This window comes from Trachurus japonicus, chromosome 24 (assembly GCF_045865225.1).
Source record: "Trachurus japonicus isolate A0001 chromosome 24, Traja_1.0".
Classification (NCBI taxonomy): domain Eukaryota; kingdom Metazoa; phylum Chordata; class Actinopteri; order Carangiformes; family Carangidae; genus Trachurus; species Trachurus japonicus.
Window position 1 is genome coordinate 17,187,663 of NC_140930.1, and position 120,345 is coordinate 17,308,007.

The 120,345-nt window shown below is 41.2% G+C and overlaps 5 protein-coding genes across 8 annotated transcripts; 2 read left to right on the forward strand and 3 right to left on the reverse strand.

Annotated features, from left to right (window-relative positions):
* Positions 1–7,983: 7,983 nt before the first annotated feature.
* Positions 7,984–29,452, reverse strand: rps6kc1 (ribosomal protein S6 kinase B1). The gene is made up of 16 exons (XM_085771836.1): positions 29,276–29,452; positions 28,147–28,182; positions 26,978–27,098; positions 26,655–26,770; positions 26,466–26,559; positions 26,324–26,377; positions 25,783–26,205; positions 25,320–25,444; positions 24,849–24,947; positions 22,732–22,779; positions 21,993–22,125; positions 18,748–20,391; positions 17,386–17,475; positions 12,303–12,385; positions 10,415–10,510; positions 7,984–9,708 (listed from the first exon to the last, which is right to left on the reverse strand). Exons 1-16 carry the CDS (start codon positions 29,375–29,377, stop codon positions 9,607–9,609), a joined length of 3,366 nt encoding a protein of 1,121 aa, XP_085627962.1. The 5' UTR covers positions 29,378–29,452; the 3' UTR covers positions 7,984–9,606.
* A 915-nt stretch (positions 29,453–30,367) lies between these two features.
* moxd1l (monooxygenase, DBH-like 1, like) lies at positions 30,368–37,834 on the reverse strand. 2 transcript variants are annotated; one of them, XM_085771516.1, is made up of 13 exons: positions 35,364–35,776; positions 35,103–35,249; positions 34,091–34,243; positions 33,857–33,940; positions 33,324–33,479; positions 33,096–33,198; positions 32,783–32,955; positions 32,598–32,686; positions 32,344–32,440; positions 32,152–32,211; positions 31,825–31,943; positions 31,577–31,670; positions 30,368–30,771 (listed from the first exon to the last, which is right to left on the reverse strand). In XM_085771516.1, the coding sequence occupies exons 1-13, from the start codon at positions 35,634–35,636 to the stop codon at positions 30,613–30,615; spliced, it is 1,707 nt and encodes a 568-aa protein (XP_085627642.1). In that variant the 5' UTR covers positions 35,637–35,776; the 3' UTR covers positions 30,368–30,612. The 2 variants fall into 2 exon arrangements, with proteins under 2 accessions (XP_085627642.1, XP_085627643.1); XM_085771517.1 differs by lacking the exon at positions 35,364–35,776 and adding an exon at positions 37,698–37,834 and having other exon boundaries at positions 30,490–30,771.
* Positions 37,652–53,989, forward strand: snx9b (sorting nexin 9b). Of its 2 annotated transcripts, XM_085771514.1 has the most exons (19): positions 37,683–37,983; positions 39,364–39,450; positions 40,494–40,568; positions 41,652–41,774; positions 42,419–42,496; positions 44,335–44,497; positions 47,075–47,213; positions 47,543–47,627; positions 47,925–48,050; positions 48,202–48,319; positions 48,410–48,540; positions 48,659–48,762; positions 48,891–48,994; positions 49,184–49,261; positions 50,286–50,362; positions 51,473–51,562; positions 52,004–52,118; positions 52,225–52,316; positions 52,464–53,989. In XM_085771514.1, the coding sequence occupies exons 1-19, from the start codon at positions 37,972–37,974 to the stop codon at positions 52,509–52,511; spliced, it is 1,845 nt and encodes a 614-aa protein (XP_085627640.1). In that variant the 5' UTR covers positions 37,683–37,971; the 3' UTR covers positions 52,512–53,989. The 2 variants fall into 2 exon arrangements, with proteins under 2 accessions (XP_085627641.1, XP_085627640.1); XM_085771515.1 differs by lacking the exon at positions 42,419–42,496 and having other exon boundaries at positions 37,652–37,983.
* A 793-nt stretch (positions 53,990–54,782) lies between these two features.
* Positions 54,783–63,964, reverse strand: LOC146961778 (angiopoietin-related protein 7). The gene is made up of 9 exons (XM_085771518.1): positions 61,828–63,964; positions 61,099–61,345; positions 60,037–60,252; positions 58,428–58,547; positions 58,217–58,331; positions 57,979–58,113; positions 56,567–56,783; positions 55,814–56,009; positions 54,783–55,739 (listed from the first exon to the last, which is right to left on the reverse strand). Exons 2-9 carry the CDS (start codon positions 61,252–61,254, stop codon positions 55,593–55,595), a joined length of 1,302 nt encoding a protein of 433 aa, XP_085627644.1. The 5' UTR covers positions 61,255–61,345; positions 61,828–63,964; the 3' UTR covers positions 54,783–55,592.
* Positions 63,965–91,727: 27,763 nt separating this feature from the next.
* On the forward strand, positions 91,728–119,348 carry kcnk2b (potassium channel, subfamily K, member 2b). Of its 2 annotated transcripts, none has more exons than XM_085771037.1 (7): positions 91,728–92,169; positions 93,592–93,908; positions 104,171–104,288; positions 109,734–109,894; positions 113,292–113,487; positions 115,633–115,778; positions 118,471–119,348. In XM_085771037.1, coding segments are annotated over exons 1-7 (1,296 nt in total). In that variant the 5' UTR covers positions 91,728–92,168; the 3' UTR covers positions 118,828–119,348. The 2 variants fall into 2 exon arrangements, with proteins under 2 accessions (XP_085627163.1, XP_085627164.1); XM_085771038.1 differs by having other exon boundaries at positions 91,949–92,169; positions 115,636–115,778.
* Positions 119,349–120,345: the final 997 nt, after the last annotated feature.

The following is a 120,345-nucleotide window of genomic DNA, read 5'->3' on the forward strand; positions in this document are numbered from 1 at the left end:
ACCTTAACAAACAACTCACGCTCTCTTTTCTTTGAGAGACAGGTCCACGCACGGACAAAACACACACACACACACACACTCACTCTCTTCCACTGCTCGGTAAGACAAGGCACGTCCCTCCTTTGCTTCTAAATGGTCTCATCTGTGCCCTGCTCAAGGCTGGCAAGGCCTGCAGCATCTGTTTGACTGCAGGCCATGCCATAAGGTGCCAGGGCTCCAAGGATCCTCCACACTCCCTCAAGAACACTGTTCTATGCCCCGCTAACCTCACCCTTCACCCCCCCTTTTCATCCCCTTTACACCTTCACCTCAGATGTTGCACTCTCCCCCATGTGTCACCTCAGACGCCATGATATCATGAAAGTCCGGCTAACTCTGTGGCCTCGGCTCATCATCAACGCCTAAAACCTAACTCTCCTCTTCTCATCCATCGCTCACCACTTTGGTCTTAGAGCCTCGTTCCACCTGGTTTCCTCTTTCCCCTCCTTCACTAACCCCCCCCCCCCTCTTCTTCTCTCCAACTCCCTGACAGCCCTCCATCCTCCCCTCATTTCCATCTAATGCCCCCCTGTCGAGATGTGTGAGATGTCATCTACCTCCCTAATCTACTCCCCTCCTTCCCCCACCCCAAACCCACCCGCCCCTGCCTCCCTCTGAACCTCCTCTTTTGCTTTCTTCCCCGAGGGTGAGAGAGATGTCGTCTGGCTGGGAATTTAACTTGTGTGTGTGTGTGTGTGTGGTAACAGAATGCGTCTCGTCGCCAGGAAGACTTGCGCCTCGGAGGAACAGACAGATTAGCGGGTAGATTCTCGCTCCCAGAGCGGCGTTCAAGCTGCATTCCCAGGAATGTCTCCTCCTCAACAGGCATCACACATGCCCCTCCGGGTTGCCCGCGGCAACCCCTCGACCCCAGGTACAAGGAGGGGAGAAACTGATCCGATGGCTCTCTCTCTCTCTCTCTGTTATTCCTTATCTCCCTCTTCTTGCTGGGATAATCTAAAGCCTTTGCCCCTGAGCTGCTTCTATGAGATGTTTCTGCATGTGTGTGTTTGTGTGTGGTACAAACAGGAACCCCCCCTCTCCCCGCAGAGAGCCCCCATCCACCCACCCCAGAAAGAGTGGATGAAGAGAGTGAGAGGAGAGAAAAAGAGAAAGAAAGAGAGGGGAGCCTGGGAGGAGACACGGTCAGGGGGACACAGACGGCGGTCTTATGACAGAGGGGGTCTGTGGCTAACAAGCGGTGTGGAGCCACAGAAGGTGTGTGTAGCCGAGCGTGAGGAAACAGTTGAGACAGCACAGGCCCACTGAGATGACCGTGGAGCTAATGCTATGTTAGTGAGCTGCTAACGGCATGCCTGGGCCCTGGCTCGCTGCCCTTCCACACAGATCACAGAGGCCCACAGCACAACGAAAGGAGACACCTCAGGTCTGGGGGCGAGGTATTACTAGTGACACGTCTTTTGGGCACCGGTTGGGACTCCTTTACCATCTGAGCCTTTCGTATCATGACTCACACGCGGGCATGTGGGTTATATAAAGAGACCCCTAAATCCAATGTGGCGGGGAAGGTGAGGTAGAACAGCGCTCAGAGCGGGAAAAATAACCAGCACTTAAGGTCGAGATGTACGGAGGATGCTTCATACAGCAAGACACCTTGGATAATTTGACTTGAAGGGAAGTGAGACACCTCTCAGGGTTAGCAGGCATTTAGTCTGCACTTACTCTCTCTTTGGCTGTAGACTGGTGCCAGTCTTGATTTAACTCCACAGATAAAATGAGCAAATCTGAGAGCACTGTGCGTTGTGCTGTTCTCACTCAGCTCAAACGCACATCACTAACAAAGAAATATAAGCTCGAAAAAACATGTTAGCTGCACAGACAGAAAAAAAAAAGTTTCAGTATTGTTAAAATGAAAAAATTAAAAGCTCACGATCCTTTATACAATTTAATTCTGAGAGCTGAGATCACAATTAAGCCTTTTTCTATAGTCATACTTGACTAGTCATTCATGAATTTATAGAATCATGATATTGATCTAAACAGTTTGGATTCACCAATATGGTTTTACCATTTAAAACATACTGGTTTATCTATTTAAAATAACTTATTTCTTTCAGGTGTTGATTTCTGGTGATTGTTTGGTGGAAAACAAACATGGACTATTAATTCTTTGAGATCAAGTAAAGAGACAGACAATACATCATACTCATTTTAGGGTCAAAGCTTAAATATGTTAAAGTGAAATTCCGGCGTAAGTGTAAACCATGGTCAAACACACCGTAACACCGAGTTAGACCCTCCCTCGAGAGATCAATTTGCCCGACCGCTACATTCACGAGATCCACCAACTTCAGCAAATACCGCAATATCGCCACACACGGCGCTGTCCGGATCCACTGTCTGACCGCAACCAAAACGCCACCATTTGCCCAAAATAATGCTCAGAACTGCACCAAATGTCATCAATAGTACACACAGGGTCCCAGCACGTAGTACGAGTTGTCAAACATCTGCTAGCTTTGCCTGTTTTCTTTAGCAAGGAGATGCAACTCAACTCACCTACTTCTCCTCCGGGAGCCGCTCGTTCGTGAGGAAGCCCTGACGAGTCGATCACCGAGTGCACCGGAGTTCCGCAGCTCTTAAAAATGCTCATTTGCGCCTATATCGTGGCCAGCACTCGATAATAATAGTTATAAAGTGATATGCAAGATATAAAAAAAAAAAACTCTGATTGTATTTCCATGAGGTAATTGTTGATTGAGCTGCGGAACTCCGGTGCACTCGGTGATCGACTCGTCAGGGCTTCCTCACCAACGAGCGGCTCCCGGAGGAGAAGTAGGTGAGTTGAGTTGCATCTCCTTGCTAAAGAAAACAGGCAAAGCTAGCAGATGTTTGACAACTCGTACTACGTGCTGGGACCCTGTGTGTACTATTGATGACATTTGGTGCAGTTCTGAGCATTATTTTGGGCAAATGGTGGCGTTTTGGTTGCGGTCAGACAGTGGATCCGGACAGCGCCGTGTGTGGCGATATTGCGGTATTTGCTGAAGTTGGTGGATCTCGTGAATGTAGCGGTCGGGCAAATTGATCTCTCGAGGGGGGGTCTAACTCGGTGTTACGGTGTGTTTGACCATGGTTTACACTTACGCCGGAATTTCACTTTAAGGATAAAATAGTCTGGGGTGCCTTCATGTGACCGCATGAACTTAAAATGTTTCCAGTGACCTCCAATCTGTACAGTACAATATGAAGCCATAAGGTTAATGAAGATGCACAGCAAACGGAGAGTGTGGGGCACCACAGTGTGGGAAGATCACTGAACCCTTCAGGTCAAGTTGTAGATGATTTTGGGGTTGTAATTACAGACACTGATATTTACTGAAACAGATTCTGTAGCTGCTCCTGAATTATGTCTTTTATGGTTAAATCATTGGTTTATTATTGCTCAGTCGGGGCGGAGCTGAGATAAGTTACAACGCATTATACGATCAACGGTTGAGAAAGCCTGAGGGGCGAGGGGACTGTATTACAGCTGTTAATTAAAACCAGATCTAGAGCTGGTGACTCTTGCTATAATATGCTGCATTTTCAGTTTTTGTATGACCTGTAGTCTCAGAGTTATAGGTGCAGTAGAAGGAGTTATCTTGCACTGGATTTATATACTGGACATATCAACTTACAGGCAAATGTCTGTAGAGGTTATGATGTAATATTAAAAGACATACTTGGGCTGCGGCTGGTAACTCAACACTGATTTTCTACAACTGAACACTAGTGGGTTTTGTTTGTGGCTTTGCTTTTTCTTCACTATATTGATATTGTTTGGTCATGATCCCTTCCCTAAGGATGACACTGGACACTGGCTGCTGCTTGTTACACTACAAAACCACATTAAGCAATGGGCAGAAACTGTCTGGATGGAATGAAATATTAGAAGTCATCATTTTTGAAAGTGTAGAAAGTGAAATTTCCAGTGACGTTAGCTTCTTTTTGTTGTGACATGTCACGATGCAGAATCTTATACTCCCAAGTGTAGGTGAAAAGGAAAGTAAAGGCGTGCGTCAGAGAAAACAAACTGATTTACTGTCACTTTCCCTGAGTGTCCTCAAGTTAAATAAAGAGAGTCTATAAAATCAGCCTTAAAAAGAAGTGCTCAAGCGCTGCAATAAATTATTCACTTAACTGTTTTTACAGTGCGGCTCACCTGTACCTCATATACTACTCTTAATGCTGTTGACTCTGTGGCTCGTGTGTGTGCCTGCACAGTGGTAAAGATGTGTGTGTTTTTGTGTGTATGGGGGCGGAAGGGTGGTGGGGGGATAATGAAGAGGCATTGTGTCTCTTCATAATGACATCATGGCTCTGACAGAAGCTGGAGAAGATGCCCGAGGTCTCAGAGCAGACCTCTTCAGTTTGGCGCAAGTGTATATGTGTGTCATGTGTGTGTGTGTGAGAGAGAGAGAGAGAGAGAGAAAGAGAATGTGTGTGTGTGTCCATCCCTGGGCTACAGGAGTCCTCCTGGGCTTTGTGAACGAAAGTCAAACCGTCAAAGACAAAAACAAAACCTGACCACCAGCAATATGAAGCAGAGGGCAGGCCATTTGGCTGCTGCCCGCTCGCTGGTGCCTCTGTGAAAGCGATGGGTGCGAGGGCTGAGGGGAGGCACATCTGAGGGGAGAGAGAGAGCGAGAGGTGGGAAAAGAGCACAGGGAAACAGAGCGAGTGAGAGAGAAAGAGAGGGAGGTCCAGGAAGTTGCAGAAGGGGTTCAGGGGTCAATTCAGCCTGCAGGCCTGGGTGACGCTTTCAGGGCTCTTAACAAGAGGCCTGTATTGCATCATGGCGTCCTTGGCATGTCCTCTTAATCTTGCCTCTGACCAGACGGATTCTTCCCTGTGGCTTTGTACACACACAAAGACACACATATGTAAAACACACGCACCTTGGTTCTTTGTGTGTGAGGAGGAGCCAAATATACAGTGGTAGAAAAGTACTCAAGTAAAAGTGCCCGCACAACTATTTCAAAATAACTCAGTTACTGTTGTTCTTCATTGTTGAACCTAAGAATTGTGCACAAGGAGGGTAAGTGGTTGAGGTGGAGTTAGCTTAACAAACTTAAGTTAAGTCCCAAGGGTCACAGGATGAATCCACTGTGTTGAAAAGCAAAAGTTCTGTTACATCCATCTATATTCATTATTTGGCTTTACAATCTTTCATTGTTTGGAAAACAGCGGTTAATTCGACCTCTTTTATCCTCACAATACTTCAAATCAAGAGCATCTTCGAGAGAACCACTGACTCCTGCATGTCTCAAACTTGGCAGAGGGCCCCGAAAACACTTGTTTAATGCATAGCGCTGTATTTCAAGTGTCTCCTTTTATGTGAAATCTGCAACATAAATACAGACAAAACTGTAACTGCTGATAGCGAAGGAAAAAGTGCAATATTTCACTCAGTACAAATATAGAGAAGCAGAAAAAAGAATTACCGTTTGAAACATTTACTGAACTGCACTACAGTGGACAAAATAAAATAAAATGAAGGCTTGTTTTTACTGGCTACTATTGTAATTGGCTCATACAAGAAAATATTTAACACAATGTGAACCTTCAGTGTGCGGCATATACAAAAATTCTTCTTGTAGCAGAATAAAATGTGCTTGGGGGGATTTGGCGGCTATTGCAAAAGCAGTGAGGGCACATCTCCCATCTCCGCTGAGTAAGATTGACAGGTTTCTTCTCTGAGCTGAAGTGAACCTCTCGCCCCGCGCATGTGTGTAATGAGAGACAGGTCTAATGACGAGCACTAATCAGCCCAGACTCTTGACCCTGTGGCAGTGAGGCTGACACAAGGGAACGCACTTCAACGCTGCTAACAAGTGCTCTGACCTGTGTGTGCACGTGTGTACAGATGAGCATGTGTCATTTCGGGTAATAAGAGACGGTGCAGGAATGAGTTCACATTCAGTTCACACTACACTACCCAGAATCAGGCCCAGATTAAAAATGCAGGGGCCCCTCGGCACAAGATCTTGGAGCCCCTCGGTCCTCAATCCTCTCTCCTCACACCCCAAAGTTTTTAGGAATATAGCCTAGATCAGAGGTTGTAATCTATTTGTAAACACCCGTGGCTTGTGCAGGATTTACACCGAAGAGCAATATCAACACCTGCACATTTTATCATACAGGATTTGCAACAAAACAACACAACAGCAACAACATCTAGCTACTGGTATATATTTGTCTACAATATAACTGAATGGGAAACAGAAGCACATAGGCTACTGCCCAATGATTCAGATCCATCCACACATACAGTACACACAGAGAGAGAGAGAGAGAGAGAGAGAGAGAGAGAGAGAGAGAGAGAGAGCGAGATATGAAGTCATAGTGCTCTGTTTATGCAACCTGTATCATACCGTTTTCAGCACAGACAGAATGATACAATGTCAATTAAATGTCCCAAAAAAAATCAAGCAATGTCAACCACTTCTCAAGACACTTTAGAAACAGAACCATATATGTGCCTGAAATTAGGATAGTTTACAAACTTTACAGTAGCCTATTATGAGAAAGCCTACAGTACCTCATTTGATGGTCTTCTCCTGGAAAACTCCTCCACATCATCATGTAAATCCAAATCTGCCAGTTCAGACTCCATCGCCAGTACGGAAGAGTTCAAGCCCTATTGTCTCATCCTTGTTCTTCAGTTCACTTGCCCGAAAACGGGCACTAAGTAATAAGTAAATAAAAGTAATGAACTGGTAACTTTGCTTAGGTGGAGATGAAGGCAGGGCGGTTGAACAGGTGTCTTCTGCAGGGCTGTAGACCTCATCATGTCCATGTTGTTGTTGTTAGCTAAACGAAACGTTAACCACTTGCCGCCATTATTCTCTTCCGCGTTAGCTCGTCGCTAATGCTAACAAACCGAGTAGCGGACTTATAAAAACAACGTTTTCGTTTATCGTTATCATTTACTTTTTTGTCTTTCTCTTTGATGTCCCACGCCTCCGTCATTTGTTTGCAACGATGTTTTAGAAAGTATGTAACAACAGCCATCTTTGCTGTTAAATTTCCACGGTCGCCACTTGACATCTGACCTCATACGTCATCAGGTTATTATAGACACACAGACACACACAAAAAATGTAATACTTTGTTTCTGCAAAGTACGTTTGAGTTTATTGTTGTTGTTTTTTCAACATACACACTCAACAAGGTTATGTAATAATTTGATTTAAAGAATAACAATAAAATTACAAAGTTGTTGGGTGTCTGAGGACCCCTACAGGTCAAAGGTCCCTGGGCACCTTACCTTGTAAAATGAAAATTTTCTTGAAAATGGGAAAATATTGTAAATCACATCTGTAAAGAAATTATCACAAAGGAGTAAGTAAAATGATCATATTAATGTACAAAATAAATCAGCTTTATTTCCAAAAGCCAGAATCCTTCCTGTATTACCATTTTTATTTTACTCTTGTGATGAGCGACAGTTTTCCACTCACATCTACCTCTGTACCAGTGGTTTATGAATGAATGTTGGGTTCAAATACCAACACTTTTCACTTTACCTCTAAGTTTGCCATTATTTTATTGTGAATATGCAGCTCCTTCAAGATTTAACATTAGTGAATCAGCTGTTTCTCTGTAGTCCTCAGTGCACTTTTATGTTGGCTGCTGCTTTTTAAAAAAGGCAGCTCAAAAGAGTTAAATAAATCAAAAAATAAACACCGTGCCCCCCAAAAACAGCAAGTATCAATGAGTGCTGAGTATTTATATCATACTATGTGTTTGTGTGTGTGTGTGTGTGTGTGTGTGTGTGTGCGTGCGTGCGTGCGTGCTGGCTCGTATTACAGTCACGTTGACACTCAGGAGGAGTGACAGCAGCTTTCTAGGAGTATCATCAGTCCAGCTGATAACGGAGAGGCCGTAGCCTCAGAGCAAACACACACAACACACAGTACAAAGGGAGCATCACTGCTGTTCATGTACTCATCCAGGTATGTTTATTGTTTTCCAGAATGCACTGACAGACAGGCACAGACGTACAGCACAGACAAGAGTGAGCATTCAATAGAAACCAGAAAAAAAAAATCTGATCTCACTGTGGTGTTTATGTCTGGTAAAAAGGGTTAATAGGTGAAGTATGGACCTTGTAATTTATAGATATGTTAGTTAACACTACAGTGCAGCTTCTACAGTGAGAGATTATCCGAGTATTGTTAAGAGAAATGTGGTTGTCTCCTCTGATTATACAAGCTATGATATATGGCATGTAATGTGACCATGAAAATGTTTACCATATCATTCAAACATCACAGATAGTATTAAATCAGGATTAAGATCTACATGGCAGGTTAGCAGATGTGTTGCTCTAACACAAAACACACAATCAAATAAAGAAAAATTTGATTGATGAGGCAGTAAGTGATTGACAAGTTGGACATGATCAAGGCTGGGAACACCTGGGTGTACCTTTCACTCAGCACAACATCCGTTAAAAGGTATATTTACAAAACACTATTTATTGTTCGATAGATTTTTCATCGTATTAAATATATTACATAAATCATATTCTTACATGCACAAAAATGCGATGTCGTACAGTACAGAGAGCTTCCTCTGATATTCATAAAATCAACTACAATCTGTAAAAGGACTGGTTTCAAAGACGTGGCTCAAGCCTTATTATTCTTTCTTTTCTGAATGAAAAATTCTCACTGTCCACACAGACAGAAGGCTTTATTTGTTTAACTGGACCTTTATTTAGTTAGAAACCATTAAGTAACTCAGTCATTATATAAATAATTCTAAATTCAGAATCAAAACATATCTCCTAACTCACAAGTTTTTGTTCAGTCACCTTGCATAGTGTCCATCTGTTACCTGGTTGGCAGTAAAATGGATCGACAAAAAAAAAAAAAAAGTTTAAGTGTTGTAGGAAATGAGTATTGTCAGTGTTGTATTTCTTTCTAGATCAGAACAACACAACCTCAACATCAAAGCAAAACACAACCTGTCTCAGTTTAATCTCAATGTGCTCCGTGAGGAATGACATGAGTGTTATAGGTGGCAACAAATTGCACAGGGGTCTTTGGGAAAGGTGACTTCAGCCGGTGTCAGTTGTCAGACTGGATAACATACAGTACTCAATTAATGCAATGAAAACAGGACCTAATGTCACCTCTCACTTCCAGTCGTGTCATTTTGGCTTGCAGCTACTGTATGAGGAGTGTAAAAGCAACAATGCTGTAGTGGATCATCACTCAGTACAAGCACTACTGTATAAATTATTGCACCACACGTGTTGTGAAGTGTTCCCTGCACCACGAAAAGTTACACAGTAAACCCTCTACAAGATAAAGAAATTAGCCATTTACAGGGAAGGTAATACTGCTGCTTGGCAAAGTCTATAAAAATAAAAAAACAAATCTGGCAAGTACATGGGGACTAATGGCCATACACATAATGGGAGATGTGTGCAGAAATGCATAATCTGGATTTACTGTACATCTGCTTGTGTGTCCAGTCTGAAAGGAGTTCATTCAGGACTGCCAGTTTCCCAGCACGCAATTTTGCTTCCTGCAGTCCTACAATGCCCAGCGTCTACTTGGGCCAGTCTACTCTGGCAAAGAACGGGTGGGATTTAATATCATCCACACCTCCTGCTCCGGCCCCGAGTCTCTCCATTGGGTTGTACTGGAGCAGCTGCACAGAACAGAGATGAAAAGAAACACAAAATATTAATTTAACAAGCTACAACATGATTCTTATACAGTATCTGAACAAGAAAACCTGATTTCAGCAGAAGCATTTCTCAGCCAGGGAGCTAAGTATGCTGCACCACTGTTATGGAGTGTAATGACTAATGAGCTGTACTCCCAGAGCCCAGACAACAGGAAGTCCAGATTAAAATTTTACAGCTTAAGTATCAAGGGATACTGTAATACTCTAGAGTCTATATGTCCAGTCCTTCGCCGCACAACGACACTGGGTTCATGGCAGATTTGTACAAATTGAGCAGAGATAAATCCAGGCTAACCATGTTAATACACATCTAAAGATTGCCAGTTTTCGGGATTTGCCGTTAGTGTTTAAGATATTAGCATGGTGCAAGCTGTCATTAAGCAAATGTCCACCACGTGTTGCGTACATTTGCTCATCTGTCATAATCTATCACCAAACACAAATTCCTAGTCTTTTTAAGCTGTTACAGTGATGCGTCGTGTTTCGACTCTTATTTTAGGAATATCTTTGGTGATGAATTATCTCTTTGCTCTTAACTTGGATTTTCTGCTGATGAAATGATGTGTACTGTGTGTGTGTGTTGTGTGTGTGCGTGTTCAACAAGTTTCACTTTTCTGTTTTGACTTTCATGCAGAAAAAAGCAACAAACGGCACACAGCGCTCTCACCTGCTCCAGCAGAGATCTGGCCTCCTCTGAAACAGACTCGGGGATGTTGAGAGCCGTGTGGCGACCGATTCCTGCTGGATGGCACCGGAGCAGAGACTGCGTAGAGGGGAGGAGGGGTGGAAAGAGGAGAGATACATAACCATTAATTTAAAACAAAGACACACTGGGAGCTGAGGGGACGGATATAATGACACCCGCAGTGCCTAGGTCAATGTGAGAACATGTGGGACTGGACAAATAGGAGGAGACCAAAGAGCCAGAGCACCTGAAACAACACTGATCACACAAACTACAACAAGGGCATGAATTCACCACTGTTGCTCTTTCTCGGAACTGCTGTGTGTGTGTGTGTGTGTGTGTGTGTGTGTGTGTGTGTCAGAGAGTGAGAGTCACAGAAAAGATGACATGGAAAAGTGTATTGTTTTTGGTAAGTTTGCTCTGTGTTTACACACAGTAGCCTTACTGGAATGGCCGACAGTTAGTCAGCAGTAAAGGTACAGCTTATTGATTTGTTTTCCACAGTAAAATTCAATAAGATGAAACATTTCAGTTAAAGAGAAACTGTTGCACTCACAGAGTAATAATAAAGTAAAACTCATCCCAGAAGAGAGTAAGAGGGAGCACCAGACCTGCAAGTACTTTTCCAACCAGAGAAATAGTCCTATTACTAAAATAATTGACAATAATGACTGTAATCACTGTAGACTGCAACTGCGCATCTTTCGATGCATCTACATCTACAAACTGAAAGGCTACAGCAGAACACGTGCGGCAGGAGAAAGACGCAAACTGCTTGTGTGTTTGTGTTGGGGAACCCTGTGTGTTTTTTCCATCAGTGAGGTCGGTTGCCTCTCCCTCTCTCTCTCTCCCTCTCTCCCCCTCTCCTGATACGTGCTGCAGGAGTTCTGGCTAGGTTCCTAGCTGCAGTCAAGACTGCTCCAGGCAAGATCTTATCCTGCAAGGATCAAGAGACACTATGTACGCCTGTGTGTGTGTATCCTTGCCAGGACTGTTCCCAGACATAATCATCAAAGGAGACATCTGTGTGACTGAGTTTGTTTTTGTTGTTTTTTTTTCTCCTCTCAGGTAAGTGTGGATGTGTATTGTTTAACATACTAACACTAACCTAACACCCCAAGTCATGTTTGGGCCATTGAAGGGAACGACTGATGGCTGATACAAAAGTATGCCCACTGGCAATCAGTTAGAATTTATTCAAATTTAATAGACAATGAAAAATTGGATGGATGGGCTGCACCTGCACTGGGCGTCTGTCTGTGTGCGCTTCTGTGTGTCTATGTGTCCTTCAAGAGAGCAAGTTATAATTAGCATGTGCGTGTGTTTGTGTACATGCAGACAACAGTTGAATATGCAGGTGTTGTCTTGCAAACATGATTTTTTTCCCCCCGTTTTCCCAAGCCTGTCTTGAAAGACGAGACGGTCCCTCAGACTGTCCTGATGCTGGAACCAGTCGAGTTGCGGCACCTTCGAGAGCTGCCCCAGTCTTCACCTTCCACGCCGATCGGAGGTCGACGTACTCCGAGCCCAGCGCTGCTCCAGGAGCCAGCAAACAGGGGCCCGGAGAGAGCTGACCCCCTGGCCCAGCAGATGGAGCTCAGGCTGGGGGAGAAAGTCACACCGACACCCCTGGCACTCCCCGAGAACCAGAGTAAGAGACGGCAGCCAAGACGCACCTCGCACACATAGGCGCACACACACACTCAAACAACTCACACACAAACAGACACGCGCACAGAAGCACACACAACCTGGCACGACCATAAAGAGTGTGAGAGAGTTGAAAGCCAAGACACCTACAGACATCCCACAACACCTTAGCAACAAAGATAACATTTTTTTTTTTTTTAAATACTTTTTTTTGACTCACCATGCCGATCAGGAGCTCAAACAGGATGGCGCCCAAACTCCACCAATCACACGCTGCCGTTTCCTCACTGATACCTCCCACCTCTGAAACAAGACCAAAGCGGCAGAATAGACAGACTGAATCAATAAATTAACAAACACAGAAATAGCTTATGTGTTGGGAAAAAACATAGGTGAGAATAATCAACTAGTGATGAATAGAAAATGAGAGAATAATTAAAAATGTATAACTAAAAATCCTTTATTGATCGGTTTACAAGCTGCTCCAGGTATCCTGCTTTCAAACCCTCAACATTAAACACTTTCAGAATGACATCTTGGATTATTTAATATTTCATTGAACCCACACGATCGATTCAACACGAGCACAAAAACATGGACACGCTTCCTCCCTCTCTCTCACAAACACACATACACACAAGTGTGTCTCATAAAAGGGTTATTTGCATAATAAAAAAGCAGTTAAATTGAGGAAACCGTCTGTGCCGCAACTTCACACCATCTGCATGACCTGACCTCAAACACACACGCATATAATATAGACGCGCGCACACACAATAAGACATGGGAAAATAGGAACGTGAGAACAAACAAACGTTTCCTTTCAGCTTTCTTTACCCTTGTACTTATTTTTAGCTCCTGAAAAATAAATCATCACAGACCAGGGCTGCATTTATCGATTATTTTATCAATTGATTCATCTGCTGATTACTTTCTCAAAAGATTCATGTTTGGTCTATAAATAGTGGCATATTAGTAAATCACAATGTAGTTAAAGCCAAAGTCTTTAGAGCATCTGTGCTGTTTTGAACACACCAAACTAAATTCATTTGACAATGACAGATAAAGATGCAACGATTTTGGCATCTTCACTTGAGCAATTACTTTATCAGAATAAACTCCTGTCAGCTGACTTATTGCTAAAGCTGTAGCTCATGGCCACATTCTGTGAGATTCAGACAACCAGCTCAGTATAAGGCTGTTGGGATCCATAGTGTGGATTCAAGCAAGACGTAGAAACCAAGATTGATACATGTTTGCTGGAGTCACAAGTGTATGTTTCTGTGTGTGTGTGTGTGTGTGTGTGTGTGTGTGTGTGTGTGTGTGTGTGTGTGTGTGTGTGTGTGTGTGTGTGTGTGTGTGTGAGTGAGAGAGAGCTCCACTGGGTACCAGATGGCCTCTTGTGCCGTTCAGCTTCCCTCCGCTCTGCTCTCTCCAGAGGGAGGAGGGCGCCTGGTCACCCAGAGGGCCGGGACCCTGGGTCACTGCTGCGTGTGCCCAGAGACCAGGCTCCTCAGCTGCGGGAGCGTAAGAGACAAAGACCCCTCGTCTCCTGGAGGCTGCTGGGAACTCCAGAGGCCTGTGTGGCTCTCTTGCAGCCAAGGTTAGAGAGGGCTATGATATGACTTGCACGTTTTGTACTCACACAAATACACACACACACGTACACAGCCAACTGAGCAACCAGTCTTCAGGGCTCCCCAGGACTAGTGTTTTGACAGCCAAGGAGAGAAGATCGTCATTGAACGGACTAGTGATACCTGCGTAGTTATAAGCTGGGGGGTGGTGGAGATACTGGACACACACACACACACGTCTCAGAGCAAGGTCGATGTCATCACAATGGATTAATGTCTAAGGAGCTGCAGGGAGAGTACAGTGGAGCTGGCTACACTTACCGCTCTGTCAGAGCAAGGCAGGGAGAAAGGGAGACAGAGAGAAAGAGGATGGGAAAGGAGAATTAACTGCATCCACAGGCCATGGGTCACTCAAAGCCCACTGACAGAGCACTCTGTATATGGACGTTTTCAAATTTGACCAAACCGCCTCCGAAGTGACATTTTCTTTCTCGTAACTGCACATCAATAACTTTCAAATAAATCAAGGGGAACGCTAAGAAAACAAAAGGATACTGAGGAGCTCAGACACACCACTACAACAATACCGTGTGTTCACCTTGTGGCCTCTTCTTCCCTTTCCCCTGCAACAATGCAGTTCCCCTCCTGCTTTGTATCTTAATCACACTCCATCTCCTCCCTCCTGGGGGCCATAAGGAACTTTCTCTCTTCTCCTCTTAGACCGACTTCCCTAAAAACTTAACTGACAGTCATTGTTGAAAGAGGAAGTAAAGTGTACGCAGGTAGGAAGTAAGGAGGGATCATTGTGCGATGTTCCAAGACTGTGAGTGTGAGTCTTGCAAGCTGGCGAGACTCTGTTGAAACGCAGCCAACCCTTGACATAGGTAAATTAATTATATATTAAAAACAGTTGTATGTGTCATCTGTACAGTGGAGGGCGGGTAAAAATATGTAAATAATAACGGAGAAGTTGAAGAGTAGAGTTTCTTCCCTGGAAATCTTTTCAAAACAATGAGATGACAGCTAAACATAAAAAGGGGAACTGAACTTTATCTTGCAATAGATCATCCTCTGGCTGAGCAGGTAAGAGAAAAAAAAACAAAAAACAAAGAAAACAAATGGCGAGTATGAAGTTTTAGGTCCCAGAAACAGACACGTTACCTCAGAGAGGAAGAATATTGAATTTCCCCTTTCTTAGACATTGAAGACAATTGGTTTTGGCCTTGCTTCCCTCTTAACAGAACAATAAACAATACAGATTTCTGGTCAAATTAGGTTGCGTCACACTGTCCCTCAACAGCTTGTTTTTCCCCTTCTTATTAGAGAACAAGCCATGTGATGTTTATCAGAAATGATGAGATGGTGCGAAAATAAATAAGCAGAAGCGTAGAATAAAGAGATTAACACCCCGCTACTGTATTTTCCGAGTCCACTCCTTTGTTTTTTTTCTCGATGTGAACGTGTGTTTTAAAAAACATGTTTCCCTCCTTCTTATAGAGCTACACACACACACATATAAATGCACACAAGTGCACATACGGTCACAGCAGACCCCCTGCTAGCTTTCTGGCAAACAGTCATAAATCTGTCATCAGGAATGAAGCCATCGCTAGAGCTGACCCTGTCTGGATAAACAGCAATACATAACAAGGGCAGGAGAGACACACATAGTCACTAACCTCTGTGTTAGTGTGTGTGGGTGTGTTAGTGTTCACAAACACATATATCTACAGATAAATGCATGTACCTGTATCTAGAATCTGCAGGAATGGCAAGTAAAAAAAAAAAGTGAAAATGAAAAACAAAAAAAAGAGGAGATATGATTTTGTAATATGTGATCCAATAATGACAAAAAGGTGAGCGGAATGAAGGACAAGAAAAAGAGAGAGAAAGTTGCCAGTGCTCGAGTTGGAACTGTCAGTTGATGTAGAAGTGAACCCTTCACTTAATAACAGCATAACACGCCCCCTGCTGGCCGCTGATGTGCATCACATCCATTGATCCACAAGGGATCAACAGTCGTTTAACTAACAGGACCTTTCACACCTGGGCTGAGGTCAGCTCACTTCCACTTCACATTACCAGCACCACCCCCAATATGCATTACTGGGGACTGTTATTCTATTCTAATTCTATCCACACTTAACCCATGTACAATTAAATACTAAAAAGTTAAGTAACACAATGGATTAAAAGTTTAAGTTTGCATTCTTAAATGCTTAAAAACAGATTACAGACTCTTTTTTTTCTTCATATTTATTCTAAACATTAACCTTTTGAACTGATCTAAAATAATCTAGAGATAATCTGATAATTGTTACACTGGGGTAATCAGAAACGTAATAATGCTTAAGACTAAAAGTCATTATTTGTTTTTTCAATAGTGTTCCTAATCCGCTTTTCTTGCCAAACCTACCAACACCACACTATAACTAGAGTAAAAAAAAAACTCAATGTTTTTAATTACATGACCAGATATATAAATCAGTGACTCGGCTTAGCTCTTTGGTTGTAAACCACAATAAACATCTCCTTGTGTCGAGCTTTATTCCTGCGTCTTTAGGTCATCTTCAGCTGGCCACTGCCACATATGCCTCCATGTGCTTCTATTTCCATTAGTAGGCTTTTAAACAAGCTGTTGCTAAGGGGAAAAAAATGCACACTTTGGATATTAGATGGAGCATTTGTTGCTTTCAGATTTATTACAACGGTGTCATACTGTATGTTCTAGACACAAGGAGGATTTAAATCTGAAGTGACCTTCCTGGCTTGAGAGAGAGGATGAATATGAGAGAATAGCTTAATATAAGTGCGTGGGAGAGTGAATGAGTGTGGGGGTCATTGTGTACGTCTCTGAGTGTGTCCATGTTTTTTTCCAGCAAACAGTTACCCATCCTGCGTATTTAAAAAAGATGTCATTAAACACATCAAATTGAATCTAACCAAGAGCCCAAGTGTGAAGCCATATGCTTAAAGCAGCAACATATTGGAAAAGTTATCCACCCATAGATGCCAAATGCATGTGTAGGCACGGACACATCAACACACACACACAAACACCCGCCACACACAGAAGTGCTAAGTAGGGACACGGACTGTAGTCTAGCAGCAGTTTGTTTTAAGCAGCTTTTAAACAGCATGCCAGAGCTGCCACAAGCTTGCTGGGGGCAACACATGGGGTTGCCACACTAATGGCACACTGTTGCACAACAGCACACTCTACAGGACAACACAAGTACTACAACACAATCCAGCTTCCTCAAAGCTGCAAGTTTGTGAAAGAGAAGACATTTCCCACGTATTCTGCAGGTATTAATTAATGTGACTAGTAATCAAACCACATAACAACGCTGTGTAGTTTGTACAGCTTGTGTATTGTTTGTACACAGCGCCTTTAACCTCATGAAACAACAGGACAGAATGGAGGAACACCTTTGCATAGGGATTTCTGTTTATTTAAGAGCCAAAAATAATCAGTGTTCATTTGTTTCTTCCCATTTGAGTAGTGTGTGTGTGTGTACACTATGCATGGTTTATTCATGTCTGGCTATGAATGAGAGTTTTGTGACCATGGGAATGTGGCCTACTTATAGCCCTGCATGCCTGCATAGAATTAACCCCACGTAAGCCTACGAGCTGACAATCCATCACACCCAAAATTAGGTTCTTAATTAAGCTCAGAACCTAATGGTAAATAAGAAAAACAGAAATCTATGTATAACTCACCTGGTGCACAGTACATGTTGGCGATGGCCTCTTTGTCACAGGACTCCTCCACGTCACTCCAGCTACAAAAGTAGGTGATCTGAACATGACCTGAAGAGAGAGGAAAGATAGAAATTGTTCAGCTCAGAGTCTAAGTAGGAAACCTGCGTCTAATGCTCTGCCTCTTGTCAACCCCTCACAGTCAAGTGTCACTCTGAAATTCTACTTTTCAAACTGTTTATTCACCTTTAGAGCATTTCCTTCCTCCGTTCCTTTCTGCCTCTCTAAATCTCTCTGCGAGCTTTTCAAGCACACAGCCCCGGTGATTACTCCTGTTTAGCGGCTACCCGTTAACGCTATCATTAGAACTAATGGTGTCATTAGGTAGCCGTGGCCATTAGCCTGGGCTAGCCAGACTGATGCACCACACTATGCTGTTGATGGGCCCTTTAGAACAATAATTACCACCAGGGAGACGAAAACAGCCACTCAGCTAATTAGACGCTTGTTGATAACGAGGTGGAGAAAGATGATTGTAGGACGACAAAAGAAGAAGTTGAGGGGGAATCTGTGACCTCCTGGTAAAACAACACTTTCCCTTCTGGAAGAGTCTCCATTTTGGTAACTGGATTAGATCATGGTTGACTGAAGGAGACAGTCGCTCTTTCAAATACACCTGACGAATCGCTGAGGTCACACTTTAAATAAGTATTTGCTTTTTTGCTGGAGAAAACATCCCTAAAAACATGACACAGTACAGCAGCTTCAGTGGGACTTGATTTTATACTTGTGAGAGAAAGATGAGCAGCACACGTCACCATCATGATGGCCCTGGGCACCAATGCTGTGCAGATTGTTTTCTACCTGTGTCCGATCTGTAAATCTTACTCTCACTAAGCCCTTTGGTGATAATCAAACAAACCGTTGATCAGCACATGATTGCGTGTTGAAACTCTTGATGAATTTAAACTTGAAACACAACGGCATGGAGCCCTCTCTATGTATGGACAGAAAGCACCATAGTAAGTCTGAGAATGAGGAAGTGGCCTCAAGTCGTTATATGCTTTCCCTTTTTTTGTTTTGCTTTACTTTTTAAAGGGCCAGCTGGTATGCATATACTTTGCACTTGGCTATCCAAATTATATATTTTTTTTTAATTGTGTCACTAATAATATTAGATTTCCATAGACTCCATCACTGATAAACAATTTTAGGCACATACGTATGTCATCTCTGTGTGTAACAATAAAACATCCAAGTAGAACTAAACATGACTATTACAAACTGTAGGAACAGTATGAATGAGATGATAGGATTGTGCAATCTTATGGAGAACTTAATGAAATCTTTTCAGACATTCCTGGCTCCTGTTTAATGTCTTACCTCGGTGGTCGAGCAATATATTGTTGGGGTTCAGGTCTCGACAGATGATGCCCTCCTGGTGCAGAGAATCCAGGGCCGTCACCATCTCTACCGCCCAGCACCGCACAAACTCCTCTGGGATATGAGCTTGGGATGCAGCCAGCGACAGTTCGTCCAGCTCTGCAAACAGCCGTGATACTTCTTTATCAAATTCGCTGCCACCTGTATCGCTAACAACTCTTGATGATTCACCATCAAGATCTAATAAACTCTCAACCACCGCACAGGCCTCGGACCCATTTGTAACAGAGACAGAGTCTGTGCTGGGGTCTGTGTTTACTCTTGCATCTGCCTCTGGATTCCTGTTATGAGGGTCAGTATCTGGAGGGCCTGCATCAAGGGGGAGGTCGTCGTTTTGGCATTCGGATTCAACGACCATTTTGTCGGAGGCCTCTTGCCCAAATGCTACGCCGTAATCGTCCCACAGTGAATGTAGCGGAGAACAAGATGCAGCGCTGGTGTCGCAGGTTGCAGAGGCTGTACACAGAGATGAAAGCTCCTGCTCCGGCGGCTGCTCCTCTCCGTCCTCGGGCTGGCTGTGGAGCTGTAAAACATCAGGCTGGATGAACTTCTGAGGAGAGGCCGTGGCCTCGAAGCCAAGGCACACTCCCGAAGTCTCTAATTCCTCCTGCGACGAGTCTACAGTCCCACCCACTACGGGGAGGTTGACCAAAAGATCTGGCGGGTGACCCTCGTCCTCCACTACTGCTTCTTTGAATGAAATGACTGGCACGGACTCATTGGAGCCTTTATCGCTGCAGTCCAACCACCAAAGCTCTGAGCTGTGGCCTTTGACCTCCTGAGCCAGCTCCGGAGGATCGTCGGTGACATCCAAGCCCAGGTCGGATGTAGAAAAGAGCGGCGCCTGCTTCTGAGGAGGGCGCTGCTCTCCCAGGTCGACGCAGGTGACCTCGCTCGCGCTGTCTTTGCTGTCGATGCGGAAAAACTCCATTGGCGTGTGCTTGGACTGATCCAGGGACAAAGGCACAGCAGGGGAGGGTAAAGGACTAAAAACATCGCCGTGGTCATGTCCCTCGCCAAGGTCTTGCTCGCTGTCGTGGGCGGGGCCACTTTTGGTGGACGGCTCGGTGAAGAAGCCAAGTTCCTGAGAGCTGAGAGGCGAAGAGAGGCTGTCGTTGCTCAGCAGCGAGCGGCTCCGCGAGGAAGGGGTGGTCGTCGGGACGGGCACCTCCAGCGACAGCATTTCACGTTCACTCTTCTCTTCTTCCCCCTCTAGTGTGTCGGGTTCTACTTTCTCTTGTTCGTACTCATTGCAAAGCGTCAAGTAACTGTTGGTGCACTCTTCCTCGGAGGTGGCTCCGGAGTCGGCCTGGGCCCCGGTTTGTTCAATAAGCCGAGGAGGAAGAACGCTCTTGCGGGGAGACGAAGTGAGGTTTTCTCCTTTCTTTAGTACCTCTGAGACTGAATCAGAACCAGCGACTGGCCCTGAACCAGAACTGGTTGAAACGACATCCAGCTGTGGCAAAGCATGTTGCGGAGAGTGCACAGCCGCTGTGTGGCTTTTCTGGATGAAGGGGATGTCAAAGCTCTCGTCTGGACTTGAACTACGCAGGTACTTTCCAATGTGAGACCACAGTTTCCCACCTGAAGGAAGAAAGACCACGGCATTAAATTCAAAAAAGAAGATGCCTCTAATACAGATAGGAGATGAAGGCATTAAAAAAAAAAAAACAGCTGTCTTATGTGCTACATTTTGCTCCTGGGATAGAGTTACATTGTTAAAGTGTCTCTCTATAAACATAAGCAGATGTATCATTCATAGATGTTAAAAAAATATGAACTGGGCTTCTTAAAATTGTTACAATGTAGTGACACTGTACTAAAGAAACCACCTCACTATGAGGCCTGAATGTGTTTCAAGTATTCAACATGTTAATAAAAAATATAAATTGAAATATAAAAAGTGTTAAAAAAGCAAAAAAACACAAGACCAACTTAAAACCCCATTCCGTTGCTATATAACTCAACTGATTTCTAACTGATCATAGTACCACAAAGAACTGCCACAGAAACAGAATCAGAGCCTGCATCACCTGATTTGCCCAGTTACCTGTCCATGTCTCCTTTCCAACCACCATTCAAGAGATCAGTGTTACACAGCAGCAAATTACAGGCACATGAAAAAAATTGCACGGAAAAAGAAAGTGGTGCTCTCTCCTCTCTTATTTAATTTCAGTGTGATGGAAGTACAAAACAGGAATGTGCAAAAGGGACCTTTAGCTCCTGACTTTAGTTTCTAAGGGTCCTTGGTTACTGGGACTATTTGGTGAAAAGGGGTCATTAGTTTCCACTTAGGGACGAGGGACCAAGGTAAACAATAACAACTGTGACTAAAACCAATTTGGCTAAATGGGGTTGGGTTGGTGTGTATTTTAGGTTTCCCCGCGTAATGTTAGTGTTTTGACTTCTCTCTGTCTTACACACACATGCATGGGCACAGACATACACACACTCACACAGGGGCATACAGATACACACACAGCTGTAGTGTGAGCAATTGGAAGCCAGCATCTGTTGTGTGTGATGAGAATGGATAGGGAGTTCACAGTGATGATAATGATAGCGGGGCAGCTCGATGGCTTAGAAAGTAAAACCATCCATATGTTGTTTTGTCCAATGTCACTCAGGTCACTGCCTCCCGCCGTCTGCCTGTCTATCCTCATTCAACCCATCAGCTGCTAACAGCATACTATAGAGGCATAAGGAGCGACCCTTGGTTTTCTCAATAACAGTGGTGAAACTATGCTTTTCCTGGTATTGGATAAAGCTTTATTAAATTGTGTTTAACAGCTCCATATAATATTGAATACTGTCCACTAATAATAGCACAGGGTGGTTATGGAGTATACCAGATTGAATAGGTTATAGGGCATTAAAAAATATGGCTGCATTTCACTGTATGCGCTCAACCCACATGCACACAATCTACACACATATCCTAGAGTGAGTGGGATGTAAGGAGGCCCAGGTGTTGGCATAGCTAATGAAGCATGGTGCCACCTGGTATTCAGAATAATGACCTGTGACACACACCCATCTCTATCAAACATCTGTCTGGAACAAGGGCAGAGAGAGAGAGAGATGGGGGGGGAGAGACACCAGGTAGAAGGAAGGGAAAAGACAGAGGTACAGAAGACAAAAGAGGGAGGACGAAACCGCCGAGCGGGAGCCTTGCGCATCTTTACCTTCAGCGTACTGCAGCAGAAGGAAAACCGTGTCTTCAGAGACGACGAACTTTCTCAGCTGCACCATGTGGGGCACGGAGTGAGGCATGATGGTCCTCTTAGTCCGTCCACAGTCACTGCTCTTCCTCAGACCCTAAAATGAGAAGAGAGAAGATGGAAGGAGGTAAGTAATTAAAGTTGAGCGAGGAAAGTAATAAAAGACTGTGGATTTAAGGACAAGGAGAAGAATAAAGTAAAGTTAACCCAAATAAGGAGGGTATGGATCGGAGGAGGAAGAAGACGGAAAGCGTTTAGGTTGGGTTAAGACTCAATGTTTAAAAAAAAAAAAAGAGAGAGAGAAAGGGACTGTGGCAAAGGAGAAAGCTCCCATTAACGAAGTGCCAACTATGCCCCATGGCAACCCAAAGTCACTGGATTCATCAAGCCACATACAGCGCGTGACTTTAAAAGAGCCACATAAATCCATCAGCGCTACACGTAAAGTTCACATTGGCCACGACGAGTGTGTGTAGGCATGTGCGCACGTGTGTGTAGTCATCTGTGCCTGCGCTGTGCGTTGGCATCTGGCACACGTCTCACACCTGAGAGCAGAGGAGCTGACAGGGACAGGCCCATTAGAATCAATTACACCGGTCACACACAGGGGCTTCTGGCACACTTCACACTTACAGTCAGGAAGACAAGGATGAGGAGCGAGCACACACACACACGCACACACGCACACACACATTACACTTACTTTCAGGATGAACGTCTCTTCTGTTCTCTTGTCCATGACCAGAAGAACCTGTGATGGAAGAGTGCCATTAATTGCCACGTATGAACAGACAGTCTAAACACAGTGTAAAATGATGCAGTGGTTATGTCCTCCAGAGCGACTGGGTCAGGGCACACATAAGGGTCACAGCAAGATAAATGTAGGTCCCTAAATTATGCCAGAAAAACTGGCATTAACATGTCGGCTCCTGCTGTGCTCAGCAAACCAAGTCCAAGTATAATAGCAAAAAAAAAAGAAGAGGGAAAAAAAGAGCAGTAAAAAAGGTGACAGAATTAACACATATTTTCATAAATAAATTACACTGAAAACAAATTAGTTCATCCATTCATTAGGTGATTAATAGAAAAATGAAATTACTATAGTTTCTGATAATGTCATCACGTGAGTAGTTTATCCTATCTCTTTTTCCTTTTTCTTTTTATCATTTTTAGCGGGTGTTTCTTTAAGTTGTGGATAGATGTTTGATCGGATTAATCGGAAAAATTAATTATCGTAGACTTAACAAGAGAACACATAACTGATAAAATAATCATTACTGAAAATAAACATTAGGTCCGTATTTTAAAATGGGAAATATGAGCAATCTGAGAACAAAGAGTAGACACGGTCGCGCACATCCAGTTTAAAAGGTGCTGGCCTCAAAATTGTAGACAGGAAAGGCAAAAAAATGTGAGCAATCTACAAGCCGAACTGCCGGTCGTTCATATCTATGTTCACATGAGATGCACACATGTTTCTTGAAAAATGTGTAATGCGCAATTTGTCACGACAAAGGCGTTCATGCTCATCAATACAACCTTTAAATCCCTAAATTCCTCCCATCTGCACTCTGACTCCAACAACAACAAATAAAAGCAGCTCCTACCATCTCATCTCACTTCCCTTGACTCCCTCTCTCTGTCTCTCCCTTTCTTCCTAATGTCTTTCCTTCCTCCTGCTTTCAAAGCCTTCTTTTCGCTCTGACATCTCCATTGCTCTTCTGCTCCCTCGCCGTCTCAGGGGAGAGCTTGAGCATATGTGTGCGACCCGGTGTGTGTTTGTGTTTTGTGTGTAGTGTTGTGCGTGCGTGCGTATGTTTTCTGGGTGCGTTCTCTCCATGTGACCCTGGCTGGGACCAAACAGGTGCAGGCTAAATGGATATGAATGGAGCTGTGAGTAAACAGAGTGGCAGTGCTAGCCAGGGCGCTAATATAATTAAGACACAAACATCAGGAAAGGGGGGATTTGGAGAGGGGGGCAGAAGGGAGGGGGACACTAGGGTGAGGAGCTCTCTCCATCTGTCCCCTCTGTCCCCATTAAAAGTGAAAGGAGGAAGGAGGAGGAGGAGAGAGAGGAGAGGAGAGGAGAGCCGCTTCATTTCTGGACGGCTTAGTTTTGCTTTGTGTGTTTTTTATTACTGTGCTTTGACTTGTCTCTGACATATTGTGGATTTTGCGTACACCTCTGTATAGTAACACGTGTTGGTGTTGTGTCAACATTTTCCTTGGGGTTTTGTGTATGTGTGTATGTGTGTGTGTATATAGGATGAGCATCATTGACTCAATGTTGTGTGTTGCTTTCTGAGCTGCCTGCCAAGTCATTTCATGGCTGAGTGGTGAAGTTGCTTCGCCAGCAGCTGGTTGAGAGGACCAGCAACCCAAACTGACCTTGTGGTAGTCATAACTGACGCTAAACATACACACACACGGCCCTTAGTATACTATAGCCAGTAAATCTATTACACTTTATTGCTTCAGATAAAAGAGATGGTAGAAGAAGGGAAGGACATCAGGAGGAGGAGAAAGTTGAAGAGTTGAAATTTGGCGATACAACCGCGTTTACCTGGGCTGGAGAAAATGTCTAAACAAATGAGAGTCTGATGAACCCAAGTGTCATTATTTTTGTTGGCTTAAAAAACATCTCCACATATTTAGTTTAATTTTGAAGGACAAAATTCAGATTTTGCATCCACTTATTTTATACACGGATATATTTTTGTTGCAAACAGGCAGGAAAAGGACACAGCGTTTGAATAACATAAAAATAAACATCACAGAATTTGGTAGCAAGTTATAAACCTTACAACATCATTAACTGACCTTATCTATGACCCCCAACACTCTGTAAGCCCTCAGCTCCTCCGACGGACTCTGCTGGCCTCCTCTGCTGGTGGAAGGGCAGCACTGTGCCCCCAAAGCCTTGGGAGAAAAAGAATGAAGTGTTTTAATGGTGTGCAATTCTCTCATTTGGATTACTTTCAGGTATTGTGACCTTTTGCAACATGTAGCCCGAGTAATATGTGATAGTCCCAAAGCAGACAATGTCTAATATGAACAAAACAGCACTGGTCAACACTTTGTATTGTTAATGTGCATTTCAAAAGGTGGATTTAATTTTTTTTTTCACCACATATTTGCTGTGATGTTTTCATGTACAGTAATGAATCCCACCGCACTCCAATATACTGCTTCAAGTGCTTTCAGGACCATGTTGGATGCAAGGATATGAAGTAGATTTGCATAATCTGATATACACAGCGTGAGGGCCAACGACACTTCCCTCCCACTCACCGCTGTTTGTGTTGACCCTTGACCCATGTTGCTTCTCAGATACTGACTGGATATCTGTTCTGCACGCATCAGATACTCTGCAGTCTTCTTCTTCACTGCCTCTCTCCGCGTGGGACTGGGCTCACCTGAAATAAGAGGTGAGTGAAAACATTACAACAGTGTTTTGTTTTTTTTCCTTCTTCAACAGAGCAGCTTCTTGAACTCTGTGGAGTTCAAGATTTCTGACAAAACAGTGTTTTAGTAGTGTGATAAGCGAATAAACTGTCTCAGCAGAAAGACATCTATAGTTGCCGAGTTTAAAGCTATATCAATTTGTGTTACTTTGGATTAGTAACAGCAAGATGCTCTAGGGCACTGGTTGCAGAGTCTAAATCATGACATACCTGTGGAATGTGGAGGATTTTAATGGATTTACAGAAACTGCCCAGGTCTTATAATAAAACTCTGATACCCAGCAACTCACCCTGCACTCCTTGCAGCAGCAGGTCCACTCCACTGCGATAGTAAGAAAAAGCTGCCTGGTAATCCTGCTCTGTCTCCTTCTGTACAGCCACACAGATGAGTTCGCCGGCTTTGTCTAGGTAGTCTGACTTTGAGTCCTTGGGGTTGCCACCGCCGGCTTTCTTCAAACTGCCGGAGAAGAGCGGCGTCCGGCCTGGCCAGCTGACCTCTGGGTTCGGGGCTGAGGAGGCAGGGACAGGCGCGGGAGATGGGGTACGGCGGTCGTGCAGGGAGGGCAAGCGAGGACTGCAGCTGCTGCTAATGTTGGTAGCTCCCCCCTGTGGCTGGTTTGGGGAGGTGCGGCCTGAGGCCATGCCATCATCTAGCTCAGCCAAAGAGTCTGTATCCACAGCCAGGGAGGTCAGGTCGCTGTCACTGGACGGGCCTGGAGAGGGAAGAACACTAGGGTCAGTTTGGACAGATACATACACAACACATACTCAATATGTATTATCAACAATCTGATGTATTTCCAATTAAATTATAAAAAAAAAAAACTGTACCTCCATACTCTGATGTGATGGTCAAATCCTCCGCACCACTGATGTCTCTTTGAACTGAAAAACATTTGCATACATCTCTGAGCAAGTGTGAATTTTAAAGCCACAGTATATTAAGAGAGTGAGTAAATGTCTGTAGCGCTACCATCAGAGCTGCAGTCTGATAAACTGTCTGCCAGGAAATCCAAAAAGGGCTCCGCTGGGCCGATCAGTTCTGAGCCGTCGTGGACCTCACCACCCTGGAATAATATTTCAAACATTGCAGTTCATAGTATTTCTGTTAATTATGTGCTTTTTGTGTGTGTGTGTGTGTGTGTGTGTGTTTGTATTGTACCTTGAAGAAATCTTGGATGTGCTGACTATTGTAGAGAGCAGGAATATTGGCAGAGAACTGCAGCAGATCCTCAGAGCACTGTCTTCTCTCCTCAATCACAGAGTCATCAAAACGACCTGAGCGTGCACACACAAGGACAGACACAAAGACAAAACTCCTTTTAGTTGAGTGTATGATTATTTCCAGTACAATATCACTGGGGGGAAAAAGGTTAAGTTACAGGAGGACACATCAAAATCAAATTAAAAAGATCTCTGTATATTAAGTCTAATGCAAACATGAGGGCCATTATGTGACAAAGGGGGAAGTGAGGAGTTTCTTACCAAAGACTTTGGCCTTGGCAAAGGGGGGAAACAGCTCCGACTGGCTACATACATTCTTGTGCAGTTGCCAGAGATTCTGATGAAGCTTCCTAAAATCACTGTATCTCTTCCATACTGTTATCTACAGAGACAAAGAGAGAGAAGGAGAGGATGTGTGAAAATAGTGGAGACACTGACAAAGAGCAAGACTTTGGGAATCTAACAGATTCTATTGATATTCTTTATCAAACACTGCTTGAACAAGTAACTTGATTTACTGCTTGACTGTAAAAGTAACTCAGCTATAACACATAATACACACTCTGTAAGGTGAGCTACCAGGGTGACCAAATATCTGAATAATTCAGGGATTCATTGTGTCTTTTTTGTGACCTTCCTCTTTACTCAGTGACTACTTAACTACTTCCTAAAATTCACAACTTTCTCACACAAACTTGGACGAATTAGTTCCTTCAATGTCAAATAAAATAAAACACAAAGTAATGTTTCTTGACTGGGCAGTCGGTGTTTTAGACAAACTGGCCATCACTCCTAAAACGGGAGCACCACTAATGGTGCTATGTGGGTTTCAGGCAAAACTCGCTGTCACTGTGTATCTAAGACACACATGCGGTAATTGACATCATGCTGGCTGCATTAGCACTGGTTCCAGGCAGGGCTGCATTCCTCAGTGGGACCCAATGAACGAGAGTTTGTTCGTGCATTTCTGCTACGTGTTCTTGATACATTTTGAGGAAGACAGCAATAATATTTAAACACAAAACAGTTTTAAAATCTTTAAAATGGCACAATGGAAAGTTATCGCTCAAAATCTGGATTTAGAGGATGTGGCAAAGCATTCCTTATCATTAAATCTGCGGACAACAACAGCCTACATGTCAGTAAGAGACCGACAGTGAGCTTCCGATGTAAAAAAAAATGTATAATGTATGTATGGGAATGTCAAATCCCCAAATTCTTCAGGTTTTCACCAAATTCTTGATTATTTTTTGTAAACATTTTCAATAAATGAAGCAGAATTTTTAAATGTTTGTCATATGGTCTAAACCAATTTAGGCTGAGGAAAATTCCCCCGAGATTACATCAAACTTGTTTCCAAAAAAAAGTCAACTGTGTGCCAAAACTCTGCACACTGACAAAATTACCAAATGAAAATAATAACGGCTTACCTCTTGGACATCCTCTGGGTTCTTCCTGGAGATTATCTGTGTGGAAGAGGGAGAGGAAAGCTAAAGGCTTTGGAAAACTTACAGTATGTGACTCCTGTTTAGAAAATCTAAGATAACCGAGATGGTCTTTGCTACAAGGACTTTGTTGTGGGACTATCACAAGTATGATCCAGCCCGGGACACAGCTCTGAGTGTGACAATGAGTGCTTTATAGAGCAAGTGACGGAAATCTCGAGAGTTACAACGAGACATCACCAACATTCATAACAAGCAGGATCTCAGGCAGGCGGAGACAAAGAAACTCAGCCTGTCCTTGTCCTACAATAAGTTATGGGGGATGTGCCCATACAGCTGTGAACAAACAAACCAAAAATCACTGAACCCACAAATGATTGGAGGTCTGACTGAACTGAGGTGTGGATATTTCTTTTCATTTCATCATCAGAGGACTTTCTTTTCCTTGACAACACTGGATCTGTGAGTTACAGCCGCTCATCAGTGGGGACAGAGACCTATGCCTCATTTTTTCCAGAACTGCAAATTAAGGTTGTTTCTATTTGAACTATATTTTTCACTTAGCTTTGAGAGAAAAATGTCATGGATTTGAGGTCATTGATATGCTGGTTAGAAAGTGAAACCAGACAATCCTGTAGCGTTGATAATCAGGATGCACCTAAAGAGTTCATTAGCCTATATCTCTCCAGGAATTTCACTAGAAATCCTGTCACAAAATATATTGTCACTGCAAACTAGCTGTTCTCGTTAAAACTACCTCCTAAACTAGGGCTCTTAGTTATCCAGCAGCCAGTTAACACTGGGTTAACACAGCGTTTGTGTCGGATTCAGTCAATGTGGCTAATATTGCTAATGTATTTTAGCAAGTAGACAACCCACTAGGGATAAAAACCTAAGATATTATAACATATTAATGTCTAAACGGGTCTGATAGTTACATCTACGGTGTTCACAAAAGCTGTCAGCTGATAATAAAGAGGGTTGAGTAACGTTACTCGTGTTTACATCATATTAGCTTCGCTAGCTAGCTAACAGCCAGCTAACAACAGCTCACATTAGCATCGCTGCTGCCGAGGTGCCCACTCTCCTTCTCTTCTCTTTCTCTTTCACTTACCCTTGCGGTGACTTTGTACACGGTGTAGCCTTTCTGGTGCTTTTTCGGGTCTGTGACAGTATAAAACCGAGCAAGTTCTCCTCTGTCCCGCTGCGATATCATTCTGATAGTGACAACATTGCCAAAGCTACTAGCCGGCTAGCCGTTCACATTCATTCCCTGACAGCAGAGTGACAGCAGGCCAGGAAATAAGCTAGAGCGCCCCCCTCAGGACAGACCGAGGTACTGCCTTCACCACCAGCCACTATTGTTTTGGACCAAAATAATCATGATAGTGAATAAAAAGAACTTTGAATTTTTCCTTTAGTTTTTTAATGAATTACAGTTAATTAACTATCCTTTTACAACATATATTATGAACAACCTAACCTAACCTTTACTGTGTTTGTTGTCTGGTGTTGTGTTTAATGTAAATGATGTCTGATGTCTCTGTGCTGTTTGACGGCTGTATGATTTCTCTTGCCCTCTTGGTAAAATAGTTTCCCTATGTGGGATCAATAAAGCTTACCTAACCTAACCTAACCTTACCTATCCTAAAATTTCTTGATTAAAAAAAAGGTTCAATTTCAACAGTAGCCTATTATGCCTCTTCTGTCTTCTTTACACTGGGCAAATTCATCCTGAGGGCCGAATTGGACCCTCTGCCAGGCCAGTTTTGGCCCACGGGCTTGACATCCCTGTTTTAGACAATACGACACGAGTATAATATGATCTCTGAAATGTGTACTTTATTAAGTAATTGGCACGTTTATCAAGAACCATTCATTATGTTATGATGTGTGTCAGTGCCATATTGAGTTGGGCTATAGTGCTTGCTGAGACACTTAAAAATAACAGACACCTTTAATTTCATCAGTAACACCTGTGATCCTGCAAATTAAACACTAGGCCTATGTCTTATTCATATTAATACAAATCAAGATCATTGTCGATTGCTGATTGTCGATTACTGAAATGGCTCAGACTAAGACTATGAGGGGTAATATCATTATAGCCAAGCTAGATGTTATGTAATGAATGTAAATATTCCATTATAAATGTACTACATATAACCAACCATGTTGTGCTTTAATGAAACAAAGTTCAAAGTGCAATAGCAGTGTAAATCTGTAAATCAATATGACAGTTGCTGAATAATATGACTCCCAATCCATGATTAAAGGTAAATACCAGAGAGAGAAAAATATGATATAGAGATGAAAAAATGTAATGTGGTATGCACTCTGTCTAGTAAAGTTGAATATAGGCAATAAATTATTTGTCAATCAAAAGAGATTTATGAGCTGTGATTTCCCTCATCTAGACTGCAATGAACTGGATCTGTCGGTCATGTACATTTACATTGTTACAATCCAAAGCAGCAAAAGCATGATTCCTGCTGGCCCCATGGTCCATGATGTATAGATTCTGCTTGATGCGTTGTTAGTCTTACAAGTAACAGTCGGAGTCTCCATCATCTCCCTGATGGTGCCATTAAAAATCTGTCCAAAGTTGAACTGTCAAGATAAAAACACAAAAACATCTCATTTTATGGTAGCTACTGCAGAAAGCAAACAAAAACTCAACTGCAACTTTAATGCAATATACACATACTGCAACAAACTCACACAGTAATATTAGTCACATAATTATTAAATTCATGGCAATCATCAGATCCACATACTTTGGTTATGCCCAAAACTGGAAACGTTCTGGGAAGAAGTGTTTGTGTGGAGTGGAAATATTACAGTGGACCCAATGGTGGCTCTACTAGGTCTATTACCAACAGGCATCGAAGGAAGAGCCAAAAAATATCTTTTACAAATACTACTAGCAACAGCAATTAAATGCATTAAGGTGGTTGAAGCCTGACCCTCCAACATACAATATGTGGACTGAAAAATTAAGGAAATATATCAAATTGAACAAATAACATACTCCCTGAGACTTCAAAAAGATATATATTCACTAGAAGGTGGAGCACTGCCATGGGTATACTGTTACGGTGAGGAATCCATAAAATATGAATCTGATCTATATTATTAATCTGATATATATATATATATTTTCTATTTTCTTTTATCTCATTTTGTTTTATTTTATTTTTTCTTTCTGCAATTATAGTATCTGTCTCCTTTGTTGTACCTATCATCATTGTTATCATGTCCCTATAAGCACTACTGTACATTGTATTGAAAAACTCAAATCTGTATGTATGATTTTGAATGAAACTGAAATAAAAAGTTTTTAAAAATCCTCAATAAAATATTATTTTACTTTGATGGATTGGAGGTAGAGAAGAAACAATGTTACATTACTTACATCATCATCAGAGACCAAGTGAACATGTGGCATTGTATTCACCAAACTCTGGTACTGATTGACTTCATCCTGGTTTGTGGTATCTGCAGACAACCTGTCAGAAATAAGAGGAGAGCAACTCTGACAAAATATCATGGGAAGATACACCTCCCTGAAAATATAGCCTACATCTAATGTATGGATACTGTAATCATCTGTAGATTCAGTCTTAGCACAAATATTATAATTGACAGCGCATCAGGCCTTACAGGTAGCTTGAATTTCCTAGAGCCATTCCATTTGGGTAACTAGTACACGTTGTGACGTTGATCGCAGGATAGTGGAACAGAAAGGCCAGGCACATCTCATCAGTGGTTGCTAACCCCATCTGAAGGAGCAAAATGTGAAACATGGCAGGCATTAAAAAAAACAACAAGCTTCTCTTTTTAATTGTGGATGACTTTAAAACAGATTGTATGATGGCAGAGGATTATAGGAGCCAGGCACTCTTTTGATCTGTATGTTTATCTGCAGCAGTTTTAAAATTACAATGTGTTGTTTGTTTGAATGATGCAGGTGATACAGTGTTTACCCACCTCAGTGGCTTTCGCACGATCAGCAGTGTTGTAGGTGCACTCCACTGAAATCTCATCACCCTGTAATGGGTTAAAGTGATGTGCATCATAAACTACACAGTACTGTTAATATCAGATTGTTTTAATAGCTAAAACAACTACAAAACTGCCTTTTAACATGTGGGCATAATGCACAGTATAGAAGAGACTTACCGGCTTGATGGTTTTGATTTTTCCAGAACTGATAATCTGCTGTAACTCAAAGTTGTAGTTTTCATCCAAGCCCAAGAAGTCGATCTGTTTTCCATTTCTACAGAGAACAGGTATGAAATAAGAGGACCGCAAAATTGGCATCAAATTCTATTCAAAACTGAATTTTATCAATTCATGAATCTTTTTTTTTTTTTTTTTTTTTACTTCTACAGCTTACATATTGGCTGATCTAAAGCAAATTATTAATTTCATACCTGTAATGGCCAACTCTGACTTTCCTGCCAGCCAAGTGAGTGTGCATCATCACAGCGAACACTTGAAGATCAGGCATAGGACCCATCAGCTATTAGTGTGAAGTAAAGAGAACAGAGAACATCTTCTTAACTTGCCTCCAGTGACCACCTTTGTAATTGTAAATCCATATAATCTTTCTGCATACCTGAGAAAAGAGAGAGGTGTTGCACACGCCGTAGGTGTGAAACAGAGGGGCTTTTGGAGGGATGTTGTACTTTATGTAACTAAGCGGCATGACACCTGCAGACAGGATGCCCACATCGTGTTGCCGCAGTTGGGAAGTATAGTGCAGTCTCAGTCCTGAGCTGTCTGTCTTGCCTGTTCGGAGAGAGACAGAAGTTTAAAAATGTTGTATCTTGGTCATGTGATGATGAGACTAGAGAACAAACAAGAGATGGTATACTGTATGTCATGTCAGTATGATTGGCTGTTAAAAATAAAAATGTAGGGGTATGTACCTGCTACAAGTTGTGGGTTATTGTAATGGACCTCCAGCCTGTAGTATCTGTCTTTGTTATCACCACCAAAAGGAATACCTGCATTTTCTGGAAAGTCAAATACCTGTGGTTTCAAGGAAAAATCAGCTTGTATAAGCACATCACTGACATCAAATTAAAACATAATGAATCAAGAAATGTTAAATGATAGGACTAAAACTAGAGCATGGACGCTTAATTTGTCTTCACCTCTCCTCCCACTGCCCATGTGGCCACCACCCCGAAGCAGGAATCCACGATATCGCCCATGAAGCACGCATCGTTGTACGTTTCTGTCACATAGTTGGGGCACTGGTACAGCAGCATGTGGTGGACGATGTCAGGGTGCTCAATCACTGGTTCAATCTGAGTTAAAGTGAGTTAAAGTTTTTGTACAAAAGGTTTTAAGAATGACAACTAAAGAAAATCATACTATTTTTTCCACTTTGGGAACTAGATTTATATTAGATAATGTTACCTCCACTGTTGCCCATAACGTTGGAATACATTGGGTTTTTTTTTTTTATTGTGACCATGTGATTTATTCTTTATAGATAAAGTGTATATCTTGTCAAAATTTTACTTCCAAACATATCACTATGAAAATTAAACTTTTATAGGAATAACAAGAGGAATGTGTCTAAAAACACAATTATTCCTACTTTATGGGCAACAGTGTACATTGTAACAATTTGATGTTTTTTGTCAGGGTGGTAATTGTAACATAAAGAAAGTATGATTACCTGATATATGTGATGTTTTGTCAGTAAGTTTGGAAATGTCATGACCTTGCAGTGGTAGTAGGTATGAATGGGAGGGATAGTGATCTGTGACAAAATAAAGATGTGGATTAATAAAACACATTTCATTCTGCAGCATTTCCATTCTTTCATCCAACCTGTATGTTGAATAGCCTATGTTATACACTCCAGTAAAATAGCAATAGAGGCTAAAAAGATGTTTGCAGTTATTCTTACATTGTCCACTCTGATACTGAGATAGTTTTGGCTGGGTGAGGACGTCTTGACCCTATAGTTCAGCAGGTTGACGTCCTTGGTGCCTCTGTAAGAACTATGGTAGCCGATCTCATCTGTTGCTCCGTAAGCATAGATGAGCTTAATGGTTTTATCCTGTTAGAGAAAACAACAGTGAACATGAAAGGAGTTTCAGGAGTGGAAAGGAAAGGATTCAAGTACTGAACAAAGACAATGCCCTGACTCTGCAGTTTACTGTGCACAGCTACATGTCAACATGTGCAGCTGGGTTTTATTACAAAAACCGTATAGCATTTCAGGTATTCAATGGGAAACAAAATGTTATGGAACTCAGTGTGACCATTGTGTTCTTATCTGAAACCGCCCAATCAACGCCGATATAAAGGGTCATTCAGGTGGACGTGAGACAAAACAACTGCAATAACATTCTTTACATGGTGGCGTGCAGGAAACCTGAGCTTTACATAGGGAATTGGAACAACAATACAAAAGACTATACAAATAATGAGACACGACAAAGGGGATTGAGCAAGTGATTCAGGTTAACGCTAATGTGAGGCGTTCTGGTTACCATGGAAATGACAGTCTCTTAGGTAATGTGCTTCATTAGTTTAATAGGATATTACCCTGTTTGTTTGGTGTTTTTGGTTTCACACTGTATAAGGTTTGTGAGATTATATGAAAATACCAATCATCACCAAACACCAATTGACCTAGGCTACTCAGTGAAAAATAAAATTGAACTGGTAGACATAACAATCAATCACGATTTAAACTAAAAGAAATCTTTTCAGATCACAACTAAGCCCCTTGTGGCTTTTTGCCTCTCCCTGCACTGTCCTATTGTTACCTACCATGTTTTATGTTGTATTCTTTTAACTTTGTGCAAAAATACAATTCAAATAACAAATTACAAATTCAACAATAACTCCTCACCAATGTGTTTTATTAAAAGTTGTGTTGGTAAGGAGGAGGCATTAACAAAATGACTTACAGTGATATGGAAGTCTTTGTCATCACAGGCCTGAATGGACCTCTGAAACTTCATGATGGTTTGACCTCCACTTTCAGTCAGAGACAGGAGAGTGTAGCTCTGGTGTTCATCCATCGAAGGCATGGTGTTCCCTGTGCCGTATAGATCCTATTGGACAAAAACAGAAGAAAACAACAACAATATTTGCCCATCATTGTGTCATGTTCGCTGTAGAAATTAAAAAAACACACACTCATCCATGTGGTAGTGGCTGTGGCTTACAGAGAAGTAGCTTCCACTGGATTTGTATCCCCCTATGACCATATCTGCACCCTTCATTCCTCCGTTCGGACTCAGGCCGAAGCCTATCCAGCCTGTCGTGTTGACGGACAGTTCGAACACAATGGTTCCTTCCACATTATCAAACCCCCACTTCAAACAAACCAGGTCATCACTGTCCAGGTACACCATGAAGGGCATGGAGTGGTCGGATGCCGCTGCTCCTTCGGTCCTGGCCAGGAGCAGGCAGAGGAGAGGGAGCAGAGAGCAGCGCATGATGTCTCTGTGAAGTTGGAAATCTTCAAACTGAACTCACTGTCTGCGAACTTGGCGAAACTCCCTCCCACCTTGGACACACCTGCACTGCTAGATGAACTCAGGTGATACAGGCGAAAAAGTGCCAAGTCATTTCGCACTAGGCCCTTTGAGAACAACGGACACCACGCAGCACTTCTTACTGTGAACGTTCAGATTTTAATTTCACCTTAGTTTAAAATGAAAGGATTTCCTCAAAGTTCGTTCTCAGTGTTCAAACAGAACAGTGACACTGGCTGTGGGCTCTGCTACATACTTACAATAAACTGTATCCTCTTTCACCTCCTCCGTCATATCAACCTGTTCCCCCAGTTTTTTTTGACAGGCAAATGAGACCACTGCTGGACTCAGGCGTTTGATGTATGAGGAGGTGATGAGGGAGTAAGTGACGAAGGCCAGACAAAAGGTATACCTCCTATCCCCTTTCCCTCTCTTTGTCACCTTCCTGTATAACAATTGATTCCTATGGGAATATGTATGGTGGATTTATTCTTTGAGTGTTGTTCTGACTTTTCAACTCCTAGTGGACTCTTGAACTATCTACTTTGAGCCTAAAATATTCTGGGCACTTCAGATTTAAGTTTTAATTGATTTGATGTAGTTGTAGTTCAACTGACACTTCAGCTGCTTCCGTTCCTCACTTTTCTAAACGTCATCTGGCACGCTCACTACAGGGCCTGAATTTGAAATTCAGCATTTCACCTCAGCTGACACTTTAACTACCATTTTACATCTCAGATTAGAGGGAGGCTAATTAATTGCTTTGCGTTGATTAATTGGCACCGATAGCACACTGAAATAAATAAATTGTTATTGGCAAAAATATTGCCTCTGATTCTGGCTGATGGCCGTGTGCACCCGCCACCTGTTGCACAGTCAGGCACAAAGTAGTTGAGGGTAACACTGAGATCATTTATATTTAAACAGGGCTTGACATTAATATTAATTAACTAAATACAAATGAGCTTCCTACAGATGAGGTGTCTGCATTGTCCTGGTCATTTCAACAGAGGAAGGGACATTTTAATATGTTCATAGTGTTTACACATGCAATTTTCACTATTAGAAAAACACACTTCAATTCTATTTTCCTTAAATGCTACATATTCTTGTTTTGCAATGCAAAGCAGAGAGGTACTAGAGAGTGGGTCAACAATATTGAGCATGAGGGATGTGTTCACTCTGCTGCCAGTTTGTCTTAAGCTAAAACTAATGCCACCTAAAACAAAAGCCCATATATTTGTGGTGTTTCTTTTCCTATGCCTATTGATATAAATGGCGTACAAAATAAGAGACTGTTGGACTAGACTGCATTATTTGCAGCTCGATACACTGACAGTGTGTATTGACCACCACACAGGTAGGCTATGTCTTTAAATGTAGTAGCGCACTGACCCCAGCAGAGGCCGACTGAAGCATTAGAAATGAGCCCAGGGTCACTCCCTTTGAGCCGTTGTGCCAGCTGTGAGCTGTCAGCAACAGTAAACACACGGGAGCCGCCTTGACATCAGAATAATACACCGGAACTTAATGACTATTAGTTTGGGTATGTAGGCTATAGAATAAAAAACAATAACAGAAGAAAGAGTAGGTGCAGTAGGACTCTCTGAAAATGCTTATATTATGGAATGGAAAGTCCATTAATCAGCTACAAAATTAAAATCAATAATGATAATTTGGTTATTATTGTTATTATTAATAAATAATATTATCACTAACTTCATTATTCTTTAGCATACCTCTTGTTCTTCTTCCTATTATAATAATTCTCATCACTGTGTTATTGTTTCGATGATATAAATAGGGTGTATGACCTTTATTCTGAATTATGGAATCTATGGAATGGAGGCCAATCTTATGTTTTCTAAACATCTTTTAGTTTCTTGCTTGGTGGTCTTTTTATTTGAACTCGTCCAGTCGACAGGGTCCTATCAGACGGAGACTACCTTTCCGGTTTCTCTCTCCGTGGTGCAGGTCACTCCCTCTGTACTGTCAGCAGCTCTGTACGCGGTTCAAACTTACAGTCGCACTTCTTCAGCCTTGTAGCCACCGACGTTCCTCTCCGTGGTTTCTTCCTTTCTTTTTGGGATTTTAACGTGAAGCAACAGTGTTTTCATCAGCGTGTTAAAGTGTGGCGCCTCTCCACCGGCAGGAATCACCTTATTTTCTTCGCTCTCGGCTGAAAAAAAAAAAAAAAAAAGCAACGAGGAGAAGAGGGGGGAAATGTCCAGCTGAGGGTTGGAAATCCTGAAAACCACAGGGCCTGTGTTTGTAATGATTGATCAATGCTTCGACAATGGCGCTAAAGGTAAAAAGTCTGACAACTTTTCAGTGCTGTTTTTACATAAACCCAGCTGTATACAGGGCTGTCTCCTCTACTTTCTTACTCCCAGTGTTGTTTATAAAACGAGAGCTGTTGAGGAGTTGCAGTTTCTCGCAGTAGGTTTACAGTTAACACTTCTTCGCTCGGTATAAGCGACACGAGAAGAGTTAGAAACTTGTAACTTTTCTGCTTCATTCGCGTTTGGTGGCGGCTCACCACGCGTGTTTTTAGAGTACGTAAGAAAGCAGTGTTTTCTGCTATACATGGAAAATGTGTCTCATTAAGAAAGTGTCTTGTGACATTTTACTACCTTTCCAGTGCGGGTCATGTCTACCTCTGTTGCATTCTGGGTAATGTAGTCCTCGGCTTGTGTGCCGCTTTGTCAATTCATCGCAGTGGGCACTTTCAGTATAGGCGCGTTTAACTATAGGCTACAATTGCAGTCTGATAGTTTTACAATACACAATCTCTTAATGAAGCTTACAATCATCAGTTTGTGGTAAAATTGTTTTAGAGATCAGTTTATTCAACTTAATGATCAGAGAGTGTAGTTTGTGGTGCACTGTCATCTTATTCAGAAGTGTTGTTGTTTAACCTGCTTTTATTAATATAAACAGGGTGACTAAAATAGTAGATGCATTGGTCAGTTCAGGCCAATGCAGTTCTCTCATTGTTCTTAGTAAAAATAATATCTGAGCCAGCAGATCTGAGCTGAGGCTGCATGGGGCTAGAAACTCATAGTTCCTGTTTAACACACCATTCACCTTCCCTGACCCTTGGGAGGTGGCAAACCCACACAGAAATAATAGGTCTCTGTTCAATGAGGTTCAAATAGCCTTGCATTCCATGTCATTGATTAATAGACAGAGTTAGTCACACTTAAGTTAATGTTGTTTTGATAACAGATGGCATGTCGGCTGGCGATCCAAATGAATGCACAGTCAAATTTATGAAAAATAAATGAGTGATTAGCCTGGAAAATAATATGGTAAGTCACAAAGCAAAAATATATTCATATATGATGACTTCTCAAGTTTGAATGTCTATATCCATTTGTACGTATAGTGTTTGCATGCATTAGCAGATGTGGGTCAGTGTTAAAGGAACCGCTCCGGTTACACACAGAACTAGATAACATGGTGGTTCTGGTCTTGTTTTTGCTTGTTAGTGATATTTGGTTAGTGAGTCTGCATAACAAACCCAGAAGAACGAGTTTGGTCTGTTTCCATTGTGCCTGTATGCCATGGTTCTATACTGATTAATGTGTCACTGCAGTGTTTGTCGGTCCATTCATATTCACATACAATGTTTTAAAAGGAGGTCATTAAACATGGTTTTTGTGTTTGTTTTCATGATTATGTTCAGGCACAGGTTTTATACGACTTCATTGCTGAGGCTGGAAACAACGAGCTGACGGTGAAAGAAGGCGAAACAGTCACTGTCACCAATCAGGTAAATCCATATACTTAAGTGTCTGCCTCTGATCTTAGAGGTAGCTATAATAGATGAGTGTGTTATAGCTTTAGTTGAATGTTCACAAAGCTCTTCCTTGTAACTTTGTTATCGACCAGCCCTGTAAACGATCCACCTCACATGACCTCAGGTTGTCTATAAACACTGAGTGTCACAAACGCATACACAGGAAGGAAGGAAGGAGAAAACAGGGAGGGGAAAAAAGAGCATGATGTCATTACAGCGAGTCGCCAACAGCGAGTCGCCAACAGTTCAAAGGTCACTGGCTGTGTGCTGACCTACATAGTTCTCTAATCAACGTCTGCCTTAAGCCAACCAGAACCTACTGTATCAGGAAAACAGAATTTTCTCCACTAAATAAACTGTGACTGCAGGAATTTGTCCTGGGTGCGTTCAGTGTGTTTACGGAAACTTTGGTAACCTGGTTATTGTCAAGAGTTTTGCTCCAACCTGAACTCCTTAACAACATATAAATACCAATCCTACTAATCCATAATAGTGGTTATGAATTAAGAGGAACATAATTTATCATAAGAGCTACTTTCTTCAGGAAAGTGCATGTCTAAATCAGTTATGTCATGCAGTATTAGTCACTATTGCTGTGGCAGTGGAGCAATGGGATCAAAGGGTTGGCCTTACTTGGAGCAAAAATGTGTGATTTGAACTTAAACTGAAATACATTATATATAAATCAATTTAATTTAGTTGCCACTTATATCCAGCAGTCATGCCCACAGCCACAGCAGCAAAACAGGATTAGCTCTCTCACTGCAAAGCCCGCGCGCACTCTTGCTATCAGTCCGCACGCTCAATTTAGCTCAATCAGAAATACTGCAGAGAAGGAAAAGCTGGAGCAATCTGATTCTGTCAAGCTGCCGACAAATGTGGGTTTTAGGGTAATCAGGTTATTGCGGTCTAAGTAAACATGTTCTTCCTGTTAATGTGATGGAGACATCCACTCTCTGCTGGTCTGAGTGGATCGCTGTCTTTCCCTCTAACATGTTGTGTTGGGTCTCACTCAGAATATTGGAGGTGGTTGGATCGAAGCACAGAACTCCAGAGGGGAGGTTGGACTGGTGCCGGAGGACTACATCGAGGTGAGTTAGACAGTCACCAAGTGTAGTGTGTTGCCTATTCACCACACACACATCACACACAGTGTTTGAATTACATTCACCTCAAGAAAATTGATCAACAAAGCCATGACCTCTCATGCTCTGAAGTCGAGATGTACAATACGTACTACTCATCGCTGAGCAAAGACTGATTTTTTAATGTTTCACCCTCTCAGAGCATCTATCACTATAATATTTGTCACCACAGATAACAACACCTATCTGCCTACTGTGATGCAGTCTCTAGTCTGAAAGTAAAAATCACAACAGGATGTGCCTCCTTCATGGTTTTGCTGATTAGGGTGTACGTCTGGTGCGAGTGTCCGGTTTGATCCAGAGGCTCTGACTTCATCATGAGGATATGATTCACTCCGAAGACATTCGCAAAGAGACAGAGAGAGAGCTCGTTCAAGAGTGTTAAGTTCATGCAGTCTGTTCGACGGTTTCGCCTCATTCTAAACACCACTTAAAGCAACATTTAACAATGTAGTATCTGTGTGTGCGCACAAGCGGGAGTCTCTGATATTATCCGCCTGCTTAACTCTGCAAACAAGCTCATGTGGATGTGTGTGTTTATCTGACCTTAAGTTACCTCTCCAGCTGCCCCAAGACTGTTTTGATTCAGTGTCCAAAGCAGAAAAAACCCCACTGATGACAAATGCACTTGTAACTTATGTAATACCTAATGGAAAACATCAGGACGCGGTCTCTTTCTCGACTAACTCACTTTCTATTTCACTGCACTCTACTGGTAAGAAATAACAAAAACAAAAGGATGCTGCGTGACAAAAATAGCCCAGAGGATTAGGTGTGGCGGTTATGTTGGCACATGATAAAACAAATTCAAATGTGTAAATTAAAGTGTCTCCAGCAGTTGTTATTGCATTTTGGTGAATGTGAGAACGTTTCAGAAGTCATTTTGCAAAACCAGAGAGTGCCAAAGAAACACGATCACATTACCACAGAAGAATGTACCTTTAAAAGTCATCAGATCGCTGTGGAATATCTGGGTTTGTTTTTTTTCTAATGTGGCTGTTTTTGTCTTTGTCATCCTTTCATCTGTAGTTCGGCAAGGCATTCCCAGCAGCGGCAACCACAGCACCCACTTCAAATGCAGGAAATGCTGGATCTGCAGACCTTGCCTTCTTTGATGCATACGCTCCCGCTGCTGCACCTGCACAAAACCAGGTAATGCACTCGCCTGATGTGGATCTGGGGTTATTAAACCCATCAAATGCTATCCTGCTGTCAGACTACAAAGTGAAAAGACACCGCTGACAGACACAACCACTTTTGGGGAAGTAAGTGTACGTACATATATATATATATAGTATATATATATAGTAATTCTTTTCACAGCACACCTGCTACTGTAGGTTCCCTCTATCATACAATGCAGCATGTGCGATGTTGAAGAAAACGCAAAAAAGCGGAAGTCAGCGATGAACGTTTTACTGACATTCGTGCATATTGTGTGAACCCCGGAGAAGCAGAAGTGAAAACAGCTGCTGTGGGAGATAGTCACTGTGTGTCATTTAAGACCCACGTGTGTTTTTTTAGCTCCCGTTAAATCGAACAGAGAGTGAGATCTTTACTTGTTAGCAGACAGGAAGTTCCACAAAAGTGAGCGTACCGCTGGATCAGTAGAAATTTGCAAACTAAGTGGTTGAGTCAAAGCAGGAAATGTGTCAGCCATCATCCCTCACTCTCTTTCACTCTCTCTCACCCACGCACACACAGAAACACGTCTGTAACCAGCTTCACTTACACCCATCCCGTAAAACATTCACTGCCAGCGCCTTGTGATGTTGTCACCTTCTTTTCCCCTCAAGGTTGATGTTGGGGGCTTGAGTCCCCAGCCGGAAACCCCCGACACCCCAGTTACCCCCTACCTTTCGTCCCCTGATGAGGTAACCGCCACTTGGGTGGGCGGTGGGCATGGCTAGAGGCATGAACCCAAGCCCTCCCACGCTTACCCAGTGTCTGCCCCCAAGTCCCCCCTCGTCTCTGATTGGTCTCTTGCTTTGGCAAATCCCCCCCCCCCCCCACCCATGATGCCACCCTTCCTCTTAATGCCTGAACAAAGCATGATCTCATCTTCTCCATTCACCTCGCACCACAATACAGACACAAAGACACTTAGTCACCAATCAACTCCCTCACCTTTCATCTGTCGTATGAATCATCACCACGGTGGAAAGGTTTAAAGCTCACAATCGATGATCCGTATACCTCACCTGTAATTGACTATTCACACTGGCGAATCATTTGACCACGACACGAATGATCATCAGAATCTCACACACAAAAAAAAAAAATCATCACCACTTTTTAAAAAGCCACCTTGACTAAATATAATGTTCTTCACTTGTTTTTTTTGTCATTGTCATGTCATTGCAGCAACTTGCACTGGAAGCATTTGTCTCATTATTTTTCTGTATGTGAATGTGCGTTACATGATGTATCTTGTGACCCAGGCCTGCACCAGTTCTGTGGTCAGGTTGCTCAGTGATTGGGTACTTAAAGGGATAGTTCACCCTAGAATGATATTTCGCCCATTATCTACTCACCCTCATGTGGACTAAGGGCTGGAAGAATTTTCAGAGTCCACCGTCCCTTCTCTGAGTTACAGGGGGTCTTGGCGTAGCAGTGCATTTCAATGCAACGGTTGCAAAGGGACACCAGAGCTCTTCGTAAAAAAACACACACAAAAAAACATCCAAATACCTCCATGATGCTCGTATGTAATGTCCGTCTTGTGCTGAAGCCCCAAATTGCGTAATTGTCCCGAAAAAAATTAAATAAGTCTATATTTTAAGCTTGTTTGTAGCGGAAGCTTCTCGAAGCTCCTCTTCCTGGTCCGTCCAAATCTCGCGTGATTTGCGCCAGCGTCAGTGCGGTTACTGCGAATCACGCGAGATTTGGACGGACCAGGAAGAGGAGCTTCGAGAAGCTTCCGCTACAAACAAGCTTAAAATATAGACTTATTTAATTTTTTTCGGGACAATTACGCAATTTGGGGCTTCAGCACAAGACGGACATTACATACGAGCATCATGGAGGTATTTGGATGTTTTTTTGTGTGTGTTTTTTTACGAAGAGCTCTGGTGTCCCTTTGCAACCGTTATATGGACATGCACTGCTACGCCAAGACCCCCTGTAACTCAGAGAAGGGACGGTGGACTCTGAAAATTCTTCCAGCCCTTAGTCAACATGAGGGTGAGTAGATAATGAGCGAAATATCATTCTAGGGTGAACTATCCCTTTAACATCAAGTTTACTGCAGCCCGGATAAAGAACATACACACGCATGCCCATGCCCACAAGTTTTTATATTGGCGCATATAGCTGCCTTGCAAGCATGGCATGCAGTTGCATTTTCATCCTGCAAGCACTGTAAAAAAAAATGTATAGTGGTTTGTGAATGGTAGCTGTTGCTTTTACTACTTGTTGTTGTAGTTACTGCATGTGTTAATAGGCATTTATTTAATACCACAAACTACATTGTCACTGTAAAGATGATTGATTGTCTCAACAGACTCCCTGTTTGAGGCCAGAGCTGCCTGATGTCGTGTTTTGAAGAAGCATGTTGTTTTGGAGACTGCTGTCAGCTTCTCATTAAACAGACTCCAAACTGGGCTGGACTCCACTTTGTGTTCTAGTCTCTATTCTCTTTCTCTTTCTCCATCCTTGATCATTCCTCCGCTCTTTTCATCCCTCACGTTTTCCCTCTGTCTGTCTTATCCAGGCGAGTAACGGTAATGATCCCTGGTCCGTGTGGAACGCGGACCCCTCGGGGGGCTCCAACAACAACTGGGCGTCAAATCCGGAGGGCACCCAAACCGGGAAGGCCGCTGGCGACCCCTGGGCCTCCGTATCGCAGGGCCACCCTCAAGCCTACCAGGGTCCGGGTAAGAGCAGCTTTTGTTGGCCTCATGTTAGAAACATCAGTGAGTGACTTCTGCTATTCAAAACCACACAACAGGAAATATCAGGAAATAAAGACTTTGCTGCATGAGTAATTCTTAAACTTTGACTTCAAGTGGTTGTATTTGTTTGCTGTCAGATTTTTAAGATCTCTAAAGTAGCAAATACTCCATTCAAAAAAATGTAGCTGAAAAGAAGCTGTCATGTTGACTGTATCAAGATGTGTTCATGTGTTTTGGAGCCATGTGAAGGTCACACTCTGTTTTTAGCTGCTGGCGTCAGTACCTGGCTAAACAGTTTATCTTAACTCTTTACAGATAGTTTGCTTATGAACATTTAAATGTGCTGACAGGGCAAAATGCAGTGGATAAGGTTGTTCTGGAAAGTCTAGACTTACAGCTCAGTCATCTGCAGGTGGGAGCTAAATTCACCAAATAATCAGATTAGGAGACACTGGTGTGACGATGCCACAATGTGGTCAGATCATGTGAATTGTGAATAGAGTTGTACCTTTGTAACAGCCTAGTCTGTTGTCAGTATGAGCTGTTGTTGGGATACTTGTTGCAGATGGGGTGGAGATTGATTCATTCTCAGTTTACTACACATCATGTATAAATGTTTTGAGTTGTTTTATGGAAGTATCTCTAGTTCAGCAGGTCTTTGGTTAAAGATCTGTTTGGAGGAAAACAGGATATGCTAAGAAGAGTAAGATATGTCTTGGTCAGACAGAAAATGATATAAAATCTCAAGATTAAATAAGATGTACTGAATGTATAATGTTTTGCTTTTTGTTTTGCAGTAAGATTAGACAAGGTGATTACAAAAAGGGGTATATAGGTCAAGTAGTCCTGGAAAAGATAGGATCGGCAACATACAACAAAATGAGAAAAAAAACCCTTCTTTAAACCCACAGTAATAATGACCAAGGAGATCTGAAACTAACTGAAATATCATGAAGACATACAGTAATATACTTTAATATTACTGTTAATATATAAACAGTAATATTTATGTATATATTTATTCTGATAGGGAATTCAAAAAGCATCCAACAGCTATTTGCAAACGCTACTTCAGCCAGCGTCTGCTCAGTCTCTGGTCAGTCCCTCCACAGAGATGCTCCAGTATGTGGACAGGACCATCAGTGGAAAAGTTAGCCTCACACATGACTCACATGGATAAATTACTTGACCTGGTTTTTAAAAAATTCTCCAGTTGTTTTTGTTAAAGCAGAGCAGAGGGGATAAATGGTGAAAAGAGGAATTAACAGATTTTTCCTTTCAGTTTCCCTTGCCAAAGACATCTACCCATATCCTTACCTTATCGATTACACAGCAGGTATCACGTGCACGGCCTGGTGGAAGCTTTTATCTTTATTTTTGTGTGTGGACTGGCAACAGGTTTTCATAAAGACTGATGGATTCTAGCAAATCATTTTAGGAGATGATTTACATTTTTTAAAAGCATGTTTATATGAGGCATCCAGTGTGAATATATTAACACTATTGATATTAACCCTTTACTAATTTACTTGTGATGTGGAAAATACAGACTGGATTATAAAGCTTATTTTTAAAAAGTCAAAATCACACTGACTTATTTCAGATTTCAGTTGTAGCTGCTAAAAGTTGTAGCTGACAAAAGATAAAGCAGTAATGATTTGTTTGTATTCCAACTTTTAAAAAAAAATTATATGTTTGTGTGGCACACTTGGTGAAATTAATCTCAGAAATTGTGATTGCATTGTGGCTTTTGTGGGACAGATGCAATGCAGAAATACACGCAATACAATGACTTCCTCACAATTGCTTCCTAACATGACTTGTGTAGGTGTGGAAATATTGTGATTGCACTTGTCCACAGTCAGATTTTAAAATCTGCCTTTCACCACAGAGTCTGAAGCATGTCCTCTGTGGTTTTAGCATCATAGTCTACTGCTGCCACATGCACATTTTGAAAGTGCACAGGTCTAGGGAAAATTATGATATACAAATCGTCATCTTTTTATAGTTGCCTCTAAGAATAGAAATTTCTATCAAGTTTCAAGACTAAACAACAGGATGTATGCTCTTCATTTACATGAGATACTAGGGCTGAAGAGAAATCTTTGAACCCTTGAACACATTTAACCAAACATTAGAACGAGGTCAAATTGCAACATATGTAACTTATTGGTTTCAGTGCATTTGTGGCAATGAGAAACACAGTCTATCTGATAGCATACAGCCTGCATGCTATGGAGCTAATGCTAATGCATCCATTAAAAAAAATCTAATCTTATCAAAAATGAAAATAAGAGAAGTTGTATTAAGACAAATAGACATTTTGCCATCACATTACAGTGTTCTACCATTTAATTTACTTAAGTATTGGAATCATACTGCCACCTTTAGCTGTTTCCATCAATGATTTAGTCTCCTGTCTACCTCTTATTATGGGAAACATCTTTAGTAGCTATCGCTCAGTGGATTGTGAAACACATTGTACAGCTGTGCAGAATGTTTTTTCTTGTGTCTTTGATGGTAAAACTATCAACTGAGTGGGCATGTATCTGTCCACAGGAGCAGAGGATGATGAGTGGGACGATGAGTGGGATGATATGAAATCCACTGGAGGCTACGCCGAGTCAGAGTCTGGAGACGGTGGAGCCATGCAGAGAGGCGGAGCTCACGCAAGCTCAATGAAGATCTCTCTCAACAAGTAAGAGTGAAGCTGTGTTTTGCAGCAGAAAGAGCTCTGGGTACAATGAAGGTTTTGGAAATGTTTGCATTAACCTTTCTTCTCTTCTACACGATGACTTATTCCTGCTTACACCATCTTTCCCTTTTTTTAACTTCATGCTTGCGTTAGCGTTAATATTCACTTCCTTTAAGAGCCACAGGCACACTTCTATAATGGGGCCCCATTATCGAAGTAATTTGATCTTTGCTGTTGACACTAATGTGCACACAAAAAAGCCTACTTCAAACTCTGTTGATGAGTGAAAGAGATGCACCAGGAGCTTCATTTGTGAATTTCTCTTTGAACAGGTTCCCTGGATTCTCCAAATCTGGACCAGAGCTCTACCTCCTATGCAAGCAGCTCGCTAAGGGCAAAGAAAAGCTACCAATCTATGTAGGTTGTCTCTCAATCAATCTATGCAAGTTGTATGCAATATATAGCATGACATATTTTTTTGCGAGAAGTAGTGACATGACATGACCCAATAAACCACAAAATATAGAGATTTTCTGTCCGTCATTGTCAATAAAAACTAGTTTCTGGCAGATTATTGAAGTGGTAAATCTTATCTTACATACAGTGCAGCAAATAGTGTGGCAGCATGGGTTGACATGGTTTCCTCTTTTCCCCAGTGTGATGCATCTTTTATGCCATAAAATTCAGTTTCTGAACCTCATGTTTCATGCTTAGATGGGTGAAGTGGGTCCCGTGTGGTCTTACCCAGAATCTCAGCTAGACTGCGTCGTGGCTGATCCCAAGAAAGGCTCAAAGATGTACGGCCTCAAGAGTTACATCGAGTACCAAGTCACACCCAGTGTAAGTATCCCGCAGTATTTTCAGCGCTTCAATATTTTTTTTATTAATCTGGCGTGTAAGGGAACAGCACATATTCTTGTACTGTATGTAAAATGTTCCCTTTTTTACATGAGTGTCTTTAACTTCCCTTTATTGTTTTTTTTTATTTTAGACCACAAACCGACCAGTCAATCACAGGTACAAGCACTTTGATTGGCTGTACGAGAGGCTCCTGGACAAATTTGGGTCGGCAATTCCCATCCCGTCTTTGCCGGACAAGCAGGTGACAGGTAAGTGCTTGACTTTTGTCACCAAATAGACAATGCTGAAGTGAGCATGTGAATGAAATCTGTCGTTTTTTATCCTCATCTCTGTTCCAGGGCGCTTTGAGGAAGAGTTTATTAAGATGCGCATGGAGCGGTTGCAGGGCTGGATGACCAGGATGTGCAGGCATCCAGTTGTTTCCAGCAGTGAGGTTTTCCAGCTTTTTCTCACCTACAAGGATGAGAAGGTATCTCACTCTCAAATAGTGTATCTTTATAAGATCAGTCATCACTGAAAGCTTGGTCTAGATTGCTTTATTTCTTTATTTTGTAATTAAAAAGAGGGATTGATCTTGTTTTGTTCAGGACTGGAAGATGGGGAAGAGAAAAGCAGAGAAAGATGAGACAGTTGGAGTGATGATCTTCTCCACAATAGAGCCTGAAGCCGCAGACCTAGATGTCATAGAAGTGTGAGTTTAGTCAAATTGCAAATAGCAGAACCAGTTTCCTGTGTTCATTAGTGTTACTGTACATGTTGTTGCACGCCACAGCAAAAAGGGTTTGCTTTATATACGGTACATGTCCTCCTTGTCCTCAGGGAGCAGAAATGTGATCAGTTCAGCAGGTTTACCAAAGCCATGGACGACGGAGTGAAGGAAATCCTCACAGTGGGACACGAGCACTGGAAGAGATGCACAGGCCGTACGTATACAAGACACCAAAGATGAACACATGTTTTACCCTACACAGGCCACACCTTTATCTCCTGCTGTAATTACTGTTTATATCAAAGAAAGATTCATTATGGTTGACTGTTTTGTCAACTTAGGGGGGAAAATCTATTCTCACGGTGTGTGTATGTGTTTGCCCATGTTATCTTTCTCTCCACAGCTCTGCCAAAAGAGTACCAGAGGATTGGTAAAGCCTTCCAGAACCTCTCCACTGTCTTCACCGTCAGTGGATACCAAGGTAGGAAACACAGCTAGAAAGTTTTATGGTGCCACGGGGGGCGCTGCTGGGGTGCGATCTCTGTCAACATGGGAATCAAACCCACGACCTTAACATCAAGAGTTACAATCAGACAGACACATGATCATCTCTCTCTTAAAACTGACATTATGGAGCTGACAGACCTGCTCCGGCCCCCTGAGCAGGTCTGTTCCAAGTTTCACTTAATCATAGGTCACACACTCACACACCTACACTCAGGTACAGTATAGCAGAGTATAGATGTCCTCACTCACATCATCGTGTCAGCCGATAGCGAATGGAAGACATGATGGCTGTCTGCCATGAGACATGTTTCAGCACTTTGCTTTTTTTTGATGGGAGTTTGCAACATAATAAAAATGAGTATTAATAACTTTATTTGTAGCACTTTTAAAAACAAAAATAGAACGTTTTTACAACAAAAACTGAAATGTTTCCTAACTGGCAACATTTTGCTCACGGCTGACATTGCACTTTGTAACTATGTATGTATGTTGTCTGTCTGTCTGTCTGTCTGTCTGTCTGTCTGTCTGTCTGTCTGTCTGTCTGTCTGAAACACCAAGTCAACTTGCCCTCAGAGGTTGCCAAGGTTGATTTAACCTGCCTGGTTTTTACTGAGTGAGATTCAGTTGAACTGCACCTTTCAAACTCAGGCTTTCAACTTAAACATCCTAACTGTTATCACATAAAGTTACCTGTGACCTTTCTAGTTATTTTGTAGTTATGTTAAAGAGGTTATTGCCTCAGGGCTGTTCTTTTGAAAACCTTAGGCATTTTCCCATCAGCAGCAGGCACTTGCTAGTCATGTCTTGCCACTTTGCCGTCTTTGGCAACTGATTCAAAAGGTTGCTGTAATCACCACATGTTATAATCATAATGGTGACGCCAGAAGTCGATGCAATTTACAATGTAGTCATTCATCATGTGGAAATCTTGTTTTGAGATGTTATTGACAAACAGGTACTCTGAAGAAACCCGGTGGTGACATGTTTTCATCCCACAGGCGAGTCGACCTTGACCGATGCCATGACAGCAGCAGGGAAGACGTACGAGGAGATTGCTCTGTTGGTTGCAGAACAGGTAGGTGGTGGCTGCAGTCGTAACACACTGTGATTATACCGCACATGCAACTTCAACAGTTACATAACTGCTCCTGCCTTCGGTATTCTCCGTGTGGGTATTCTTTAGAGATTACCTTTGTGTTCTTCTTATTATATTATTCTCACCCAAAACAGCCTCCATTATATTACTCATGTTTTAAAAACTCAGCACAGTCTCATTCTTCGGTGTATGAATCAGTCGTGGGTGTATGTTTGGTGTGCATTCAAACCCTCTGAAAAGAGGCACCGATGCAGAACTGTTGGTGTCAAAGTTCCTGAAGTTTATTTTAGGCCTTTTTTATCAACCACATTGTTGTGTGTTCGCTCTCGATTCACAACGCCTCACAATGCCTGCGAACATTTCCTGCTCTGCCGTCGGTGTTTACATCCTAGCTGTTGTGTTTTACTGACCTCTCTAACCCAGCGTCCTGCTCGCGCACGCCGCCCTCTGTAAAGGAAGAGGTCATGGAAAATTTATCTCCAGTATTTCCGAAATCTGTGTTTTGACCTACTATTTGAATATGGCACAGCAAATCCAAATAATACACGCTCTGTGTAGTCTGATCAGTCTGGCGTGTTATAAAATATACTGGGGCCTTTTTTTGTTTTGTTTTGATGTCCCGGCAGCTTCCAAAGGGAGGAGGATTCATCTGGTAAGCTTGTGCTGACATTTGGTCAGTGCTCCTGTAGAGTTGTTGGCTTTAGTTAAGCATCGCCTGTGATACAGTTTACAGAATAGTGAGGAAGCCAATGTTTGGACATGATTCATTTACATGCTAGAGCTGTCTGCCTGAGAGGACACTTCCCTTATTAAGTTTTTTATTGCACTTATAATATACTGTAGAATAAATGCAGCTACATATTTTATTCCCTCACTGACTCACTGATCAGCCCGCTCTTTACTAGATGTTGAGCTGAATCCAGGGTCTTTTAGTGTACAGAGTGTTGGCTCCCTGTTTTCTATCTTATCAGTTTCAAATCCATCTACTTTATCTCTCTGTCACTTTTTGTCCTAAAACACTTCTTCCTTTTACATTAATCTTTCTTGTCTCTGTGTGTGTGTGTTTGTTTCCTTTGTGTCACTCTCCAGCCCAGGAAAGACCTCCACTTCCTCATGGAGACCAACAATGAATACAAGGGTCTTCTTGGATGCTTCCCAGACACCATTGGAGTCCATAAGGTACAGCAGGAAATGTAATGGGATGTATCCATAATGTTAAAATTGAATTGTTGTGGTTCATACTTCCTGATTACCAAATTAAGATAGACTGTACCGCACAAAACATATAGCTACTGTAGTTATTACATGGAGATTAGTTGTAAATATTTCTGCTCATTAGCTGCCATGTGTTAACTGTTGGTGGCATATTGACAAAGCTAATATTAGTTTGCCCACTTAGAATGAAGAAAATAATATATGGACCTGTCTAACCATAAACTTGTTCAAAACACAAAAATACATGTGTACAAACTTTGTAACAAAGATATCAGTCTGTCACTTTTCTTTTTTTCTTTTCTTTTTTTAATTCTTCACCTTATCTGGATACAGGTATCTCTTTAGATCATTTCCTGCCCTAATGCAATATGGCTCATGACTCCTGTGTTGTTTCTTTTCGTACAGGCAGCCATAGACAAGGTGAAGGAGGGCGACAAGCTGGTAGCCACCAGTAAAATTACCCATCAGGACAAAGTCACCATGGCAAAGCGAGTCAGCACCATGTCTTACGCTTTACAAGGTACCACACACACACACACTCTTCATGCGGAGGAGGCGGTGAAGTAGCGCAGTTTATCTTGACACCGTTGCCCGATCTTAATGGTTTCCCCTCTTCTCTGCCTCAGCTGAGATGAACCACTTCCATAGCAACCGTATCTATGACTACAACCGAGTCATGCAGTTGTATCTGGAGGAGCAAGTGAAGTTTTACGAGACGGTAAAGACGTTTTTTTAATCACAGTGTATTAGAGTCTGTAACAGTCTGTCCTTTCTGTTGCCTTATTACCTGTGGAGCAGCTGGATACCAAACCATCTCGACCGCCCTCTGAGTTTGTTTTTTTTCCTTCTTCTTCTGAACCCCCAGATCGCTGCAAAGCTGAGACAAGCGCACAGTCAGTTCACTACAATGTGAAAAAAAAGCCTTCAGTCTCGCACTACAAGACAAGAAGAGTTGAACCAGCTCAACATCCAAAATATTCTTGCTTATCCTGCATTCTTTTCCCTCCATGTAATTTAAATTTCACTTCTCTCTTTGTGTCGCTCTTACCTCATCTCTTCCCTCACTGCTCGTGCCAGCAGTCCCAGCTCATGGTGTTACTTTTGTCCGCTGCACTCAGACAGTCTATGAGCATGTGCAGCAGCTGAAAAGGCTTTGGCACTTTTTTTTTTTTTTTTTTTTTTTTTAGTGTCAGCAACGGGAGCAGAATGAGAAACACTATGTACACACATCCTTTCCTCTGTCCAAGGTCCAAGAGCTTGTGACACAGGAAGTAAACATCCCAGTCACAGTTTGTGACCATGCATTGCTTCATTGTATGAGTCACACGCCACAGCTATTGGTGGAAACATGCAATACTCTGCAGATTTTTCAATCTTTATTTCCATGGATTGTTTTCTAACAAGTTAAAGGAATTGATCTACACATGTAGCAAAACTGTTTTCAGCACAGTAGTGATGTACTGACAATATAAAACCAAAGCCATTCTCTCTCCTGTCAGTAGCGACAGCCGGGGAGCTGATTACTAAAGGTAGCTTTGACAGCATATCAGAGCTTTACTGCCTGTTTTTCAGCCAATGCAAAGTTTGTTTAAATGATTTTTTTTCCTTCAGTAAATACTGTCAACATTCACGAGTCGCCTGACATCATTAGTCCAAGCAGTGGAGCGTTACTTCGAGAGTCCGACAGTCTTGGAAGAGTTGGCAAAGGTGGAGTGTGTGTCCTCTGTATGTCCACCGCTGGCAGTGCCAAGCCCTCTTTCATCCTGCACTTCCTCAAAAGCTAACAGGAAGCTCCACCTCCTTCCTGTCTTGCCCACGTGCCTTGCCCCCTCTGAGGAAGATAGAAAAACTTTTGAGTTATTTGCCCCCCAGCCTGCGCACCGTGACACTGCAGTTTACATTTCAGCACGGGAGAGGAAAATGTGGTGTAAACGATGCTCAGGTTGAGATCTGTCATTTTAAACATTGTACATTTAAGCCAAAAGTCACAGAATCAGTACCTTCCTGCAGACGGTGCCAAACGTGATTCCTTTTTTTCTTGCAGTTCAGTCTGCTTTTTGACCAGATAATGGTGTTTTATATGAAGGAGTAACAGCAATGTTACTGTAAGAATCTGAACTATAAGCTGAGTTTGGGACAGGGCCGTGGATCCTGTCACGTATGCAGTCTCTCTTCTTTGCTTTTCACCGCTCAGTTTTCAATCAGTTGCTAATCTTCACTTTTTGTTTTCTTATCATATGATACGTGAGAAATATATATACATATATATATATATATCAGGTGCTTCTTGTCATTGAGATACTATTTTATGTATAGAAGTATTTTCAATACAGTGCAACTCAGAGAGGAGCAGAACTTCTGTTTGATTTATTAAACAATGATTTGTATTCATTGGGACTTAATGTTTTTTTGCGCGTGAGTGTGTTGAAAGAAACCTTGTCTTGTTCTCTGTATGGTTCGGAGTGTACAACACACTACGCATTCTCTGGCCTTTTCACAGTAAAGCCCTTATTCGCACCAGCAGATTCTTACGTAGAGATGGATAGGAATGAGAATGAGTCGGCAGCCTGTGCGAAGGGTCAAAGAGTGTGTTTGTGCAGGCTTGTGTTGGAGGAAGTGAAAGAGCCCTTTTACCCCACTTTCTGCTCTCGCTGCCATCAGGTGCAGCTGGATGCGTATGCCGCGAGGAGATCTTATACAACAGACAGTACATGCATTCTGATATTTGTTACTCATTTCAAGTTTATGTCCTCTTTGTGCATGTGGCTGGGGCTTTAACAGAGATAGGTGCACAACTTCTTTAAAATTTAACTTAATTCACTCTCTAAACTCTTGTAAAACACTGGCAATTTTAATTTCAGGTTGTAAAAGTGTTTAAAGTGCAACCTGTGGCCTCTTTTTCAGTTGGCCTGCAGATGTTACCTCAACATGTGCCTGCTATACTGACACAAATGTGTTAATGTGCTAAAAGGTCTGTGAAAACTCCGGTGTGAAGTAATTTGAATGTAAGTAACTAACATTGCACGTTTGCAACAGTCAAACAGTCATTTGTGTATAGTTGCTGATAAGAGTTATCTATTATTTCATGCTGCTGGTCTGATAATGGTTTCATACTTGAATCAGAAATATCTTTAGATCTTGAAGCATCCTGTCTATGTGAAATAGTCTCGTCTGTGACATCAAGTACATGAAACATGTAGTCTTTATTGCACAGCAGATGTATGTATACACAATCCTCCATCTTCTCTGAGTCTATACACAGTGAGACAATAGCACTTATCAAGTCAAAGGGTTGGGGTCTTTTTGTCTAATACAATTCAGTGTTGTTATAAATGATTAATAGTGTTAATACACAGATTATTTCAATAGAAATTTAAACATTTTAATAAAGTCATCGTTGGCTGGAATGGAAAGTCGTACAATATAGATGTATCGTAAAAAGCACATGCACACAGTGTATGCAAAGCATCCAGTAAACAGTCTCACATGCTCTGCCATTGAGTTGTACATGCCTCCTCTCAGTGTTTGATACTGTACGCCCCTTCACACTGTCAACAAGTCGTACAAAACCTGCCTCTTTATTTTGGCAGAGTTACTAATAGTGTGTCCAGTATCAAACTAAAGGTAGAAAATAGAAGTACAAAATAAGGAAGAACTCACTTCCCATGACTGAGTGAAAAATGTCCATGTCCCAAAAAGAAATCTAAAGTGTGTGTTTCCAAAAGATAAGCAGCAGAAAATGAGTCCATATCTTGTGAGGAACATCAATCGTACCAGCCTTATTTGCACATAAAATCAATCTGAAAGTAGTTGTAGAGACGCCGTGTCCACAGGATCGTCTGTAGGTTCACTCGCTACAAAAAACTGTCATTGACGTAACTGACATTCACTTCCCTCTTGAAGAGCTCTGTCGATAAAAACATCAATGGACGCCGCCATCAATCTTAGAAAAGTTTTGTTCCCGCATCCCAACCGTTGTCAGGGTGACGGTAGCTCAGGGCGACAAATGGGACCTGAAGCTGCGTGGTCTGATCATCATGCTGACTTTTCGTAGAGAGTAATAGTCAGAGTCTCTCCAGGAGTGCCAAACTATCCCGTCGGGACCCAGCGGCCCCCGGCCTTTAGGGGTGTAGTGGCCTCCCTGCAAGATAGAGAAGAAGTAAAGACACATGACTTCAATTAAATAATTAAAGCCACAGTTAGTCTGTGTCTTACCCTGTAGTAGACGCCATTAAGGTTGGCATAGAAGCACTGGTTGTACCACCAACCGCCATGAGAGATCTCAGCACAGATGTTACCACTGTCTGGTGTACTGAAGCCCTGCTTGTCGTGGTACCAGCTGAATGAGTCCTGCACTGTGCCACTGAAGCCTGACACATGGAGACGGTACTGATGCTCCTCATCGTCTACACTGCACACACACATATAGAGGAACAGTAAAATATAATGCATGACATACAGGTGGTTGTGCCTGTGTTTGTTAAAGGGATAGTTCACCCAAAATTCAAATTGCACTCATTATCTACTCACCCTCATGTCGACTAAGGGCTGGGAGAAGTTTCAGAGTTATCCGTGGCTTCTCTGAGTTACAGGGGGTCTTGGCCGTCCAAATTGGACGAACCAGGAAGAGGAGCTTCCACTACAAACAAGCTTGAAATATAGACTTTCGGAACAATTTCGCATTTCAGGGCTTCAATACAAGACGGACGTTACATACGAGCAGCATGGAGGTATTTGGATGTTTTTTGGTGTGTCTTTTTGTTACGAAGAAAAGTGGTATCCATTTGCAACCGTTATATGGACATGCACTGCTACACCAAAACCCCCTGTAACTCAGAGAAGCCACGGATAACTCTGAAAATTCTCCCAGCCCTTAGTCCACATAAGGGTGAGTAGATAATGAGTGCAATTTGAATTTTGGGTGAACTATTCCTTTAACCTGCTTTCACATGAAGGTATGACACTGACCTGAAGCTCTGGTAGACGGCGTGTTTGTGCTTATTGGTCCAGTCCTCCAGGTTGATGCGGAGGCTGTAGTCTCCCTGGGTGCTCAGCTCGTGTATGTGGTCATTTCCCAGCCAGAACTCTGAGTGCAGGTCCCCGAAACCGTCCCTGTATTCCCTCCAGCTGCGGTCAAAGCTCACAGAGCCGTCAACTCGCCGCTGGATCACAGTCCAGCCACCACCTGAGGCAAAGAGAAGGCCAAGGGAGAGAAGCGTATGCCATGTTTAACCGAGGACAGCAGGTCAGCCACACATTAGTGTCACATTAGTGTTGCTCAGTGACACTAAAATCGGTGTGTGCATGCCAGCACAGTGACTGATTCAGTTTAATTACAGTCAAACCCATACAGAAATATAATATAGATTTATGTCCTTGTTGTGAGAGTGATAATGCCACATATACCTATCACGTGTTACTTTCACATATACATCCCCTTTATTAAGATAGCCTACATTTATAAGATATCGAAAATACCCATAGACAAAATGGGTACAGTTACTTTATGATTAATATTCCATTAATCAAATGCATATTAGTGTTTTCAAGTGTTTTTCTTATTCATTTCAGTAGTCTTTTTCTCATTCTGGGAAAGCAGTCTTGTAGATCTAAGTGTATACTGTATAATATGAGCATAATTATGTTAAAAGACTTTGTGATGGGGATATATTTATAGAGCACATGTCAGCAGGTATACATAAGTATATTAGTACATACATGTACACTGCCCGGTCAAAAAAGTCACCACTTGGATTTAACTAAGCTAATAGGTAAGAGCCTCCCATTAGATAATTGCTGCATAGATGATTATGTTTCAGCTGGCAATAACTCATTAAACCCTAACTGATGCAGTCTCATTTCTTAAACAAACATGTTGGAAGACACATCCTGTGGTGGTGGAAAAGATGTTAATCTCTTTCAGAAGGGTCAAATTATTGGCATCAAGCAAAGAAAACATCCAAGGAGATTGCTGAGACTGCTTAAATTGGGTTAAGAATTGTCCAACACATTATTAAAAACTGGAAGGATAGTGGGTAACCATCATCTTCAAGGAAGAAATGTGGTTCAATGTGACCACATTTCCTCCAGTCCAGACCTTAACCCCATTGAGAATCTTTGAAAAATTATTGCAACTCTGGATGGAAATAAATGTTGTGACATTGCAGAAGCTTATCGAAATGATGTCACAGCAAATGCGTGTCATAATCAAAGCTACAGGCAGTCCAATTAATTTTTTTGTATGGGCAATGTATTTGTATGGGCAAGGCATACCATTTATTTTAGGCCTGCATGTATGTCATATATACATTACATTAGAGGCAATTTTCTACCCATGTGTAATGTGTCATGCATGGGTTGTGTGTGTATATGTGGCTCACCGTCTGTGTCCATATCACAGTAAACCTCCACAGGCATGCCTGCCAGTGATGGTACCACAGTGTAGAGGCCTGATCTCCTCACTCCATTGTAGTAGATGGAGGCACAGTCAACGGGACAGTTCCTCACATGCTGCTCTGGAGGAAGAAAATGAGAGACAGGATGTGTAAACAAGTGAGTAAATCAACAAGGGGAGTCTGGCTCCCTCTGCTGGAGGAATCAGTGTGTACAAGTGTGTACCTGGGTTCAGAGCCTCTTGTGCACTCATGAGAGGGTTGGGACGGACGATGTTGATCAAACAACCAGGGCTTCTTTTTACTTTGTTCACCAAAAGTGTCAGATTATGGAGTTGGTTCTAAACAAGGAGATAAACACATCACACTATCAAGACAACTAACATTTAGGAAATTGCTCAAACCATGTTCGTTAGGCACAAGGAAACCTAGTCCACCTGTAGGTCCAGGATCAGAGTGCCCTGAAGGTGCAGCAGGGTGGTGGCTTCAGCATAGTGCAGCTCCAAGTCATGAAAACGCTGTTCCAAGGAGACGTTCAGATGGTGTCTCTCTTCACTCTGACATTTGTACAGATACAGATACAGATACAGAAGACTTTATTGTTCCTCGAAGGGCAATTCAGTTTCTACAGTCCACCGTGACCATACACATACAGTCAGTCACACACAGCCTAACACACGTAGCAGAGTTAGCATGATGGAACAGAGGAATGTACAAATAAATCTCATGTATATATAAATAAAAACTCATAATACACAAAGGCAATTGTCAATAAAGTGCAATAATGAAAGAATGCAGAGAGCAGAATAAATAACAATGGTAAGAATAAAGAGATAAAAAAGATTCACGTGGTCAGCTCTGCATTTAACAGCATGACCGCTTTTCCACACAAAGACACAAACAGAAACATCCACTTATTGTGTGTCACAGAGCACACAAACTATCATCAATTTTAGTGATATAGCCTATAAAAAGTGTCAGTTTTGATCTTAGCATTTTAGTCACATTTTTGACAAGGTAAGACTCATTCAACATAAGTTTTCCATAGTGACTTCAATGTTTTTTGCTTGTTTACTCTGTTTTGACATGATGTAAAAATTTAGTGTGCTGAAATGTTACTAAAAACCTACAGAAAAAATGTAAATCATCAAATCGTGTGGCTCCCTCACCCGTCCTCATGCAACACCAGAGTGCAGGGCACTCACTTTAGGCGGCTTGCTTAATTAAAATCCACTAAAAGTAATGAATACTCTAGTTTTTCTACTTTATCTCTCTGCACACATTAGAATAAAATAACCAGGACAAACCAAAGAAGTTCAACAAGTCCTCTGTTTTAAAACCTAAAGACACTTCTGTATGTGGTCTATTCCTGGCCTGGATACGGAGGATAACACTAACTCCCATTACCTGTACCCTCACCCTGTAGCCCTCTCCTCTGCCCTCTTTAATGTACAACACATGAGGTGTTTCGACCAGCCACCCGTGGCCACTGGCCGCTCCAGCTGAGAGTCTTTGTTTGTGTGGGCTCGTTGCCTGAGACGCATGAGGCAACACGTGGAAGAGTAGGAGGCTAATCCTGTTAGTGGCTAAGGTCAAGGACATGCTAGGGAGGGGGGGTGAAGACAGCTTGATGACCAGGCTCAACGTTACAGTGCAGAAGTCTACGCAAGAAATAATGTCTTGTCCGTGCTCTAACCTGCAGACACTGACATTAAACAGCTGGTCAGACTGTTCAGAACAGTCTTGGTGAAGTGAAAGACAACAAAGGCTTATTTGATCAAACATTTAAGTCTGAAAAAGCCCTAGGCTGTCTAGTCTGGCTCTAAAGTGGTATATCGAATACCAAACATTCATTCAACAACAGATTTACAAGAGCAAACAAAGTTTACTGTCCAAATGAGGAGTTCTGTTATATGTCTATGAAAAAGTCACTTTTACACAGCATCCACTGAGGCTCCAGGGAGACAAGAGCAAGTGTCCAAAGCAGCTGAAAGGATTGTTACTGATACTTGACCCAGGTCTGCTAAGTCGATATGGGAATCTCACCTGCAGCTCGAGGACTTTGATGCGGTGGCGGTGGTTCCTCAGCTCCTCCTGCAGCTCAGAGATGGTCTCCTTCAGAGCCATGATCTGCTGTTTCCTCTCCTCGTTCTCGTGCAGCCAGTAGGAGACCTCGTCGGTGCAGCGAAACATATCTGGACATCTCTGCTCGTCCAGCTGAGGCAGCGTGGCCACCAGGCGACACATCCCGTTCTCCAACATCTGTGATTTGATCAAGACTAAATCAGCTTCTTTTCAGACAGGGAAGAGTGTGCCTGATGATTCCCACAGACTCCAAATCAAAATATTGATTATTTACCCTCCATTATCCTGCCCTTAGGGAAAGAAACAATAAGACAATAATTATACAATAAATGCTTCAGATTTGACTCATATTAATAAATTCATTATTCTAATGGTCATTTACTTCTGCAGTAATGGAAAGTTATGTACTGCATGTACTGAAGTACTGTACTTACACTTATATGATTCTGAGATATTTGTACTATAGCCTACTATAATATTTTCAGTTCAAGTAGTTACAGCACCATTAAACCATTTATGTAACTGAGGCTCAAGGACATGAAAGAATTCAATATTAGACTAAAAGATGAAATATGAACACCAATCTCTGTGTCAGATCTTTTTTATGGCTTTGATCTGCCACATTCATCATCTCAACACCCCAAAGACTATCCCAGAGTTTGGAGACCACTGGACTAAACTCATTGCATCTTAACTAGCTCCTACAGTTACACAATATTACATCAGTACTAACAATCTAGTATCATATTTGATAATGTATCAAGGAAAGCATATATAGATGTTTACTTGAAATAAACAAATCTCCATTATTTTAGGATAAAAGCATGTCTTCCTCCACTTCTGTCTCACATGTTTAAATGTCTGACAGCTAGTCCACTTTTTCAGTGTTGTGAAGTTGGAAATCAAACATAATTATGAATTCTGCTAAGCTGACATATTGTTCCACAGAGTCAACACAGTAAAAGAAGCAAGCAGCAGTTATAAACTTCATCTGTGTGCTTTCTGTGTTTACATCATCATTACCTGGTTAGTGTACTCCCCACACTGGGACCCACCACCATTGCGCTGGGCGGTAGCGTTCAGCTCGTCTGCTTTGGTCTCTGGGAGCAACACGATGAGGATACAGAGGGCAGAGCACATGCTCCAGCCCGGGGGGTTGGTTAAGGACAGGAGAGACATTGTTGCCGGTTAGTCCCGGTTAGTCTTTCCCTGCCTTGTGTGTGAGAGAGGGGGTGGGACTCCAGTGTGTATCAGGCTCTGCTGGCTCTCCCTGCAGGGTTAGCAACACAAACAAATTAATTTATTACATCCCTTTAATAGAGTATTGTCTAATTCATGAAATTATATACAAAGAAATGCATGTTCTCTCTCCATGTCACATCTCTTCGCCTTTGTCTCAGTAACGAGACATGAACGTAGGAAAGTGAGATTAATTAAGAGGGAGGTGATCCCCTCGGTCTATCACATTACTTTGGTTTGTCCTCAGGTAGCTCAGTAAACACACACACACATGTTCACACACGCCACCTACTCTCTTAGCCAAACTGAGATTCTGGCTTCAACAAATCTAGATTAGGTACTAGGTAGTCGTCATTGTTTTATAACCTACTATATCTAACCCAATAAATCTAAAAGGCAATGAATAAAGAGAACAGGACAGACATGTCTGTGTTCTCTCACTTCCTGTGGAGGAACAAACATGTTTACTTTACTGTGCACCTGTAGCACCTGTGGTAATGGTGGTGTACTCACCCTGGTTACAGAGCATCTCCAACCCCATCCCTGGCCCATTTCAGGCTGAGGGGTTATCTCCATTTTCTTCTCCTCCTCCTCTGTCACTCCTCCTGAGTTGCTTTCTCTCACACTCTGTGAGACTCATGCTCATCTACCGTCTCTCACTCTCTCTCTCTCTCGAAATCTCGCTCTCTCTGTATCTTAGTCTCATAATCCACCTCTAAGAGGATTCGCAGTGACTGAGAGGCAGACAAACAGAGAAGCACTAATAAAAAAAATAGCAAGAGAAAATGCTGTCAGAAAAAGTGTCTTTTTTTTTCCTTCATGCAACTATTAACTCATTGTGCTGTTTTGGCTTTCTTTACTCATTACATCACATACTGCAGCCATAATGTGCTGAATTGTGTTTCATGTTTATAAAACATTTTGGAATTTACTCACTATTGTTGTTAATTAAATTGTTGCATTGGAGACTAATAACAGGCATAGGGAAGAAATAAATTGCAACAAAAGTCATATTTTAAAAAGTCACAACAATGAAGATGCATGGGGTCAATTCACATTCACATTCACATTCACAATTCACATTCACGTAAAGCGCATATTATATTCATCAACAAAACACCCACATACATCTTCACATAAGCATCACCTCCAGGCACAGTAATCCTGCTCAAAGCCAGTGGTAATGAAGGCTGATGTGAGTGGGAGTATGAGGGGTGCTGATCCTATTACAGTAGCCAAGCCGCTCTTTCCATCTTTATACCGTTGACTATGGCTCTTAAACATTCACTGTCACAGTTTTTATTAAGACATTAAGCTGCTGCTGATGGCCCTGTTCTTATGTGTCTTTGGGTGCCATTATAACGTAGCTTTTAAAAATTCAACATTGTATTGGGGCTGTAGCTATATAGATTTATGGTACTGCCTGAGGCATCTCTGTCAGTTTAATTTGTATTTAAACGGGCCTGGGAGTGGAAAACAGAGCGATCATGCACTTTTCAAAGAGTTCAGCTGTTATAGTCAGGATTCAGCACATTACAAAATGATAGTGCAGTGTTTAACTATTGCAAATAAAGGTGTGCATATTAGGTCTCAGGGATGTAAAATATCCTTCATTAAATGTTTTTCTATGGTGCTGATCCAGGATAATGATACAACAGAAACCCTACATGTAGAGCCACATGGTGGCACCATGTTACAACTCAGACCTGCTGGTCTTGACTGTGGTGATAAGGAGCTTCCTCACTGATGGAGCAGACACACAATGCAGACATCACAGAGGTCTGCAAAGCCTGGTGGTTTGTAGTAATAAAAATGATAAACTTTATTTATAGAGCACTTATCAAACAACTGTAGCCTACAAAGTGCTTTACTGAGAAAGTTAGGGTAAGGGTTCAAAACCCCGACAAAATCAAGTAAGAAATTGGGGACAAAATTAAACATTAGAATGCCAATAAAACTGGTGGAGCTGTATGGAAACAAGCTAATTGGGAAAATGACAGAAAACCTGCAGCTCAGCTAAAACCAGGAAATGTAATCTGGGCACAGGGACAAATAGTTTAATTCCATCTGATCGTCCTGGCCATTTTTAATCATAATTTTCAAAAATGACCAAAAAATTACACACCCATGATAAAGAATTAGTACACATTGATTTTTTCAAGGTAGCCAACAATATTTTAGACACACAGCATTTTGAGTTTGATAAACTGCTGTTTGCTCAATTGGAATCAACATAGTCAGACTCAGACACAACGACATCTGCTTGAGGATCAATAGTTGCTGATGGATTTGTTTTACAGTCTTACTGTAATTATCATTGGAAACCACAATGAAACACATTTTATAGACTAGATACAACCTCATTCCTAATGGTTGTATGCCTCCACCAACCAGCCAAATATACAATAGTTACATCAATTCTACAGCCTGAACTGGCAACTATACAGGATGACCACAATTTCAATTTGCCTTTATTTCTTGAGGCAATTTCTTTTAAAGACTTTATCACATTTATCTGAGGCTAAAATGTACTGCAGGGAACAGAAACTAATCACTTGGTCATCACTTGTCTATTACTTAGAAAAGTTCAGAAAACGTCTAACCTTGATGTTGGCTATGTAACAAAACTTGCAAATAGTTCCTTTAAGGACAGTGGAAAGGTGAAGTTTATTATTTCTTAAATTATGGACTTTATTCAAACCGTCTGCTGCAAAATTAATTTACATTTTTGACTTAATTTACAACTTGGGAAACAGAGATAACTTCACATTAAAGCCAAAGCAGTAACGCTGTTCACAGGTACATTTCATGCATTTAAATCGATTCGCCATGTTGAATTATTCATCATACACACACAAAAAAAGTAGGAAAACATTTGTCATGATTCAAAGTGGCTATTTGCGACACGCTGACATCAAGCTGAAAGCTGAGGCTCAGTGATGTGACAGCTCGACAGGATGCAGGTCATGGAGGGGATGTTTTAAGAAGGAGGTGCAAAGCGAGGGGATGGCGGCGGTGGGAGGTATGTCACTATTTGTGTTGGGAACATGACGCACGTGTAGAACAACATGATGAGAGCTCAGGAGCGGATAAATAGAATTTGAATTGATCTATCCTGCTCTCTTCTCCTGACAAACAATACGAGACCTTTTGCTAAAAGGCAAACGGCCTAGAGACCAGTCATGTGTAAGGTAAGGCACAAATGTCCATCACACAGGCTGAAATAACTGTAACTCTATAAAACTGTTGCTCTACATTGACGAAGAATGAGTACACTGCACTCACCGAGACTCTCAATTTGATTTACATCAGAAATATGTCAGGTTCCTGGAAGAAAATATTTTATGAATAAATGTGAGGTTATGTATAATCACACAAACCCAGTGGACTGTCTAAACTCACACTCAGCATGTTTCTCCTTTGATCTGATCTGACACAGCTTGAGCTGTACTTGAGGACAGATTATGGACATTAAACAGAAAAGCTCCAATTAACGAGCGAGGAAACAATAATGAATGCAGATGCCACCGTACAGTCAGTGCACAGCAGGTCAGAGGTCAGTGAGTGGTTTAGAATGGAAATGATGGAGGTCTACTGCTACAAATAGAAAAGGGCTGGACCTCTTGAGATGTTGGGTATCCATTGCACCACACCGATAAACCAGGGAGCTCTTCTGTTGTTTGCTTATGCTGCTGTCCATATATTTCTTAAACCGCCTCCACCCGCAGGCTCCAAGCTCCTAAGGCGGGAATCTGCTGCCATCGCTCACACTCCCTGCTGTGCTGAGCTTGGTGTTTCCTTGTGGGAAGCCATTAGGTCAGGGCTGCATATTAACGCTGCACATATTCTTCATTCACACAGTCATCCATTACAGGTGAGTTGGGACTGGCTGCACATTAACTCTACGTGAAATGTTAGCATGTGGATAAATGTATGCGTATGCTAACATATATTATCTAAACTAATAAATGAACAGTCACGCCTGTGGGGATTATTGATAAGCCAGTGTTTATTGATCCATACATTTCTCTAAGTCTAGGAATGGACTCTATTTTCTCTTTCAGAGACATGCAATGAATCATATCACTTCAGGTCAGTTTCAGTCCCTCTGAACCGGCGCTGTCAAACAAACACAGTCAGGGTTCAGAGCTCTGGCTGAAGAGCTGACATTTTCTTGAGAGAAACTGTAATGTAGTCCTCATTAGCAACAGAGCGGCAAGGTGCTTTTGTCAAGTGTAATTCTGAATATACAGGATGTAGATTTTACTGGACAGATAGCCTTTGATAACCAGATGAATATTTACAGATGCATGAGTCCAAGAGACACCTGCACTGTGACCTGCAGGCTTAACCTATTGCTTTCCAATAAGATTGCTTGCCAAGCCCCCCCTTAACCATAGATCACAAGTCATTTCACCCCGTCTGTGATGAAGACTCTGACCCTCAGTATCAATCAATCAATATCAATCAGTATTCATCACTTGTTTGCACCATCTCTGGACGGATATCTATCTGAAGCACATGCCATTACACGGGGAAGTTACTCATCATAATGTGACCACGACGTATATCAGGTTTAATCTCCCACACATAAACAGCCATATTTTTCAGGGTCTAACCTTTGCTTTCCAGCTGTAATAGATTTTAGGAGACACTCGACTCACCATCTCCTATTTCTCACAGTATTGCTAGCTATCATGTTTCAACGTTATTTATCATAATTGATTAGTGTGGCTATTATTGTAGCTGTTATGACTGATAACATTATTACAGATAAATATCACTTTAACATTACAACCAGTCTGATAGTCAGTCTCTCTCCCTCTTACTCCACCTGGTCACTATCAGCCCAGTTTAGGTCTGTTTTTGTCCTGTGCTGTTCGGGAACTGTTGGGAGGCCACTGGTCTTATGAAGGGGAAGATAAATAGAGGGCTGATCAGTACAAGCTCAAATTGGAAATCACAGTGAAAGCCACGCTTCCGAGCTGAAGCAGCAGTAGGAAATTGACTTGTCAAGGCGTAGCTTTTTCCAGAGGCCCTGAAAGACTGACCATTTAGCCCTTAATGTTTTCTGTGTAGCTGGCTTTTGTAGTTTCCTGACAGCAAATTAACCAACACAGCAACAAGTCAAAGATAATTTAATTCATGCTTAAATTGCCAGTAACACAACTAAAAGGAAGACAACATATTTATTTAAGGTTAATTCTGAAATAAATTGTTTGAATCCAATGAACCATTATCCCAGGTAAAGATTTCAGGAAAAGCATTGTACCAGGAGTTTTTTTATTATTTTTTTTAACAATCAGAATCATGGCATCTTCTTCAGGCCACAGATTTTCCTTCTCTTTCTATCACCTTTCCCAGCTCTCCTCCGTCTTGACAAGCTCCTTTTCATACAGAGCATTGCACCTATTTATGGTCTGGTTCAGTTTAGTCTCTCTGAGGCCAAGCTGGGACAAAATGATCAGATGCTGAGAATAGTGTGAACTTCGGGGACTCTCGAAGAAGAAGAGTTTCCTTTTGTTGCCTCTGATAACTTCCTCCCTCTTGTGCTCTTCCTGCCCTGTCTTTGTTGCCTCTTGAGCCTTTTCCAAGTTCTTGATGCTTTTTTTTTCTGGCCTCATACACCTCTGTCCCCATGCTACTTCTCTAGGCAGTCATTATCTTGCATCAATGTCTGGGTTTCTTGCTTCAGGCTGCAAAACTGTGCAGTGTTTTGCTCAGTGGACACAGGGGTCTGTCTGAGGGAGTCCACATCCAAGCTGGGAGGTTGTCCTGTTGGTGGCACATATCACTGTGGCCTGGTTGTGTTTAGCTTTAAAGAGCCCCATCCTCAGTGGTGGAAGAAGCAGTAAGATCTTTAGAAAAACACATGTGGACCAAACCACTGAGGTCTCGTCCCTTTATGCTCTTTCATTATTGAAAGATCTTTAGCGCTGATTTGATGCCAAATAAAAGCCTAAAGAAAATGTATCAACCAAATGGAGAACTGAAAGAACCAAGCTTACCTGAGAAGCATCCCCCACTTTTAATTTCACTTGTTATTTCCTCTCTGTTTGGGGTCTAGTAGTAAGCAAGCTCTTCAATACCCATCCGTCTTCCTGACATTGAGGCTTCCTCCACTTGTTCAGCGATACCCAGCCAAATCATCCTGTCAAGCTTCAAGTCAGCTCAAAGTGGTGCTGATAAATTTGCAGAGCATGCTAATCCACTTTTCAGCTGGATTTTGTGGGCGTATGTCAATGATACTTAGTGATACAACAGATCCTCCTCCAGCCTAAACAACCACAAAGAGTGTTTTTTTGTTTGTGTATCGTGAATGTTGCATTATCCAATGTTATATCTTCACGAGTTATCTGACCGATCATTTGGACTAATCCAAGACCCCTGGAAGCCTCGTCTCCACTGGTTGTGCTGCTTCCCTTTAAGTCTTTATAAACCTTTTGTCATAATTGACTCACCGTTTCCTGCTTTCTATTCTACAGTTTCACTTGTGATTTTTCTAGGCTGTTCATTGAAATCTTACTAATAAGGTTAGCTTCAGATCCAGATTCATTTTTACATGGTAGAACTGTTCCATTGAGAAACAGCAGTGAAATCCATTTGTCTTTTTAAACTGCACACAGTTTGTCCAGTGTCTTTGAGTCTTGAAGCCTGTGCATGGTCAGCATCTTAAAGTGACACCATCTTGATGAGAACGGTTTCACACTTACTCTAAGACATCACTGCTGCCTGTCTGTTTAATCTGTTTTCTGTGCGAACCTATTGTCTTCGCTCTTTGCCATTTTCCCGTAATGACTCCCATAGGCAGGATATTGTTTTAGTTTGTGCTTTTCACCACATTTCACACAATGTACAACTTCATTTTCCTTGTGTTTAGACCTGCTCCATCACTTTACATTAATAGTTGCATAGCTTCTACTGCCCCCCCCCTCCTCCATTTTCATTATCTTACTTCTCATAATATCTTTTTATATTTCATGAAAGGCCAAGGGGTGGTTTAAGACCAGTGTCGTGAAAGGTGACATTTTGAAATTTAAACTGACTTTTAAAATGGCATTTTGGAATAAAAAAAAGTCTGTAATGGAATATAAATGGGGTTCCACAAAGTTGAAGGACAAAATGTGTCAAAATTGTCGGCAACTAGAAGGAACTACATGGAGGCACAATTTTTCAGGCCTGAATTATAACGATCAGTGTTGAAATAAGTTGCTGTTATGATTCCTCCTGATCATACTGAGATCACAGATGTTGTCTTATAGTTCAGTGTATGTGTATGTATGTTTAACCATGTATCTTTTACAAAGACACTTGCAAACTTTCATCAGTATGTCACCTATCCAACCAGACGGGCTAAGGCACTTGAATTTTTTATGGACCAATAAAAGACACATATAAATCTATTCTTCTTCCCACGCTGTCCTCAGCAGATCAGTGTGAATTTATTGCTGACATATAAGACTGTTCAAGTGAAGGAGATAAAGAGCTGGACTGAAGAAGCTGTGCTCTGTCTTCAGGAGTGTTATGAGTTCACAGACTGGGACATGTTTAAGTGGTCCTGTGATGATGACTTGGACGAAATGGCGGATGTAATAGGCTACAGTATGCTCATATGCAGTCTTTTATTTATTTAAAAGGATAAACCCCTTGAGAAGAATCCTCTCGTTTTCGAGGGGGGGTTTTGTAGAGACATGATTATCCTGAGCAGTGAAAAGCAGTGAAATTGGAGATTCCTAGAGCAAAAATGAGCTATAAGACTAAACTGGAGAATAAGATGGTTGCGAATAGTCTGGGCTCAGCCTGGTCCTGCAGAACCAGAAGAACAACAACTATCTTTCTCTGCAGGTTTTAAGTCTGACATTGAGTTTGCTGATACCTATTTTTAGTTTAGGAACTTTGTTTTAGACTTAAGACAGACAGCATTCTGACATATCACAAAAAGATATTGTAAATGCTTTTACAAAGGTCAACAAAAGTCATGGCCCAAACAATATCTGTTCTTGTGCCGAGTCCCATATTCCGATAGATAGAGTTTTTCCAGTGTTTGTCTTCTTGAAGTTACTACTGGTTTCTGATAGATGTTTTATTAAAAAATGCTTTGACTTATATAAATTAAATATAAAAGCCCCTTGAACTGAAAGGATAGCTTAAAAGCACCACAAGGCTGTACAAGAACGCAGCACTTAAGTAAAAGGCAGAAACACAGAGAAAAGATTTGAGTGTCTTTGATATTAACCACCTCAGAGTTCATCCTCTCAGACTGAAGGAGGTCACAGAGCAAATGGACAAATCACACTGTAGTTAAAAATTGTATTTAATAACCTACAGGATTTTTTCCATCACCTTTTGGAATTGATAGACTGCTAATTTCCAACTGACTTTAAATGCTGCACCTGCTGAGGTGAGTTAATTGTCCATGATCCATTGTATTCTTTTCACTATTATATTCTCCTCCTCGCCTCTTTGAATGATTCATCAGAGGAACCTGAGGGCTTCTTTGCAATAGGTGCTGATTACAGTCACAGTCCACTTCAGAAACATCACCTGCCCTCATTTATCATGTCGGCAGTCGGCAGTCGGCTCATCAACCACATCACTGTTGCTCCTGTCTCCTCGCCTCGCCTGAGGACAGACTTAACCTACTCTTCCACACTGCAGCGTGGGTGAGTATGTTAACTCATGTCTTTTAATGTGACGAGACATAGATTATTTATGCAGAATGCACTGAACAGTGAACTCATTCACTGCTATGGTTACAACCAGTTTGGGTATTTAGAAATCATTTATTCTGGCAAATGGCTGATTAAAATGTAAAGATTAAAAGATTTTACAGACCTTTTGATGAAACGTTTTAATTCCTTCCAAGTTAAAACAGGCAAATAGAGAAAAGACTAAATCCAATGAAGATAGATGCACATTTAATGGGGGCTTCTTAATAAGAGCCAGGGCCGTTGCTAGGAATTCTGGCCCCCCTGAAAGAATAATAAAGTGGGTAGACTACATATGTATTATCATTTTTTATTTAGCCTACTTTGTTTTGATGCTAATGCAGCATTACTATGAGTATTAGTCAGGGTCTTATGCAGAATAATTCAGTCATACAAATATTAGACTACTGTGTTTTTTTGTGGGCCCTACTGGGCGCTGGGCCCCTAGAATTATCATCACCTTTCTCCCCTATACAATGACCCTGATAAGAGCGACCCCTTATTGTCACTTTCATCCAGTATTACTATAACCAAACATATGAATAATTCAGATGTAGATTGGAGATTTAATCAGAAAACGTGACAGGTGTGTGTCAGCTGAACATCGTGTGTTTATAATTTGTCTTGTATGTTATGACAAGCTTACAGTGACATCATTCAGTACAGCTCCATCCTACCTGGACCCTCCTCTCCCCTCCTGTCCTCTAGTCCTGCCATTTGTGTCTCCAGAGGACAAACCCGGCTCGACCTCTGCTTCACAGGACAGAAACAGCATTTCACACGCGTAGTGCTCTGCCCTGAACTGACAGACCATGGGGAATGTACAGTATGTGTGTGTATGTGTGTGTATGTGTGTAGACTAGAGCACCATAGACACACAGTAAAGGAATCAGGATCATATAAGTGAGAGAAACTCACTCACTCACACATGTGCAGGTACAGTCTCCTTAACGTTACTGGAAAATGTATTCATATCAGAAAGATACAAATGAAAGTGACATTATTATGCAAACAACAAGACAAACAGAGTAATAAGGATAAGGGTTGAGTGAATTGAGTGTTATTGCTACCAATAAAATTTATATTCCTGAAATAATCGGTCTGCTCTGACAGTCACATTTGACTTTAATTACTTTTCTCTTTAACTTTCAACATAAAACAAAACTTCTCATCCAAATCTATGACAAGTTAAGGTGTTATATTTACTTATTAGCTATATAACAATAGCATACTTCACATTCATGTCAGCTAAATTAATGTCTTTATCCCTCTAGTAAATAAATGAGCTGGATATTTTAAGAGGCGGTTGATAACACTCCACTATCAGCTGCTTTTTCTCCGATGTTCCAGATGTTCATCATCAAATTGTTTTTGCTCACCCTTTGTTACACGCACCAGAACTGACACTTGTGTTTGGTTCGGTGGCTGCCTCTCTTTCTTTGTAGTCTTCTGGACGAGATGCAAATGAAAAGCAACAGGAGAAGAAAAACAATTCAACACAGTGTTGGAATACAGCTGCTCAGCTGAGCAACAGGAAATCAGCAAGGCTAACAGTCCACAGCGAGACTGCACCTACTGGTGCTTTGAGGCAAATCCTAACATTAAGCTAACATGTTACAGTAATGTGCAGCATGTGCAATGTTGACCTATTAGTCTCGCAGTTTATCATGTAAAGATTTGCTCCTTAGCCCTGAAAGCATGTACTGTACTGGGACACATATGGGAATAAACCAAAAGTTTCATTGGCTTATAACAGGAAAAATGGCCCCTAATTTGTCACACAGTGCAGGCATTGAACTATGTCACTTGGGCTGGCTGCCCTGTGTGTGTGTGTGTGTGTGTGTGTGTGTGTGTGTGTGTGTGTGTGCGTGTGTGTGTGTCTGTCTGTCTGTCTGTGTGTGTGCGTGCGTGCGTGTGTTGGTTTGCTGCTGTGCCAGCTAGGCTATTAATGCAGTTATTGTTCTTATAGTCAGCCTGCTTTGGTAAACATTTGCATTTCAGTAAGTTTTTTTTCTTCTTTTTTACAGACACACACTGGGTTTTCCTGCACATATCCATTATGAATCCAGGCTGCGTGTTTAGTTTGTTTGCACCTCCAACCCATAATGTACAATGGGAGTATACTTGTAGCACATGACGTCACTGTAGGCAAAAAAACAACAACAACAACAAACAAACAAAACAAGAAGTTGTTTTGTTCCTATGTTTAGAACAAACCTATGACTGTGCTTCAAACCATCACTAAAGTTATTCCACTTTATCCTGATGGTGGTGTGATAACTAAACTAAATTTTCGCCTGAGGGAAAAAAATGGTGGCAGAAGAAAGGGGCTCATCAAATGTACTTAGCTGCAACGTTTCTGGGGAACATAAATGTCTTAATACAGTGTATCAAGCCTCACCTTCTTCTCTAATTCTTAGAAATAGGATTATTTTTAAACTGAGGCTACTTTCAGCATTTTGTCTAAAATTCAATGAAGGCTACTGATTAAATCAGAGTTATTTTTGTCCCCATGCCCCTGTGTCTTTCTACATGCCCTCTGGCCACGGGGATACTCGAAGATCGAACACAAAAAGAGCCACACACACACACACACACACACACACACACACACACACACACACACACACACACACACACACACACACACACACACACTCACACACACACAACAAAGGTTATATAAGCCCCCAGCAGTGGCAAAACTGGTGAGTCACAACTCATTAGTGACCTGCAAAATGCTGAACTCAGCTAACTCACATTACTTTGCTCAGCATTGATGTTTTTTTTTTTTGTTTTTGTTTTTTTGAGACTTCCACCTCTAACCCGAAAATGTACCAACTGACACCCAGTAACATATATAGTGTTTGACAATCTAACCCCCAGCATGTGGCTACTCTCCAGCAGAACAGGGTGCTGAATGAATGATTCATGAACGTGTCTGTCTTTGTCTCCGGCCACACCCCCTGCCACAAAAAACGACTTTTGGTTTTCTGTCAGAGGAATTCGTTCACTCCTTCTGATCGCTGACAGAAGATAAGGCTGTTTCTATTATGACAACACACAGACACACACACACACAGATTCACTGATGGTGGAGAGAAGATTTTATCTGAATCATATTTCAAATTCAGCACTTTCAATAAAGATATAAAAATCACTACGCAGCCCCTCTCCAGCTTTTCTCCTGACCCCAGTGTAATCTGTGGGGAGAAATTAGCCAGACAAATTCTTACGCATTTACTGGATTAATGTCAACTCATATATTGGCTATACCACTTATCCTTGCAGGATCACGGGGGTCACCCGGTTGACATCCACCCTCGACAGGCTGCCACTGGGCTAGTATTACAGTAATGTTAGGTGCAATAACATGATATTAGATTAATGACATATTCAAATGAGTTGTATTTGTAAATTATTTTCACATTTTGCACTGACACAAATGTCACATAAATCTTTGAGCTCTGTTCCTCTCTCCTGCTGTGCACTCCTCTCTCTCTCTCTCTGAAATCTCGCTGACCTCACTGACCTTGTTTTCTGGTTCTGTTTGGTGACTTGACTGAAATCAGTTGTGCACTTGTTGTGATTTGTCCACTTTTTTTGTTCTGTTCTTGAGCTGTGGCAGTGACTCACTCTTAAAGAGTTTTATGTAATCAAGTGTCAAGTCATTGTCTGTGCTGTGAATGAAAGTGGTTAATCACTCTTTAGTGTTTTTTCGCACTGAATTAGAGCAGCAGCAACAGTGGCTTTTCTGTCACCTCTCACCACAGAATTGAACATCTTGCTAATTAGCATGACATTGTAGAGAGGAGAAAACCTTGTATCTCCCTATTGATGCATTTCGTGACCTGAAAGAAATTCAAATTGACCGGTTTGCATTTGAAAGGTTTTATGCAGCAAGCTTTATGGTGGCACCGATAAAGATATGGATTTACAACAATATTCCATCCAGCAGAGATGAATGTGACCCGAGGTGATGTAGGAAGGATGGATTGAGGGTCAGGAGGGAGGGTTGAGAGATGAAGGTATGGAGGTGAAGGATAAGCAATGAGGGACTTAGGGTCGGTCGAGGGTATGATGGGATGAGGGATCAAGATACTGAACGGATGGATTGTTGGGGAAATTACTGGACTGGTGTCGACTGGTAGCAGGAAGACAGTGGGTAGTGGTGAGGTTAATAGAAAAAGAGAAAAGAAAAAAGGGAAAACTGAGCCAAAGGGGGAAAGGGAATGATGCAGGGTGCTTAAAAGCTTACAGTTTGAAAATGGAGTTTGAGGCGTGGTCTTTGTTCCTGAACCGAGTTGTAAAACTGAATTTATACGGTTCGTGAAGAATTGTTGGATTTTTCTCAATGCAGACAATAATAGTTATTTCACACTCCCTGCAGAAAACACAAAGCATGTAAGATGTGTTGTCAGAGTTAATATTGTCTCACTGACAATGTCTCAGGCCTACGTAATATGTGCTGATTAGTCAATAGTCTGTGTGACACATTTGTAATTGTAAGAAGAGAATAAAGAGAGACTGGAACCATCAGCAGTAAACAACTTGTTGCTGTGTGGACAGTAAATGTGATCAAATTTAACACTCTGTCTTACTTGTGACTTACTTGTGTGTCTTGCCAGGCAAAGACACAAATAAGCTATTGTACTGTAGGTTTCCTCTTATGTGATGGATTAGTGGTTCAGTCCCATACAGTTTAATTTTGTCATCAGAAGGAAGCGTGGTCAACAAAGTGACCACATCAAACGGACAATAAAACAACTACAAACAGGCAGAACAAAGATACAGACTGATCCATGTTTTAGTGAGAAACATGTACTAAGTTTATCAATGCAATACCAAGCAACACATTTCATTTTGCCTGACATGACCCAGTAGCCATGGCAACAACACCACATAGTATTTGTGGAGGGGGGAAAAGAGCCTCTTCTTTTTTTTTGTTCAAATGACAGTGGAAAAAACCCTCAAAGACAGGAATAGAGATCAAAAATGGATGTTTTAGGAAAAAAGAGGATGCACACAAACTGGATGATGCTGCTTTCCTCTGTTCTCATGACTGACAGTGAGTGATGAATTTTAAAAGCATAACTCCATCCTCCCACTCTGGCCTTTTAACTTATCACTCTCTCTGCCCACTTTGTGCTCTAATTGCGGCGGCATGCTTCCTTTTTCATTTGCATAATGATAATGATATGAGCATGTGTGTGCCTGCCTGCTTGCCTGCAGCGTGTTTGTGCCATTCTGCAGCCTGGCACTCTGTAATTAGGATGCTGCTGCTGCCTCTGTTAGGACTATTAGCAGGCCTTACTGGGTATCCCCATTCCTAGCAACAAGAGACTAATTACACCGCTTAAAAGCTGGGAATCCTAAGAATGACTCATCGTTTGTTCATTATAATCTAATCTTTTAGGTCAAATATACTGTATAGAAATGAAATTGTGCTCATAGTTGTTACAGATTAAAACTGTAAATTGTGATTCATAACTGTGAAATGAAACAAGTGTTAAAAAGCATTATGAATATTAAAGACACAGGGAGAACGTTACAGACTGTAGTGGCATATGTGATCCACTTCAAGAGTGCAATGAATCAACTAATATAAATCATATTGTTAGCAAAACAGCACTTTGAGCTAAAGACCAACATCAATGATACCAACACCCTGATGTGTATGTTAAACCACCCTTTATGCTTTAGCATGTTAGCATGGCAGTACTTGCAAGCCCTTTGTCAGCAGTGTTATCAGTGTAGACACAGTGTAGCACAGTATAACACAGAACAGTTTAATGAGAAAGACATTAGACATTCAACGGCAAAGCGAGTCTGTAATATTTTATATTTTATATCAAGAATGAGGAAGAAGAGAGTTTCTCTTGAACCCATGAATTTCAGTTTGGATATTATTTCTGTCTTAGTCAGAGATATTAAATCTAAATTGTTCTCAATTGAGCCTACATATCTAAAGTCAGAGCCTGGTCTATAAATGGTAAGGTCACAGCTAATCATGTCTGCGCGGTCTGAAAAAAGGTCATTATTTTTCATTTTTTATTCATCAGGTTTAACATCTGCTGTTCTGGCCGACGAAGAAAAATGACTTCCTTGGTGAAGGGGCTTGTTGAACTTGTACAGTTACTTTCTCGAGTTGAAGCATGATGATATATGAACACGCTGGGTGTGGACACCCCAAAATTGAAGAGCATTGGGTATATGCAGGTAGATGGAGGAGCCAGAGGAAACATAGTAATCCATCTCATGAATCCAATAAACAGAGGGTAAGTGGCTTTTATGGGCAATGAAGTATTATGAATTAAATCAAATAGATGAGAGCATTTAATCTCACAGAGTTATTTCAAATATCTGCTGTTTTAAACAGGCGGATAGGCAGATACAGAGAAAGAGCCATGGATAATTATCATAGGAAGTGCAGAGCAAGAGGACCGAGGGAGAGGTCAGCCTGTTCGATGAAGTGCCTGTTAATAGCTTTATTTCTGTTAACTGCACAAACCAGCACATTCAAGGGCGTGATATTCATTTCAGCTGTGGAGGAACTGGTCTACAGGGAACGACTGGAGCCACGACGGCTTCGGTGTGTCTGTTCTTACAGTTCGCTTCAGTGCACTGCTTCTTAACTCACGGACTCTTTGGTACCTAAACTGACACCATGTCCTCAACAGTGTGAAAAAGGGGAATATGTTGCCCACACTGAATTGGTCAATGTGTGCGGTCATTAAATAGTTTTGTCTGACTGAACCTACTTTTTCCCATAAGAGCTGGTTTGCAGTACGCACACACACTGGGCATTACCAGACATCTAAGTCTACAATCAAAACTTTGAAGATACAAACTGCTTTAAGTGGTACAAATATATACAAGATTAAAATATATACATTGTGATGCCACAAATGGGGATAAATTGCAGGCTAATTTTAGCTAGCTAGCATAAAAAAAGAAAACAATATTCTCTTGACTTCATGTGTTGATGTTCTCCTGTGTCTCTTTTCAGTCAAAAGCTATTATCAGGGATTGATATGTCTCCCTGTGGCCACATAAAAATAAAGCCTTCTTAGCCTTTAACATGATGATTATTAAAATGCAGCGTGTTATATTGTCACTGTATATTTTTGTGGAGTTTTGAGGGAAAGTTTGAACACCCACACAGTGGATGTGATGTCTGTGGTCAGAGTGGGAGAGAGCAAAGGTGACTTCAGAGACAGAGATTCAGGTAACTTGTGTTGTCAGTTGAGTACTCGATTCTCCAAATGTTATAAGACTGTCTGAAAGCCCCAAGACCTGTGCTACCTCTTACAGGCATGAGACAAAGATAATGAAAACTGCATTCCTGAATTAAATCAAGGATTATATTTGAGTCAGATGAGAAGGGTAATTTGATTTCCCTAAATTCAGGGGTCATTCGTTGGGAACACTGCAGCCTCCACTCAGGGTGAGCCTCTCATCTCTGCAGAATCGTACCCACTGGCACGTATAGCGTTTGAGATAAAAGATAAGTGCTCTCAATAAGATTTCAATGCAGGAGAGCCCAAGCTTTTTAATATCAATATTTTCGTTTCTACTCTCGGTGTGAAGAGCTTTCATCTACAATTCAGAGGCTGCACTGGGAACAGTGTGTACAGGGGAGAAGGTTATAAAACATATAAAGTGAAATCCTGCATGTTTTAGTGCTGCCTCGGCATGTTGTTACACATCATTGTGAGTGTTGTAATATCACACTCTTACACCTCTTTTCTGGTGATGAGGTACATTTTATAGTTCCACATTTTCCCCTTTTCATCAAATTATATTCTCCTTTTTTGGTAATGTATCTCTGTCACCATTCAGTTTATGTGATTAACAGCTGCTGAACACCAGAGGCATTCCTGTTCTTGGTAGCAGTGGTTGACAAATTGCGAGGCTGGGAGAGGTAGGTGGATGTGTTTTTTCTTTCCCTGGTTTAATTTTCCAGTATTTTCATGGTTCTCAGATAACTCTGAGAGAGAAGCTCAATATATGTTTGAATTACAGATACATTTGATGAATCTTACATTGACAATTTGGGTTTTTCGAGGTTCATAAAGTTAACATCTACTTGTGTCATCCATAAGTCTGTGGATCTGGTTCATTAAAGCAGAGGCTCATAGATGAAATAAAGTGGTGTGTGTTAAGACATCGTTCTTCCTAATTTAATCTATTTCGAAAGCCAGTGTCAGGAGTCCAATTTGCAAAATGTCACTTTGGGTTTTTATCATAATTCAAAAGTACACGTTTCTCTCATTTGGACAGAGAGACACTGACAAACTGTGACCCAAAATGACCAAAACCAACAAAATGTTAGTCTGTGTCTCGATGCTCTCTGTGGCTCAGAGTCACTCTCACTCCGCTGTGTCCTGAATGAGGTGGGGGGTTGTAGCTTTTAGCCAACACTGCTTATATGTGGGTAAAAGTATGTGGGATTGAGTCAGAATAAACCATAGCAGCCAGCACAGCATCTAGTGCAATGTGAATGGGTTTTTAAAACAACAATGGATGTTTCTGACACAGAGGAATGAGCTGTATCAGACTCTGACTATATAGGCATTAAATAAGTTATATCAATTGTATTAGTTTGTTGATGCTTTTGCTTTTTTCGTGGGACTTGTTGACTTATAGAAATATAGTAAAGAATACCACCAGTGTTAACTCTTAAATACGCAAAGAAGAAACAGAGCCATGGCAGCCTTATGAACACCTTTCAACACTTTGTACCCTCTGCAATACGGTACACATGAATCTAAGTGCCATGGGTTCATTTAAAAAAAAAACTTGGGGACAATTAAGCAGAATGAACATAACTTGTATTAAATGATGGCTGCTGATTACAGCAGGTACTTATGGTATTTTACCTCTCTGTTGTCCAATCTCACACCGTTCCCTGGCTCAGCTAATGGAGCTTGAGATGCCGGGAATGTCTGGGACAGAAACATTTGCAATTACAATCCACATCATGTTCTTTCCTGGAAATGGCTTCGGGCAATCGGCGACATTAGTTGCAGAGCTAAACAACATTCAAGTGTCGGCCCTGTCCAACACCTCATTACACAACACTTGAGGTATGAAGATGAGTATTGTAGCTCATCTGGCTCCTCTGAAATGTCTTTGGCAGCAGTCATATGGTCAGTTGCTCCTCAGGATGGCAGCTGCACTTGAACAGCCCACAGCACTTAGGAGTCACAGTGGTGTGGAGAGGAGATTGTAGGAGCGAGCTGGTTGACAGCGCTTGTTCAGAAAAATACATTGTTTTGTTCTCCGACTTGCAGCAAAGAGACAGAAACTGCAACCTCAGGAGAAAAATGTTAGAGGCTTTTACTCAGCACACACAGAAGTACTTTCCTTTGAGCAAACTTTGACTGTTTTAATCTCAGTGCCTTGATAACACCCTCACCGTGAAGACATATACTCACTTATTTGATATCATCAAATAAGAAGAGATACGGCTTTTTGAATTATATACCAGATGCATTGTGCAGCTACAGTACTACAGTAGTGTGAGTGTGATTATATGGAAGCAAGGTAGCCATTCAGTTGCCCGGCAACTAAAGCTGCAGTTTGCTGTGCTATCACGCATCTGTGTCACGAGCATCAGGGTGCAAATACAGGTCAGCCCAGGGGTTGAAGCTCTTCACCTGTGCTCTTTAAATGAGCGTCACATTTGTAGGTAATCATATCATAAACTTCACATTTGTCCTCTGCCCGCTGTTATGTAACCAAATTGAGAATTAGCTGTGAGGCTTGTAGTTTCACACCTCTTCGGTGCATTCACAGAGAAACATTCTGGACGTCGTTGCCAAATAGCAGCAGTTCAGATTTTTCTGTGGGATGCAGCAGAATAGTTTTGCAGAGTGTGATGCTGTTAAATGCATTGTGACATACCTGCAGAGCTTCCTACTCTGTATCTCACCTACACAGGGAGCAAAATAGATCAAAGACCGTGGTTGGTCTCCTGCACCAACTGAGGTTAAACAACACATCACAAGGATCTTTTCTTTGTTCTCCTAAATCTCTTAAAGGTCCAGTGTGTAATAATTGGCATGGTTTATTGGCAAAATCTGAATATACTACCCATGAATTGTATAAGTGTATAATTGCTATGAAATAAAATTCATTTGTTTTTTGAGCCTTATAATTCTTCTTTTATAAAGCAAGGGTCTTGCTTAAGAGGGTGTTGGTATCTTGCACCGCCATGTTTGTATGGCAGCCCGAACGGAAAATCAAGTCAGCCAGAGAGCACGTGCAAACGAAGAAGAAGGCGGAAGGAAAGAAGGAGTAGGAAACAGAAGACATATCGTAAAACGGTTTAGATCTTCACCTCATTGCTCCATGCTCCTGAAATACTCCCAGTCATCCGTGCCGTGGTAGACAAGTTTTTTTTTGTCCTCGGAGGCCACCGTCATTTTGCCGACGGGAGGGGTGAGTGCGAGTGAGTGAGTGAGTGAGCACTGCAAACTAGAATCTGAACGCTAGATATCACGGTTTTACCCCCATTTTACACACTGGACCTTTAAGTATGTTGCGTTCAATTTCACTGTAATGATATAGCTACTGTAATAATAAAATCCTCAGTATAGTGCTCTCTTCAGACCACCAACACGTACCATTTGAGATTCAACGGCACAGGAACAATTACTGTGACATGATGCAGAGCAGAGAGAGATCACGACACACAGGAGCAGAACAAACTGCAATTCATTTGTAGAGTTAGAAAACAGTAAGTGAAAAGAATGAGGATATTAAAACTTCTTCAACAGTAACCATATCACTAAAACGCAGTCATACAAGACAAAGGTCTGAGTGTAAAGTGTTTTAATATCAGTACTCATCAGCAGCAATGACAGCAGTTTTTCCTAGTATCTTGTTAACAACGGTGATGCCGGTCCTATTACATTTAAGTGTATTCAAAAAAGATTACAAAACACATTAAAAAAAGACAGACTGGAGCTTTGCAATAATAATCTCCCACTTACGAGCAGCCTCGAGGAGAAGGAATTTCTCTATAGTTTTGTGTGGCTCCACTTTCATTTCAGTGCAATTTCCAGTTGAATTACCCAAAAATTGGTACTGTAATTAGAAATCCAATCTATTCCTACTGAAGACATAAACCAATTTAAGATTTTTCATTTAGTTTATTTCAAAAACTACCTTTTTTTTTTTTTTTAGCAAATAGAAATAAATAATGCATTTATTAGGGCATATTTTCTGCAGCAGGATGTTGTGTGTGGCAGTGATAACAATAAGGAAGCTCAGACGTTCAAGATCAGATATTTTATGTTGTCTGTGGCCATTTGACTGATGTGTTTGTGACTTTACAAATGTACATCAACATCTTGCATTCAAGTTCACATTACTTTATTTGTACGTCGGTTTGATGGTTTGATGTAGTACAAAAACGTAAAAGGCATCCACTTACACAATTAGACATGACAATAAAAAGATAAAACAATAAATGTGCTCCTAGGACATTAAGAATGTTTAATAATTGATAGATACCATTAAAAACAAACCTCAAAATAAAACAGTCTAAGAACAATAAATAGATAGATAATAAAACAGATTCTCAAGGCATCTCGTGCAAATTTGCAATTTTTTCACTTTGCACTATGCTTGTGTGGCTGTAATTTCTAGGAGACAAGGTTACAATTAGAGGTTTATCCTTTAGGAATAATCCATATCAGTTTTTTTTTTTGGCAGAATTAATCCGCTGTTGATTTAAGTAGGCTATTTTCATGGGATTTGTTGAAACATTTGGAAAAAAATAGTAAACAACCCAAGATTTACCCTTTAATTGTTACTATACCTGAGCAACTGGCAGGAAAAACAGACAGTAGCAACCACGTCAGACAGGATATAATCGTTGATTCATTCCACATACGGACTGTTGTGGGTAAACAGACGGCCGTGGATTAACATCTGGTTAGCCCATATCCATCCCCTACCAGCATCACTTCCACACAGATGGCACCTGCTTCCTGGTGTGAGATAGGACAAACCACACAACACATGGAGATGAATTGCAAACACAGATGAATTTCCCCCATTCCTATTCATTGTGTGTGCCTGCGAGAGGCAGAACAAGCCGTGTCTACTGTGACCTACATGGCGGGGAGCACTCTGATCCAACACCCACACTGTTCGTCTCACTAATGTGGAGCACAATGACTGTTTGAAGAGGGAGAGTTTAAAAAAGCAGCGTTAAAAAACGTCTGGTCTGTGCTGAAGTACATGCTGGAGAAGCCAATCACTTTCAACTCATCATCAAATGAGAGTTGCCGTGAACACCAGAATAAATTCAATATGGACTTAGACACATTATCAGTTTAAATGTGCTGCAACTATCATTAGTTAAAATACAAAGGGGTGTTGTAGTAGGAGTGTAATCACAGGTTTGTATGATCTGGTGCAAATGCATTCACATGTATCCAAGTATTTAAAGATGAGAGTGTCAACCAACAGATAATAAGCTGTTGGGCCGCTGTAGGCAACAATGGGAAATGGGTAACCACAAAGTCAATGTGATAGAAAGAGAGGGAGGACTTCTGTGGGAGCTTCCTCATCAAAGCTCATCATATAATAATATCTTTGGGGCGAGCGCTTGTTATGCAAGGTGCAAAGCCCCAGTCATACGTGCTTCAGATGACTCCCACTCAAAGGTTTCTCAGACGTCTAAAAGCATGAATATTTTACCAAAGACTTCTGCTATTTGTCCCTACGGCATGCGTCCTCTTTGTTAAAATTCAAAGGAGCTTTCGTGGTTTGGGGACGCTGCTGTTCAGTGGTCGTGTCTGCAGAGAAGCCGAAGCGGGAGTTAAATATGTGAAGCCCAATCACTTGTATGGATTTCCCCATCTGCTCTCAGATGTATATCGATCGCTGTGTCATTGTCTCTGACCGCTGTTTGTCAGCTGCCTGTGAAGACAGAGGAAAGTACTCAGACGAGTGGTCTAAAAAAACAAAGTGCAGATTCCCCAGTGTATGTCTGTTCATGTGTGTGCTTGTGCACAAATACATGGAGAACCAGAGTGGGGAGAGTAGCAAAAGAAGAAACTGCAGCTATTATTAAACCCATTGTTTTTCTGCTCCAAAGATATCGTCCTAATTAATTAATCAATCTCCTGGCGATTTCAGATAAAGATGCCGGTCTCCTTCTGTGAATAGCTCCTGTAATTTAACCACACACTGTGATATACAAACAAACTGACACCGCATGGGCTGGTCCTGCTGCTATGCTACTGCTGCCATTGTGTATGTGTGTGTGAACGCCTACTTTATACATACAGTATGCTTGCACTCTGTAAACCTCCCTGTCAGACAAACAAGCCCAGAGGAAAAGTTATTTTCTTCATGACAGGATGTGACGCTGGTCCCATAATAATCTTGGATCCTGCAGGAGGAAGAAAAAAGCTGGAAAGAACAGAGTCATCGGTGACAACAAAAAAGAAAAACAAACAACAAATTGAATTCTACAACTTTATGTGATAAGCAGATAAGCTTCTGCTGTTAGATAAATATTCAACCTCATACCCTTTGCCTGTGCCTCATTAAAGCTGGTATTGTTTTATCTTTTTATTATTACAAATTAAACCACGGAAGGAAACAAAGCCAGGAATGAATTTATCCAGTGTGAGAAATGCTTATCCACATGTAAACACATGCATAGGTTTTAATTCAGAGACATCTACTGTATGGCTTTTTTTTCTTTTACAATTTTTGAGTATGTATGTACAAAGTATAATTTATGGAGCCCACAACAGGTTGTCTGTCTATCACAGAGCTAAAATATAGAGACAAAACACTCAGAGGCAGGCACAGGCTTCCAATGAACAAAAACCTGCACGCAGAAATAGTGTAGTGCCACCATGCCCAGCAATTTTGAAACTGAAGCCTCTTTTCCACAAATTAAAATAGTTCCCAGGTATCTTAAAGGTGTACAGAAAAGAAAATTGAATTTGAGTCCACTCTGGATCATAGAATTAATGTAATAACTCATCTTTCAGACGATGTAGGCCAAACTTTGTGCAAAATTCTATTTTTGAGTAAATCCGGGATGAAAGTGTGTGTTTTTTTTTTCGCATTGGATAATGCAGGCGCACGGATTATATGTCAGCCTGTACACGATTCACCAGCCACTGATATTGGATCCGTCATCCGTCATTCAAACGTCTGAGACACGCACACACACACGGAGCTCGGACTCGCTCCAAGCTTTGAATATCCCGCCCACTCGATAACGACCAATCAAATTCGTTTTCCTTACTCGGGTAAACTCGTGTTGCAGCTCGTGACAACTCGGCGCGACAAACAGGACAAACGGCCATTTCTGTACACCTTTAAAGACATGACATGCTTTGGTCTAAATACCCCAAGGATCAAACATCACAGCTCTCTTTTCATCTGCTCAAAACAGCCCTGTTAGGAACGGCCAGTTTCAGTGCCTGTCCCTTTAAATACAAATGAGCCACTGTTCACCCCCTGCCCCCCCTACCTGTACGGTAGAGGTAGGGGTGGTATTATGCAAATTTGAAAACCAATGACATCATTGTATGTCAACTGAGGGAACGGCTTGTAAAACCACATGGATTTCAACCTATTGAGCCTGCAAATTACGTAAAGTAAAGTTTTTTTTTTTTGTCAATTCTCACATTTTGGTGGCTGGAATTCAAGTCAAACACCCAAATATGTGTTAAAGAGCCTTCAAAAAGTGATATTTCCATAATATGACCCTTTTAATACGACCAAATTACCTAAAGTCTCTGCCAAAAACTGAGCTGGATCATGCATAGACCATGACAGCATGGTTGGTGCACACTGTGCATACTGTATCATCTAAATCCTTGTGTTCTTTCTTTTGAAATCCTTGTAATAAACACTCTGTGTTGAGCAGATGAAAGGAGACGTCACTATTTCATCTTCATAACCTTACATTTCCACATTCAATCACACTCTTATGGAATTGCACTTGCATGCATAAACAACTCGGTGGTTATCTTCTCTCCCCAGCTTGCATGGTAAAGTGTGTGTACGAGTGTGTGTGTGTGTGTGTGTGTGTGTGTGTGTGTGTGTGTGTGTGTGTGTGTGTGTGTCAGCTCAGTCACCAATACCCTTGTCAGCCCCCACATTAATCCTAATTGACCCCCACCCCCCATTGCTGAGAGGTGTACTGGTGTGACAGAGTGTTACACGAGTGGTGGCACAGACATCTCGGTGGGTGGTGGAGCACATAGGGACAAAAAAAGTGCTTTAGTCTAAATCAAAGTCTGGATTGTGGTGTATCATTAAAAACAAGCAGAGAGGTCACCGTCAAGAACACACAGAAACTTATACTGTAGCAGTTTTTAGCTCTGGCTTATTAAATTTCTACTAATCCACAACATGTAAACAAAACAGTGTTGTTACATTCAGACCTTCCAACTCTGTTGTGCACCGTATGCATCAACTTTCCCCTTGCGTTTGGGTCACCAGTGGACCGTCACAGGTTTTAAATGCTTAAAAGTAGCTACCACATAAATTTGTTTATAGCATCAAGGCTTTTTGACTTTGTCAGGAACCTCTATTTAAACAAAATAAAATACGAAGGTTAAAGAAAAGTCTGTTCTTCTTTTCCCTCCAATTAATCATCACATGACCCCTCAGATTTACCATGAGACCCTTTGCAGGGGCCCAGCCCCAAGTTTCAGAGACCCTGGACTATTTGCATGTAGTCACTTCTGCTCTGAGGTGGTTATTCCTGTAATGAAAACAAACAAACATGTGTCTTTCTGAGTTTTATTTTTACTCTTACAATTGCAAGCGGGCGGCGACAGTTATCACCAGAGCACCAGCCTGTGACAGTGCACTGAGGTGCTTTCACACTGATTACTATTTAATTTTCACTTTCTATTTTCTTTTTAAATTTCTCTTTCATCCTAATATTTATATATTTATTTAATCATGACCCCAATGGAGGCTACAAGCTAAAAAAAAAAGTGTCCCTGTGGTTTTTATTTTGTTTTACTGCAAGTGTTGCTTGATTTTTGACCTCCTCAGAGTATTTTCAGTAGTTATGCAACAGTCCTGTGTGTGGGAGTTTATTTTGAATTTTATACATGGGAATGACCAGACAAAAAATAGACTGTTGAACTTCAAATGGAAAGAAAAAAGAAATATTTTGCCTTGCACAGTATGACCCTTAAAAGATTCTCTTCAAGCTGAAATCCAGGGATAATAGATGTTTTATCTACTGTACTCATGTAAAGCCTGAAACATAATGTCAGGGCCATCATTCTAACACTGACTTTTATTGTTACTGAAGCCCAAAATCCAGCAGATCCAGACAATTCTGAGTTTAGACATGAAACCAAACTGTACCTGATTTAGAGTAGAGACATGTTCGACCTCAGTGAAGAGCAGTGAGGATCTGAGCACTAGTTTGGTTCACCAGCAGGCAAACAGAGCAATGTTCAATGATCTGAATTGAGGGAGACTCCGATAGCAACCGCCTGATGTATACCTATTCAGGATTGTCAAGCAATTATTGTAGCAGCACAAACTGCCTGCAGACTTCAACACTGCTCAGCGGCCTTTTGCACCTCAAAGCGCTGCAGGCACCAGTGAGACGTGTTCATTTAATAGGCCGAGCATGTGCACATGTGCAACCTCAAAGGTTTCATGTGTACTTGCTCATCACTCAAGTAAATTTTGCCCAGTTGTTCGCGATGATTGTTTTTTTTTTGCGTGTCTCGACTGACTTAGCAGGGGATGAAAGTCTGCTGTGAAAACCAGAATTATTCTTTTTGAGCTCTGCCTGCAATCAAGAGCCAGTGACTGGAACAATCAGGCAACGAGCACTGCTGTGTTAAACAGAGCTTAATGAGGGAGAAGCTTGTGACCACCGTTAGTTATAGAGATGGTTTCCACATGAGCGCTTATCGTATATGAAACTATATATTACCTACTCTCACCCCAATCAGAGTCAGTGATCTCTTTGAAAAGTGAAGCAAGTAAATATTTTAACGTGCACACATGGTGCAAACCCACTGTAAGTAAAGTGACTGAATATCTCTGCAGACCATTCTCATAGAAAGATAGTCTTTTTATGATGTTTGAACACAAAGCCAGTAATTTAAATTTGATTACAGATGACATATTGATCTAAAAGAACAGAAAACAAAAACGCAAACAAAACAATCATTATATTCTCAGTCAAGGCCGCCGCTGCTGACAGTTCTCTGCAAGAAGAACAAAACTGCAGCCTCAGTGGAAATGATTCAGGTGGATTCAGCAGGATTTGGTGTTGAGGTGCACTTTATTTGTCAAACCTTAAACCCCTTTACAAAGCACGATTCCAGACAAGAGTATAAAATATACATGTTTGATCACTTTAAACTCATCAATTTTTCAGTGTTTTCGTCTGCTGGTGTTGCAGACAATGTATCCTGAGCTTTGCTGTCAAACTTTGATCAGCAACTTTGCTGTATTTTTGCATCGCTCCGCATCTTGAACCATGAAGGGATTGTGAATAATAACGTTCAAGGGCTAATCTCCAACAATGTCCATTAAAAATATACATTCATGTAACGCTCAAAAATGTCAAATATGGACAATACATGCTATGGCAATACAATAGAAAAAAGATATTACACAACATATTGATATGAATTTTTCCTTAGTTTTTTCTTTTACCTATAAGGTTCTGAATTTCAATCGTGATATATGTCAGATTACTGTAAGAAACCACTTTGTAAGCACCTTTTGTCAAACAGGTCAAAGGTGAATAGTAAAGTGGCTTACTACACCAGTATCTGGCTTTTTGCTCTACCATTAGGAGAAATTACTATGGTAATAGGGTTCATTAATGCAACAGTGTCACCAATAATAAGATTACTGTCTGTAATGTAACAGAGGCCATACATTTAATGCTACAGGTACTGTGTTGTTGGAGTGAAAGAGTCAGCAGATAAGGACAGATGATGCTGATGCTTGAGATTGCCCATGATGAGGATATTGTTAATGAGATGGAAATGAGACAAAGGCATCAAAAGCTGTTTTCCAAATTGATTCCTGAAAATGCCTGATTGCTTCTTTTTTTGCAAGTGAAGACTCTTGAATAACAAAGTTCTGAGAGTCTCATTCAGGCTTCATTCATGTTAAATATCCCATTAGCTGCACAGCCAAATTACGTGTACTGTAGATAAGATGCTTACAAAGTCAATGGAAACTCAGGTAATTTGACTTCCAACCACATTTGCACAGTACATTCTGCTCCATGGTGTGTGACTTCACCATGCAGAATAACAGGCTGAAAAAATAAATACCGGCAGGCAATTTATAGATAAGAGTCCTGTGTTTGAGCTGAGCTGTAATAGTTTCTTTGATGGAGATACAAGCTTTTAAATTGATTTTTTCATTCCTGTGACCTTGATCAGAAATATTATTGTGTGTGTTAAACTGCACTCTGAAATAATCAGAAAAGCAGGGGAACTACCACGGAGTCACGATAAAAGGAGAAACACGGGGCGGTGCGTGGCGCAGTGGGTAGAGCGGCCGCCCCATGTAGAGGCTACAGTCCTCGCCGCAGCCGTCCCCGGTTCGAATCCCGCGTCGGGCAGACCTTTCCTGCGTGTCATTCCCCCTCTCTCTGCCTCCCCATTTCCTGTCTATCTCTACTGTCATCACTATCAAATAAAGGCAAAAAGCTGAAAAAAATATACTTTAAAAAAAAAAAAAAGGAGAAACACATCACTAAAGACTTGAGACTCCAAAGCTAAGAGCAAAACAAAAACAGGTAAAGAAGAGCACAGCAAAAGTTACACAGCCACAAACCAAAGCCACACTGACAAAGTCGAAAGGATTTACGGACCGTCAGATCCCGCAGCAGGCAGTGCTGAAGTCTTGTCAGTCTACTGGCTTTAATGGTATTTAAACCATGAGTCCTTCTTGTTTGAGCTTTAATGGATTCTAGTCCTCCCCATGTGAGCTGACCTTTGACCTCTGTGGAGGACATCAAGCAGAAAGAAAATTCAACTTCAGTGGGTTAATAGCGGCTCCCAACAGTTTTCTGACGTCAACATAAAAATGACTGGTTGTTCTCCACCTAGTTGTTCTTCACTGTCTCTGATTGTGTCGCTGTATTGTTCTGCCTTGTAGGAGAAACACAAAACAGGCTGGTTTTTGGTGCAACACAAGCTACTGTACACAATAAAAGTGTTAGATGCTGCTGCCAGAGACACTGTGTGTTACAATTTCATACAAACTCACACTCACTGTACTCTATTTATGCAAGTCATGAATTCACTCATCTGTAGCTTACAGCATCCATCGCTAGAATTGCAGCATAACTGTAACCATAGCAACATAAGCACCTCTACTACTAAAATCCATGAATACAAAGTAATTTGCTCTTTGCTCTCATTTAAAATGAAAAGTATTACTGGACATATACAGGACTGTTTGACTTCACAGTGAGGTGACTGAATGTGAAGCAGGAGGTTGAGAACAGCCTCACTCAATTCGTCTGGTTTATTGACCAAGTGTCTGCAAAGAGAAAAAAGAGATTTTGGAAATAAGTGAATCGAAGCCACAGAAATAATTCAGTGTTACTGCATCACGCAGCAGGTGATTCAGGCCCCAGATGTTATTACATGATCTGAAGCACCTGTATTGATTGTCCACCTCTTGAATTGATGAAGGAAACACTGGCGCTAATGAGCTTAAGCCATCACGCAGAAACATAATACATAATACTCCTTTACTGTCAGCACTCGCTGAAGGTAAAGGAAGTTGAAGACAACAACAAACAACAATCAAAGTCATTCAGAGTAGAAGAAATGAAGAGATTGTCAGAAGAAGAAAATAATGTATGAGCAGACAGTTATAGGGTTGTGATGGAGGTACAGGCAGTTACTGGAAACAATCCACTAGAAGCATTTTTAAGACTTGAAGCATATTGCATGTGCAAAATCATTTCTGGTTTATTACTCTCATACAGCAGCACCATGAGTCACGACATACAGTATATCTTTTTTTGCAGAGGAGGTTTTCTTTCGCCAACAAACTCAGCTATACTGCTACTGCAAAACCGAGGTGTCAGCAGATGTGGAGTTAGTGGCCATGAAATGCGAATCATGACGACAAATGGTAAACCACAATGACAAATTAGAAAGAAGAAAAAAAAACAAACACATGCACAATGGTAAATGGAGAATCGCAACAGCAAATAGGAAAAACAGCTACACACAAAACACAACAGTGACTGAGGCTCGCATCCGTTCAATCTGTGGTGAGTTCAAGTAATAAAAGTATTTGATTGAAGTTATGTAAAGGTTTAAATTCAATAAATATGTGTTTTTGAAGTGACTGACCCTTTTCTGTGGAACAATATCTTTGACAAACCTTGGCCCAGTGCTGTGAACCCATTTAAAAGTTTAAGTTCATGAAAACAAACAAAACATTTCACACAAAAAAAGTTGTGTTGTGTTGACAGTCAATGTACACTCAATCAGTATATCAAATTCCCACCTACCTGGATCCTGGACTTGACCAGGTTGGTATTTTATTTTCATTATTAATATTTCCCTGTAAGTTATTGTCCATTGTGTTTTATGATCTGCTGTTTTGTGTGATTCATTTAACAGCCACTAGATCTGAGTTATTTGCTTTATTTTACACTTATCTAAAGAATGATTATTTATAGGAGGTTCACCGACGTAGAGGATTTGTGTGTGTGTGTGTGTGTGTGTGTGTGTCAGAGCACCAAAGACAAATAGCACAGCTGTGCAAGTCTCCCAATTCAATTAGCAGTAGTAGCGCATGCAAATGCAATCAATATTGTGATCACATTCACTCAGACACACACACACACACACACACACACACAGAGAGAGAGAGAGAGAGAGAGAGAGAGAGAGAGAGAGAGAGAGAGAGAGAGAGAGAGAGAGAGAGAGAGTGAGAGCTGAACAGCACCTGACTATCAAATTACTGTGAATCCCTGTCACCCTCACTTCTCTGTATTCATGTTGTGGTCACAGCATTATGCCAAGGTGAAATTAAGTCACATCCATGACATACACCATAAACAATCTGTCAGATTAATCAAATTAATGCTCTTCTGTCCTTCTGGCTGTGTTGCCAGTGCAACCTGAGGTCTGCTTCCTGTCACTGATGAACTGGCTGTGAGCGGCTGGAGCAGCATGGAGACCTGGCTGGATGTCCCCAGTTTACATCAGTGGAGGAAGAAGCAAAATGCCCTTGAGAGAAAAACCAAACACTAAAAGCTTAGTCTTGGATGTTATAGCAATCTCCAGGATGTTGTAGACAGTCAACATTGACTTGAATAAAATTAATAATTGCTGTTCTTTTGTTTGCCAGTGCATAGAGGGAATATGTTGAGCCAATTTACCCCTGGCTGCTCTGAGGGAGAAGAGAGGAGAGGAGAGGAGAGGAGAGGAGAGGAGAGGCAGTGGGCAGGGCAGACAGCTTCCTGCATGAAGCCAGAAACAAGAGTGGTCTTTTATAATGTATAGCCATAATGTACGAAGAGATGTCTTAACAGATGTCTTATTCATCATTCAACTCCTTTGCACAGTCAGAATCTCAGCTTTGGGGAAGGTTGGGCCAACATGATATAATGGTCATCCATCAGTATGTGAGGCTCTGCAGCACAGGGAGGCTGTGAAGTGCTGAGCAGCAGGCAGCTTCACTCCCTCTCTTCACAGCAGAAGCGCGCAGCGTCCACACCAGAGCAGTGGGAGTGCGCAGCGCATCCAGCGTGTCACACTGTTGGAGGTGAAGAAGTACAGCTCCCCCGACCAGTAAAATCCAAACCTCGAGCCAAACCTTCCACGATGTCTCCGAGCACCTGGATGGATTTCGTGGAAACCACCGGCTCCACTTGTTCCTTTTACGCCCCGTCTTGACGTGTCTCTTTGGTGGGAACGAGATGTCCTGGATGTATTTTCTCCGGAGATTGTAAAGTGGAGGGGGGAAGCGCAGCTTGCACACAACCATGTGGACCACGTCCCTCAGCGGGAGCACCTGAGACCAGAGAAGCGACTCTCAAGAGGAATCGACCATTGTTTGCACTTTGGCGGAGAAAAAGATCCTTCGATGAGGAAACAAAGAGAGGAGAGATGGTAGAGAAGTAAGTGCGGAGACAACTAGTTGAAATTCAACAGTAGATATAGTATAGTAACAGTAATATCACATTATTATGCGTGGCTTTTATGTAAAAACCTGCTGAGAAACGTCTTCACGAGTCTTTTGCAAATCCGAGCTTGTTTCTGAGGATTGCTTTTCACTATTTAAACATGTCCACTCCAGTTATGTAATTCTACAAATATTATAGTAACTAAACAATTTCTATTTTATGACTTTATTCCATATATGGTCTCAGTTTATTGCTGAGGGAACAGGGCCCGTCAATAAGTTGTTTACTGTAAAATACTGGCTTCATGGACCACATGGGCAGATTATGTAATTGTAACAAGCTGCTTGGTAAAGATTGTTTAATATTTTATGAGCTTCCATTCAGACAGTGTGTTCATTTGTATTGTGGGACCACAAAACATAAAAAAAATCACTTGCAGCGTGCTCCACTGTTGAACCCTTGTTATTACAGTACAAAAATGTGCATTTATTATCATTACTCTGAAAATACAAACTTAATATCTCAATATATTAAGGAACGTGGATCCAGGAAGATGTCAGGATTTCCATTATTAAACCAAGAGAAGCAACAACAAAAAAGAAAGAAAAAAAGAAATATATAAGCCATATAAGTTCTGATGTAACTGTTTGAGTTAATGCATTTATATCATATGTGGTATGGAGCTCCTACACATCGCGTTGGACGCTCTGTGAATGAAAATGAGCCCATAGCCGCTGCAGATCATCTGACGTTGTGGGGAGGCGCTGTTCCACTGGTTCGTGATGGAAAGAAATAAAAGTATCACGAGAGAAACTGTAACAGTAACGACACAGCAGCAGCGGGTGCCACGAGATCTCATGTGTCAAATATTAATGAGTACATGATTGAAAAGCCATAATTCAATTGCGGTTGGAAGGAGGAGAATATGATAAATAGCGTGTTATTGAGGATAATCTGAAACACTGCTGCGGGATAGATTTGTCCTGGGTGAGTTTAATATCAATGAGTTATGACAGTAGTGACTAATTCAGTGCTCAAGGTACTTTCTTCACATTGTTATTGCCTCACAATTTATTATATTTTTTCTGTAAAATAGTCAGTGAATTGATCTTTTATGTTGAAGATTTGACCTGATGCTGCAACAAATGAAGATCACCTTGTACTCCAGATTAGAGAATGATCAATAATAATCAGAGTAAAGGACATTAATTGATTGTTAAATACAGATCTATACTTACATGTAAATTGTTTCAACCCTACAGGGAACATGGTGTTGCCAGATAGATAGATAGATAGATAGATAGATAGATAGATAGATAGATAGATAGATAGATAGATAGATAGATAGATAGATAGATAGATAGATAGATAGATAGATAGATAGAGATCCACAATAATCGGTTAACCTCTTTGCAGTGGCCGCACCTGACCTTCTTGACCCGAAGTCTGCTGCCCACAACTCCAAGCCTCGCCTGTCCTTCTCTGCAAAACCAGTTGTGCTGAACACCCCAGAGGACGACGACTGTGACACCAGAATGACCGTCATGAGGTGGAAAACTGTGTCAGCCATCTTTTTCCTGGTGGTGCTTTACCTCATCATTGGGGCAACAGTGTTTAGAGCGCTGGAGCAGCCTCATGAGAGCCTCCAGCAACTGGCCATTCTTGAAGAAAAAATTGAGTTCTTGGTCACGCATACCTGTGTGAACACATCTGAGCTAGAGGATCTTGTAAAGGTAGGTGAGAGGATCAATGATATGTAAATAATGGAAGTCTTTTCTCTCCTGTAGATGATGATGCTCAGGTTTCCTATGAATATAGTTTTAATACATGAAAAGAAAAAATCTATTCCCCAGGGTTAATGTTGGTATTATAACAGCTTTGCAGTAGCTCTGAGCCTGGGAGTAAACACTGGCAGACCTTTTACCTGAGGATATTTATTCAGCAACATCCCAAAAAGCTGTTTGTTTATACATGTTTATTATATAGCCCCCAGGAGGCTGTTTGATATCAAACACTGTCCCTATTTCACGTGCCTTGTTTTTACATCTTAAACACAAATTCCACACCAAACCATCATCTGTCCTTGAGCGTAACTACATTGTTTTTGTGCCTTTTGCTTCCTCCTGCCACAGCAGATCTATAATTACATTTCCTTCCACAAATATATTATTGGAAAGCATCCAAGGAAACCTGACGTGCAGGTTTTATTTTCTAAAGGCAGTACTATTTACATGTCAAACATATTGACATTGCTTTACTCATTATTTAATGAAGGCTTAAAGCTTACTAATGCCCTGTGCAGGACTATTTAAGATTTTTTTTTTAAAAAAGAAAAGAGAAATGCCATGGGGGAGGCTGCTGGGTTATGATCTCTGTCAACATGAGAATCAAACCCACAACCTTAACATCAGGAGTCAAACATTGCACAGACAGAGCTAAACAGACACACAATCTTCTCTCTGTGAGCACTGACATTAAGAAGCTGTAAACCTGTCTGTGTGCATTTTTGTGAGTAGCTATGTGTGATGGACGTTGACAGTAAAGTAGGTGATAAACATCACAAACATCCTAGATGTTCCTCATAAGGGATATTGCCCGACGAGGCGCCCATTGTCATTTAGTAACTCTCGTCCATAGGCGATAAAAAGCAAACCCGCTGTGGCCGCAGCCTAATAGTTGATCGGTGAAGGGAAGTGAGATGATGGCTTAACGTTCAGTGACACAAAGTTTTATTTCAGAAGGCCAGTGCACTGCTTACTGATGTACCGTGTAACAGACTCCAGTGGTCATGATGCGCTGAAGAAAAGTCTCTGTTGCCATGGTTACTAACTAGTGTTTTAGCCAGCGCGGTAAATTACAACTCTCATCAGGCAATTTGACCGGAACGTCTCTGTGGGTGTCCATTATCACTTTTTAGCCAAACTCAGGCTGTGTGTGTGTGGTTGTGGTTGTTTTTCCACATAGACTTCATATAAATGTATGGGGGAAAGGGGTCAGAAGTAGATGTAAAAATATCAGAGGAGTCCCTAATTTGTGAATTGGTCTCTGCAATTTTAGTAACAGTCACATCAGACAAAGGTTCTGGTTAAGGGTCCCTCTGACTAAACAATAAAGTAGACTCAATGAAATCCCTTAATTCAACATTCATTACTTTTCAATTGGAGAAAGCCATCCATTGACTCTTCCTATGGATTAGTGCAGCCCATCAACAACCAAACTTGTCAGGACTGATGAAAAGCATTTTCTCTTGGGGAATCTAGCAGGTGTATTGGACCTAGATGATGATTTCTCCTCTAATGTATCAGAGTTAAATGGTCTTTATATGCTGGGGGAAACTGATTTGTCTACCTAATTTTGGTGCAAGGACCGAAGTATCTTATTCTTATTATATATCTCTTATTCAGTTGTAGCACTAAAGGTGCCTCCAAATGCCAAAACATCCTCCGGCCTCACTTGTAAGACATTAAATAAACATTTTATTTAGGTTTAACATTTTTTAATATATGCAATTACATAAATACGCCAGTTGCCAATATGGTCAAAAAAATAGTTGCCTATGATATGAATGCACTGCAACAACAAAGTTGCAATAACGTTATTATCATTTTTGACAAATATTCAAAATAAAAAAAAACTCATAGTTAGAAGTCTAAAACCGAGATTACAGTCACTGTTGCCACTTCTATGACCACATCTGTGAAAATCTTGTAACACACAGTGAAATAGTGGTCGTCCGTCAGTTACTGTAATATAGCGCAACATTGGTGGGGGAGACTGTCAGTGCAGTGTCTCTGGGTTTCAGTAGGTATGACAGGTACAGGATCTCAAAGTCTAGTTTATGCATATTCAATAAAAGATACTTGCTGGAAGTTCAAATGGATGTTTCCATCAATATTTTCTTCAGATCACTCATGCTGAAGGTATGGAGGGGAGGTGTAATCTATATAAATCATTAATGATCAGTTTTTCCATCACCAGGCTTTGATCTTGGGGATATAGCACCTTGAGAAAGTACAGTAAAAGGGGCCTTGTGATGTTCCAAATAATTGTGATTTGATACATTTCCAGTTCTTTTTTCTTCGTTATGTCCCATATTGTTGTTCACTGTGTCGGTTACCAGAAGATTTTTATTTCATGTACGGTCTGACCATATTGAAACTGACCAAGGCAGACAAACCTGCTTTTGATTAAGATCTGCTGATCACAGGTTGCTCTGAGAAGATGGTGATGATGCTTTCTAGGATCATTATCCATCAGACAATTTTGAGGTAATAACCTCAACAAAGCTGCTTTCTTGTGAAGAAAACCAAACAATAGCCAATTATACCTCAGGCATGTGGTTTTATTCAGCATGAGCAATGCTGGTTGTCTCTCTCTTCATTTAAATTTTCTTTTTAATGAAATCTCTCTCTTTTGTTTTGTTTCCCTGAGGCATTTGTTGGTGTAGCACACTCACCATAATTGTTGCTGTTGTTTTTGCTTGTGGTGCAAACATTTGACATGTTAGAGATTAATAAAGTTGGAAGCAGCAGAAAATAATGAAAGCAGCAAACAGTGCTAGTCCTGCACCACTTTTTTTTATTATTTTTTAGCAACATTAGCAGTGAAGCACTGGGGATGACACTGTGTACCACACATGTATTTATCAGGTGGATTTTAATGAACTGTCATACAGATAGCTATGTTTGCTTTAGTGATCAGCAGAGGTCAAACATTTGATCTATTGAGGAAAATATCTCTGCAACTGCTAGCTAGATCATGTTCAGTTTGGTTTTCTATATGCAAAAGTTTAACGCAGCATCTGGTTAGCCTTACACTTTGGTCACAGTGAAGCGCTGCTACTACAGTGTCATCATTGTGTCTCATCATTGTATCCCAGCCCTAACTCTAACCTCAACCTACCCTAACCCTAGGGTCAGGGGTCAGGTCAACCCTAACACTAAACCTGTAAAGATTAGTTCCCCCTCTTCTGATTCTGAATTTGGAATAACAAACCCAGCCATGTCAGATGAGGCCCTTCTTCTTTGACCCCAGGTGCATGCAGGAGAAAGAAGATAATGCTAATATTTAGCTGATTGGGAAAAAAAACAAGTGACTAAATATCCCATTATCGTACATCCAATAGGAGAGAGAGATAAAAATAGTACTGAGATGTCTAATTGAGAGGGTGAAAAAATATCAGTTCAAATCCTTGTTTTACTATTAATTGCACAAATACCGCTGCAGAACCACTCACTTAGCAATTATTCTCCTATTGGATTTTTAGCCATCAGGCATGTCTAGGTGGATCATGTGACCAGATCATTTAATTTAGGCTCTCTAAATTATTCAATTATTATTAGTTACATGTTATTCTTGAAGGGCCACAGGCAGGCCTTCACACACACAAGAAGAAAAAAAAAAGCACAGACAAAAGGGCACTTTGGGCTTCAAGGGGCAAAGCGGCAGGTGCTCCAGCACCCTCTGGTCCCCCTCTGCACGTGCCTCCCAGACAGTCAGGGACAGATTTGACATCTGAAAATATGGCTGTCAGATATTGTTCCCACTGAGTTCATTATGACAGGAAGATGACAAATCAGTCAAATTGATACTGCTGACTTGTCTATATGTAATAAGTAATCCCTGTGGATTTCATCACGCTATTCCCAAAATCACTATCAACACACTTGTGGGGAACATATCCTGACAGCTGGAAGTGTGGCTGTCAGATACTATTCCCCCGGAGTATGAAAAGAAAACCACAAATAAGTCAAATTGATATTTTCTCTTGTCTGCCCATAACAAGTAGGGTTAGGGTAATGGTTGGAGGTTAGATAGAGAAAAGGCTAACCCAAAATCTGACCATTTACCCCGTTTGCAAAGCGTTGTCATCATATTAACAAAGCTGCATTTAGGGGGTCATTTGTGCAGTGAAAAAAGGGTAAAACTTTTGAACTAAAATGCAGTGATTTTTTTGTGGAGAAATTGCCAAGAAATAATCAAGTAAGGTCAGAATAATCCCAAGTTGTATAGTAGTGTAAAAATATTAGGTAATTATGCATGCAGCAAAACTGGTGGATGATTTGGGAATTATTAAAGTAAGCAGTACAGCGCACGTACAGACTGAAGGGTCATTTCAGTATCGGTTACCATTAATATCTAATGCATTAATATTGCATTGTAAAGACACGCTGTCAAGTCTCATATTTTAACCATCAGCACATCAACATTGTTGCCAAAAAATAAGCACAGCATCCAGTTTCCTCCACAGAAGCCAAGTACTTAAAGTCCTACTTAAAAAAAAAAAAATCCACACACTTAGCCTACTTTTCATTAAGCCAAGATGAGTGGTAGCCACGGCAACAGTTGTTTAAGTGAAAGGAGGATGGGGCGACTGCTTGAAATGTCACTGTTGTTAACCCATAATTACCTCACCACTATTAAGTGTAGTTTGTGTTGTTAGCTGAAACTTTTACTGTAATTAACCTACTTCATTAATATCACATGATTTACAAGTCTTAATAAGTCTTAGTATCAGGCAACGTAATATAATGTAATATAACACATTTTTCTGGAGACTACTTGAAAATAAATTGTTGAAGGGGATATCACTCAGCTTACACTGTGGGTTTGTTTTTGCACATTTGAAATATGAGTTTTCACAATAAATTGGCACTTTAAGCGATACAATATACATTTGAAAATCAAACCAACAGCCCATCATGCATGATCATCTCCTCTGAAGCTAAAGCAACCTGCATGATGCTGTGTAATGATGAGTAGGCTACAACAGCTGCTAGCATGAGTAGCTAGAGGTGAAGGTGACCCTTGCTATATGTATAAAAAGAATAATTATAAGGCTATGAAACAAATTTTATTCTATAAAGATTATACACTCATACAATATATTCAACGGTAGTATGTTCAGATTTTGTCATTATTAGCCTACATTATTATTATTACACAATGAACCTTTAATAAGTAAATGGGCAGCAGTGAAACTGAGGGGCAAAAGTGTGGTATGGCCTTCAGTATGAGCTTGGGGATGCTGCTGTTTATCTAAGAGGCCTGTCTTCTAATTTCCAAGCTCTGTCTCTGTCTGTCTCAGCCAAAAGTTAATTGATGTGAAACTGTCCCCTGTCCTCAAAAATGTCTCTGGGCTAGTTGAACATTTGTTTCCAGGCAAAGTCTGACTCTTTCTGTCACTGACCTTTCTGCTGAATCAGTTTGTGCTCATTATGGTTTACAAAAACAAACAGGTCACACAGGGTAATCTCAGCCGTGGACCTCTGAAACAAACTGGAGAATAAACACAATTCATCACTGGTTATGCTGCTCAGACTTTTCGGATTTGCCTGTGGGAAGAATTAAAGAATTTAATTTCAGTGTTTTCATAATGTTATCAAGACTGTGTGAGCCGATTTAAACAGAACAGTTCCAGAAATAAAAAATAATCTTGCTGACTTTGTGATTTCACACAACAACAGTTCAACCAAATGGTTATCAGCCATTTAAACAACTACTTCTCCTCTAATGGTATACGCAGCTTCAACACAGGTGTCCCCCACTCACTTTTACTTAATTATGTATGCACGCACACGTCGACCTTTGTAGGCTCCCACTGATCAAAAGCCAGTCAGCCAGGGGGATTGAGGAGAAATGTGCTCTCAAAGGGAGTAATTAAAAAAAAAGTGAGTGATGTCAAAAGGCTCAGACGATTCAATCTCTCCTGGCTCGGCTTCGGAGACAGCCAGTGTGGTCTCCACATTATTCCGTCTTATTTTCCCCTGGTCACAGTTAGTTAGCATACAACTGAGTACCAAAACAGTGAATTAATGTGGCCGCTTTGGCTGGGAAACAAAGGAGGCCGACTGAGCCAAGCCCCGTCTGATTGTGTGGTTTGATTTATGATGTTTAGAGGCAACAGTGGATAAGCGCAGAATTTTATCCTTGAAACCTCTCTGTTGTTTGTATTTTGAAATGATCAGGGGATAAAACAGATAAAAACTCTTATGGACTGTGGGCAGCAGGACAGGAAGAGTTGGCCCAAGTAAAGACACACAGGGAGGCAGGCAGGTCAGTGGAGGAACTGGTCAGTCAGACTTACAGACAGATTCATTGATAAACAAACAGACAGGTAAAGGCAATACAGTACAGGTAGGAGATATAACACATACATAGGCAGGCAACAAGATCAGGAAGTGGGAATCGGAAATCGTAAAATGTGAAAACTGTGAGAAAGTGTGTGGGCAGGTGTGTGAAGCTGCACCTGATTGTGTAGGGTTTAGATCCGATGTTGACATTTTGGAATTTCAAATACAGTTGCATTTCGGGAAAGATCATGATTGTACACTGTTGCCCCTAAAGTTGGAATAATTTTGTTTTCTGACACATTCCTCTAATGTATTCCTATTTAAACAAATCATCACATTTTATCTAATCGAGAATAAATCCCATTGTCAAAAACACTTCATTAGAGGAGGTAAAAATAAAATAAATATTCCAGCTTTATGGGCAACAGTCTAGTTGGTTTAAAAGATGTACTGTAGGCTATAGCCTCTATGGTACGACACAAACAAAAAAAATCGTACTTGTTGCATATCCAGCTGACACCCCAACCTCCAGACCCTTATATTAAACTTCACTACTCACATACAGTACATCCTGTATAGACACTGCGTGCCGCTCGCAAATTGTGAGTTCTTAAAATCATCAACATTATTCGCAAGATAGAAAATATACAGGATTTTTTTTGTATTATAAGTGGACCAACCTGAGCTGTTGTCTGTGTCTTTGTGTTTGTCAGCTTGTATCAATAAGAAACACGCACACACATCTGACACCTTACACCTTATTTCTCCGCCCTCTGACCTGACATGTCACGTTAACAGTCTTGTTACATTAGTGCCCCTGTTCCCTCAATCTCCAATCCATTATTCGTCCACTTCACCACTCACACGCTGGGTCTTTGCAGTGTTATCACACGCATCAGTCGTAGGTTAATGAAAAGCTCTCTCACTTTCACTAAGGATGATGGATCGTAGCAGACAACACCCTGACATTGCAAATGACCCTGAACTCTGTGTGTGTGTATGTGCGTGTGTATGCATGCAGAATAAACTGACAGCAGTAGGGGCGTATGTGCATTGTTACATGCTGTTGTCTACATTATTAAATTATTCTTATAATATTAATACTGAATTCCTGGAGCTTTTTTCTATTTTACGTTTTACTTTTTTATAATGTAGATACTACTACTCCACTAACACAAGTGTTACATTTAGCACACAAGAATATTTGTTATTAGTTGCAAGTGAAAAAGGAAAAGAAAACTTCAGTCCAGTAAAGTTCTTGCACATGTTGCTCTGAGGTTTCAAGGCTTCATTTGTCTCAGTAACGAGTCTCTATCGAGAGGCTACCTGCACCAAGAGACAATTTTTATCACTGCAGTGAACTACACAGTGTTAGATACTGTCAGGTTTAATAAAAAACTGGAGACACCACGCTAATGTAAGACAGCATTCAGAGGAATTGAGCACTCTCTTGTCTCGATAGTTTTGTCTGCAGTTGACAAAGAAGCAATATATCAAACAGTGGGTCCATGATTTCAGGCAGAGATAGACAGTCGGTTAGACAGATTGCCAGCCTGAGTTTATACCTCCCCAGTAGCCATTTATTGCATGCTACCTTGTGCGTTGTATATACTGTATTTAATTTGCTTTTCTAATCTATTTTTAATTAGTACTCTGCACTGGCTTTTATCTATCAGTGGATGCATATTGTTGTGGATATTACACTGATGTCTTGTTGTTTTCTTCTGTCTTGTCATTCTCCATGTGCCTTAGAATTGTCCTCTGGGGACTAATAAAGTGTTTTTTTAACTGAATTGAATTGAATTGAATTGCAGATAGCTAACTATTCAAACTAAACTTAGCACTTAATCCAAGAACCACATAGAAATGCACTTGCTGGCGTCATCTATACGCCAATTTCTGATGTGCTCCTTAGCTTTGAAAGTGAGAAAAATATATTCAAAGCCCTCAGACAGAGAATCTGGCCCTGCAGTGACATGTAATGGTTGCTATGCTATGATTGGGGTTGAGCCTTTTGAACACTGAATTCAGTCAGGAAATGATCATAGTATGAGATCATAAAATCTGCATTACAAACACACATTAGCATGGATGCACATCTTCCAGCGTGTGGCTCTGAGCCTCACAGCTCCTTCTGCCTATGTTTAGATGGCCGTGGGTGTGAGGAGGCGTGCAGTGGTGTGTTTTCCCTCCAGCTGGTGGCTTTACTTCCCTCTTGACGTGCCGTCATGAGAGCGAAGACCAGAGCGGGAAAAACATGTTGCTGTGCTGTTTCTCTCGCAGCCGTCTGGTGTCAGATTGGTTCGTCACACTCAAAGCCGCAAAGTGGAGGCAGATCGACCCGTGTCGCACCTACTGCTCTCCCACGCACTCACACCCAAGTCAGTGGATGACCTATGTCACCTCATCCCCCATCACACAGACTAAGCTAGTGTCACATAATAGCTACTGTCAAATTTCCCTTCTGTGGCCACATAGAGTTTTATATAGAAAGAATGTGCAAGATGCTTCTACATTATTACAGCACATCTACCTTCAATGACAGGAAAAATCTGTATCTTGTATCTTGTTAACACCAACATATACAGTAGCGTTGTAGATCAGCTCTGTTTGGAAACTGTCATCATGAAGCAGCTTCAGGCTCTTACTGTCACAGTCAGACCTAAAGATAAAGCAAACACAGGGTAATGCTGTGCAAGACTGTATCGTTTGTGTTAAGATCGACTCTCTCAGTGATCATTAAACTAAAACTCAACACATTAATGTCTTCTGATGGTCTCCACACAGCAGTTATAGATGAGGATAACAGTGTAAAATTAGTTTATCCGGCCAAATCAAATCCTCTCGCCTGTTTATGGGTACAAACAGTGACTCATTTAACCCATAACACTAACAGTGTTGGGCAGTAGTGTTACGACTAAGTAACATGTGAATGTACACTTATTCCTAATAATAATATTAAAAATAAATAAACAAACCACCGCACACTGATACAGTACGACTCACTCTACTGTGATTTATTACAAATACATCTCACTGCAACAATCTTTGCATCAACTTCAAAATAGATAGAAGCAATCACAACATGTACACATACTATTCTTGTGATTGAGCAGTGTCAAATAACTACAAATCCCAAGAGTGCTGTTACTCTGACTTCAGGTTCTCCTCTTGTTTGCCTAGACTGTGACAGAACTAAAGTTTAGAAGTTGTTTAATGAGTAATATGAGTATTTGCTTTTGCAGTTAAGTGATGTTGTCAGTGAGTACGGTGATTATTGTTTTTATGTATCTGCCCCAGGACCAAATATGTTAAAATTGCAGTTTAGCTAGAAATAAGCTCTGGGCCGCTTCCTAAGCATTAATACACACATACACACACACTGAATGAAAGACAAATTCTGTTGTTTTGTTTTGAGTTTTATGAATGTTATTAATGCAAACACAATGACTCATCATATAAACTCTTGCATTAGAAAGCACTATGTGTTTTGATACAGTAGTTTTACAGTCCAAAGATAACTGTTTCAAAAATAGTGGGTATGAAAAAAATTGAGCTTGTGCAATGAATGTGTATGTGAAAATATATGTCCAAACAGGTAAAATATGCAGGAGTAATAAATACTTTGTGATCACATGTTGTTTATAAAGTATAATTACTTGAAGATTCTATCGATATAACCAGCCCTTACTCTTTTCTGAAGACTACATGTACATATGTTTTGTGACAGATCCTCCTCGTGGTCTCTCACTGCTCTTAATTAGTTTTGGTTGGATGTTTACCGTTGTTGTCACCTATTCCCCAAGAAACCCTGATGCACATCACTAATTGTCTTGTGTTCCTCAGCCCACCTCATACCACTCTCCCAGTGAGAGGGAAGGTTTTCTAACTCCTCTCTTTTTGTGTTCAAATTTCCGCTTCAGCAAGTGGTTTCAGCCGTCCGTGCAGGTGTGAACCCATCAGGGAATTCATCCAATCAGACGAGCCTCTGGGACCTCAGTTCCTCCTTTTTCTTTGCTGGAACTGTTATCACCACCATCGGTAAGGAGAATGACTTATTATTCTGGAGCGACTCAGTTCCTAAGCTTTTCTCTTTGTAGATTCCTCTGATAATATACTTGCTGCATGAAATGCTTTGAAAACGCCTATAAGGCATTTATTTTCGAAAAGGCAGAAATGTTGGAAAGTGTTTCATAAGCACAGTTCATTTGTCATTGTTCTGCATGCACAAAGCCGGTGGGGGCCGCAGTGCAATTTTAGTGACCACTTTGGCATGAAATAGCACTTGCATAGCAAAATTATGCACAAACCATCGGCTTTTTCCAGATTGTGCTTCATTGCAGTAAGATTGCACTTGGACTAAAGTCACAGACATCACAAGTCTCCCTCAAGTTTGAACTTTCCATTGCACTTGCCCCAACTTTAAGAAATACAGAGCCTGTTATGTTCCTCAACAAGACAAAGAAAGATGTTGTTTTCTCCTTAGAGAAATGAATGACCCACAAAATATCTTAACCAAGCTCCAAGTACCTGACACAACTCAGACCCAGACTGCACCAACTTACAGTAATACGCATTTGAACATCCTGACAAGCCATTGCTGCAGCCCTGGACTGTTGGTGTCATTTTATCTTGCTCTACATCAAAACGATTCCCGAGGAGTGTGTCTCAATGAAGTGATGCAGCACTTTGATGTGTTTTTTTTTTTTTTCTTAATCTGATTAACTGAGCAAAAACTGCCACTTGAGGAGCTTAAAGGGATCTGACACTACACAAGAAGAATATGATTTTTAGGGCCCTTAATGCTCCTTTTGCTCTTAGTTACTGTGCTGTATAATCAAAGAGCTGTCATCTGTCTCAGCCAGTGGCACTTTATACACACACTAACACACTTCCCCTTTCCATCATCTCCTTTACACCATCGCTCTCCATGTCACCTCCAGCTGTAAGAGCTTACTAATCAGGAAAAAGGAACTCTCTCTCTCTCATACACACATACACACACCCATATATATACACATATAAAACCCGTCCGACAGCTCATCTGGCGCCTCCAATCGGACCTTGACAGATCAGCTCAACCCCCAATTAGAAAATGTAATGCCTCGCTTTGTAAAAATATAACTTTGCTCTCACTCGCTTGAAAACGGAGTGTGCTTGTTTCAGATGAGCAGATCTTAAAAGATTGCGAGAGACTTCAGTGAGCCAACCTTGAGCATGTATTTTTGCCTCTACTCACCAAAAACTGCAAGACTTATAGTAATTGGCCATGGCAACAGCACACATCGGCCACACAAATGCAAACATAAACACATCCACTCTAATCTTGTCCGGCTCATCCAAACAAACCTTTCCACATAAGCTTATAAGCTGTGGGGTTTCATTTATCCAGGACCCCACTTGCAATATGAAGATTTTTTTTCTATTCTATACTATTTTGATAAATACTACGTGTGGGTGTGAAAAGCAGCACTGTGGGTATTCCCTCAATCCACCTGACAACGAGCTTCTTGCCAGTATTTTTTAAATTCTCGTTCAGGTGCTGCTGCTGCTGCTGCTGCTGTGATTTACAGAAATTGAACCCCCTCACTTCATGCAAGGCAGATTTACTGATGTTTGACTTGAACGTGCAGTGGTGTTTTCTGATGAAATGAGCCGTGGCAGCTTGTTTGCTGAGGCAGAGAAAAAGGAGAGCGCCATGGCTTTACTGTTGTTTAATATACATCGATTTGTTTGGTTTGCTTCTGGAAAAATCAAACTTCAAAGAAAAGGTTGAAAAATATGAAAGCCCATTTCCGCCACTTGATGAAAAAAAAGATATAAGAAATAATTTTGAGTTATTATTGCATAAATATGACTTATTATCTAATTATTTTGACTTAGTATCTCACAATTTTGACTTTAAAAGCTTTGTTTTCTGTCCTGCTCCAGCTCACAGATGTTTTGTGTGTTACTTGATTGTTGTTAGTATAAACAGCATACAGTATAATTACTGTGCTGTCTGATGGAAATCATCATAATTTTGTCTGACTGGCACTAAATGTTTTCTGGCTATTGTTGCCACCTATCCAAACAAATCACATTTCAGAGGAGCGCCTCCTAAAGCCGTTGTGCATGTTATCTGTCAGTGAGAAGAACATTTCCGCAGGCTTGTCAGATATTACAGTTTGTTTGTTTGTTTATGCTACCTTTAATTGGGGTGGTTGAGCAAAAATCCATATCCACAGATTGATTTGTTCACACGGAGATATCTAATTTAATATGCAACGTAGCAGCAAAGCATCTTCGTTCCCCCTCCACTTATTTTCATCTATATACTTTAACCAGAAAATGAACTGGAGTTACTCTTGTATCTGTTGCTGCTCCCACCCTCCTCCTCTGTCCCTCCGGGAGTAAAAGAGGTACATGAATGATTGATCTCACGGCGTTTTCTCCCTATGGGACTCCTTAGTAACGTCTCCGCTGCTGTTCTACTCCTGCTGAAATTCACACTCCCTGTGGTGTACAGATCAAAACGGGTCTCAAAGGAGTCGTCCTTTGTTGCCAGTATGTAAAAGAGAAAATCATTATAGTTCATTTTTACACACTTGTCCTCCTCGGACTCTGTTGTAAAGTTATTTCCAGTGGAGCACAAGTGTACTGACCCCCACGTTTTTCTTTAACATTTCCATGTGATGCACTGCACCATGAAAAAAACGTCTTACTCTTGAATCTCAATGTGAAATCCACCGTGACCAACATCTAAATGTGTCTAATTATAGAGTATGGTTCCAGCGATAACAATGAGGCAGTGTTTCCCTCTCTATCAGCTTACTTTAGCACTGTCTGAAACTCACCATGACAGCGTCTGATTGCAAATGAAACCTAAAACACAACCACACGGTCTTTAATGGAAGTTAATGAGTTCACTCAGGTCAGTGTTGTGCTGTTTTTCTCTCCTCAGCATCACTTAATGAGTTTAGAAGGAAGTCATTAAGTCCATTGACCACTGCAGTTGCATTCACTCCTCCAGGAGACAGTAAAAACAGACACTTAACTGTGTCAAATGGGCTTTTTGTTTGATTGGCTGTTTGGCTGTTCTTCACTTCAAGGCTTTAGGTCAGTATAAAGGACATTTTAAGGTTTATGTATTATTCATGCAGGCAATTTTGTAGGCAAGTGAGAAATTAATGAATTCATTATTGGTATTTCTTATCTGTTAGGTGGTTAACCTTTTAATTAAATCATTTAAAGGAAAAATCTGAACAGATTAGTTCTAAATGTTAATGTTTTGGACAACCATGTGCTCCTCCTTGAAGTTATCTTTTGTTGTATTTTTATATAGCTAACCCTGGTTTTCTGTGTCATTTATGTGATATTTGATTTGGACAATTGATAATGTTTTTAAACCGGTTTTATCCATCCATCGAGTATGCTTTTTCTTAATTTGTTCCGTAAAACTGTAAAACTTATTAAACCTATCTCCTCCCACAAGTTTTGCTCAATTGACACCAGACACCAGACTGTCCTACACAAACGATCCACACAGATTTTTGATTTATCGAAAATTGAGCCTACAGTGCATCAAAATGTAAGCAGTATTGAAAACATACAGTATACTTGCAAATTCTTACTAATTACATTTCCAATGTTCATTAAAAAAATGACAAAATTTTGTCATTGTAGATGATGTTTGGAAAATATCAGAATTTTATCTCAAAAACTGAATTTTTTTTTACAACATTTTGAATTTCACTCTCATGCGAACAATTGGAATCAAGGCAAAAATGACATTTTTAAACATCAGTTTTTCACTTATGGAGCCAATAAATCATTGTTAAAAACAAATTACCATGCTGTCTAGATACAAGTTGTGTATTTTTGTCTTAGTAACTGAATTTTTGACAGCTGCTTGAAATCTGTCTTTACACGCTAACAGCTGCTGTCTTGCACACAGGTGACTGACTGGCTTAGTCAATTTGTGAAGCTACATGTGACTTTTCCACTTGCTAATTAGCTCAGTGGATAGAGGATGGTTCTTAGCGTTGAAGATTGTGAGTTCAAGCCTCAGCTCGTGCAACATTTCCACATGAGAAATCAAAGACACAAGACAATAGTCCTGATGGCGGCGCTCCAGCAAGCCTCTAAACTTCAAAACTTTCAAAATTCATAACAAATCAATATGCTACAGCTTTGAAACTTTCACTTTCAAAAGTGCCCGGCCCTGACCATTGCTGCTATAATTAAACAACGCACTGCTCAGTTTTCACCCTGAGATGGTTGAGTGAATGATGCTGAATGACAGTGAGGATATAAACAGTTATTTGTGTGTGATTTCATTAAAAACAATAGCACAGCTTGAAACTATATGAGCTGCTGTTTTTCCTCCGTTCTGTGGGGCCACCCGGAGGTGTTAAAAACTAATCCAGCTTCCTGTCTCCCGTTGAAATAATCATGAAATTAGAGAGACTTGATTGACAGTTCCTCTCACATTTAGTGTCACCCTACTGCAAAGTGAGACTGGAGAGTCATTAGAGGGTTCCCTGCAGCTCCTATCCTGAGACAGATGACTGCATTAGTAAAGAAAAGTGGATGGAGTTCATTATGCAGAATCCTTATGTAAGGTTAAATAATGAAACTTGTGTTGCTGGATGTGGAGTCAAGTTCAGGTAACACACAGGACTTGGAGATTTTTGTTTACCAGGATATGAACTTCTATGACGCTCTGTCTGCTTTTCTAGCTACACATGATTATAGGTTAGGAGAGAAGATGAAAGGCAGCGAACCAGTGATGAACTCAGGAGTGTATATTCAAGGCACCGTGTACAGTCTGTCTTTTCACTTTTTGGTATTTATTTTCTTTTCTTTTTTAAAAAAATCTTTCATTAATGTCAGATTCGGTTCTGCTTCAGACAGAGAGCATGAATTATCAACTCTCGTCTGAGTCAGACATCCATTTCACACTTATGAAATTTCACAAAATTCAGGGTTGTTCTGTTGTGTCTCAGCAGTAATTTTACAGTCAGGTCAGTCTTAGCAAAAAGTTTTCTTGTCTGCCAAGTTTAGTTTAAACTTGAATGACTTCTACTAGCTTCAATGAAAATACGATTCACATGAATAAGACATGATATCTACAGCAACTATCCTTGGGCACTTTTTGTGAGGCTCTAGCTCAACTTTGTGCTTGTAGGGAAACTAAGCATAGGGTTCCCATAGAGAAGTCCCAGACAACAACAACAGAAACAGCATAAATCATAGAAATAAATACCAAAAACCATTCCCTTAGAAATACAATGCAACAAAAAATAGCAATAAACAAACCTACTCGTTGCCGCTGCAGAAAAAAACAGAGCATTCACAGGATATACTTGCCTCAACAAATCCATACTGTGTAGAAAAAACACAGTGCAAGGACAAGTGCTAAGAAAAAATCCAGATTGAAAAGAGTCCAAGTGAAACAAACTGAAGTGTATGAATGATAATTTTCCTTTTGTCTTCTTTCATCAGGATTTGGGAACATCTCTCCTCACACAGAGGGAGGCCGGATCTTCTGTATAATCTACGCTCTGCTGGGGATTCCTCTCTTTGGATTCCTGTTGGCCGGCGTTGGAGACCAGTTGGGGACGATCTTTGGGAAGGGCATCGCCAGAGTGGAGAAGATGATTGTGGTGAGATGCTTTGTTTGCATGAACCTGTTTTTGTCTCTGAGAGTCATTTGCACCTCGCTGTGTACAATGAGCGGTTTTATTTTGACATTTTGACAACGTAATTATCCAGGTAGAGCAAAGGCAGCTGTGAAACTGTTATAAAGCACTGTGGTAAGTGTCAGTGTTGTAGATGCAGTTCAAGTGGCCCTAAAGCTTCACATTCAAAAGTGCAGGTTTTGTTTTTGCCTCCGACTTCAGCAGTATGATAAGGAAATACAGATTTTGGGTTGCCATGCCAACAGCAAACTAAAATGTTTGACAGTTTGTTTCACTACTGAAAGCTTGATTTGAAAGACATATTTCAAATTTTTGTGATTTTTTTTTTTTTTCTGCCTCTTTTACTGAACGCTCTGGACTGTTGTCACCATGTGGTTTTATTGTTCACTCCAGTGGAATAAACCAGCAGCACACACACACACACACACACACACACACACACACACACACCTGGATCAATACATCACTCTTAAATAATGACATAGTCCTGTCTGCATGCCTTGCAGTGTACTGTAGGCATGCATTGACTCCTGTTCATGTAGAGACACACACAGCAATAATATGCACACAAACACATGTGCTGCTGTTCTGCAAGTTAGTTAGAAGTCACCATCATTCATGTTGGATGTGAGTAGAGGCTACATTAATTGGAGCCTGCAAGCAATCAAACAGCTTCGCAGTGCACAAATCAATATTATCTGTCTGGAACAGTGACTATAAACACGTTTACACTTACAGATTAAACCAACCTGAGTGAGCATATTTCATTTCCTCATTGTAAAAACAGGCAACTACATTTTTCATTGGTATCTACCAGAAACGCCCCCGATGTTCATGAAATAAATCTTTTATACAACAGAGTGTGCAGCTGATTGATGAATTTGTCTGTAAAGTAACAAATCACTAAATCGTTGACACATTTCCATGCAGGTAGGTACAGTAGTGTGCTTCACAAAGATTTTAAAAAAAGGAAAAGTTATAGATGGAAAGAAAATATTGACATAAGGACATGTAGTAAAGGTGTAAACTTGGCACATTACTGTACAACAACAACAAAAAGTCAAAGACCGTGGAAAATATAAAAATAAATGAGATTTTGAAAGGAAAGGCCAAGAAGGAATAGATGTGATTTTCTTTTAAGGGTATACAGTAGGAGCTGTATACATCCTCATACTAATGGGTGAAGTGTTGTGTATTGTCTGGAGACAAATGCATGTGGGCTTTTGTCCTGAAATGAGGAGCAGTTATACAGTAGCTGATATAAGAGTCAGATGAGTACAGGGCTGTACAGTATTGGGAATACACAAGTACTGTAATGAGTTCCTGAATATACCACTGGTGAGGGTTTGCCTCTAAGTGCTTTGGAAATGAAACCTGCCTGAATTTCTATTAAAAAAAACATGATATTCACAAAGATGAAAAGAAAATAAAGGCCAGATTAGTTTTCTGCCACATGATGAAGGAAGAAACACTGATTTTCACAGTCGGACACACATGTTTATTAGATGCTGAGTGGCCGTTAACATCTGTGGATGTCAGTGTGGTGTGTCACAAAGTCGCACACGTGTTGCAAGTGTGCCATTTGTTTTTGATTATAAAATATAGCAGAAAATGAAACAGAGAACTGATCTAATGATTGAGTGAAAAAATGTATTATTTATAGCAACTAAAACTCAAACATTAGGGAGAAACAGGTAAATTACAGGGTTCCCACGCATCCTGGAAAACCTGGAAAATGGTTGACCAATTATCCTGGAAAACACATGAAAATTGAGAAAAAGGGTAAAATGTCCTGGAAAAGCTTGAGTTGTCCTGGAAAATTATTCATCACATGGTGACATCAGCTTCCAGAGCTCGTTTTGACTTCATCAGACCCCGCTAAGGATTTCTTTTCCAAAGATGTGCCCAGCGAGAAAAGAGAGCTGTTTTAGGTGTGGTTTAAAAACAAAAACAACACGTTTTTGCGTTGTTCTATGATAAATGTGTCTTAATTTCTAAGCACGTAAAATATTATTTCATAGATAAGGTAGAGACAAAGATTGCACATCTTTAAACCAAATGTCTGGGGGTGAGAGAAAAGAATAAATACAGAAACAAACTGGTTGAATGTACAAAATAAAGTACAACTGTCGAACTACAACTTCTCCAAAGCATGAATGGGGCAGGGCGATGTGCTGTATATGGCCTAATACTGTAACATGTCTGTCAGACTGCAGCAGCTGGAAAAGTCCTGGAAAATGATTTCAAAAAAAGAGTGGGAACCCTGAATTAGGATTTTGTCTCATGGTTGCCTCTGTGGCCTCTCTCCCTGTGGAGGAGGTGGAGGAGGGAGAGGGAGGGAGGGAGGGTGGCAGCTTGTTTGAGCAGTGGAAATTGATTAACTGTAACAGCTACCGAAGTCACTGCTGTGCGGTGCAGATGCTGGCTTCATCAGTCCCTCTGGAATACGTCAATGTTTAGTCTGCAGGTAATTTGGGCATGTAAGGCTCACTGTAGGTGTCTGTGAACTCTACCCAACCGCTTTGCATAATGAAAGCCAGGACATCAGACATCACAGTTTGTGCTTCACCTCAGAGCCACGGTGCTGTGGGTTTACATAACTGGATGGGAAAAGGGCACGAAACACAGGGAACCAGCTGAAAGCAGTCACCTTGAGTGAAAACACAGCAGGATATAGAACATACTGGAAATGTGATGCAAAAGAGGCGAACGTCAGCATGGAGGAGGTGCACCGCTGCTGTATAAGTTAGATTCTTGTAATTACAGTTAATAGCAATGGGCTGTAACAATAATCAATCCCAGGATATCTGCACATGAAATATTAGCCCAGTCATTGATATTACAGTGACATAAGAGGCATGTCAAGTCATGTGCCATCTCTCCGCAGCTCTGGTGGGCGTTCTCCATCTGACAGTGAAAGTTATGTCACACAAGGTTGGCAGTCAGTCATTTGAGATGTTAGCAAATTTATTCCTTGAAGGAGGTCACAGGAAGTGACTCATCACAATGTGAAGTAAGCAAAAAAAAAAAAAAAAATGAATGGGGAAAAGCCCATGGGAAATGAGAGAAAGGGAAATAGGCAGCACATTTTCAAGTGTTAATTTCTCTACAGTCATATGAGAAAAGGTCAGTGGTACCTGACTGTGGACTCAATGAAGATAATCATATTTTATTTTAGCAAAAAAACTTTCTATTTGATTTTATTTAGATAAGAGATATTTCTACATCAATAATCACTTTTGATGGTAACACTATCAACCCTAGATTCTTAAGAGCCGTCCCCTCTCTCCCACCAATTAAAGGCTATTTCCTTTATATGGAATGAATCTCTGTTTACAATCATTCTTTGATTCCTCTGCAGAAATGGAAAGTTAGCCAGACAAAGATCCGCGTCTTCTCCACGCTGCTCTTCATCCTGTTTGGGTGCCTCATCTTCGTGGCCCTGCCAGCAGTCATCTTTAAGCACATAGAGGGCTGGAGCACGCTCGAGTCCATCTACTTTGTTGTCATCACCCTCACCACCATCGGCTTCGGAGACTTTGTTGCTGGTGAAAAAGGTTACTTGATTTTCTTCTTTACTTCCTGTCCGTCTTAAAATGTTTGGCACTCACTTAGGAAAAAAAAGCATTGCTTTTATAGTTGACTTGTTCCCAGTTGAGTCAGTGTGACTCAACAGATGTGCATCACAGTGAAAAGCCTGCCATTAGCCTGTTATTACATTCCGTGCCTTCACATTATGAAACATGTATTCTGACAGGTTTTTTTTTAAAGCATTTGTAACTATATTTAGCACTGCCATCTGTTAACTCATTGTGTCAAACAACAATATTGTTTTTAATCAACCATAATGGTGCCACAAGTGATAACCCTCAACTGAATACAATAAATTACACACATTTTCTCCTTTTATGCCTCGTTTTCACCTTCATACACATTTATCAGCCAGATGTTAGAAAAGACTGAAACATGTAGCTACAGCTAACTGACCCTTTCGGCTACAATTAAATCAAGGAAACATTTTAATATCTATCTTGCTGAAAATTAAATCAATAAATTTTTATATCTATGTGGTAAAAATATCAAGCTGGAGGCAAGAGCTGGTTAGCTTGACTCAGCCTAGCCCATCATAAAGACTGTAAACAGATAGCTAGCCTTCTCCAACCCAACAGAAATAAGAAATAAGAGACTACCAGAAGTCACTGTGGATTTTATGGATAAAATAATCAATCAAAGCCAAGCAGTTCCCAGACTTTACAGTATGTTAAGCTGCTAACCAACAGAAGTATGTGTTACAATGGCACTATGATTTGAGTGTGGGTTTTTTTTCATTCATACTTTTCAGCACTGTAAACTGTTTAATTGGAGAGCACATACTATAATAACTAAAGAATAATTTGCACAGACTAAACGTCAGAAACAAGAGAGACACATAGAGAAGCACACGGCTTGTGTGCACCTTTGTGTGTGTGTGTGTGTGTGTGTGTGTGTGTGTGTGTGTGTGTGTGTGTGTGTGTGTGTGTGTGAGCAGGTGGTACAGTACTAGCTAGATGTGACCTGCTTGACAGTCAACAATGAAGAGGCAGATGGGATAAATCACAAACACTTAGCTGCTAAATTAAATTTTGCCGAGCAGGGCTAATGATTATAGATTAGATTACACCACCTCTGCCAAACCCTGTAGTTACAGTAAACTAATCAGCTTGGACTGCTGTTAGTTAACCCGCTGCTACTGTGAGCGGTGGTTATCTAACAGCACAGTGAGCACGCTCCCCGTGCTGCTTCACCGCAGTTGAGATTTTGGAAGAGCTCATAGCAGCACAGATGGTGGGAGCTGAGACCTCGTTTTAATGTGCTGAAGGTTACGTTTTAGGAAATCCATATACATGTACACCCAGCACAGCTTCAGTTGCTTTATCAGACATTATATGTTTATTTAACCGACCTAAAATCAATAGCCATCCACTTTTATCTGAATATAACAGAGAAGCAGAAAAGCCAGACGGCCAAACTGAACTGTTTGTGAATATAACACAAACAGATCAGGGATTAAATCTAAAGAACCATTATTCTACAGTAAAGCACTGCTAATGGACTCAGGCCACTGTCTTCCTGCAAAACTTTCTTGCATCATCAAGACTCTCCAAGTTGCTGAGTTTATGTTTATGTGAGTAGCCAACTCAGTATATTAAAACACAGTATCTCATTTTTTAAAATAATAAAAAAGTACAATCTATTTTGTTACATGGGTAAAAATGTCATGTTATGTCATGGTGAAGTGCTCATTATTCCACCTTGATGCTTCATAAACATTAAGCACCAAGCTCACAAAAAATTCCAAGAATATATAGCGGTCCTCAAGTATTTTATTCTATGTATAATATTGTGTGATTTGCTTTATACTCCTTGGTCTGATCCTCCTATTGTTAAATTCTTACAAAATGGTCTTGCCCATAAAGCCCAGGGGCAATTAATGACCACACTACTGCAGAGAGACATGAAATGGGGAGACAAAGTCTCATTAAGTAATACTATAATGAAAGTTAAAGAACAGTTTTCTCAACTGACTCAACCGACTACACCTGGTCTTCTTACACGGAACTCATCCTGGTGGGTTTCTTTCTCTCATTAGGATGGTGAGTAACAAATGTGTGGATGATGGATGTGTTATATCCTACTTAGTTTGTCTTTGTCTCTGTCTTCAGCAGCGGGCTCAGTAACTCCAGACTACCTGAACTACTACAAGCCTGTGGTGTTGTTGTGGATCCTGGTGGGCCTCGCGTACTTTGCAGCCGTGCTCAGCATGATCGGAGACTGGTTCAGGGTCATCTCCAAGAAAACTAAGGAGGAGGTACGTGATGCTGTGGATCACACTTGAGGAGATAGGTGTGAGATGAGAAACAGCTCTTTGCTACAGGAAGAACCACTAATAATGATGAGGATGAGGATGTTAGGAGTCAGTTGTCATGAAGGTTGTTCTCCCAAAATGAATCGATACAAGCTTATTTTATTAGCGCAAATGTGGCACCAGATTCAGAGACTTATTCTTCAAAAACAAGCAAACATATATCAAGATACCTAGCAACCTTCTGGAGAAATTAGATACTTTCCATAGAAAACAACCATAACTTGTTCTGATACCATTTATTGTAGTAAATAAATCTAATGTGTGTTAGCCATACAGAGTCCATCCATATTACATTTGATCCAGTCCTTGAAATATACCTTTTTCCACCCTAATCCATAATAGAATAAGAAAAAATCCTGTGCCATCCCAATCCTGTTCCTGTGTTGTGTGTCCTATTGCTCATTCGCAATTCAGCCTTGTCTCCTATACTTCTGTGTGCTCTTGATAGTCTTGGCACAATAAATCACAGAAGCGGAGCCGACAGCAGCCACTTTCAGAACATCACTCCACAATTGGAAGTGAGGGAAGTACAGTGGAAAACAGAGCCTCAGAGAGCGGGTCAAATCATGCTGATATGTTTTCATGTTGTGTGCTGCCGAGGTATTTTTCTTTTTATATTTAGAGAAAAGATCACTGATACCAGAGCAGCTCCACCTGCATTAGTCCTCTTCATGCTGCTGCCCTACACTCCCCGTCACCGGCCTTAACCAGCATGGTATGACAAATATTGTAGGTGGAGGGACGTTTGCAGTAAATTCACAGGTGTGATTAAATCCACCCTTCCCTCATAGTGACAGACTTATACCCCACAGTGTTTTCCACTTCATTCTTCAGACCATAAATCTATATTGATGAATCTCCATCCCGTCTGCTCCATGCGGAGGAAATACCATCTCATACAAGAGCTGGATGAAATATTTGGTGTGTTCTGAGTAATAATGGTCCTTGCTGTTCTGGCAGGTCCATGAATAACAAGAAAACGACTTGTGCATCCACATACATACTCAGAATACTACTGCATAAACCAACTATACATGCTCATTGTATTTCTGTATACTGTGTAGCAGGGTGGATGCAGGAGGGGATACATGGCAGTATCTGTAGAGGGAATCCTTCTACAGACATAATAAGGAGTACAGCTGTGGAGGCTGTGGGCTCTACAGAGAATTACATTAGTGAGAGACGGTTGTGGTTGACCGCTGGGGGTTTTGGTGGTGAGGGGGGGGGGGGGGTTGTGAGCAAGCAGAGAAAGTGAGAAGAGTGAGCAAACGGCACGTACTCAAGTGTGTATGCTCCACATATACACACACACACATAAAAACAACACATGCATTGCACACTATACTACATTTAATTTAAGCTCCAAAGTTCACTTTAAACAGAAAGAACCCCAGACGGCAAAATAGATGAATGAACAGCCTGGAGAAGCTAATGCATTATCAAGGAGAGATCAATGATGTGTTCGCTCCTCTCGTCTAAAGGATCAACAAATACTGTGGATACTGCATACTGTGTATTGCTTCCAGGAACCAGGGCCATTGGGTGACACAGTGCTGACACACACAAAGATCGTTTCTTGTTTACCGCTTGAGGCTCACAGTTTAGGTGTGAACAAGAATTCACTGTGTAACGGCTGTAAGATTTTCTAGCACAGACACGATATGAAATGTATTTTTTGCTGGGTTGTTGGTGAGGTGGTAGGTGGACTGGACTGAAGCGGGAACAGTGGAGAGCTGAGGAAAGAGCAGGGGGAGGAAAGAGCTGAGCATGGATCCAGAGGGAGGCAGAGGTGGATCAGCACAGCAGGCGTCCACCAGGTGAGGTGGGGAGAGTCAGGGAGCAGGAGGAGTGCAGGGGTACGAACATCAAGAGGGGAGCAACTCAGGTTTGGCATTCACCGAGTCTGAGGGTATATGGCAAGTTTTGCCTCAGGGGCAGATGAAACAGCATGCTGTCTCATCACTGCATGCAGCTCTAAAACATTTACCACAGTTCACCGTTCATTTCTATTTCAACCTGCAGATGCACATAGGCTGTAAAAGATAGTTATAGAAGTTACAGACTACTGTCACATGCATCACTGACTGGAGAGTAACCAAGATGTGGAAGAACATTCAAAGAAAGAGTCTGAAGGGATCAAGGGACAAGGCGTTCATGTTCAGAAGAGTGGACATTAATTATTAGTTTGCCGTTCACATTTAGGTTGGTGAGTCCTATTAATATATTCTGTCTGATACGAGTGCGTAGAGAACATTAAAAAGAGAAAGTCATGGCTTTTGTGTGTGTATGACTTTAACATTTTAAAAAAGGGACAAAAAGACAGGAGTGCCAGTAGTGTTTCCACTTCCTTTATTCTACATAGCTATGAAGGTGTTTAACCCCCACGCACTTCACGGCCTCAGTTAAATGTGAGGGTGTCTCTTTGTGCACATAAAAATTTAGAGGATAACTAACTTTTTCTTTTATTCCCGGGCATGGTTTATCATTTCTTGAAAAATCTATCTGCACCAAACTTCCACTGGTTCTTTTGTCTATTCAGATAACACATTATCGGGAGGAGTTTGAGCCGTGATCGCCTGCAGGCATCAATCAATCTTCAGTGTCTCTCTCTCTCTCTCTCTCTCTGTTTCTGCAGGTCGGGGAGTTTCGAGCTCACGCTGCCGAGTGGACAGCAAACGTGTCAGCAGAGTTCAAAGAGACCCGCCGGCGACTCAGCGTTGACATCTATGACAAATTTCAGCGCGCCGCATCCATCAAGCGGAAGCTGTCATCCGAGCTGGGCATTAACACAGCCATCAACCAGGAATTCACCCCTAGCAAGAGGACGCTCTCGGCCAACCTGTACGAGGACAGAGAGGCGTACCCCAACTTGACTCTCTCCCTCAGTCCTGTCCCGGGGGCTCTGACCAGGAACGGCAGCCTCTATCTAAACGGCCTCAGCCCAGACTATGCTGACAGGCGGGAGATCGCCGTCATCGAAAATCTCAAATGAAGAGCGGCAGGAAATGAGATTTAAGGAACTGAGTGAAACACGTCCAGAACAGCACATTGAATAAACACTGTTGTGCTGAGCATCACTGATGAGGTACCCCATACGAATGGATTGTGCTCCAACCGCTGACTGAAGACCAAGAGCGTGTTATATACTCTAACACACATTAAACAAATCATACACGGTGTGATAGCTCAGATGTTCCAACATCTTTTCTCTACGTCCGTGCCAACGTGATCGATGGCTGCGCTTGTGATCGAGCCAGATCAGAGGCGTGCTCCTGACTGGGAAAAAAAAGTTTAACAAACTTTCTCTCTGAGCAGGAGGGAAATGAAAGCCCATATTGAGGTAGCAACACACTGAACATCATCTTCACATAAACATACATAAAAAGCCTGTAAACACAGAAATAAATACATTCAAATGTAGAAAGCAATAGATGTATCTGTGCTCATCTCCTGCTGAATTTTCAGAGGCCCTAAAATCTGCATCAGATAAAGAGGACCCTCATTGCTATAGAAGTGCTTGGACTGTATATTTTCTTTTACTTTCCACTTCTTACAGTATGAATTTATATGCCTTGCATTCACCAGTCAGTCTGCCCTCACTGAAGAGATGAATGTTGACGTTTTTTCTTCCTTCATGACTGACATTCAGCATCTCACCCGAAAGAATAACCTACTTGTGCCTTACTGAAAAACCACACTGGACGTGAGGATGGTGGTGCATGAAAGACTGAGCAACACCTTGTCTGTCCACTCATACTAATTTATGAGCACAGTAGTAATAAAGATGTTGGTCGCATCTTGCAAAACAGTGTGAAGAAGAAAAAAAAAAAGAAGCCACATTTTGATTTGACTGATTTTATGAAGAAATGGATTATTCAGATATGATTAATAACTGGAAAAATGTAATTTCTGTGTCTAGCAGTGCGTTTTAAGTTTTGACTACCAGAGTTATGTGCTGAGATAGTCACGCTATAACCACACGGTGCCAGGCTCACTGATCAAACCCTGTTCTCCCCTATACCAAAGTAAGGATCCTAGTTTTCGGACAGAGGATGTTTTTAGTTTGATCAAAGGACCAGGAGTTCTCTATAATTTCTAAATCCAGTCCTGTTGGTTTGTCGGAATTGAAATTGAACTGTTTTATGTTCTGTTTTTTTTTTTTTTTTTTAATGAAACTGAACCACGGAGCCTAGTGCGTCAACAAAGTCCCTGCATGTACGGTACTGTAGCGATGAAAGCTGTGGAGCTGTGAAGCATATCTTACTGCTTTTCATGATCGAGGGAGTTGGGGAATATTCCCACAGCTGTTAAAGATGAGATCCACTTTGTGTTGCCAATACTGAATGTACACCATCAGAACCCTTTATTTACTGTATATCACTGCAGTGACTCAAATTATCATGATTTTATAGGTGTATGAGTTGCATCATATAGAAATCGAAGAGCTGATTTGAATAAAGCTTCTCTGCTGCTGGTTTTGTGTTGCTCATGGAAATGGCAAGAATCTCCC

Coding starts and splice junctions, on each gene's coding strand:
- rps6kc1 (XM_085771836.1), bottom strand. CDS start 29,377: ATGATATCGCAGCGGGACAGAGGAGAACTTGCTCGGTTTTATACTGTC. Junction 28,183..29,275: donor TGTACAAAGTCACCGCAAGG/GTAAGTGAAAGA, acceptor TCTTCCACACAG/ATAATCTCCAGGAAGAACCC. Junction 10,511..12,302: donor TTGAGCTCCTGATCGGCATG/GTGAGTCAAAAA, acceptor CCCTCTACGCAG/TCTCTGCTCCGGTGCCATCC.
- moxd1l (XM_085771516.1), bottom strand. CDS start 35,636: ATGCGCTGCTCTCTGCTCCCTCTCCTCTGCCTGCTCCTGGCCAGGACC. Junction 31,671..31,824: donor CTAGGAAATTCAAGCTACCT/GTAAGGCCTGAT, acceptor TATTTCTGACAG/GTTGTCTGCAGATACCACAA. Junction 30,772..31,576: donor ACTTGGTCTCTGATGATGAT/GTAAGTAATGTA, acceptor TTATCTTGACAG/TTCAACTTTGGACAGATTTT.
- snx9b (XM_085771514.1), top strand. Junction 50,363..51,472: donor CTCTGTTGGTTGCAGAACAG/GTAGGTGGTGGC, acceptor GTCACTCTCCAG/CCCAGGAAAGACCTCCACTT. Junction 52,317..52,463: donor AAGTGAAGTTTTACGAGACG/GTAAAGACGTTT, acceptor CTGAACCCCCAG/ATCGCTGCAAAGCTGAGACA.
- LOC146961778 (XM_085771518.1), bottom strand. CDS start 61,254: ATGTCTCTCCTGTCCTTAACCAACCCCCCGGGCTGGAGCATGTGCTCT. Junction 58,332..58,427: donor CTCTGATCCTGGACCTACAG/GTGGACTAGGTT, acceptor CTCCTTGTTTAG/AACCAACTCCATAATCTGAC. Junction 56,784..57,978: donor CTGTGATATGGACACAGACG/GTGAGCCACATA, acceptor TCTTTGCCTCAG/GTGGTGGCTGGACTGTGATC.
- kcnk2b (XM_085771037.1), top strand. Junction 93,909..104,170: donor AGCTAGAGGATCTTGTAAAG/GTAGGTGAGAGG, acceptor TTTCCGCTTCAG/CAAGTGGTTTCAGCCGTCCG. Junction 113,488..115,632: donor CTTTGTTGCTGGTGAAAAAG/GTTACTTGATTT, acceptor CTCTGTCTTCAG/CAGCGGGCTCAGTAACTCCA.